The 143,504-nt window shown below is 36.5% G+C and overlaps 10 protein-coding genes and 1 non-coding gene across 21 annotated transcripts; 5 read left to right on the forward strand and 6 right to left on the reverse strand.

The window, feature by feature from the left end:
- Positions 1-17,702: 17,702 nt before the first annotated feature.
- On the reverse strand, positions 17,703-20,278 carry LOC122056126 (pentatricopeptide repeat-containing protein At5g42310, chloroplastic-like). 2 transcript variants are annotated; one of them, XM_042617919.1, is made up of 6 exons: positions 19,061-20,278; positions 18,580-18,732; positions 18,386-18,457; positions 17,999-18,098; positions 17,853-17,926; positions 17,703-17,744 (listed from the first exon to the last, which is right to left on the reverse strand). In XM_042617919.1, exons 1-5 carry the CDS (start codon positions 20,240-20,242, stop codon positions 17,892-17,894), a joined length of 1,542 nt encoding a protein of 513 aa, XP_042473853.1. In that variant the 5' UTR covers positions 20,243-20,278; the 3' UTR covers positions 17,703-17,744; positions 17,853-17,891. The 2 variants fall into 2 exon arrangements, with proteins under 2 accessions (XP_042473853.1, XP_042473854.1); XM_042617920.1 differs by having other exon boundaries at positions 17,703-17,753.
- A 12,240-nt stretch (positions 20,279-32,518) lies between these two features.
- On the reverse strand, positions 32,519-36,804 carry LOC122056127 (ABC transporter G family member 14-like). Its single transcript, XM_042617922.1, has 5 exons — positions 36,362-36,804; positions 35,472-36,288; positions 33,834-34,031; positions 33,563-33,741; positions 32,519-33,468 (listed from the first exon to the last, which is right to left on the reverse strand). Exons 1-5 carry the CDS (start codon positions 36,455-36,457, stop codon positions 32,818-32,820), a joined length of 1,941 nt encoding a protein of 646 aa, XP_042473856.1. The 5' UTR covers positions 36,458-36,804; the 3' UTR covers positions 32,519-32,817.
- A 5,370-nt stretch (positions 36,805-42,174) lies between these two features.
- LOC122056128 (PX domain-containing protein EREL1-like) lies at positions 42,175-53,568 on the reverse strand. Of its 6 annotated transcripts, none has more exons than XM_042617924.1 (10): positions 53,305-53,567; positions 52,198-52,317; positions 50,360-50,458; positions 49,352-49,444; positions 48,845-48,953; positions 47,898-48,670; positions 46,739-46,903; positions 46,402-46,644; positions 44,104-44,322; positions 42,175-42,749 (listed from the first exon to the last, which is right to left on the reverse strand). In XM_042617924.1, the coding sequence occupies exons 1-10, from the start codon at positions 53,392-53,394 to the stop codon at positions 42,462-42,464; spliced, it is 2,199 nt and encodes a 732-aa protein (XP_042473858.1). In that variant the 5' UTR covers positions 53,395-53,567; the 3' UTR covers positions 42,175-42,461. The 6 variants fall into 6 exon arrangements, with proteins under 6 accessions (XP_042473858.1, XP_042473857.1, XP_042473861.1 ...); XM_042617923.1 differs by having other exon boundaries at positions 52,195-52,317; XM_042617927.1 differs by having other exon boundaries at positions 48,845-48,948; positions 52,227-52,317; positions 53,305-53,332.
- Positions 53,569-53,712: 144 nt separating this feature from the next.
- LOC122056129 (organic cation/carnitine transporter 7-like) lies at positions 53,713-59,121 on the forward strand. Its single transcript, XM_042617929.1, has 6 exons — positions 53,713-54,023; positions 55,085-55,362; positions 56,789-57,026; positions 57,261-57,798; positions 57,905-58,107; positions 58,669-59,121. The coding sequence occupies exons 1-6, from the start codon at positions 54,021-54,023 to the stop codon at positions 58,891-58,893; spliced, it is 1,485 nt and encodes a 494-aa protein (XP_042473863.1). The 5' UTR covers positions 53,713-54,020; the 3' UTR covers positions 58,894-59,121.
- A 117-nt stretch (positions 59,122-59,238) lies between these two features.
- On the forward strand, positions 59,239-66,120 carry LOC122056130 (chloroplast envelope membrane protein-like). The gene is made up of 8 exons (XM_042617931.1): positions 59,239-60,089; positions 60,771-60,856; positions 62,476-62,649; positions 63,256-63,370; positions 64,557-64,654; positions 65,355-65,490; positions 65,636-65,715; positions 65,808-66,120. Exons 1-7 carry the CDS (start codon positions 59,469-59,471, stop codon positions 65,702-65,704), a joined length of 1,299 nt encoding a protein of 432 aa, XP_042473865.1. The 5' UTR covers positions 59,239-59,468; the 3' UTR covers positions 65,705-65,715; positions 65,808-66,120.
- A 5,060-nt stretch (positions 66,121-71,180) lies between these two features.
- On the forward strand, positions 71,181-71,504 carry LOC122054742 (chitinase 3-like). Its single transcript, XM_042616179.1, has one exon. The coding sequence runs from the start codon at positions 71,181-71,183 to the stop codon at positions 71,502-71,504; it is 324 nt and encodes a 107-aa protein (XP_042472113.1).
- On the forward strand, positions 71,501-72,958 carry LOC122054743. Its single transcript, XM_042616180.1, has one exon. The coding sequence runs from the start codon at positions 71,501-71,503 to the stop codon at positions 72,956-72,958; it is 1,458 nt and encodes a 485-aa protein (XP_042472114.1).
- Positions 72,959-76,183: 3,225 nt separating this feature from the next.
- On the reverse strand, positions 76,184-81,449 carry LOC122056131. Of its 3 annotated transcripts, XM_042617932.1 has the most exons (9): positions 81,275-81,449; positions 80,146-80,332; positions 78,516-79,815; positions 78,240-78,409; positions 78,067-78,124; positions 77,715-77,863; positions 77,100-77,186; positions 76,699-76,827; positions 76,184-76,460 (listed from the first exon to the last, which is right to left on the reverse strand). In XM_042617932.1, the coding sequence occupies exons 2-9, from the start codon at positions 80,212-80,214 to the stop codon at positions 76,386-76,388; spliced, it is 2,037 nt and encodes a 678-aa protein (XP_042473866.1). In that variant the 5' UTR covers positions 80,215-80,332; positions 81,275-81,449; the 3' UTR covers positions 76,184-76,385. The 3 variants fall into 3 exon arrangements, with proteins under 3 accessions (XP_042473866.1, XP_042473868.1, XP_042473867.1); XM_042617934.1 differs by lacking the exon at positions 81,275-81,449 and having other exon boundaries at positions 78,516-79,832; positions 80,146-80,287; XM_042617933.1 differs by lacking the exon at positions 81,275-81,449 and having other exon boundaries at positions 78,516-79,859; positions 80,146-80,286.
- Positions 81,450-81,669: 220 nt separating this feature from the next.
- Positions 81,670-81,742, reverse strand: TRNAE-CUC. The gene has a single exon. It is a non-coding gene; the product is annotated as a tRNA-Glu (tRNA).
- A 262-nt stretch (positions 81,743-82,004) lies between these two features.
- Positions 82,005-89,371, reverse strand: LOC122056132. 2 transcript variants are annotated; one of them, XM_042617935.1, is made up of 7 exons: positions 89,263-89,371; positions 86,008-87,254; positions 85,182-85,242; positions 84,991-85,106; positions 83,637-83,727; positions 83,233-83,280; positions 82,005-82,325 (listed from the first exon to the last, which is right to left on the reverse strand). In XM_042617935.1, exons 2-7 carry the CDS (start codon positions 87,234-87,236, stop codon positions 82,278-82,280), a joined length of 1,593 nt encoding a protein of 530 aa, XP_042473869.1. In that variant the 5' UTR covers positions 87,237-87,254; positions 89,263-89,371; the 3' UTR covers positions 82,005-82,277. The 2 variants fall into 2 exon arrangements, 1 of the variants encoding a protein (XP_042473869.1); XR_006133030.1 differs by lacking the exons at positions 82,005-82,325; positions 83,233-83,280; positions 83,637-83,727 and having other exon boundaries at positions 85,018-85,106; positions 85,182-85,339.
- Positions 89,372-90,514: 1,143 nt separating this feature from the next.
- LOC122056133 (GATA transcription factor 17-like) lies at positions 90,515-94,473 on the forward strand. 2 transcript variants are annotated; one of them, XM_042617936.1, is made up of 7 exons: positions 90,515-90,643; positions 90,752-91,174; positions 91,272-91,355; positions 91,431-91,546; positions 92,415-92,537; positions 93,434-93,539; positions 94,129-94,473. In XM_042617936.1, the coding sequence occupies exons 2-7, from the start codon at positions 90,788-90,790 to the stop codon at positions 94,174-94,176; spliced, it is 864 nt and encodes a 287-aa protein (XP_042473870.1). In that variant the 5' UTR covers positions 90,515-90,643; positions 90,752-90,787; the 3' UTR covers positions 94,177-94,473. The 2 variants fall into 2 exon arrangements, with proteins under 2 accessions (XP_042473870.1, XP_042473871.1); XM_042617937.1 differs by lacking the exon at positions 90,515-90,643 and having other exon boundaries at positions 90,661-91,174; positions 91,434-91,546.
- The last annotated feature ends 49,031 nt before the right edge of the window (positions 94,474-143,504 follow it).

Here is a 143,504-nt window from a genome sequence, read left to right on the forward strand (position 1 = left end):
TACACACATATCCGCACTCATCTTCAGCAGTTTTTTTCCATCGTACACTGCTTTTCCAGGGAAAACGGACCTGACTTAAGTGTCGGAGGGCCTGCGCCGGGGACTTTTTCCTTGATTTATGGTCTCTAACGTTCTGGGTGCTTGTCTGAGTGTGTGCAAAGTCTAGGTACCCCTAGTTCTCCTACCACATACTTTGGGGGGTTCCACATGTGGGTTCACATTTCTAACGTGCATACACAGGGTACGTCAAAGTTGCCTCTTCGTCAACACCAATGTCATCTCCATCGACCTTCATCTAACTCAAATTCTGAACAGGATTAATTTAGCGCTGTCTGTGAGAATCTTCTCCACTTGTTCTGGGATGTGATGATGGAGGATACCAGTAAGATCAACATAATCATGACAGCTGGAGAGTACGAGTTGTTCAAGGAAGCTAAGAGGCGCGCGACTTCCGAGAGGCATATCGCCACTTCACAGCCACATAGGATACATGAGGCTTCAAAGGACTAGGCCCATTCTTCAGACAGGGGGTTTAAGAGGAAGCGGCCCGAGGATTTCCCTCGAGCTTTCTATCGCGACCCTGGCTTGAATTACTACAACAAGAAAGAGCAGCACCAGGCCTCCATGGCCGAAAGTTCCCCACCTAAAGACTCAAAAAAGGGGAAGGTCATAGTCATCCAGGAGGAGCTGAAGGAGTTGCCCAAGGAATTGCAAGTACATTTCTCTTTAAGGGTGCTTGAGGAGAAGCTACCGCAGAGGTATATGTTGGTTGCTATCTGAAATATCGTACTAGTTCCCCTGTATAAAATTTTGTACAAGTACTGAACCATTCCTAACAACCTATTGTGTTCTTTAGAAATTAAATTTGGAATCGCAAACAAAACTTAACATTATTGATTCCGAATTCAACTTATCTGTTCCTAGTGGTTTAAACTTGGATCGCAAACGATGCTTAACATTATTGATCCAAATCCACCCATGTTACAAATTCAATTAAATATTAATTTCAGAGATCGACTTTCAGGTTAAACATGGCGAGACACTAGGTCTTCTTGGATATGAGAGCAACCACCACTTCCTAGACAAAATCTTTCAACGAAATTCAATATTTAATTTCCTTATAGTAACCCTAGGTTTAACCAAAAAGAACAATCGAATCACAAATTCGAAAAACAAAAGAAACACAAAATCAAAAACATAAATTTGATAACCTAGATTCATTAGCCTCTTGTGTTTGGTATTTCAAGATCTAAATAAAAGGATGAACTAGTTATGATGCAGAAACTAATAACTAGTTATGATGCAGAAACTAATAACTAGTTATACCTTTTTAGCTTATAGACCTCACGATCTTCTGTCGTATTCCTCTTCTTATCTCGGACGTCGTGTGGATGATGATGTACTGAGACGAGAATCCACCCAAGCTTCCTTCTTCTCCAAGCAAGTTTCGGCCGCCACAAAATCTCCAAAGGAAGATGAGGTTCGGCCACTACCACCAAGCTCCAAGGGATGTTAGAAACAAAGCCTTCTTTCTCTCCTTCTTCTCCAAGCAAGATCCGGCCACCACAAGAACTCCAAGAGAAGATGAGGTTCGGCCACAAGAAGAAGAGAGGGGAAGGAAGAGGGTCGGCCACACTAAGGAAAAGAGGAATCAAAGAAGATATGTTGTTATGAGGTGAGACACCTCTACCCTTTCTTTTATATTCCTTGGTCTGAGCAAATAAGGAAAGTTTTAATAAAAACTTTCTTATTATCTTTGCCATTGAAAGGAAATTTAATTAATTAAAAAATTTTCCTTTTCTCAATCAATGTGGCCGGCCACCTCTAATCCTCCAACCAAGGAAAGTTTTAAACACAAAATTAAAACTTCCTAATTTGTTTCCGGAAATTTTTAAAATAAAAATTTCTCTTTAAAAATTCCCTTCATGGTTGGTTATAAAAAGAAACTTTTATAAATTAAAATCTCTCTATTAAAACATGTGGATGATTTACAAAAAGGAAAATTTTCTCTAAAATTAAAATATTCTTTTGAATCTACAAATAAGGAAAGATATCAAATCTTTTCTCTTAATCTTTTGTAGAAACTATAAAAGGAAAGATTTAAATTTTAAAACTCTCTTTTAAAATCATGAGGATGGTTACAAAAAAAGAAAGTTTTGTCAAAAATTAAAATCTTCCTTTTAACTACAAATAAGGAAAGATATCAAACATTTCTCTTAATCTTTTGTAGAAACATATAAAAGGAAAGATTTAAATTTTAAACTCTCTTTTAAAACCATGACTTCCACATAAGAAAGATTCTAAAAAAATAAAATCCTTTTAATTTATTGTGGTCGGCCACACCAAGCTTGGGTTCAAGCTAGGGACGGACACCTCTCACCTAAGTTTGGCCGACCCTAGCTTGGGCTCCTAGCTAGGCTTGGCTGGCTACCTTAAGGTGGGTAAAAAAGGTGGGTATGAGTGGGTATAACACTTTATAAATAAGAGGCTATGCCAAGGACCGAGAGGAGGAATTGATTTTAGTCTCCCGATGAACTTGAGCTTCCCGTGTTCGCCCCAAATACACAACTCGAGTTCATCAATAATAACTCATACCATTAAAGAGTTATTATTGAACTACCGCGCCAATCTCATATTACTATATGAGCTCCTTATCATGAGTGTGTTAATCTCCCTGTGTTTAAGATATTGAATGCCCACTAATCAAATGAGTTACTGACAACTCACTTAATTAATATCTAGCTCCAAGAGTAGTACCACTCAATCTCATTGTCATGTCGGACTAAGTCCACCTGCAGGGTTTACATGACAATTCTTATGAGCTCCTCTTGGGGACATTATCAACCTAGATTACTAGGACACAGTTTTCTTCTATAATCAACAACAAACACTATAAATAATATTATTTCCCAACTTATCAGGTCTCTTGATTTATCGAACTAAATCTCACCCATTGATAAGTCAAAGAAATAAATATTAGATATATGTGCTTGTTATTATATCAGGATTAAGAGCACACACTTCTATAATAATAAAGGTCTTGTTCTTTTATTTAGTCAGTATAAAAAGAACATACCTTAAATGGTCATGCTCAATACACTGATAGTGTACTAGTGTAATTTATCAGTCAAGATAAACTAATACCTAATTATACTATGACTATTCCAATGGTTTGTTCCTTTTCATCTTAGTCGTGAGCTACTGTTTATAATTTATAAGGAATTGATAACATGATCTTCTGTATGTGACTGCACACACCATGTTATCTACAATATAAATTAATTGAACAACTACACTTAGCATATAAATGTAGACATTTGACCAATGTGATTCTTTATTTCAAAATAAAACTTTACAAAAAGCTAGGCTTTTAGTATACACTCTAACAGTATAAGCCCCCATCTATTGGAGAATATAACGGTAGTAAGGACCAGAAGATCACCTTCGTAAATTTTGGAATGTTGCGCTGTTGCACCAATATAGCTACATCATTAAGTGTCGGGTGTTTTAAAACACTCTATCAGGCTCGACACAAAAGTGGTTCAATGGATTGCTTGTTGGATCCATCACCTACTTTCAGGATTTCAAGAATTCTTTCCTACACCACTTCGCCAGTAGCAAAAAATATCAGAAGATTAACCATTGACTATGCGCTCTCAAGCAGGGTCTGCAGAGCCCCTAAGGGCTCACATAAAACACTTCAACCAGCTAGCCCAGAACGTCCCTTCCTCTACCTTTGATATCTTGATGAGCACCTTCTCCCACAGTTTGGTAGAAGGGGAGTTTTTCTGAGCCCTCATTCGAGAATCTGTGAAGAATTTTGATGAGATGCTTGGGAAAGCAGCAAGCTACATTAATGTAGAGGAAGCCCAGACAGCTTAGAGGAAAGCAGACAAAACGTCTGCTCCTATTAACAAGGCAGAGAGAAGGTCGCCCCAACCTCCCGCTCGACCCTTTCCCCACTCCAAGGATGCCTGACCAGGTTTTCTGCTCGGTCAAGAATCCAGGGCGGCGCAATGAGTCGAAGCTATCCAAGCCCCTAAACCCAGCTAGTGGGGACCTCGTTATTGTACCTACCACAAGTCTCACATCCATTACACAGGAGATTGCGCCAAGTTCGCCCAAGATTCTTGATGAGTAGCCGAACTTGGCCTGCCTCCACCCGAGATCATTCCCAAAATCCAGAGCCTACTGGATAATCAGCCTACAGCTGGAGGATAATCAAGCAAGCCCTTGCCCGAGAGTGGAGGTCAGGGAAGTCAGCAGGCAGGTTGGGGCAAGTGTTAGAATTTGAGAGATGTCTTAAGGCAATTGCCTTATGGTTTTTTCTATTTATTTGATAAGTATAGATTCACTATTTGAGTGCATATTATATGTTTGATTATCTTAAACTCATTTACTGAATGTCTGCAATATAATTCATGGCATGAGAGAATTTGTGATTGGATCGCAACTAGTGATTATTTCTACATGTGAAATTATGAATATATTGAAATTTCCCTAGTCATCGAATTGATGTATTCAAACACCATCAATTCTATAAGACTAGCACGAGTTATACTCCTTGGTTTGGCCAAGCAGTTGTTTTCTCACTGGTTGGAGACATTGGGATGTCGAGAGTTAAACGTGGATGCTAGTTATGATAACTAGTTCATTGGAGTGACTCACTGTAATACTTCATATGGTTCTCTACATATATATATAGATATATCTGTGAAGTTCTTACTATAGTACGGGTGTAAGTTTCCTTCGACTTGAGGTATACAAGTTATCTTGATCATGGAGACTTATACTTTGATATCTTAAGTAAACATCTCATTGAGGTGTGGACACGGGATGATTGGGTATTAATTGAAGTACCCGAAGGTATTTGGATAGCCCACAGAGGATTCACCATTCCTTGTGAGGAAACGTATACCCTATGACCACTCGTTAGGATTATTACTCAAAGTCTTTGACCAAAATATCACATGTTAAGAGTGCGAGACTCTTGTACACATGTATGAGTAATTTAAATCTGCAGAATGAGGAAGTATTACTTATGCTAGGTGTGATGTAATTAGCCTAGTGGGGACAAGACACATAGACCATGTTCTGAACTAAGTGGCTATAATACGAGTGAAAGGAACGATGCACGACTAACTGTAGTTGCTAAAAGATTTAGAATTAATTCTAAGATCAACTATGATTTTTCGACTAATTGGGAATCATGATGTACTGCTAGGTGTCACTCATGATCGTTCTATAATTAAGTAGTTAATTATGGACGACTAAGATAAATCAGGAACCTATTGGGTCACACGCACTAACAAGCCTCTAAAAGACGTAGAATAAGTTAAAGAATATGATTCTTAGATCAAGAGATAAATATTTGGTTCGACCGTACATAAGACAAATACGAAAATATTTATCGCAATGGAAGCACGGATGAGCACATCTATTATGGAAGAGTTGACCCATATTTGATTTAATCATGAATTAGTCATGAACACCAACTTGGTTTAGTTGTGAATCAAATCAAGGGGTTAATGAGCTAATTTTTTGTTAAGGGATAATGGGTTGGATTTGAGTTTTCTAATCCAACTCATTAATGAGGATTATATATTGATATGGTTGAGAGAAAATTAGACACATAAGATTATTAATTGGCTTTTAAGGTTTTTTGAAAACCTTAACCCAATTTCTCTTCTCCTCTCCCTCTCCCTCTCTCTTTGCCACCGCCAACAAGGGGAAGCCCTTCCCCTTGTTGTCGTGACCACCACAAGGAAGAAATGTCTTCCTTGTGTGCTTCTCTTCCTCTTTCTCTTGATCCCTCTTCTTCTCTCGTGGCTAGTAACTTCTGAAAGAGAGGCTTGTACTCAAGGAGTTGTTTTGAGGAGCTCGGCATGGATATGAATAGAGGCGAGGTTCGACAACGTCGCTACAGTTAATGTCCTTCTCGTTACAGGTCATCCGTAAGGTATACCTAGCGTAAATTTACTTTCCATAAAAAATTTAATTATGCGATCATGTTTGACATGTTGTATCCTTATATGGGTGTGATGCGTGTGATGTAATAATTTAGGAATTATTATTGTTTTATTTCCATCTGCGCATATGTATGAAATGTGTTTTAGCATACACCGCATCGGACATATCTTAACAGTGATATCAATGCTTGATCGTGCTTCAACATGATCGTAAAATTATTTTACGGTTCATAATTTGTGTTGTAATTAATTTTTGAAAATTTTCTGGAATTATTAAGATTTTTCTATTTTTGGAAAGTTTCCTAAATTGTTAGAAAATTCTGTTTGAAAAGTTTCTGATATAATTTCAGAAAATTAAATTTATAAATATTCTATTAATTTAGAAATAATCATTTCTGGAATTTTCTAAAATTTTAATAAATATTCTATTTTTGAAAAATTTCCTAATTTGTTAGGCAATACCAAATATGGAAAGATTCTAATTTTTTTTTAAAAAAAATACAGATCTGAGATATTCTAAATTAAATTATAGAATTAATCTTTTCTGAAAATTTTAGATTTATTAAAATATTCTATTTTAAAAAGTTTCTTAAATTGTTAGGAAATACTAAATTTGGGAAGATTTAAAAAATCATAAAAAAATCCATATTTGAGATATTCTAAATTAAATTATAGAATTAATATTTTCTAAAATTTTCAGATTTATTAAAATATTCTATTTTTGGAAAGTTTCCTAAGTTGTGAAGAAATACCAAATTTAGAAATATTTGAAAAATAATATAAAATCTAGATTTTAATTATTCAGTAATAAATTAAGAAATAGTAATTTTTTATTTATTAAATGGTTAAAAAATTAATTTATAAATTTATTTCCAAAATAATTAAATATTCTTTATTGATAGAAAGATTTTAGATGAGATATGTTAAGTAAATTTGGAAATTAGTTTCCTAATTTTATTAGATAAATCTTGATTTATTAAAATCATATTTATAATATATTTTTATCTCTAAAATATAATTATTACATATGTAAATTTATGTCATGAACATACCATATTGTATGTCATCTAGATGTATTAATTATGACATGATTAGATTTTGTCATACGTGTGATGTGATTAGATCTTACCATATGTATGATGTGTCATGCTATGCCATGCGTGTGATGTGCCATGTCATCATTTATGCTATGTGTGCGACGTGTCATGTCATCATTTATGTCATGCATGTAATGTCATGTAGATAGAATTTTGTATGATGTAAATGACACCTAAATCCCTTACTCAATATTAAAATCTACACCTTTTGTTAATATGGTAAGAACCAGAGTTTAAGTTCTTATTTGAGTTGTTGGTCAAAGTCAAGCTCAACTTGAAATTAAACATGTTCAAACCATAGAGATGCAATCTCATGATTAACGGGTTGATTTTAAACTTGAAGTATTGATTTGTTGTGTCAAAGCCATGATCAATGTGGATAGAGGTGAATTTGGGTGATGTGCATTTGATGTATACTTGTTAAAGTGTTAACAACCCGATGTTTATGCGAAGATCAATTAGTTACTAGCATAATGTGATAGTTGCATATAAGTGCTATGTAATTAGTAAATATGTTATCTACCGCTATAGCGAAGAATAACTTATTGGCCAAAGTCAAGGTTATTCTTATCTATGGTGGATATCAACCCACTTGAAGACAACCTACCATCTCCCGAATTCAAAATAAGGGTATTTGAATTTGATAAATAAGTGGGCTTTTATGTAAATTGTTTACATAAATAAAATTATGTCTCTTATACATTCTCGTTTTTGTATTTCTAGGTTAATCATTTAATCATGACTTATGTTAATCTGCGTTCGATTTTGGACTCGAACAAACTGACTGGACCAAACTTCTTGAACTAGTTTCAAAATTTGAGAATTGTTCTCAAAGATGAGAAGCTAGCTTATGTCCTTGATCAGCCTCTTCCCACCAATCTTGATACCGATGCAACTGCGGACCAACTGTTGGCTCTTCAAAAACATAAGGATGATTCTGTACTTACTAGTTACATCATTCTAGCCATTATGACTCCTGAATTATAGAAACAACATGAGCATTTGGATGCTTATGATATTGTCTATCATCTTTGTGAGCTATTTGATGAGCAAGCTGGATTTGAACGGTTCGAAGTCTCCAAGCTTCTCTTTTGCTTAAAGATGCAGGAGGGTTCGTCTACAGTACAATATGTATTAAAGATGAATGAGTACATAGAGCGTTTAGCATCACTCGATTTTACGATGGATCATGAGTTAAGTATTAACTTAATTCTACATAATTTACCGAAAAGTCATTCACAATTTGTGATGAACTATCGGATGAACAATTTATAATCGACCATCCCTGAGATGATAAATATGCTCAAGACTGTGGAGCTTTCTGTTAAGGGTGAACAAAAAATTGTGATGTTAGTAGACTCCTCCAAGAAATGTTCTAAGAGGAAGACAAAACATCAGGCTAAAGGGAAGAGCAAAAATGTCAAGACAGTAGAACTGACACAAAAGGACCCATGCCATCATTGTGGCAAGATAGGACACTGGCGAAGAAACTGTAAGACCTATCTTGAGTCCGTGAAGAAGAATAAGGCATCTGATGCCTCATCCTCTTCAGGTATTTTTGTTATTGATTGTCATGCTATTTTCTCAAACACTTGGATATTAGATATTGGGTGTGGCTCACATATATGTAATGTCATATAGGGGCTAAGGAACAACAGGAGACTCGTCAAGGGAGAAACAAGTTTGCGAGTTAAGAATGGAGCAAAGGTTGCTGCAGTCGCCATTGGAACATACTTGTTAAAGCTTCCTAGTGGACTTGTCTTAGAACTAGATAATTATTATTTTATTCCAGTATTAATAAAGAATATTGTTTCTATTTCTTACTTAAATAGAAAAGATTTTCATTTAACTTTTAGTAACAATTGTTGTTATATAAACTTAAATGACGTTCTTTATGACATTGGGACATTATGTAATGACATTTACGCGTTAGATATATCTAGTGACGTACTCAATATCGAAAAGGGCAATAAATGCGCTTGAATAGATAATCAATTAACCTCTTACTCGTGGCATTATCGGCTTGGCCATATAAGCAAGAAACGCATGTCCGAATTGCAAAAGATTGTAGTTCTCGAATAATTTGAATTAGATACATTTGATACATGTGATTCATGTTTAAAAGGCAAGATGATAAAATTATCTTTTTTCTCGAAAGGGTGAACGATTTGATGAGTTACTTGAACTTGTACATGCCGATGTATGTGGACCAATGATAACTCATGCATTAGAAGATTATAGCTACTTCATTACTTTCATTCATGATCTCTCTCGTTATGGGTATGTGTATCTAATGAAACACAAGTCTGAAGTCTTTCAAAAGTTTAAAGAATTCAAAAGTTAAGTAGAGAAACAACTTGGTGAAAATATTAAGATACTTTGATCTGATCCACGTGGTGAATATTTAAGCCAAGAGTTTCTAGATTATCTATGGGATAATGGTATATTGTCTTAATGTACTCCGCCTTATACGCCACAACATAATGGTGTATCAGAAAGGTGTTATCCAACTTTGTTAGACATGGTTAGATCAATGATGAATCGTGCAGATCTTCCCAAGACCTTTTGGGGTTATACACTCATGATAGCTGTTTACTTGTAAACAGAGTCCCGACGAAGGCAATATCAACTACTCCATATGAGGTATGGACTAGTAAGAAACCCCTTATATCTTATTTGAAGATATAAAGATGCCCTACTTATGTGAAGAGGACTATATCAGACAAGTTGGATGCCAAGTCTGATAAGTATTTAGTTATTGGATACCCTAAGAAAACTAAGGGTTACTAATTCTATCACCCCTTGGAACTAAAAGTGTTTGTTTCAAGGCATGCTACCTTCCTAGAGAAAGAATTTCTCTTATAGGAAGCAAGTGGGAGTATGGTTGAACTTGATGAACTTCAAGAGACTCTAATAAACATTAATAAGATGCCTTGTCAAGAATCACAACCGATTATGACACAACCTCCACGTAGATTAGGTAGGACATGCAATATTCCTAAGAGATATGGATCTCTTGTAAGATAATTGAATGATATGTTACTTATTGAGGACGAGGAACCTACTTATTATGAAGAGGCTCTGAATAGTTCAGAAAAGGATAGGTGGCTTACAACCATGAAGTCAGAAATGGATTCCATGTACGAAAACTAAGTTTGGAACTTGGTGGACCCACCTGAAGGTATTACGCCTATAGGGTGCAAATGAGTTTTCAAGAAGAAAACTAACATGGATGGTAATATTATTACCTACAAGACAATGTTGGTGGCAAAAGGCTATCGTCAAAGGCAAGACATTGACTATAAAGAAATTTTCTCACCTGTGGCTATGCTTAAATCCATTCGATACTCTTGGCCATATCAGCTCATCATGATTATGAGATATGACGGATGGATGTGAAAACAACTTTCCTTAATGGAAATCTGCTCGAGGATGTGTATATGACACAACCCGAATGCTTCACATCTGTCAATAAGAATAAATTATGTAAGCTTCAACGACCCATTTATGAACTAAAGCAAGCATCTAGGGATTGGAATATCTGTTTTGATGAGGCAATCAAACAGGTTAATTTCTCACAAAATCAAGACGAATCTTGTGTGTATCAAAAGCTTAGTGGGAGTGTAGTCATATTCCTAATATTATATGTTGATGACATATTACTTATAGGAAATAATATGCCAGTTCTACAGTCAGTTAAAGTTTGGTTGTCTAATATGTTCTCCATGAAAGCCATAGGAGAAGTAACTTACATTCTCGGGATAAAAATCTATAGAGATAGATCGAGAAGGTTGCTTGGTCTTTCATAGTAGACATATATAGACTGAGTGCTAAAATGATTTAGCATGTCTGAATCCAAGAAAGGTTTCATACCTATGAGGCATGGAATTCAACTTTCGAAGTCTATGTGCCCACACACAGAAGATAAGAAGATTTGCATGGATAAGATACTTTATACATCCGTAATAGGATCTATCATGTATGCTATGTTATGTACAAGACCCGATGTATCATATGCTCTGAGTGTTACGAGCATATACCAGTCAGATCTAGGAATGAATCATTAGGTGGCTGTCAAGGTGATCCTTAAGTACATAAGAAGAATTAAGGATATGTTCTTAGTTTATGGAGATGGTTATACAACCATACGCGGATACACAGATGCTAGTTTCCAGACGGACAAGGATGACTCCAAGTCCCAGTCTGGATTCATATTCATATTAGATGGAGACACAATTAGTTAGAAAAGTTTCAAGCAAGACACTGTTGTAGATTTGACCTGTAAAGTGGAATACATTGCAACTTCGGAAGCAGTAAAGGAAGCAGTTTGGATCAAGAAGTTCGTTACTGAACTTGGAGTGGTTCCATCTATTGTTGAAGCATTACCTGTTTACTGCGACAACACTAGAGCCATTGCTCAAGCAAAGAAACCGAGGTCTCATCAGCGATCAAAACATGCGCTTCACCGTTATCATCTTATCAGGAAGATCGTTAGTAAGAAAGAAATACAACTTGAAAAAATTTCCATGAAAGGAATCTAGCGGATCCTTTGACAAAGGCTCTACTACAAAACAAGTTTGAGAGTTATGCCTGTGCTTACGGTTTAGGACACCGTGGCGATTGACTTTAGGTCAAGTGGGAGTGTTAGAATTTAAGGGATGTCCTAAGGCAATCGCCTTACAGTTTTTTCTATTTATTCGATAAGTATATATTCACTATTTGAGTGCATATTATATATTTGATTATCTTAAACTCATTTGCTGAATGTCCGTAATATAATTCATAGCATGGAAAAATTTGTGATTGGATTACAGCTAGTAATTATCTTATGTGCAATTATGAATATATTGAAATTTCTCTAGTCGTCGAATTGATGTATTCGGATACCATCAATTCTGTAAGACTAGCACGGGTTATACTCAGTTCAGCCAAGCAGCTGTTTTCTCACTGGCTGGAGACATTGAGATGTTGAGAGTTAAACGTGGATGTTGGTTATGATAACTAGTTCATTGGAGTGACTCGCTGTAATACTAAATATGATTCTCTACATATATATAGATATGTCTGTGAAGTTCTTACTGCAGCACGAGTTCAAGTTTCCTTCGACTTATGGTATATAAGTCATCTTGGTTATGGAGACTTATATTTTGACATCTTAAGTAAACATCTCATTGAGGTGTGGACCCGGGATGATTGGGTATAAGTTGAAGTGTCCGAAGGTGTTTGGATATGTTGGACCACTTAGGGCCGGCAAGAGGGGATGAATTGCCTGAAAAAATAAATAAAAACCTTTCTCATTCTTTCAATTCTAATTAAAAGCAACTATAATAATAAATGAAAATAACAACTTAAAACCGAGATACTAGATTTACTTGGTTACAACCTAGGTGGTTGTTAATCCAAAATCAATGAAAGAACTAAAATAAAATCTTCTTCATTGAAGACAGAGAAGTCTCTTACACTCGTTAAAAAGCTCAGACAGTTGCTAGTAAATGATTACAAGAGTTATTGTCTATTTCCTAGGTCCAGGGGTCTTTTTATAACCCCTGGAAAATCTTATTTGTGGCTTGAAGGCATCTTCCATAGGGCTGGAAGGCGCCTCCAGCGAGGTGCCAAAAGATAAAGTTTTATCCTTTGGCAACTGCTAAAATCAGCCTGGTCGAAGGCACCTTCCATAAGGCTGGAAGCCACCTTCATACTATTCATCAAAGGTGCCTTCCACAGTGAAGGTGTGGAGGCACCTTCAATTCACTTTGAAGGCGCCTCCAGCAGCAATTCCAGCCTCCTTTCACTCTTCTGCTGCTCTAATTCTGGGTGATCGCGACCATCAGAAATAGAACTCACCCGAACCCATTTTTCAGCCTTCTCCTCGAGCAGGCTTCCGGTCCGACTTCTCGTCCCTCGGAATGTCACGCACGTCCTTCTCGTCCACCGGTGTACTCTTCCGTAGTACCTCGTCCCTAGGATGCACTTAGCCGGTCGGCTCCCTTCCTGTGTCATCCTTCTCGCTAGCTGCGTCTTTCGCTTGACTTCTTGTGTTCCTAAGCTCCTGCACACTTAGACACAAGGGTCAAACATAACATGACCTAACTTATCCTAGTTAATCACATCAAAACTACCACAGGGTTCCAACAATCTATCCCTTTTTGATATGCATCAACCCATGTTCAAGTTAGGGTACTAATAATGTAATAAACGTAAAGAAATTACAATAATAACATTTTAGGAACATTAAGTATAATGTTGCAAAATTTAAAAGTTTGCAAGAAAAATTTTAAAACCTCCCCCTAAAATCTCCAATTTATACCTATTCCTCCTCATTTAATCACATCAAAAAATAACATAACAAGTTAGAATATTTTGAAGTTAATTTTGAGGGGTACTTAATAAAATAGTAAACATAATGGTTAAAAATTTTCATAAAGTCATACTTTGTATTTAAACAAAAAAACATTTTGAAAAAAAAATCTAACTTTGTTAACAGAGTAAATCGTTTTAACAGTTAGTTAATTAAATATTTATTTCGATAATTAGCTTCGAGACTATGGAAAGACACTAGGCCTTCTTGGATATTGGAGCAACAACCACTTTCTTAGACAAAATCTTTTAAGGAAATTAATATTCAAAGAATTTTAGTCTAGGTATGATCTTGGAACCTAATATAAGTTCCTACCTATTGGATTAATCAGAAATTTTGGAGGTACATAATTTTTAGAAATATTCCTAATTTGTCTCTAGTGATGTCTAATATACCAGTTCAAATTATTATATCTCCTAATATTTTAATTTTTTTTAAGCATGCACAATTTTTCAAGTATTCTAGCTATTTCTATTTTCAGTTTATCATTTTCTATTTTTAAATTATCAAACAAATCTAATGGGCATGCTGTAGAAGTCAAGCGGCGACTATAAACCCTTAAGTCAGAGACTCCCGTGTCGATCGACCGGGTTTGAGTTATATTAGAGCCACAGGCTCTAAAAGTCGAGCGGCGACTATAAACCCTGGAGTCAGAGACTCCCGTGTCGATCGGCCGGGTTTGAGTTATATTAGAGCCACAAGCTCTAGAAGTCGAGCGGCGACTATAAACCCTTAAGTCAGAGACTCCTATGCTAATCGACCAGGTTTGAGTTATATTAGAGCCACAGACTTTAGAAGTTGAGCGACGACTATAAACCCTTGAGTCAGAGACTTCCGTGCCGATCGGCCGTGTTTGAGTTATATTAGAGCCACAGGCTCTAGAAGTCGAGCGGTGACTATAAATCCTTGAGTCAAAAACTCCCGTGTTGATCAACCGAGTTTGAGTTATATTAAAGCCACATGCTCTAGAAGTCGAGCGACAACTATAAACCCTTGAGTCAGAGACTTCCGTGCCGATTGGGCGAGTTTGAGTTATATTAGAGTCACGGGCTCAAGAAGTCGAGCGGCGATTATAAACCCTTGAGTTACAGACTCTCGTGCCTATCTGCCGGATTTGAGTTATATTAGAGTCACGGTCTCTTGAAATCGAGCGGCGACTATAAACCCTTGAGTCAGAGACTTTCGTGCCTATTTGGCCATGTTTGAGTTATATTTGACCACGAGCTCAACGTTAGACTCTGGTATCGACCGACCGAGGTATCAGACCCTTTATCTCCCCCATTCGGGGTGAGCGGCCTTCACTGGTCACGATCAGAGTATCTATCTCGGATCAGCATATCAGAGCTCTTATCTCTCCTGTTCGGGGTCGAGCGGTCTTCACTGGTCTCGAACCAACTTATTGGATCCCCTATCTCCCTCGTTCGGGGTCGAGCGGTCTTCATTGGTCTCAGATCAGCATATTGGAGCTCTTATCTCTCCCGTTCGTGGTCGTGCGATTTTCACTGATCTCGGACTAGTTTATCAGATCTCCTATCCCCCATTCGGGGTCTAGCGGTCTTCATTGGTCTCGGACCAGCATATCGGATCTCTTATCTCCCCTTTTCCGGGTCGAGCAGTTTTCACTAGTCTCAGACCAACTTATCGAATCCCTTATCTTCCCCATTCGGAGTCTAGCGGTCTTCACTGGTCACGGTAAGAGTATCTATCTCCCCCGTTCGGGGTCGAGCGGTCTTCACTGATCTCGGAACAGCATATTGGAGCCTCTATCTCTCCCGTTTGGGGTCGAGCTATCTCCAATGGTCTCAAACCGAAGTATCTCCACAGGTCTTGGATCAGTGTATCGCCACCAGTCTCAGACCGGAGTATTTTCACTAGTCTCCAACTAGGGTACCCCGCGGGTTCCATGCCCTTCGGTTGCATAAGCCTCGCACCCACTTGAGACACCGACGTCGTACTTTTAGATCTCTCGCGATCCTCTCCCGGGCGGCATTATCCCGCTCGGTACTATTCGATTGCTGAGTAAGCATTTTACGGTCACCCGGTCGACATTTTCAGGTCGCTCGGTCCCATTTTACGGCCATCCGATCGACATTTCTTCGTGGCCCGGTTGACATTCTCCCAATGCCTCGGTCGACATCTTCGCAGTCACGCGCTCGACACCGCTCGCCCAGCGTCTCCACCTGATCGGCATCCTGCCGATTGCCATGTCAGCACTTTCTCGGTTGCCTGCTAGGCATCGCTCGCTCAGCTCGACATCCCACGTTTCACTCGGTCGATTATCATTTTACTCGTCGCTCGCTTGACGTTTTTGTCGCCTGCTCGGCGTCTGTCCAGTTTTTGACTTGCTATTATTTTTTTTAGTCCGCTCGGCATTGCTACCATCTCTCATGCGACACCATTACTATAGTGATCGCTTGTGTGGCATTGTTAAGTGGGTTTCAACGATTTGACTCTGTTATCGAGAGTGATTCAACCTTTGCGATAGACTGTCCAGTTAGTCAGACTTGCAGTCTCCTTTGACTAGACTTGAGAGGGAGGCTTGTGATGCAGATATGTCTGAAAGACCCTTGAGGAATTAGGAGAAAAGAGACGGGCATTTTTATCATTTCATATTTTGAGGGTTTTGGTATTAGAAAAGGCACTTTTCATCACAGAAAGGAAGGGGGTTTTTTTGTTTTGGTCGCCACGAGGAAAAGGGGGGTGCGAGCTTTTCTTCTACTGCCATCCGCTGGCCATTCACGTCGTTGCCTCTTCCTGAGCTCGTCGGCACATCGATGAGCCATATCCCTCTAGGTCGTTCCAGGTCGACGCCACCACACCGCCTTTGCCTCACGCACGTCAAGCAACCCCGGCGTTAACGCCGCCAACTTCTCCCTCTCGGACTCACGTCGTCGCTCGCGCCGCCGCGAGCAGCTGCTGCCCTCTAGGCCCTGGCAACCCACACATCGCCTCCGGTGCCGCCTCCCCTTCCCCCCTGTACACTGGCAACATCGCCGCCTTCGACGATAGTTGGCATCTGATCCATCGCTATGTTTCCGGCCGTCTGTTGTGTTTCCGACCATCAAATCGCTATGTTTTGCGCTTCGTACCACTATTATGATTGTGAGCCATTGTTATTAGCCGACCTATGAGCCGTTATTGTGTGTTGTATTCCGGCTTGCACATCATTGTCATATTCCGGCCTACGTGCCGATGTCATATCCTGGTTTGCATGCCGTCTTCCAGGTCCATACCTTGTCCGACTCGGTGCAGTCAGATCCAACGCCATGATTAGCTCAGCGTCCACCAGAGGGCGCCTCCAGAGGCCAGGATACGTTCTCCATTCTTATTTTATACGCATTTCACAACTCTACTATGCATTCGGTCCCTTATATATTCGCTGGATTTACCTCGAGCATCGGGGTAGGAGGACCGGGACAACCCAATCACTGGCTGCAGGTGACATTTATCAGAAAACTTTTGACGACTTGATCAACATAGAAGACAGATCATCACCCCTCTTCACTTCGGGTCATAGAGATGCAGTCAGTATTTCAATCACGTCATTGATAATTACATCTTCGTATATTTCCGATAGGATCAATGGGTATACATCTCCATTAGTTGAGGACACCCAAATCAATTTCACAAGGAATCGACAGATCAGTTAGCACGAAAGTCAAATAATTATCTATAATAGTAAACTCGATTCTCTATGTTCAGTTAATTCAGTAAGAAAGTTAAATAGTTACGACAGTCATTATGTTCAGTTAATTCAGTAACTGATCAAATTAATTAATTTTATATCAATTAATTCGATAATAGATCAAATTAATCAATTTGATTGGGTGATAAAGTTGGAATTGGATTTGTCCGGAAAAACAAAATTCTATTTAATCGATTTTAATTTATTCAATTCAATCATTTCACACCCTATTTATTTTTTTTTCCTCTTTTCCTTAAACATAGATGAAAATACGTCTTAATATGTTCAAATCATGCTCAAATTGATATAATATAAAGCAGTTTGACTATAATAGTTTCGATCAAAATTATAATAATAATATTTGAATAAAAGTATTTAAAATAAAATCCAACGGAGTACTATTTTAATAATTTATTAACTTGAACATCTTCTAGGAGCGCCTTGAGATTTTCTGATAAAACAAGTTATCCATGCGCTTGTTGTGCTTGTCGAGGTTCGCAATACCACTGTTTCTGTCCTATCCATCGTCCGCTGCTGTGCAGTTTCCACTTAACAACGACACAAGTCGAGTTCATCTTCCTCCTCTCTCTTTCTCTTTCTCTTTCTGAGTGGAGCACTATTAGCCCCCAACATACCTATTTTGTCTTAAGGGAAAGAGTTAGGCATGAGTAGTTGACTAGTTGTGAATTGCTAGTTTTCAATTAAGTGAGACAGATAAATGATCATTTGGAATAACATATTACCAGACTGTTTAGCTTTAAAGCTAGTGAATGATCTTCAGATTATGAGATTTTCCTCGAGTTTGAAGAAAAACCACCTGTTGCCAATTGAGAATATTTATGAACATGTCTTGGACTCTTGGCCTTAGAAAATATATGTATCACATTACCTCGCTGAAGGCATATAAGCGAGGCATCATGCAACATCTCCCTCGCTTTTCTATCAGGAGTGCAACCAGCCCTTTCCATCTCACGATAGATAATTGGAACCTGAAAGCATTCCAAGAAGATCAAAGGAACTCAATCAGTAGGTTCATATCTCCTACCGAACTGTCACACAGGAAAATTTCTGGATGAAATCTGAAGTCAAGCAAGAGAAAATTAAAGTTCAAGCAAACTATATGTACTTAGCAAAGCTAAAAAAGAGTCAAATTAATGCATAGTAAAATACTTGGCAAAATCAATGAGACTAAATTTTACTTCCATAATCATTTATTCTACTATGCTCGAGTGGATATAATCATAAGAACAAACAGAAAAGGGGAAAAGAAGCTGACCTCGTCATATTTTCGAGCCCTCATAAATGCTTTCATTAAAGTACAATAAGTAATCACGTCTGGACTAATCCCCTACAGAGACAACAATAAGTTTTCCTGTTAATTGTAATGTAATACAAATGGAAAAATAACTAAAAAGAGGGAATACTAGAAGATCACATAAGTAATTTGATATGGTTCGGCAAACTACTTACACTCTCCTTGATGTGTTCAAAAACCGTTGTTGCTTCCAAATGCTTTCCAGCAATACTAAATGCATTCATCAACAGATTCAACATTATAAGGTTTGGTTCAGTTCCATCATCTTCCATTAGCTGAAGAACTTTCAAAGTTTGTTCACAAAGCCCCTAATTAACAATGTAAGAATACAAATAATCAATTAGTTGAAGAATCTTGACAGTTATTTCTTAAAAGAGAATGATCCTAAACTCAAAATAATAGAAGCCATCTCAATTAATACAAGCAAGCACATGAATGACCAAAATAATCAATTCCTATGAAATAAAAGTGTACAAAGACAAATGTAGGAATGTATGTATGCATATAACCAAGTATAGTAAGGTTCACAAGATCATATAGATGAAAGAAAGATCAAGTATTAACCACATGGATAGACTAACAACTTTTTTTCATGCAAATTGACAAATTTAAACAAAGGATAGACAATCCTTGTACCTGCTGGGCATATGCATTTGCTAATACACAGAAAAGGCTAGCAGACATTTGTATGCCTTTAGCTTTAAGTGCAGCGACACACTCCTCAGCATTTTGAAACATACCATACTGACCATATATATCGACCAAAACTGAATATATTATACCACTTTCTGTCATTCCTCTATATTTCATACCCTTGAACAAGTTTTTTATGTCATCCCATCTTCCCTGTTCTCCTAAACGACTAATGATAGTGAGAAATATCTTAGGATCAGGGTATAAACCTTGCTCTTGCATTTCAGTAAAGAATCCAAGGGCACGTTCCAAGTCACCAGCCCTGCAATGCCACCTAATCAGCATGTTCCAAGTTGTGATGTCTGGCTTCAGACCCTCGCTGCGCATTTTGTCAAACACCTTGACTGCTTCATCCAATTGATCATACTTTCCGAAGGTATCGATCATATCATTGTACATTCTCAAGTCAGGCACAATGCCAAGCTCACGCATCTCCATTACCAGGTCCATAGCTTTCTTCCACATGCCATTGTCCCGATAAAGCTTAATGATTTTGCTATACACAAAGGAATCCAGTCGAATTCGCTTTGCCTTCATCTCTCCGAGAACCCACCAGGTGTCCTCCAGACGACCAGAATTGACATAGGAATCCAAGAGGATGAAGTAGGTCTGTCGATTCCACTCCACGCCCTCCTTGCTCATCTCAACAAGCGCGCGATCGGCCATCAAAAGCTGACCTTTCCGCAAAAATCCGCCGAGGAGCGCGTTGTAGTCCCTCGAAGTGGGCCGGATGCCCGACCACTTCATCTCCCGGAAGACCGCGTCCGCCTCGAGTGTCCTCCCGGTGCGGCCCAGCGCGAAGACGATCCGGCCGTAGGACGCGGCGCTCGGGCTCATCCCTGCAGCCTCCATCCGGCTCAGAAGGTGCAAGGACCGGTCAAGGAGGCCCTTTGAGCAGTGGGAATGGATCAGACTGTCGTAGTCTTCGCGAGAAAGCTCTCTTTTCTCGCGTTCTCGAGCGGCTTCATCGTCCAGGAGGACTTTTGAGGCCAAAGTCCACTTTTTGGGTGGGATCTCCGTAAGTCTGAGGTGGTTGCGGAATTCCTTCGAGGAGGAGACAACGCTGCGAGGGGAGGGCTTAGGAGGCGAAGGCTTGAGGGCAAATTCGACGAGCGCCGCGGTCATTCCTCTTCTTCTGGATTCAATTTCTACAACTAAGAACAGAGAATGAGGTGAGGAAGAAGAGGTATCAGGGGTATTTTTAGAAAGTAAATAAATTACGGGTTTGATATCATCCACCCGATAACCCGATCTATTATCCGCTTTCCAGTTTCTACCCGCTAACCCGCCCAATGTCGGCGTCGGCGCGGTCAAGGCGCGAGAAGACCACATCCACCGTGGCCTTCGCTTCTTATCCCTTTCCTCAGCCATCGGCTTTCCCACTCCGCTCGATCGCTTTCTCGCAATGACGGCGACGAAAAAGAAGGATAGCGATCGCTCTACGAGCGGCCGGCGGACTCCTCTCCATGGCGTGCTTGGCGCCGCCGCTGTTCAAGCGGTCTTCTTCTCTCCATTCGCTTCGCCGTGAGTCCATTCACCCTTCTATATTATGTTCTTTCACACCGTACGTGATTTGATCCCTTATATGTATGTATACAAATCCCCTCCTTTGACATTTTGTTGCTTTTCGCGTGTTGGTAATCTGGAACTGCTTTAGGCGGGCAGTGATTTGGGTGTTTGTTGATATGCCTGAACGACATGAAGTATCGACGTGATGGTTGTTGTTGATTCAAGATTTTTTTTCCCCATTCGTTATTTGATCTCTTGGTTTTCCCGTGCAATATGGAGTCAGGGAGTTGGCATTTCGGTTATTTAAAGGTTAATGAATCAGAAATTGCATTAAGTTCTCCATGGAGCTTGTTTGGACTACGAGAATAGAATTGGGTCGTATCTGTACGAAGAATGAGAGTGCTCAGCTCTTTTTGTGTGTGTGTGTGTGTTTCCAGCTTTGATAATAATCTTTCTAGCTAGTCAGGGAGTATTTGCCATTGTCATTTTTGGTGGAGTATATTTGTAATTTTTTTTTTGTCAAGAAATAATCTGATAATTATGCTCTTCTTTGCAAGGTTGGACACCTTACTATGAGTTTTAACTAAGGAAATTGCCACTTCATTTTCTTGAATTTATTTGACATGCATGAATATTCCTTCTATAACTCTTGCTTGGTTTATGAATTGTATTCTCATTTGCTATCAAAATTTAACACGCCTACAAATTGATTGACTCTTGTCTTTTTTCTTCAACAGAAAAAGAAAGGAAACATGCTTTTGAAACATTGAGATTAATATATAACATTCCATGAACCCTTGGGCATTGGTGTCTTAATGTTTTCTTGTATTTTCACATGTTAATGTAGTACAATTTTCATTATTCGTTTTTGCATTTTCTGGGAACAGCAAACGGTAGAGATTCTATTTGCAGCAGAATTCAGTGTGTTTTGTATGCTCCATCAGTGATTGAAATTGAGCACATACCTACTTTGGAAGCTCATTTGACAGATGTTAGGAGACCCTGAAAATATGCTGTAGCTGTTGGTCCTCCTGTGAAGGTTAGATATTACAAACTGAAAAGGAAGATTGATTTCACATAATTAGTTCCTAGTTACCTGATAATTGGTTACTAAATGGGTCTTTGCTAAAAAGCTCTATTGAATGGAATTCAAAATTGTGCTTATGAAAAACAAGGTATAGTTATTATCCATCAAACTAATTTTAAAATTTTTTTAGAGAAAAATTCCTTAGGCATATCAAATTTATTGGAATTAATTCGCTGATAAAAAAATATACTCTTCTTCTTTGCAGTTCTGTATTTCTACTAACAAATCATAATACGGAAGACTGTGCCAAAAATAATTTGTAACAGACAACTGACAGCTTAGTAATACTGTATTATGTTGCACACTCTCTCTTAAGACTCATTTAACATACTGAATTGGGTTCATTTAAGCACAATCAGCCATTCCATGTGTACCTTTTGCCCTATCTTCTGTAGGCAATTATTGCTGAAACATTGTCTTCAGAAACTCTCCTAACATGTGAGGAGGTAGTGTTATCAGCAACAGCTTCTGAAGCAGTTGCTCTGATAGCAATTGTTGGATCGAGACGCGCTAGAGGGGGGGTGAATAGCGCTCGTGGCTATAATCGTTCGATTATCGGAATCGTAAAACGTAAGAGTTAATGCAGCGGAATAAAATAACACAGAGAGACAAGGGATTTTTACTTCGTTCGGAGCCTGTGACGACTCCTACTCGAAGGCCCGCGATCCTTGATCGCTTTCCGTGGGCAACAACTATAAGCTCGACAAGAGTACAAGTATTACAGTTAAGTATTAAAAAGAATACAGTTATACCGACGACAATATCGTAATTTGAAGATTCAGAGCTCCGGGTCGTCGATGTCTCGCAACAGCACTTTGGAATCGTCTCGTGAGCAGCTTGTAGCAGTAAGATCACTTGAAAGTTGTTGTTTGAAGCTGCTGGTCGAGACCCCTTATAAAGGGGGTTCAAGGCGCCTTATACTGTTCACCAAGGCGCCTTGAACGAGCCGAGTCACCCGCATGGATCAACACGGACTTGGTCGAACTCTATCTGTTCAAGGCGCCTTGACTATCCAGGCGCCTTGACCTCCGGTCCAGGCGCCTCATCTGCTGGCCTTTTCTCGTCAGACCAAGCGCCCAAGCTCCACGTGAGGCGCCTCGCTCATCCGAGTTGTAACTTGCCCCTTTGTTCTGTAAAATGTGTTAGTCCCAAACACATACCTAAAACAAAGTTAGCACGAAACATAATGAATGATAATAATAAAAGTTTTGACAAGTCATGGAGGACGACTTCGGGTTTCCTACCGAAACCCTAGGTCGACCCGACGCCCACTTTCCCTCTTCGGGAACGCGTCCTCACCTACTCCACTCGGGAGTTTTGCTAGTGCGATCCTCCGGATCGACTGGACTTTTGCTCGACGCTTCCGGACTTTCTGCTGAACATCCGCTTCACCGGCCAGTTCAGTTCGCGACACCGGGACTTTCCACCTAGGGTTACCACCCCTAGGACTTTGCCTGAAGCCATCGACCCGCCAAGGCTTTCCCGTAGGGTTACCACCCCCTATGACCTAGGGTTACCACCCCCTAGGGTTTTACCTTGCCTAACCGCAGTTAGGACTTTCCTGAAACACTCAGCAAAAGCTGTCAGATAACAAAGCACCTTAACTTTGAATCCTTTGCCATTATCAAAACTTAGGTTCGATCGTCGAATGCTTCCCGCACCAACAATCTCCCCCTTTTTGATTATGGCAACACGTAATTCAAAGTTAAGAAAAACAACATATGTAATAACTGCATAAAGTTAACCAAGCTTAAGTAAATAAACTTCAAATGCAATAACAGTTAAGCTGGAGACTTTTAACTTTGTAATATTTGACTCCCCCTTAATAAAAGCCCTCCTTTTATTAAATACTTTGAATTTTCCTTTAACTTTAATTTACCTACTCTCCCCCTTTGCCATATATCAAAACCAAACCAGTTTGAAAGTAGATTTGTATTTTTCTGAAAAAAAATTTTCAATAAAAGGATTTGCTTAGAAGTTATAAAATATGAGGTCACTTGAATGAAAATATGAGGTCACTTGAAAAAATTAACTTTAAAACGTTATAAAAAGTTGACTAGATTTGAAAATATTTGAATACTCAATTACATGGACAAGTTTTTTTTTTTTTTTTTTTTTGAAAAACTGTAATTAAGTTTTGAATACTCATTTTGAAGAAAATTTGATATTAAAGAAAAATATTTAGTTTTAGGACAGAGGGAGTAGCAGTAGTTTGTTTTCTAGTTCAAGTATGAGTCAAATTAAATTATTGAGTTTAATTTGATTAAGTATCAGAGCCTTAAAATAATCAGGTAAAGTAATTTGATTAGAACCTTAAAGTACAATCATGCTTAAACAAAAATTTGAAACACACTTTTCCCAATTGTCTAACCTTTAGCTACTTGCTGATTGCCTAGAGGGCAGTAGCTTTCACATGGTTAGTCAAGTTGAGTTATTTTGATCCAGGTAGACTTGACTAGAGCTGGAGAACTTAACTTGATTAATGTTTATTGCATATTTAACGCCCAGACTCATATTGATGCACAGATATAAGCATTCTTGAGTCCAGGCAATACCCTATGCATCTCACGCCTTTCTAAGTTTTTCAAAACACAAGCAAGGTAGACCTAGGTGTTTGTGAGATGCTCTGGCTTAAAGCTAGAGGAACATGATTTCTAGGGGGAAACCTAGGCGTAATCCGAATTTTTGAAAATTCTAAGAAATTGGAATTTTGAAATAAGTATTTTCCTAGAAATTTTAAAAGCAAATGATAACCAATTTAAAAAACATTGTCTATTCTACCCAACACATTCCTATTTGTCTTCTAAGTGAGCTGAACTCAAGTTCAGGTAAGGGTTTTGTGAAGATGTCAGCTAGATTTGATTTTGACTCAACATAGTTGAGTATAATATCACCCTTAGCTACATGATCCCTTACAAAATGGTGCTTCACTTCTATATGTTTAGTCCTTGAGTGATGAATTGGGTTTTTTGTTAAATTTATGGAACTTATATTATCAATTGAGATTTTTGTGTTATGATAGTTCAGTTGATAGTCTTTAAGAGTGTGCATCATCCAAAGCAATTGAGATGTGCATTCACCTAAGGCTATATATTCAGCTTCAGTGGTAGATAAAGCAACACAATGTTGCTTTCTACTTGACCAACTTACTAGGCATTGTCCTAGAAATTGACAACTACCACTTGTGCTTTTTCTATCTAACTTGCATCCGGCGTAATCCGAGTCAGAATAGCCAAGAAGGTCAAAGGTGCAAGTTCTAGGGTACCAGAGTCCTATATTTAGAGTACCTTTAATGTACCTAAGTATTCTTTTAACATAGGTTAAATGTGACTCTTTTGCACAAGATTGGTATCTTGCGCACATACCAACCGCAAATAATATGTCGGGTCGGCTTACAGTTAGGTAAAGCAAGCTTCCTATGGCACTCCTATAGTACTTTGGATCTACTGGTTTTCCTTCAGGGTCAGAGTCTATGTTAATGTTGGTTGCCATTGGAGTATTTATTATTTTTGAATTTTCCATGCAGAATTTTTTAATTAATTCCTTTGCATAAATGTATATTCCATCTTTAGTTTGTTTTATTTGTAAGCCTAAGAAAAAATTAAGTTCACCAACCATACTCATTTCAAATTCATTTTCCATTAATCTAATAAATTCTTTTAAAAATTTAGAGTTATTTGATCCAAAAATTATATCATCAACATAGATTTGAGCTATGAAGATGTCTTTTTCTACAGTTTTTACAAATAGAGTTGGATCTATTTGACCTTGGTTGAAACCTTTGGATATTAAGTGATTTGATAATCGTTCATACCATGCCCTAGGGGCTTGTTTAAGTCCGTACAAGACCTTTTTTTAACTTAAATACATGATTAGGATATCCTAAGTCCTCAAATCCTGGGGGTTGGCTTACATATACTTCCTCCTTAATAAATCCATTTAAGAATGCTGACTTGACATCCATTTGGTATAGTTTAAATCCTTTGTTTGCTGCATAGGCTAACAACATTCTAATGGATTCGAGTCTAGCTACTGGGGCATAGGTTTCATCATAGTCCAAACCTTCAACTTGGCTAAATCCTTTAGCTACAAGCCTAGCCTTATTTCTAATTATTTCGCCTTGATCATCTAGCTTGTTTCTAAATACCCATTTTGTATCGATTATTGATTTATTTGAGGGTTTAGATACAAGTTCCCAGACTTGATTTCTCTCAAATTGGGCTAACTCTTCCTGCATAGCTATGATCCAGTCCGGGTCAGGTAGTGCTTCTTCTATTGTTTTTGGTTCGATTTTAGAAATTAGGGCAATCTGACTGTGGATTCTATAGGAGGATCTAGTTATGACTCCTAGGTTTGGATCACCCAAGATTTGATCAGATGGGTGAGAGGTACTGGCCCTAGTTGGTCTTATAAGTGGGTCAGGGGCTGGTTCCTCTGGTTTATTAAGATTTGGTTGAATTTCATCATCTTCTATATTTCTTGGATCAATATCAACATTCTCATTTATATTTGGTAGATTATTTTCTTCATCAAATATTATATTAGTTGTTTCTTCAACTTTTAGGGTGTTTTGATTGTAGACTCTATAGGCTCGACTGTTTGAGGAGTATCCTAAAAATATTCCTTTGTTAGATTTGGGTGTGAATTTTCTTAAATAATCTTTAGTATTTAAAATGTGAACTTTACATCCAAATACTTTTAAATAATTTAAGTTAGGAATTTTATGATAATATAGTTCATAAGGAGTTTTCTTGTGAAATTTGTTGATCAAGATTCGATTTTGAATATGATTTGCAATATTTATTGCTTCATCCCAAAATTGGTGATTTAAATTATATTCATTTAGCATGGTTCTAGCGACTTCTTGTAGTGTTCTATTTTTACGTTCCACTAGACCATTTTGTTGGGGGGTTCTAGGACATGAAAATTCATGTTGATATCCATTTATTTTAAAAAGTTGGGTAAACCTATGATTTTCAAATTCTCCCCCATGATCACTTCTTATTCGTTTAATTTTAGTGTCTTTTTCATTTTCTACTAATTTGCAAAAATTACTGAATATTTCATAGGTTTCATCTTTTGTTTTTAGAAATTTTACCCATGTGAACCTAGAGTAGTCATCAATTATCACTAAACAATACTGGTTTTTGTTTAGTGACTTGGCTCCATGTGAATCAAATAGGTCAAGGTGAAGGAGCTCAAGTAAAGTGTTAGTTCTTTCTAGATTGGTTGACTTGTGGGTTGACTTGGTTTGTTTTCCTTGTTGACAAGCATTACAGATTGAGTTTTCAATAAATTTTAATTTGGGCAAACCTCTAACTAGACCATTATGACTCATTTTTGAAATGAGTCTAGTGTGAGTGTGACACAATCTTCTGTGCCACAAATCAGTTTCCTCTTCTTGTGTTAGAAAACACTTTGTTGAGGATGTCGGTAGATTAATTGAATACATATTATTTATCCTAAGTCCTTTAAGTAAGATTTCAGGATTTTCAATGTTTTTAACTAAACACTTGGTTTTGTCAAAAGTTACTAAGTATCCGCTATCACACAATTGGCTTATACTTAGTAAATTAAACTTGAAATTTTCAACTAAAAGGACTTTTCGAATAATAAAATCGGAGTTGAGTTCGATATTACCTCTTCCGATTACCTTAAGTTGACCTTCGTTACCGAATGCAACTGATCCTAAGTTCTTGTACGTGAGTTTAGTAAACTTCAATTTATCTCCAGTCATGTGTCTGGAGCAGCCACTATCCAACATCCATTGATCCAATTCCTACATAGGACGTGATTTTCAATGTTTTTTTTTTTTTTTTAATTTTAAATTTCTTAATCATCTCACCCGACCTAAATTTTCAATCAGGTAATCCTATAATTGTTGTGAGATGAATTATAATTCAATTTTAAGGATTGGGTTAACTTTGTGTTAGATTCAGGTTTAGCTTTGGGTTCAACAAGTAAGCATTCTTTGGATAAACTTCTGGGCTATGGTGAGTCACAAGGAACTCATTAAAGTAACCATGCCTTCGAGGTTTTCCAAATAGTCCTACCCATTGAGCTTAGTACTAAAACTTGGTCTAACTAGTGAGGATCCATTTAAGGGTAGCTTCGGTCAGTTCCACTTGGCCAAATGCACCAGGTCGAAGCCATATCTTCCTAGACATGCGATGCCCAAGTTTCCCTAACGTACTATCATCCAAAAACTTCACTAGTACTGTGGGTCAAGTTAATCCTTGCCTTTTAATCTAACCTTAATTATCCTGCCGAGTAATCTACTCTTGTTTTACCCATTTCGGGTAGATTAGGTTCAGTTACCCTGCTGGGTAGTTTAGTTGGGGGTGCCAGCGAGTCTGGATCCTCCATTTAATTTAATTTCAAATCTTGAATTTATAACTTAATTTTAAATTTTGAAGTTGATTTTAATTTTGAATTTTGAATTTAATTTTGAATTTAATTTTGAATTTTGAATTTTTAATTTATAATTTAATTTTTAATTTAATTTTTAATTTCAATTTCGAATTTTGAATTTAATTTTAATTTCGAATTTTGAATTTAATTTTAATTTTAAATTTAATTTTTAATTTCAATTTCGAATTTTGAATTTAATTTTAATTTTAATTTTAATTTCGAATTTAATTTTAATTTTAAATTTTGAAGTTGATTTTAATTTTGCATTTATAATTTAATTTTTAATTTTGAATTTAATTTTAATTTCAATTTCGAATTTTGAATTTAATTTTAATTTTAAATTTTGAAGTTGATTTTAATTTTGATTTTAAATTTAATTTTTAATTTTGAATTTAATTTTAATTTCAATTTCGAATTTTGAATTTAACTTTAATTTCAATTTTAATTTCGAATTTTGAATTTAATTTTAATTTTAAATTTTGAAGTTGATTTTAATTTTGATTTTAAATTTAATTTTTAATTTTAATTTCAATTTCGAATTTTGAATTTAATTTTAATTTTAAATTTTGAAGTTGATTTTAATTTTGATTTTAAATTTAATTTTTAATTTTGAATTTAATTTTAATTTTAATTTCGAATTTTGAATTTAACTTTAATTTCAATTTAGAATTTAGAATTTTAAATTTTTAGGATTGTTTTTCTTTTTGCTCCCCCTGGATCATGGCCTCGATATGGTCTATCGAAGTAGTATATTTGATCCTTCGGAACCCAGTATTGGCCAAGTCCAACTTGATTGACCAAGTTAGAGTTGGAGACCCATGCTTGGACTGATTTAATACTTTGTTTGTTTATTAATGATAAATAAGATCTATATTTACTTTTGTATCCCAGCCCAGTTCTGTTGTAGACGGCTCTTTGTGTCCCAAGAATCAAGTCCAAATTCTTGGAGCCCAAAGTAAACCGTTCTAAGGTATTTTCTAAATCTTTAACCTGATTTGTTAGACTTGAATTTTCTTCCTCAAGTTTTTGAACTTGAGTTGGAAATTCAGTCTGACTCTGGTCAGGTGAGGGTTTGGTGTCAGCCACTTCTTTAAGGACACTTACTTCCTTTAGAAGTGACTTAACTTTCAGGTTTGACTTAGCTAATTTGCGCAATAAATAGCTAACTAAAATGTTCAACCGGGAGATACTTACAGCGGGGTCTGGTCCTTCGGAAACGGATACGGATCCGTGGCTTTGCTCGGACTCTGCCTCAGACTCGCTCTCGCATCCGTATTCGACGACTTGGTCCCGGGCCATTAATGCGAGTAGACTCGTTTGTTCGAGCTCGTCGTCGTCGTCCTCCGATGAAGATTCGTCCCATGTTGCCTTAAGGACCTTTTTCCTTCTTTGCTTTTTGACCTCCTTCAGGTTAGGGCAGTTGGATTTGATGTGCCCTTTTTGGTTACACCCGTAGCATGTAACTTCAAACTTCATCTTTGTATTTTGTGGGCCTTCCTTTGATTTTACCGCCTTCTTTAGATCTCTTTTGTCGAATCCTTTCGTCTTGTAGAGCTTCTTCACGAGGTTTACCAGCTCGGTTGTAATGTCACCTTCTTCATCGTCAGAGTCTGGTTCAGCTTCCGATGCTGGTTCGGTTCTCCGTCGTGGTCTCGGTTCCCGGGTTCGGCTTGTACCTGCAACCAACGCAATACCTTTCTCGGTTGGCTGTGCATTAGTCTGCTCATGAAGTTCAAATTCACTAAAAAGTTCATCTAGTTTTAAAGAAGATAAATCCTTGGAAACTTTGTAGGCATCTACCATTGATGCCCACAATGTATTCCTTGGAAACGAGTTTAGGGCATTCCTTATTACGTCCCGATTTTCTATCTTCTGGCCAATTCCGTGAAGAGAGTTAAGGATGTCTTGTATTCTCGCGTGAAGAGAACTCGCCGTTTCGCCTTCCTGCATTTTTAGATTATATAATTTATTAAGCAAAAGATCTCTTTTACTTACCTTGGTGTCGTCAGTGCCTTCATGGAGTTCGATGAGCTTTTCCCAGAGCTCCTTTGCAGAGGAGAACGGGCCAACTCTGTGAGTTCTTCCTTGGTAAGACCACACTGGAGGGTGCAGGTAGCTTTGGCGTCGGCTTCCACCTTTTTTATTAGAGAAGCGTCCCACTTCTCGCAGGGTGTAGTTTTGTCATCGATTGGCAGTTTCAGTCCCGTCTTTATGATCATCCACGTTTCGAATTGTATCTTTAGATACATTTCCATTCTTCCCTTCCAGTAGCCAAAATCCTCTCCGGAGAATAGCGGGGGACGTACAGTGCTGAAACCCTCTTGTTGGGCCATTTATGATATGTAACAAAAGAAAACAACAGAATATGTTCCAAGACTAAGTCTTGGATTAGTAGTGCTGGAATAAAGAATAATAAAAACGAACTCGAGTGGTGTTGCACCTACTTCGAGCAAAAGTCGATTCGAGGGAAACAAAAATTAGAATATAGCTATAAGGCTAAATTCTAATTCGACTCCAAAAAAAAAAAATGCGAAAAATTTGTTTTGAAAGGTGGTTGCACCAATTCAAAACGACCCCGCTCTGATACCAATTGTTGGATCGAGACGCGCTAGAGGGGGGGGTGAATAGCGCTCGTGGCTATAATCGTTCGATTATCGGAATCGTAAAACGTAAGAGTTAATGCAGCGGAATAAAATAACACAGAGAGACAAGGGATTTTTACTTCGTTCGGAGCCTGTGACGACTCCTACTCGAAGGCCCGCGATCCTTGATCGCTTTCCGTGGGCAACAACTATAAGCTCGACAAGAGTACAAGTATTACAGTTAAGTATTAAAAAGAATACAGTTATACCGACGACAATATCGTAATCTGAAGATTCAGAGCTCCGGGTCGTCGATGTCTCGCAACAGCACTTTGGAATCGTCTCGTGAGCAGCTTGTAGCAGTAAGATCACTTGAAAGTTGTTGTTTGAAGCTGCTGGTCGAGACCCCTTATAAAGGGGGTTCAAGGCGCCTTATACTGTTCACCAAGGCGCCTTGAACGAGCCGAGTCACCCGCGTGGATCAGCACGGACCTGGTCGAACTCTATCTGGTTCAAGGCGCCTTCAGCCTATCCAAGGCGCCTTCAACCTCCGGTCCAAGGCGCCTTGAACTCCATTCAAGGCGCCTCCAGTCTGCTGCGCTGGCCTTTTCCTGGCTCGCACCCGAGGCGCCTCCAAGCTCCATGGAGGCGCCTCGGACACTGTTCATCCGAGTTGTAACTTGCCCCTTTGTTCCTGCAAAATGTGTTAGTCCCAAACACATACCCTGCAAAACAAAGTTAGCACAGAAACATAATGAATGATAATAATAAAAGTTTTGACAGCATTCGAACTGTCCGGGTCTGACTTCAGGTTTCCTACCGGAAACCCTAGGTCGACCCGACGCCTACTGTTCCCTCTTCGGGGAGCGTGTCCTCACCTACTCCACTCAGGAGATTTACCTGTTGCCAGTACGATCCTCCAGATCGACTGAACTTTTGCTCGGCACTCGATGCTTCCGGACTTTCTGCTGAACATCCGCTTCACCGGCCAGTTCAGACTTTCACCTGGTTCGCGACACCAGGACTTTCCACCTAGGGTTACCACCCCCTAGGACTTTTGCCTGAAGCCATCGACCTGCCAAGGCTTTCCGCATAGGGTTACCACCTCTTATGACCTAGGGTTACCACCCCTTAGGGTTTTACCTTGCCTAACCGCAGTTAGGACTTTCCTGAAACACTCAGCAAAAGCTGTCAGATAACAAAGCACCTTAACTTTGAATCCTTTGCCATTATCAAAACTTAGGTTCGATCGTCGGATGCTTCCCGCACCAAGTTGCCAAAGTGGCTGCTTTGAAGATTGGAATGTCATATCCTCCCCCAACAAGCACTTCATGAAGTTATTGTTGACCTTGTAATTTATTTCACTCAGTGATCTTATTTTGCTTTGTCTATAGGAAGTTATTGTTCATCCTGAGGCTGAGACATCGGAAAACATTCTCATCAAGCACTTCATGAAGGAGGATTTGAATAATACTTGACACTTTGAATCCTAGAGACAAGCAGGTTATGCTACTGAGGTTTGGACTGGAAAATGGGAAGATGAAGACACTACAAGAGATAGGAAAGTCAATGGGTGTGAGTCAAGAGAGAGTTCGACAAATTGAGCCTTGAGCTTAAAAGCAAGAGGAGAATGAGGAATCTGCAGCAGTGTCTGATATTGTAAGTCCTGATTCCTATTTCCAAGTGCTTCATGTGCATTCTTTCTATTCCTTTTTTTTTAAAAAAAAAAAATGGAATTTTATAAGTTCCATTTACACTTATGTATAAGTTCAGTACAAATTGCTTTAGTTATGGAAAATGCTTATTTGAATATATCTGGCAATTAGAGAATTTTAAGTCCTTGCCTTTTGGTTGGAATGCTATCCTGCACATCTTATTTTAGTTACATTTTGCCCATTGTTTACAGACTATTCTCTCAAAACTTGATCAGTAGTTCTTTGCACATTTTCCTACAGTACAACGTAGAAACTTCAGTAGTAGTCAATTCTCAAAAAATTGAGAATGCTTGTTGCAGTAATCCCTTATTTTGAATCAATGGTTACTCAACACTCACCATAGTATCTTCTTCTCGAGTGCAATCAATTGCAGGTTATTCAACACTGACCATGGTATTACTGGCATTGCAGATGATGTAGTGCAAGATATGCGGCCAGCCGATAGCCAATGAGCATCAACCCCATGATGCACACATCAATCCACATATGACTTAGCCCCACTGATTTGATGGCCGGATATTCTATCACTGGACACATCACTCCTTTGGAGCACTCATAGGCATCATGGTCAGTGAACTGAACCCCCAATAGGAGCTTGTAGCAGTAGAAACTATAGCTCAAGTACTTCAGCCAGACAATGAAAGTTGGTATATGTTGGACATAGTAGCCACCAGCCATTAGGAAGACCAAGGTGGTGACCGAAGCAAGGGTGGTTGCCTGCTTGACATCCATTAGTATTGCTCCTACTGCAAGGCCTAGGCTCTGTGCAACCAGGACGCTGAAGAGGACTATGAGGAGTGAGAGCAGGAAGGTGACTGGGTCTGGCTTGAGGCCACCCATCCAGTATATGATGAACGTGAAGGCGGTTGGAAGGGCAAGCTCCATAGGCAGGTCCCCCACGGTGCGTGACATGAAGTAGGATGAGAGTCTATACATGCCTGAGGCCTGCTCTTTCTGCAACATGGGTTGCTCTTGAGGGAATGTAAATACAGCATTGTAGAGTGGAAAGAAGCCCCAAAAGACTGAGAAGAAGAAAATCAATGCTGTCTGCAACAGGATTATATGAATAAAGTAATCAGATAGATATTGTCAGAAAATATAAACCGTGTGCTCCAAACATTTTCAATTCTAAAAATTTTACCCTGTCTTGGATATGAGAAGATGGGGTGTGCCACCATAGGAGGCCTCCAAGAGTGGCAACACTGAGGACTTGGAAAATCCTCAGCTTGTTGAAAGCCTCATACCTCCTCTCCTTCAGCCCCCTGCTGAGTAAAACTCTGAACTGCTCCCACCAACTTGTGCACCACTGCTCTCTTTTCACTGCATCAACCAAGCAGATAGCAATTCAAATTAATGACTCCTGAAGTGTTCTTGCAAATTGGTGTTCTTCCAGGTTGTTCAGAGTGGCTTACTGGCACTAGCCATCTCTTGAGTGTATCCATAATTGTTCAGGTCTATTGTGCAGAGTTCCGCCTTCAATCGTGTGGCGATATTACAATTGTACGCCCTGATCAGTGCCTCCTTGACAGCCTTCTGCTCCTGCTGCAAGCCACAGCCACCTTTGACAAAGTCACTGCTCTCGGTTGCGTACTTGGAGTTTGGTGCAATTCCTGTTCCATAGAAGAATTCATTAGCATAAATTCAAACCTCCAAAGTAGCCTACATTTGGTTAAAGTTCAGACTTCTGCAATATGAGAGAATGATCTGGTGAGGTAGATCCAGCTTCCATTCTTGCTTAGATAGCCCAAGAATTCATTATGTTCAGCGCAAGACTAAATTTCTCAACAGTGCAGTGTGTTTTAAATTTAGAAGACGTCGTGAAGAGTGTTTAGAGATTATTTGATATTTGTCAGTTTAGAGAGCATTGTATATATATATATATATATATATCAATTTGTTTAATGTTATTATACTTTTGTGCAAATTTGAATCACGGTAAACTGCTCTTATGTGTTGTTGTTCCATCAAGGGAACTGAAGATTTTATCACATGTTGTAGAAGCTATTGATCTGAAAGATTTTTTATCTCATATGGTAGAAGCTATTTCTTATTTTAGAGATACCAGATTTAGATCTATAACTGCTTGATTTGTGATAATCTGATCTACAAGTGCGATTTGATTTGAGATACTAAATTTTGGTGAGTGGTATTATAACAGGTTTCAATCTCATTCAACCATTCCAAAGGCATTCAGCATCCTAACGGCGTCAACAATCTATCATTTCTATCCAACAAGGTGTTGATTGCCAAGCTGCTAAAGATCATGAAAGTGCTAGTGCAAGTGCAAGTGCAAGTCTACGTCCGCAACTCATCTCCTCCACAGTCACTCCCCATGTAGGCAAGTAGATGATGGAAAGAGAGGCGCATGATGCAGAGAGGACATGCACGGGACTGCCAAAATTTTCAAACAAATACGTGTCAAGCTCAACTCAACTCAACTCAACTCAACTCAACTCATCCGCCATTATTGAGGCGTTGTGTTTCTGTGGGGACTGAGAACAGTTACAAGGAGGGGGATGCATGAGCAAGTGACAGGGTCCTCCGACGCTGACTTAAAGTATGAGTGCCATCAATCTCATCGACACTTGTCTTCATCGCAGCTTCGATCTTCCCACACGCATTCCTACATCAGTTGGAAAGGTACCTATTTAAGGATGCATTAGCATTTCAGATCTTGCACAGTGGTTTTCCATTTTGCATGTGACTATTTTCTTCTATCATCTCTGGTTTTATTAGAATTATTATACTGTTTATGATAAATTTGATTGTGACCCGACAGTAAAAGAAGGTGCCTATTAAACTTTCTCTGTAGGAAGGGAATATGCTTGGATATGTTAGTGTTCTAGACAAATATTGAATGTTCTTCGCGATGGTGATCTTTGTCTTTGGATTTATCGTGCTGAGTTTTGCGATTAATGATAGCCTTGTCTTCTTCCCATAGTTGATCCTAATGGAATGGTTGTAAAATTCTAATCCCAATTTTGAAGGGCGTATATGTAAATATCGAATTTCCAGGTCATATTTGAGAGATGCATGGGAAGGGGACTCACCGTTGGCAAGGTCCAGCAAGAGGTCGGCCGGGTTGACGCCGTCGGTCGGCGAGGCGAACCCGACGGAGGTGAAGTAGTCGAGGGCGGCGGCTGCGCGGCCGTAGTAGATGGCGGAGCCGTCGGAGGAGAGGAGCACCAGCTTGTCGAACATGCGGTAGAGACGGCTGGATGGCTGGTGGATGGTGGTGACGACGGTGCGGCCCTTGTCGGCGGCGAGTCGCCGGAGCGTGGCGACGATGCGCGCGGCGGTGGTGGAGTCGAGCCCCGACGTGGGCTCGTCCAGGAGCAGGAGGCTGGGGTCCACCAGCATCTCCAGCCCGATGCTGACGCGCTTCCGCTCGCCGCCGGAGACGCCGCGCACGCCGCGCGAGCCGCCCACCATGGAGTGCGCCACCCGGCCCAGGCCCAGCTCCGCCACCACCTCTTCGGCATGCCGGGCCTTCTCCGCCCGCGACAGAGACGCCGGGAGCCGCAGCAGCGCCGTGAAAGTCAGCGTCTCCGCCACCGTCAGGTGCGGGTACAGCACGTCGTCCTGGGCCACGAAACCCATGCGCCGCTTCACGCCGCCGGAGAACGGGCTGCCATTGTAGGTGATCTTACCTGAGAGCTTCCCGCGGAGGCGCCCGCCGAGCGCCGTCAGAAGAGTTGTCTTCCCGCTGCCCGAGGGGCCGAGCATGGCCAGCAGCTCCCCCGGGCACACCACTCCGGTGATACCATTCAGAATCGTCTTCTCCAGCACTGGCGCCGCCCCGCTCTTTCCTCGCCACCACTGCCGCCCACCCTCTCCGATCTTCACCTTGTACACCACCTCCTCAAACTGCTCAAAAATCTCACCTTTTATTCACATAAAACAAACAGAGCACTAAAACAGAGCATCAAAACAGAGCTACCTTGAGGGTGATTGGAAAGACAGATGCTGCATCAGCTGGGTAAGCGTCGGCTTCTCGGCCGCCGGCGAAGACCGTCTCAGGCTCAGGCGTGGTCATTGTGGATCAGTGAAGGTGGAACTGGGTGGTGGTTTGATGATGGTTAAGGAGAAAGCACGCATACTTATAAGAGAGAGCGGCCCACCAATATGCTTTGTTGCACTCACTCACTTTTAGCGCTCAAAGAGCCCAAAAATGCTTTCTTTCTTTCTTTCTTTTCTTTCTCTTTGTTAACACTTGTGAATGGAGATGGTGGTGGAGAGGAGTGAGTTGTGAGGCTTTTTCTACTCTAAAAGTCTAATCTAATGGAAGAATGGAATTTGAGGGATTTGATTAAGTAGATAAGAGGATTGATTAGTATTATACTGGGGAAAAGGTGTGGAACATGGAATGGTTTACCAAACCATTGAAGAAAGGCTAAAGGAAAGGTCAATTTCCTAAAGCCTAATGCAATTGTTTTGTATCAGGATTCCTTTTAACATTAGCCACAATGAAAGTTTTCCTATCGGTGCAATATGTGGTCATTTGGGGGGAGATGACTTCAGCTCGTTGTTTAGTAGAAGTATTGTTAGTCCTCCCCTTCTTCATCCTCTAACTTTGTTGTTGATTGCGAACCATTGTCTTCTTATAGTTGCTATTGATCTCGAACTCTCCTCTTGAAATAAGAGGTTACCTTAAATGAAGATGTCAAGATACTTCACTAGTGTTTGTTACTTTTCTATGACTAAGGGTGAAATCGTCATCTCGACAGCCCTTCTAGCATAGCCCACACTTACTTTTGTGCATTGTCATGGTGGAGGAAGTGCTCGAGTGACTCATGTTGTTCGAAATATTTTACTAGAGATGTTTTCTTTAATTGGCTATTGCAATCTAACATTTTAAAGGGGGGATATGCATCAATTTGCCTAATCATCGTCGTCATCTCAATTGTTCTTTCATAGTTCACATGAGATCTTAATTATATGTTTAAGTATATTCAAAATACTGAGACCTCGATGGATAACAAAAAGTCATAATTTTACTAATCTAACCAAACAGTGTGACATCTTAGAGTCGCGAAGAAGGAACAAAATTCTTATGTAGATGAACTCCACAGGATTTTCTACCAAGGACCTCTTTCAACCACCGAATCCGATCCGTCTCTTTATTAAGCGATCATCAACGATAGAGATCAAATTCTCGACCAAATCTTACATCCAAGGAACAGTCACGACGGACTCCTTTAGAAAATTTGTGTTCATTAGTTGCTTTCGAAAGCTTTATGCAATGAAAAGCACATGTTCCCCACAATGTGCTATTGTTTCTTGGGAAAAATCGAGTTGAAAGAAAGAAAAGGTGGAAGATCCATAAATGAGATTGATCAAGCATTAAAAAGAAACCGCAACAAGTCAAATGATTCTAAAGTAAGCATGTTTATACAAGAATTGAATTATTTGAGTATCTTGCTTGAGCTTTGGTTTGATATGATGTTTATCGAATATTAGAACTAATAATTAAAACCGTTCTCATATTCGTTCTTTGGTTTCAAGTTCGGTAGTTCCACTTTTGCAAAAGGTTCTCTTTCCTTTCTACTTGCATTATCAATTGATTTTCAAGTGTAGAACATTTGAATAAAGAGAGACGGTGACATATATGAGTCGTGGAATAATAGATCTTTGATCATGAGACTTTGAAGTATATCGATGATTTGGAGAGAAAGAACAAACTAGGGTTATGACCCGTGAGCACTAGGGATTGATTTGCTTTAGTACTATAAAATTAGGGGGACCTTTACATGCATAGGGCCAAGATGTAATTGTCAAGAATAAATATCAAATGCCCTAAACCTCTAGAATCTAGGTTCGAATTCTATCCTCCATAAACTTTTTTTAATTTTTCCAATCTCGAATACTAAAATATTCTATCAATGAATAAGTATTCGGGAATCAATCATAATTATATAATTTAGCCTTATTTTATTAGTTCAACGACAAACTTGTGAACATCAAAGGCTTGCTTAGTTTAGTTTATTTTGCGGTTAATTAACTAATGCACCATGTGATAGATAATCTTCATTCCACAATTGATGGATCTCGATCAACTTGCTTAGGGTTTTAATTAGTATTTTATTCTTAATTTCAAGGCAATTATATAGTAAATAGATAAAATTATAAAACCCAAAAACCCTTAAAGTTTTGAATCGATTCTTGTAAAAAAAATATTAGACATGTCGCAATGCTTGAAGTTGGTAGCCTTTTCAGCTTTAAGTAAAGCTAAAGTGAAGCATTGCACTCTAAAGTTCTCTTAATTGCAATATATATATATATATATATATTTTGATCAAAGATTTCTAATTAGCTATATGTAATGGTTCAAAATCCAATTAATTTAACTGATAATTAATGATAAATCTGATCTGAATTATCTTTCAATAAAACCACATGATAAACAAATTTTATCTATTAGGAGATTGCTTGAGGCAAACTATAAACATAAGTAGTTAGTGATATTATTGCATTAATTGTGGTGAGTTCCAAATAAAGAAAATGACCACTTGCATTAGTTTGAGGCCTAAGGTATCTTTTGAAAAGTGAAAAAAAAAAGTTAATGCAAATCCGCTTTAATGATATGATGCTAAATGATAGTGATGATGATGATGATATATACTCCAATTCTATTAATTAGTTAATTAACTTACAATGTAATTAGGAAAAGTTTAATTTTGTTTATTATAGGGAAGAATGTTTTTTTTATTTCCTTCTTTAAATTGAAATGCACTTTCTAACCATAAATATTATTGAATGATCTTTTGCTCAAATATATAACTTCTAGGGTTTTTGTTTCATGAGTGAACAAGTTGAGTGATCATTAATTTCAAAAAGTTATGTTGCTAATATAAAAATGATAAGTAAGTATTAGGTTTCATGTTGAACCATGTAATACTGAATTTTGAGATCAAACTGCATGTGTCTAGATGACAATTTGGCATTCTTCTACTGCACCGTAGCCCCAGGGGCAAGTATTAAGTTTTCATGTGGCAAAAAAGGTGATTCGTTCACCTCTAGCGCCCCTGTCAACTCATCTCTAAACTAACACAGAAGAAGTAAATCACAGGTAGCTACTAGCCATTAGTGCATGTAGCCAAGGCATAGTGGAGGGATATTTGGACGTACCGAGTTTCGACTCTAAAACCTCATGTGGTAACACCCTATGTCTTAACCACCACATCATCCTGAGAGGACAAGTATTAAGTTTCAATGAGTTGTATTCAGTTAGTCATTGATCGAGTTTCAATAATGTATACTATAGAAGATTCATGATGAACGTGTGTGTGTGTATATATATATATATATATATATATATATATATATATATATATATATATATATATATATATATATATATATATATTAAGCTCTAGATTCCGACCTTTGATGTAGATGCTAAGAAAATAATTAAATTGGGAGGGCAAATAGATTAGGAGGAATCTAAGTTAATCAACATCAACTCGATATTAATTCCTCCACTAGTGCCTAAATATAGGTTATCTATCAAAGTTATCTTATAAGCAAGCTTAATCTCCTTTAGATTCCTATTGATGATAATTTTTACAACTAAAGGTTCTCAAATACTTGAAGGAATAAAGAAGAAAGCAAAGAGTATATGTACTAAAGGTGTTTGCCAACTCTCAATGCATGCACTTTGTTGCTTTGCATGCACCTAATTTTTCTAAACTTATTCCTTTTTTTTTTCTTCTTCTAGTACTAAAAGATCAATTTAAAAGATATTAATTTAATTTTTTATTGATATACAAAAATGCTACAATAATGATCCTCCATGTGAAGAGGAGGAATAGAGCATTTATGGTGAAGTAGTGGTAGCTAAATGAGTTCAAAATTATTAATTGTTTCATGATAATTTTCATTTTTTATATTTATATTTTATAATCATGTCTTATAATTTTAAAGTACCAACAGTGAATTGGATCATTATATTCATCTGTGTCATGAAAAATCTCAATTGTCATTCACACACTAGGAAAAAGGTTAGCAATGTTTTAACTTTTTTTTCGATATGTGAAAATGTGATAGATAAGGATCTTAGAATTTATTGTCAAAATTTGACCTTCAAACTTTACTTTCATTGAAGATATGATGATCTTGTGCTTACCTTTCACTTGGTACCCTATCTAAAAGATACTCTTTTCTCGAGATAAAGACAAACAAATTCGAAGATAAATCAATCTGGAAGTAATTACACCATGTGTTGAACACTCATTGATCTCTAAGATTCATGCTTATCTTAATTAAACCGTCTACTCTTAAAGTTGGATTACTTTGATATGAACCACAACAATAATGGTAGCTTGTGCTCTAACAAAGGTGACATGGTTAAATTCATGACACGATATTCCTCATTGGATTTGATTTGATTGGCACATGTTACACAATGCCGATCGAGATGGCAACTCGATCATTTGAATCCAAAAGTAATAAAGACATCCATTTCGTTAGTGCTTTCGAAAGAACATCACCAAGTTTTCCCCATGGCATGCTTCCTTTCAATTTTGCATTAAAATCATGTTGGCTGATAAATGTACAATGTATGCCTTTATTTCCATAAAAGTTTTTGTTTTAGATGCAAAAGACAAAACAACATTATAATTAAAGAGAGGGATAGCTTGAGTGGAAGGCATCAAAGGCCAATGCGACTATGGTACAATGTCATTGAAGTCTAGATGTCCTAAAGGAGCCACAAGTGAGGTCGATGAGGGGGTTGTCTCGCCTCGCATAAAGTGAGTGTCTTTGAAAGTGAACAAGCAAAGCGTGATTGAAAAATCCATAAAGCTCGTACTATCAATCGAGTTTGTCAGACCCTAATTGGATGCTCAACCATTGACGTCCAAGTCCAACCGAGATGGCCTAATGCGCAACATGATTAGTCCCCGATTCGTAGCAACGAAATCAATGAGTCACTCTAAGAATGATTGCCAAGATCCATCCACAATCATGAGCAAATGATTTTAACCTGCAAAGCTTCCCAACCACAATCACTTCCAAAGTCGATCGACTCGATCGTCTTCATTGCAATCATAGTCAGCAAGCACCACATCGTTCGACTTCGACCCACACAGAACATATGCTCTGATGATAGATCAACCTTGGTACATCAATGATGATAAAAAATGAATACGCTCGTCTTTAGCGTCTCCGATGAATTCGTCCCAGGATCAACACGGAGGAGGTAAATCACGGATGACTATTAGTCTTTAGAATAATAACTAACACATAAAGAAGACATTTACCTTAATTTTATCGAGATTCGAACCACAGATCTCATAATGATAACACCTCATGTGTTAACCACTAAACCATTCGAGGAGACAACCTTGGTACATCAATGGTTTTGTGGAAGTGCGTTCTTCTCAGTATTTTCAGTGTGTAATACTGAATTTATATCCATATTTTTAATGGGTTTCTTTGACAGTTAAAAGGCTGTTAGTGTTTTTGTTTTAGCATAGAGATAGATGAATTCCTTTAAGATTTATTCTTTGGAGAGATTTGTTTTGGTTTATCTTTATTACTGGCTGCTGTGTGCAAATATTCGCCATCTTTTTAAATGACATTTATTCTTGTTTTTCTTCATAAAAGGGAGAAAATTAAAGAAATAGAAACCAAAAGTGGATTCTCTTACGATGGCTGCCGTCTCGAACCATAAGTATCGACTTAAATGAATAATAAATAAATTGAATTAGTTGTATTATTTTTAAAGTTCATAAACAAGTGATTGGAATCTGGGAGAAAATAAAAATACTCATTTTTCAATCAGTTATTGCTAGCAAATTTGATTCTGTTTTATATACTATTGTTCGATATTTCACGGTAGTACGAGTCTCAAATATCAAGGAAAACATCTCTTATAACAAGCCATTTTACTCATAACTACGCGAGATTGTCAATGCAAAACCCAGGCAGTTCTTGTTCTTCTCCTTGTTGACCTGTAGATGACCATATCTTGTCTATGTGACCGGAATATACAGCGCAGCCAAACACACGAATAAGTGATGATGTACATTTGTGTTGTTTCATCGCTCCAAGAACCGGTTGAGGACAGTCTTCCTGGAAGGGACTTCGGAACCGTCTTCTTTCTCTTGTTTCGTAACTGTATTCAGCGCATGTCTGATCACAGTGTTTACCTGTTTCCTTAATTTCAGATTGTCTATGAACACATCAGTAAGAGTTTTCCGTATCTCATCGTCATCTGCAGTCATGGAAGTATCACCGTTTGGTATAATTGGAGACTCAGAAACTTCTGTAGATTGAACATCATCATTTATATATGCCATTTCATCATTTCTTGCAAGGAGTTGAGCCTGAACAATAATTGTTGGTTGTTAGTATCTGATTGAGAAGATGAGGAAACAAATAATGTCTTGCAATCTTTATCAAAACACCAGTATCACGCTTATTCGCTATAAAAGAAAGTCTTTACAAAGAAGTTTTAAGTTGATAGTTTTGAGAAATCCAGCAGGTTCTCCTAAAATAATGATTTTAGTGTAAAGGAAATTGCAATCTATTTCAGAATGGATACACAAACTTTAACATATATCTTGAATGACTTTAATATAAACATCAAGGATGTAAATATCGAGGGGCAGAGATCAATTTCTGGCGAACACATGCCCTCGGGGAAAAACTACTATCACCCCCTAGCCACTTAGCGGTCGGCTATAAGCTGACCTTGTGATTTATCCCTTCACATAACCTGGGTATGGGCTATAAGGGGCACCTAGGATGGGTGTAATCACCTTTTGCTACAAAAGGATGCAAATATCGAATGCTTTAAGATCTCCCTACCATTCCAAAGTATTACAAAGGTAAACAACACAGCAAAGAGAACTTAAACGACTGTACGGTACTGTCAACTGTTCTACATAGACTATAGTTATGCATGTCAGGTCTTTTTCACCCCTTTTTTCGGTTTTATCTCAGTTGAGAGTAAATTACTTGTCACATCTCATGATCACGTTATCAATTAATAAATAACTATGAAGCTTGTGGCTGTTTTGGTATCCCAGTAAAGAATCTTGTTCCTTGTTTAGTTCTTTCTCCAATATCACCTCCGGTTTGATTGCCATCACCATTTTTATCTATTGGGTTAGAGAAAGATTTTGGTCGGTTTGCATGTTTTGTTATCAGTTAAAATTTAACAGTTGTTATAGTTAAACAACCAAACCAAATTAAATGTAGATAACAAAACTGATCATAAACAATCTTGTTATACACCTATAGTTGTCATGAGACACAGGGATCCTCAAAAGGAGAGCAGATGCCTTGCAATATCTTTGTACATATAGGGATGGAAATTTCAACCCACCTCCAATAGGCATGCTGCTGACCTGCCCAGCCATTGTGTTCCATATTTGCCCCTCTTGTTTTGGGTAAAATGAAGAAAAATAATAATATTTTTAAAGATCTGTCTTGTGTGGCACTGGACGGTAGTGAGGAAGAAGATTTATCTTGAAAAGTTTTCTGCCCGACTCTTTTGTCATCCCGATGAATATCTATTCTATCTATGAAAAAAAATACACATAATACTCCTACCAAAGAATTGTAAGCAAAACGAGCTAGTCAATTGAAATGTAACTAAAACTTTAAGCTAATGTTATTCTTCTAATGTATGGGAAAATTGGTGAACAAAAAAGTAACATGACATTGAAAAGCTACCTCTGCAAGAAGGAGACCTATCCGATTATCTGATGTTGCCAGAAGATCCACTGCATCAGAGAGTGATGAATCATCAATAGTGAACTTATCTTCCTCATCAGTGAGAAAATTAACACTGCATTCTTGAAGCCGATCACGTAGAACTCTGCATTCATGAAGAAAAGTTTTGTTCGCTGACTTTGCATGTGACCATCTCTGCATTTCCTTCCGCAGAACTCCCTGGTTTGAAAGAAAGTAAATAAATAAATAAACAGAGAAGATCAAAAACTAAGCACACAAGAACACACACATCTAATCAGAAACTAAAGCAAATTGTTTAATCAATATTAAATAAAAATGACCATGATGTATGCCATATTTCTTTAACAAGAGTTAAACAACGATAGAAGACATGCTTGTCTACTGTTAACATCATAATCAAGCTATTTCTGATGATAATATTTGAGATTGGCTACACAAATCTCATCCTACCAGCATAGTTTTCAACTGACTGGGGAATATAGGGATCCAAACAATCAAGTTTTGAATTTACAATTTGTTTTGAATAAAATTAATTAATAATGGATTAAAGTGAATGGTGAAATGCCAGTAGGTTTCAGAAGTGGTAAACTAAGACTAATGAGACAGAAAACGTTGCAACACAATAAGAAACATAAGAATAGAACCAAGACAATGATAAAACAGAATGAAGCATGGAATTGCACGTCTCACTGTCATTCATTAAGTTAATCAACTACAGTATCATCTGATATTTGCAAAAGAAAACGGAAGAATTCTAAGGAACTATTCGTCAGAAATTTCTGGACATGGAGACTGCAACAATTTAAAGTGTTTATCACATTAGGGGAAAAATAAGTATAATATAATTGACTGCAACAAGTTTGATGCACTGAGTTGGCAAAAGGCAAAATTTTGGAGACAATGTACTTCTTTCCATCTGCTGCATCCAAGATCGTCAAAACTGAGACCTTATCTTAAAATGGAGAGAGATTCATAAATTAGGATCGTGGGCTAGGAGTGTAAGATTGCAAGATCATACAATTTGATTTATTTTTCTTCAACTATAAAATCAAACAGATATAATTACAAGAGAGAATTACATGGAAAGGGCACATTTCCATAAAATAAAATGCACTGATAAGATAAACAACTCGAAAATTCTACAAAAGCCAACATAAAAAATTTCAATATTAACTTTGTAGTTGTATGGAAAAGGCATGATTAATCAACAAGAGCGGCTTGGAGCATGGTTCAAGCGTCGATTGGTATCATCGCATAGCCCAAAATATATCATTTCCGTTGTCAGATGATACCAATATTGTGCCAACGTAGATACAGCAAAATGCCACTTGTGCTAACATAATTTCAACAATACTGACATAAACACAACCCTCTCTCAGCTTGTACTATCTAGAACTGACCGAGATGAAAATATTTTCTTTCCATCGTACATCCTTTTGTTTTGTCTGCTAGTCACAAAGAGGAGATGAAACACCATAAAAAAAGAGGAAGAAAAGAGAAACGCCAATTGAAACAGCAACAATAACAACAGGAAAGATGAGCGATACCAGAATAAAAATTTGTATCCTTTATTTGTACACGTGCACTCCAAATGTGTCATTCTGAGTCCAATTCTCAATGGTTAGCTAAGATATGTTTATAAATATGAAAAAAATCAATTCTAATGCCAAATTTATGAAGAGCGTTATTTAATTTGGGTCTTGGAATATTATTATTGTGTTAACCTGATTTGGATACAAGAATCAATATTGATTGTCGAATTGCTATAACTTTATGTTTGGAGATAATATCAAACTAAGTGAAAAGGAATTATATAATTAAAGCTCATTTAAGTTGATCTCAGCATGATTTTAAGTGTGTTGAAGTACGTCAAAGCGTGTTAAGTGTCAGTCCAACATGGAAATGAAATAGTATCATTTTGGTTGAAAGCTGAAACCCTGGCAAAGAGTGATAATTCAAACCTTAGTTTGCAGTAAGTGTTCTTTATAGATAAGAAAATAATATATCTGGTATAATCATGGGAAACAAATGAGTAAAGCTGCAATCATGCACTTATATATTAACATTTACAGACATTCCTTTGTTTGTAAAGGCATTCAGTTATCTTCTATTGTTTAGTTTCACTGATGTTCAATGAAAAGATAAAATTCCAATGCCATATGGAGGAAAGTATTACTAGATAATGCTACACACATAAAGCATATTGAATAGTTGAACATTATCATAGTTAGCTTCTTCTCAATGGTCAAAGGAGATCACAACAAACAGCAAACTTACCTCTAGTTCAGTCTTTTCTCTTACAGACTGATTCAGTATTTCCTTGAGCTCTGCTTGAGATTTCCTCAAGAACTTCACTTCTTTGACAAGAACTTTGATATCGGCCTTTGATTTCAATTCCAACTCTTCCAGACGCTTTTGCATGTTCACTAATTCTTCTTGTTTACTATCTAACTCCTGCTGTAAGCAATCTTTTTCTTCTTTAGAAATTTTCTTTTCTGATTCAGCATAACTCCTTTCATTCTGAAAAAAAAAACAAAAAAAAAAAATCAAAACAGGAACATGAAACTCAATTGAATATAATATTACGACAATGAAAAAAATTCAAAGGTCAGACTTCCTCAAACAAGAGTTTTGTCTCCATCTCTGAATACTTCCTCCGTAGTTCATCCATATCCCATTGCATTTCGGTGACTCTTTCTCTTTCAATTAAGATAGCTTGCTGCAAGTTTTCTTTAGCTTTCTGCTCGGTAGCTTCTAATTCAATCTCTAAATCCTTGACCTACATCAAATAATAATAATTACAGAGCATGCCATCTAGAATAAAGATGACAGAAACACAACTTCAGATGTGTGACGAAGTCTGGTGAAGGCGGGGAGTGATGGTAGGGCAGATAAGCTAGGATAATTACAGAGCATGCCATCTAAATGAAGCTGACAGGAACATAACTTCAGATATGTGACAAAGTCTGGTGAAGGCGGGGAGGGATAACAGGGCCGATAAGCTAGGACAAGGAATGGCTCCTAGCAAGTTTTTAGGATGCAAGGGGCAAGGTTGAATCAAATCATGCACTGAAGTGGTCAAATGTAAATGATTCATGGCTGTAACTTGCCTTAAATGAATGCAGTATGTATTCTAAATAATGAGGCACCTTTTGGTAGAATCAGTTTGGTTCTTCATAAGAACTATGCAGTTATGTGTGCCTAGTGTAGAGCAGTTCTGTGATTGGATGTCGATCAAAATAGAGAACAATTTGACATTGTCGAGTACATGATATATTACAATTTGAGAGGACCCTTCTATCGAGTGTATGATTCATGGATGAACAAGCAGAAGCTAGAGGGCCATCATGACCCAACATGATGAGGGCAAAGAGTGATCACAAGAGAAGATAGCTTAGAAAATTTACAACTCACAGCAATCTTCTAGACTACATGCGGCAATGAATCAAAACATACACTGTAGCACAAATTAAGTACATACTCTTAATAACAAGCATGCCAGTTCTTTACAAAACCTCTACAATTAAGCATGCTCAATATGGAGGAAGTTTGGGATGGATAGACTTCTAGGAAGCACCTTAATTTTGAGACAATTTTAACAAAGGGATAAAACCATGAGGGAGATAACATAAAAAGTCATTTAACAATCGCCAAGGGTACACTAAAAACTATAGCTATGTATTCAAAACTAGTTTAATACAATAATTCTAAATTAGACAACACATATGCAGTCATAAAGGAAGCAGGCAAATAAGTAATGGCAAGAGATGCACCTTCGTGGTAAGGTATTCTTTCACAGCCATTTCTTGGTTCAGCCGAGCTATAAGATCCTCCATATCGGTTTTTGTTGTTACTAACCTTCGTTGCATAGTTACAAGAACTCTATTTAATTTGTACCTTTGATCATATGGAAGAACAATTTGCGAATTTTCAAGAAATTGTGTGCCTGGACCATCTGCAGCATTTAAAACTTCAGTGCTGCTAGGGGCATCAAAGGAACCATCCCAAATTGAATTTGTGACTCCAGCAAATGATAGTTCACTGCCTCTAATAGAACTTATGTCACTCTCAAAGCTTTCAGCAGAGAGCTTACGAGCATGACCAGAATGTTTATTATGGTCCTGATCTGATATAGACTCCATTCTGCCCCTAGAATTGCCACCAATTATCTCTCTATGTGGAGCAAGGAACTCTTTCCTATCGTTCAATTTAACCCTACCGAAATCTTCTGGTTGATCAAAGAATGATTCGCCCATGATGTCGTTCCCAATTGCTATATTTGCAGAATGATTGTGAACCAATGATACATCTTCAGCATTAGTTTGAGAAGCTTGAATCTTTCCTTTTCTCGCAATACCAAAGTCTGATGTTTTATTTGCATTGTCATGGAGACCATCTAAGGAAGCATATGGCACCATAGATGTGAGTGTTGAATTGTTGGAAACAAGAACACTGGAACTAGGTCGAGCTAGAGTTGAAGGGCTCATGGCAGCAGCATCAGTTGAAGAATTTGATTCTGTAGGATGATTATTAACATAGTGGAATGCTGCATACAAAATGAGTATGCAAGTGAGCTCACAAGTGAAAATTTAGATAAAAAGTTCTTAAGTATCAAAAAAAAAAAAAACTAGCTCAGAGAGTTTCTGTTCCATATCATGCACTACATAAAAGCATATTTGGACGGACAATAATAAACCTAGATGTGGTAGGTGTGGCCTACCTGACCTTGCAGCAGCTTCCAATTCAAGAAAACTTGCTACTTGTGCACTTCTGGATAAATGTATATCAGAGAGTAACTTCTGCATCCATTCTGCCAAAGCATGTCTTCTCTGCAAGAAAATTATCCATCTTGAGAATTATTGGTATTCTAATAGGGAAATGAACTTTAGGATAGAAAAAAAGGAACAGAGAAAATACTTGTATTCTGCAATATATTGAATTAGACTTGTTTAATTTATAGTTATTATCAAAGAAAAATAAAAAACTATACATATTCGTAACTTAAAAAACAATTCATTTGCTAACATAAAGAATGCTAGATATCTTATTGAGAGTAAAATAAAGACTTTTTCCATTTGTTAGACTGTAATATTCTTTAGAGACCAGGCTAAACTTGATGGCGCCAGAGGTAGATCTTGTTGAGCATATAGTTTGTAAGCTGTCATAGTTCTAGAAAATACAACAGAATCCATGGAACTAACCATTTGAAAAACTAGTACAGTTGTACCTCTTCTAGGAGCACGCGACTGGAATTTATTCTCAGAAAAGCATGTTTTGGTGGTGCTAGAGGAATATCTTTTCTTGGAAATGCCTTCTTAAGCTACAAAAAGGAAAAGAGTAAAAGTTATAGAAAGTGAAACCTCAAAAATCAAATAAATAAAACAAGAGAACAAAAATCAAGCTTTCCCCATAGTATGCAAAGTAGGTTATCCCATGCACATCATATTTTTATTAGTATCAGAGAGGTATTAAACAGAATGCAATAGCAATAACTAAAATCTCCAATTCCCCATTGAATGTAGAAAACAATTTCTGAAGCATAGATATTTATCAAAATATGTGATTCCTCAGCTATCAATAATATATACTCATTAACTAGATAAAGAATTGTTGATCTTAAAAGTTCTAGTTACAGTGCAAAATTTTCAAAACATAATTACAAGAGATAATTTACCAATAAAATAAATGACACCAACATAAATTTCATTGTCAGCACACTAAATCAGTTTCACTATCAAAATTTATATTGCTAAAAAGGGCATTTAGGATTCAAATAATAAAAGATACGTCAATCCTGGCTAAAGAAAGTAGGTAGACAGTAATGTTAAGGTTACCTAATGATTCTCCAAATGAAATTCTCAACATTGTGATTGGTGTGTGTTCATTAGATGTCTAGATTCCCAAGCCATAAACTTAATGTCTTCAAATACAGTGTATGTTTCTGGGTTGATTCTACTATTCCACCTTTTTCTTCTTCGTTTTTGAACAATGACAAGATTGAATTAAAAGTTAAATGCAGTTCTTGAAAAACATAGAATAAAAGGCTCATTCTCTTTGCTATTATGAATCTCAGTAGATAAAAAAACTTGGCATTATCAAGCACCATTACAAATGGTCTTCAATTATTGATATGCTTATGAGACTCTTCAACTCTAGAGACAGAAGTGTCAAAAAGATATAACTCATAAAGAATAATGCTCTTCATATCAACAGGTTAAAATATAACTTATCATACAGCAGAGTGTAATTTCAGGAAGTCACTGAATCTTCGTAGTAACTCGTGGCTGGTACTGATGCCTTGTGGGGATTGTATACCCACATGAATCCTGTAAAACTGTTTTTCAATAATGTTAACAGCAAGACCAAGAAAGAAAGTTATGAAAAATTTTAGAACAACATGCCACATCAAATGGTAAATCAAGAGATCATTTTTATTGAATTAAAGGTCTAGACTTTATCAAACAAAACTGTTAAACAAAACAGAAAGTGACAATTTATAATTTTATATGAGATGGAAACAATCTTATACATTACTATCCTATGGATTCTTAGTTGCCTTTACCATTCTCAGCAGATAATACCAACTTTCAAGGCTTTAACAGTAATTGTCTCCCTCCGGAACACCCACAAAAACTATTATAGGGCAAAAATATTGTAAAATGGCTTATCCAGAAGGAGCTCCTTAAGTTGCAGGTCAGAATTAAAAAATATATCAGTTTTCTCTGCATGGAGAAAAGGGTGTGGGACATAACCAATCTAGCATGCTGATTATATTATGACTTACCTACTTAAGCTATTGTGAAAATACAAATTAGACCATATTAGAGTTTCATAGCTGGAATATAGTGAAAAAAATGGAATTATCAACAATTACCATTTCTTCTCTATCAAATAGTCCATCAAGCATGCACTAGATCAACTAGGAATTACATATAGTGTTGTCCTAGGAAATAAGCAACTGTTTTTTATATCATAGATTATGTGATAACATGAATATTGACAAAGAGCGCACAGATCAAGACATCAGTGAAACGACTAGACTGAATTAAGCATTCTAGTGTCATGCCTTCCAATTTGCTTTTCAGTGATTATTCATAATATTTGGAGTCAAAGAGAAGCATAAATTTGAAACTATTTAAACATGGAAATAGTAGAAATTATATGATATCAAGTCTGGTGACATGGACATGTGTTCCGTTCAAAAAGCAAGGTTCAAAATCTCATTGCTTGCTGACATCTTGAATGCCAGCCTACGTGAGATAGTATCAATGTGTCAATCCGTGTGACAACATGCTAATTGGTGTTGGCCAAGAGAAGAAGGAAGAAGATGATGATAATGATGGTAACTTGCTGTTGTTGCAGCTACCACTTCCCAAGGACTGGTGTTCCACGTACATGCAAATTTTCATGGAGGAACCAGATAAAACAAAGAAGATTGGACCAGCAATTTCCCACACTGTTGCAATTTCCCTATTATGGAATCACAGGATACCCTCTCATCCACCATCTCTTTATCTCACTGCCCTTATTTCCCTTGTCACCAAGATTCCTCTTCGCCTTCCACTTCTTGATGACCTTGACATTGTCTTCTCCTTCATGCCATCTTCTCATCTTCAACATGTAAAATTGTCCTTCTATGCAACCTCAACAGCAGCAGTGAGGGAAATTGCAATTATTGTGTTGCCAAAGAAATTACGATATTGCAGCTGAGGAAAATCCAAGAGTTTCCCAGCTTCTCCCAACCTTTACTGTTGTTGTTGCTCTACCACATCTCAATATGGGCGCAAAATGATAAAGCTAATCCATGTGGGTTGGGATGGCATGAGATTTTAATCCATGACAAAGAGTTGAATTCTAATGCATATTTTCCAATTAAAGAGTTGTATAATACAGATTCTGATATTTTATTCAGATTAATGATAGCACAAAGGTTAGATATCATCTACTCACAATCTTTAGTAAGAACCTCTTCTTAGCTATTCCTTCATGGGCAGTTTAATTAGTTCCTTATGAAATTGCATTTAGCATTTCAAGAAAAGTAAACAATAATAAACAAAGAGTGCTTATTACAACAATAGGATTTAAGCTCTCATGGGATGCACCAGGCTCTGTCTGAATACTCCAAGAAGGAATCATGACACAATAGCTCCAACCAGTCTGGTGGTTGTGAGGCCAGACAGTATTCCTTCCATCCTGCAAATGTTTGAAAAATTAGGAATTTTAAAATGAAAAAGGTTAATATGCAATGCAAAGATTTTTGAAACACAGGGAATGCTACTTTACTAATAGAACTAAATTGCATTTGGATTGTCACCCAACTAACCACAAATCCAGTGCAAAAGGTATGATCCCAACTGGAGCACCATATTAGAGCATCCATATTGACACTCTAGGAACAATACAATGTAACATAATCCAGAAGATGCAGACTAGGATCATGATAACAGTGTTTCAGAAATTGCCCCCAGGAAAATAAACACCTTCCTCGTGCAGCTGCCAGAATGCACTAATGGACAGTCATCCATGGATGGACTGTGCACGAACAAAAAGGTTGAAGATTATGGAGATATGCCAACACAAATTTTTAAAACCATTAGGAGAATCCAAGTGATTGAAGGAGATCACCCAGTATTGAATTGCTACAAATACCACCGACCTCATGTAATAAACTTGGAATGATGTAATTCCAGCAGAGTCCCCAAATCAGAAAGGCAACCAACCCGAGTATATACTAAACAAGGAATGATTTCAGACCTCCTTCCTTCTAGACCACTACGTAAGGGGTAAGCCACTTCAGTGCATATGATCCACCACATCGAGTGACAAGACCATGTTCTCTCTCTTCCTCCTCCATGTGATCCATTTTGATCCACTACAATTAACTACATTTCTCCCTTAAACCCCTATCCATTACCGAACTACCAAATCCCAGCTCGATACCTATGCGGAAAAAGAGCAGCCTATATCAACATCCTAAGGTCAGCTCCACCTGGATCTCATATCTAGAGATTCGAAAACACGACAAACAAACCCAAAAAAAAAAAAAATCCAGGGCGTCGCCGGCGCGAATTTTCGCCCAATCGAACAAACAATTCACTGGAGAAACCCAAGAATTCGCATCGACGGAGCATAATACTAAACGAGAAGCGTAGATCAGATGAGCGGAGAGGGAGAACGTACCCAACGCTTGGGGGGAGGGCTCCAGTCCATGCCGAGGGGGAGCGGCGAGGTCCCATCATGGCGGTGACTCGGGGGGCTGTTCCTGAGCATGCCGCGCTTCCGCGACGGGATCGAGGGAGAAAGGAGACGAGACGGGACGCGGCGGAGCAGAGCGATCACGCGAGCGGCGCCGATCCGGGGCCTGCAACAGATGCCTCAACTAAAGACAACGCAACAAACTGTCCTCGGTTCGACTCCTTCGCTCTCTCCTTTTTTTCTACGACGTTCATTTTCCATTTGGTTTTTAATAATTAAATAATTCAATAAATATTTAAATAGTCAAGTTAAATCTGAATATCCAAAATTATATCTAATAAACAAGTTTGATCGGACTTGACTTTTCTTAGAAAATATCTTCTTAACTGATCAACCAAATCCCAAATTTGCCAATCGGAGAATCAAGTTACATGGTTCGATTAGGGTTCGAATAAGCTCTAGTCGTGGGACATGGTGACCTAAAATTTAGGGGAAGGAGAAGACATCGGAGAGGCGTGCCCCGCATTTGACTCTGCCCTCTAATCTTTGAAATTTGGTCCTCCACCCTCTCTTCGCCGACTGGAATTGAATGATTCCTAACCTGCAACACCCCAATCGTCTCGATGCAGATAGCGCAATTCGATTAGGAAAAAGCAAGATTCGGTAGTTGTCCAGGAGTGATCGGTCTTCGTGAAGATTCAATGGTTGGTTTCGCATCTTTTTATTTTCTGGATTTATCTACCTTTCTTTTCATGCATATTAATCAAGTTTCTTCTTTATCGTGGATGTAGTTTCTAAGCAAAATGTGCGCGCAGCAGTCAAAAGAATGATAAAGAGGGATATATTGCGAATTAATGATCAATTCATTATGTTCTTGGTTTAAAGTCTTTTTCTTTCTTGTCTGATGTGATTTAGTTTCTGACCAAACTTGCACTCAACCATTCTAACATGAAAAATTCTATTGTAGGTTTCTGCTTCGTAGCTAAAAAAAACAATACACGCTGTTCATTGACCTTCCAAAATCTTGATATGGTTCTACAGTTTTGTTGTGTAATAAAGCTGTGGATATATGCTGTAGTTTTGGACCAAAAGAAGCAGTCAACAGTTCACAGCAATGAGCAGTTTTGATAACAATTCTAGCTCTCTTTTTTCTTTTCTTTTTTTTGAAGGGACACATATATGGAATCATCAACTCTTGCTGTTTTTCAACCTTTGAAGTAAATACTTGGTACTGACTTATAGTTAGGTTTTTTGTATATTTCTTATGAATCTTATAACAACATGTAGAAGGGCAGGGGATATGATTTTGTTTCTAACCAAATAATCATCCTCAAATTTGTGAGAAATTAGAAACTTGGATAACATTAAAGTCCTGATTTTATCTTTGGAAGGGAAATAGTCAACCATTTCTTTTCAGGAAGTTGATTTGATGCTTTGTTTTTTTTTCTTTTAACTTTATCATATTGATTATGATTCCTTGACTCGCTATTTTATACTTGGGTCTGGATCTTAATGTTCAGATGTATCTGATAATAATATGTGAGCATTCAATAGTTTAAGATAGGTTATAAACATTAGTTTCAACTACTTTTACAATGTTTCGCAACCCCAGAAACAGGTTAAAATTTGTTACTAGTTTTGTTGGAACTTTTTATCAGGTAATTTGCATAGTTAGTAATCAATTAATAGTGTGTGGTGATCTTTATCTTTGTCTACTTTGATGCCAACTTATATTTGCATTCGAGATTGATGATTAGTATATTAGGTATTGCAGATTGGCGATGGGGTCTCTTCATTTACCATGGATGACGCCCTTCTATCCATTGGGTTTGGCAAATTCCAGGCACTGGTGCTTTGCTACGCGGGAATGGGCTGGATCTCAGAAGCCATGGAGATGATGCTCCTCTCTTTTGTTGGGCCAGCTGTTCAGTTGGAGTGGAATCTTTCTCCTCAGCAGGAGAGCTTCATCACCAGCGTTGTATTTGCTGGTATGCTCCTAGGTGCTTACAGTTGGGGCATAATTTCTGACATCCACGGAAGGAGGCAAGTCCTTTATCCCGAAGCAACTCATCTTATTGAACTCACATTCCGTTTGCGCTTCCACCAACAGTTATTTGCTTCACTGTGCTTTAATTTTTTTTCCTCCAAATTAAATGGGCATGAAGGTTATAAACACAATAATCATATCAGAGTCCAAGTTACTTGATGGGTAGATTAATAGTACAGGTATCAAGTTCAGATTGAGTTCCTCTCATGCCTTTTTTTTCATAATGGACATAAATGATAACCAACGTCGGTTATATAACAGTGTGAATTGGTATACACATCCTATTTTGATTGATAAGAACATAAGGCCTCAGGTTACTGCTCTGTTATCTATTGTTCAGTAATCCAAATATTATATATTTTCCCCATTTTTTTATGCATACTAGCTCATGAACCAGGGCAACCTTTCTATATTAGTAATTCATTTGCTGTTAATATCTCGATTTTAAGGTATGAAATTGATGTTACTTGTGGATGCTTAAAATCTTAGGGTGTGTTTGGTTTGTGCGTTTTCTATTTTTATTTTCTGAAAAACACGCATTTTCTAGAAAATAGAAAATGACTTTTAGACATTCTTTATTTTTTAAGAAAATGTTATATATTTTTTTTAGAAAATAGACATAAAAAATGCAAACCAAACACTATTTTTCATAAACGCGCGTTTTTCAAAAAATGAAAATGGAAAACTTGCAAACCAAACGCACCCTTAAATTATGCCCCAACTGTAAGCACCTAGGACCTTAATTTTCCTAGATTATCCAGTTGCCCTATTTATATTTGTCTACACAGACACACACATATTTCGGAACTTACTTTCCAATTAAATTTATTAATCACTTGTATTCCTAATTATATCTATATACAAAACCATATCAGAGTTTGGGGCTGGTACCTAACAAGATGGCAGTTGGAATCCCTTGAACTCTGACATTTTTTCTTGAAATATACATGTTTTGTTACAAGAATAAGGATTCTGTTTGATTGTCATTTTTTTTTCTTTGTTTGTTTGAGCGAATAATCATTTGGAAACAATTCTCTACACGTGTGGTATATTACAATCGGAATTTGACCTGAAGTTTGCAACCGTTTTGTTATTTAATCCTGTGCAAGACAAGTGCAGCTTCCTTTAGTACACTACATGTTCTTTTCGCTCTTTTGAGATTATACTTGACTTTTTCTCAACAAAAGTTGCACAACTTCCCTAACTGCAGGAAATAATTTAGCTTATTAATTGTGAGGTTCATATGTGCTGTGATCTATCTTGTGCAATGCTATGAGCATTCTTGAATAAAAGATTGTTTGTGTTGTCTACCTTTGTTTGGTTTCAGAAGAAAATGGTATTGCATACCATAAATATATGTTTCTTATAAAATATTATAATGTTTTGTTCTATTTTTTACCTTCATGCATTTTGCCTTTTCAGGACAGGTTTTCTTTTCACAGCTCTAGTAACTAGTGGAGCTGGTTTTCTTAGTTCTTTCGCTCCCAATTATTTATCTTTACTTCTTTCACGGTTTATGGTTGGGATTGGATTGGGTGGTGGGCCTGTTCTTGCTTCATGGTTTCTGGAGTTTATTCCTGCTCCACACAGAGGTAAATGGATGGTCATCTTTTCAGCCTTTTGGACGATTGGCACAATATTTGAAGCTTCAATTGCATGGGTAGGTGCAACAACCAAGTTTGTTAATTTCATTAGTTTTCTTTAAATAAGATTCCTTGCTCGCCAACGCTTAACTTGGTTAATAAGTTTGTTATTTTCGTTAATTTTAATTAGTTTATACTACTCTATAGGGTGAAAAGCTGATTATGATTGGATGTTGACATTCTTTTAGTTTATCATTTTGCTATTAAGATTTGGATGCCGCTTATTATCTTTATTCACACTGGATTTACAGGCCATTATGCCCAGATTTGGATGGAGGTGGTTGCTAGCTTTTTCATCCTTACCATCTTTTCTTCTCCTCCTATTTTACGTTGTCACCCCTGAGTCGCCAAGGTACCTTTGCATGAAAGGACAAATCAGCGACGCTATGCAGGTTTTGGAACAGATGGCCAGAGCAAACAGCAAGGGAATGCCTTTGGGCATGCTTATCTCCGATAACCAAGAAATGGAATTAGAGGAAATAACTGATCATTCTGAAGCCACACATCTAGTTGAAATTGAAAATGGGATTAATGGCAGCTCCGATAAGGATACTGATACAAAAAATGAAGGTATCAGTGCTCTAAGGAGACTTCTATCACAAAAATTAATCAGAACAACTCTTCTTCTATGGATGGTTTTCTTTGGAAATGCATTCTCTTATTACGGTATTGTACTGCTGACATCCGAGTTAAGTAACGGAAATAGGATCTGTGCAGCGAAAGTCACCGAGTCAAACCAAACAACTAACGATAACCTCTACAAAGACGTGCTTATCACTAGCTTTGCTGGTATCATTTAAAACTTCTACCATCATCTAAAAGTTAAAGGTCGATGCACTTTTTGCCTGTTCATCACATGGTCTAGACCTGGATGTCTTTTTCTTTTCTTTTCCAGAGATTCCTGGGCTCATATTATCTGCTGCGATTGTGGATCGGATTGGCCGCAAGCTCTCCATGTCATCTATGCTTTTTGTAAGCTGTGTGGTCTTAATTCCACTGCTTTTTGCTCAGACAGAAGAATTGACGACCGCGCTTCTATTTTGTGCAAGGATTAGCATCTCAGCGAGTTTCACCATCGTCTACATCTATGCTCCTGAGGTTAGTGCGAGCAAATCAGTTCTTTGATAGGTTAATATCGCTTTAACTCCTGTCTTTCTATTTAACGGTGCCATACCTCTCGGTTGTTCTTTAAACGAAAAAGGGTCCAGGAATAGGGTCTCCGATAAGTCTTGTTTAACTTTTGGTTGAAATTTTACCGGAGACAGGGCCGACCAAGGTGACTTGACCCAATTGACCAATGTTGAAGTTTTATTCTATGGTTTGAACCTTTCTCATGTATTGGGAGATCACCTGAAGTAAATGAATTCATTCAGGGCACATATTTTTCAGAGTTTGCCTATCCTTCGACTCTTTAGTTCAAATTGAGCTTCATCAACATCTGAGGGTAAAATTGATTCTTAGATCAATTGTACTGCCTACTATCGACTCTCTTATATCGAGTAGTTTCGGTAGACATGACGATTTTACATCAATGAGTTACCTCATATAACATAATGTTCAATATTTCAAAGTTGCTGTGCTGCATCAAAGCACTGCTTGATTCGGGTTCGACAATTCTGTATTCTTCTAACAAGCAAAATGTTACTCTTCTGTCATCAGATATATCCAACCTCTGTGAGAACTTCCGGCATCGGCATCGCGAGTTCGGTAGGAAGGATCGGCGGCATAACGTGCCCTCTCGTGGCCGTCGGCCTGGTCCATGGCTGCCACCAATCTGCGGCAGTTCTTCTGTTTGAGCTCGTGATCTTCCTCTCGGGAATTGCCGTGTGTTTGTTTCCTCTCGAAACCAGCGGCCGCAACCTCAGCGATTCGACACCCAGTTAGGAAGAAGAAACCTACAACAGCCTTTGTTTGATTTTTACTGGAACGCATTGTAGGAATATCAGAGCTGATAGATTTTGGTTTGTATACTAAGATGTTGCTGATGAGTTATGCTTATATTCGATTGGATTGGAACGATAGAGCGATGAGATTCATGTAGTTCACTAGTTAGTAAAACGTTGTAAAAACATTTCTCATGTTTTAAAATGTTGAAAATTTAAATTTGTGTTTTGATTTCTTGTGTTTTTTAATTAAATGGGGGAAAGAATTTAGAAATAAAGAACTTGTTCCGAAGTAGAATTTTGTGTTAAGCATTCGCTTTTCTATCTAATTAATATCTGTAGAACACGAATAAGAAGAGAAAGGAGGAGAAAGCGACTGATCTCTTGCGCTTCCACGCCTCCTGATTCGCCACCACAACTCCGCGTTTGCCTCGTTATCCACTCTCTCCCTCCAACTCGGTCTTCGATCGATTCCATAATCCATCCTCGGTCCTTCTCGTTTGGTGGATTCTTCGTTCACTCTGGTGTTCGCTCCGCCAAATCGTGGTTGAGAGTGAAAAATGTGGCGCCTTTTCCATGTCCTCGACGAGCACTTCGATGACTGCGTCCCTCGGCAACCTCATCTTCCTCGGAGGCTCGCGGAGTACCGCCGCCGGTAGTGCTCCACGCTACTTGTTCGCGCTATTTCCCCAGTACTGGAGCCGGCGGAGGCAGCGGGGTGCGTCTCGGTTGGTTAGCTATTGCAGCAGGAAAGGGCGCCGCAAGAAGAGATCTTGGTGGCAAAAATTCTTCTCGGACGTCGACGAGGAGAGCTGGTTCAGCTGGAGCGCGGAGGATGTGCTGGGTGTTGATGAGTTAGGCGAGGAGGATGTGACGGAGGCCGAAAAGTTTGAGGCTTGGAAGAGCCGCGCCGAGGCGATTGTGGAGCTCCGTGAAGCCCAGGAGGATGTGAGAAATGCCGAGGACCGCGCGTGGGAGGATTGGCTCAGAGGAGATGAGTCGATGAACTCGCATTCTTCGTCCTGGTATCAGGATTGGGGCGGCGGTGAGGCGGAATCGCCAAGAGAGGTGAATGATGACCCGAAGGTGGTAATGCGGGAGAAGGGTCTTGTTGAAGCCTTTAAAGAGTCAATTGGAGAGAATGACGATGAGTTGCTTTTTGAAGATAGAGTTTTCCGTTATGTTTCGAGCAGTTCGGTACGTAAAGAAATCATTCTCTGTAGATTGTTTCATAGGTTCAGTTTGCGTGCAATATCAGGGAGCTTTGTCGTTTGGGGAATTCATGCTCTCTTTCTTGGAAAATACAGGATCGTTGTGCATTAGGAACAAATTATAAAACACCTATGCTTACAAACTTGTGTACCTTTCTGCGCTATTATTTTGATCAAATTTTGTCTCTGAGATACATTCAACTTGGGATCAGCAACTGCATTCTGTTTCAATCATTTTTCTGTTGGTTTTGTAGCATGAACCTGAGTAGAATCATACAATCGATGGGTTCTTTAAAGTTAGTATTTTACAAATTCATGTCTATCTCAAACTTTTGTGTCCAATACTTCAGTCCATAGTCACTATTTATATACAAAGCAGCAAGGTTGAAGCAGTGATATTTGTTAGTAATTGAACCTTTGTACTTTTGAATATCTTGGAAAAAGACAGGGATATAAATACTCATATTAGTATTTTTATTAATAAGGAGTGTTGCATAGGTTGTTATGTATTTCTGGTTAGCTAATGATATTTTAGCACCCTATCTTGTGGTTGGTAGCTTATTGTTTGTAATCCTCATTGCATGTAAATTTGGTTTATGTTGGATTTGACATTTTATGATCATTGATAACCACAGCTATTCACTGATTCAAAAGGATTTTCTTACAGGCTAAATTTCTAGCTGTGTTGATTCTTGTTCCATGGGCATTAGACTTTGTAGTTCATGACTATATCATGATGCCATTTTTAGACAGGTAATTCTCTTATCCAAAACTAATATTGTTTTGACTACAATTTTACTTTATTTTAAATTTTCTTGATCTTTTTTAGCACAGGGTTTTTCTCACTTAAATGACTAGGTTCTAAGCTAGTAACCCATGCTTTGCATTCTGATTCATGTTCAAAAATTTATAAATCTCCAGTGAAAACTATGGTGTAGGTCACAAGTTTGCATTAGCTGCCTTGTCTGGACAAGGGATCATAGTTGGTTGATTTTGATGGTTCCATTCATCATCATATTAAGTGTTAACATTTTAATATATCTACTGATACCATGAAAACTATGGTGTAGACTGCAAATTTGCATTAGCTGCCTAGGGTAGACAAGGGATCATAGTTGATTGTGCTGACAGTTACATGCATCGCCATATCAAGTATTAACACTGTAACGTATATACTGATATCATTCATAATCCAATGTCTACATCTATACTAGAGGCTAAAAAGATAATATTGTAATACAGAGGATTTAGAATAGCACAACTCTAGGCAACATGAATGGCTCTATATATAGCTTATAATATGCTTATCAAGATTGCAATCCAACCTTAGGATGTGACAACGTTATAATCCAAATTGCCCTAAACGAACCAAAATCCATAGTATAAACTATTCAAAACCTAAGCAGGATATGACTTACTGGAATCTTATTAATCCTTAATCTGATACTATATCCACTTGCCATTTTTAGGAAAGATTATGTCGACCTTGAGTAAATAAAATATACTCACATTGACAGATATTTTAAAACTTAACAACCATTAAAAACATACATCTTTCATACCATTCATTCAAGAAAATTTCCCTTACATGAGAATCCTTTTTAACTTTTGTCCTTGTGATCCATCTTATAAAAGTTAGTATTTGTTACACTTAAATAACAATGCAACACCTTCACAGTTATATTGTAAATCATATATGACTATATGAATTATGATATATGATATTAAAATAATGCAAGGTTTGAAATGTTTGAATTAATGTAATTATTAGATTGTAGGATCCTGTGATTTATACTTCAATTTTTATGAACCAATCCTATGAATCTTCCACTGTTTGTAGAGAGGATCTCAAGCCTAACAAACTTAGCTCAGATTCTAGGGTCTGTTGATGGATATTCGCTATATCTTTATAGTGGCTTTCTTCCTTCGACTTCTGGTATTGCCCATCAGTGATTCTATTATCTTTGTGATGGCTGTTTAATAAGTTTTATTTAATTACTTTTATTTTTAAGTATGTTAGAAATGGACTGGTTTGGAGTGGTGTCTAAAGGAAAATATTCGAAACCATTAGGTGTTGATGGTGCATAAAATTCTTTCTATTATAGACATGCTTTAAACATCACTGTATTGTCTGTAAAGGGGCCTCCACCAAAGCTCAAATTTTGGTGGCTTGTCATAATCAATGCTTGTATTCTATAGCCAATTTGTCACATGAACTATAACAATTAGTTCATTTATGGATTTTATACTCATAGTGGCAAGCTAAATCTCCTTATATTGTTTCTTATAACTTCGCCCAATTTTTTGAACTTAGTGAGTTTTAGATGGTGCGCATTAGTTTGTAAAAAATATTTATTTTTTCTGATTAATAGGTATGTAAAGACTGTGCCACTTGCTGCCAAGATGCTTGATGTTAGGAGACAACAAAAGCTTGAGATGATAGATACATTAAAACTCGAGAAAGCAAGATTGCGCTTGGAAGTCGAGATTGGCAAAGCTCCCTCTATTTCAGATGATGAGGTCTGGTTGGAGTTGCAGCATAAAGCGTAAGATAGTCTAATTGGTCTTTTATATAACTATTTTTTAACAAATTTCTATGCAGCATGTTGTAAAACTCTAAGAGGAAGTTGCATGTCCCTTTATTATGCACATAAATGTTCCTGTCATGTTTGCAAGTATTTTTTCCATATATGCTTTTGAAGTTCCTATATTCGTCTGCATTTGGTGTCGTTACTTCACATTTTGATTGTGCTCTTCTTTCTTTTATTCTCTAAGTTGGTGCATACCTCTCCTTGTTCACAATGTTCCTCTTTCCCAGGTTGCTAGATTTTCTTGGTTGTAATTCCATGTTTCCAATAGTCCTGCCAAATAGAAGAGAACTTTTTTTTTTCTTTTCTCGCTTCATTTAGATTACATGTGTGGTCCCATATAGCTTAGCTAGTCAATTCTTTGAAATTTCTTGGACTTTCTCTGTGGTCTGTATATCCACTTTATAGATATTTTTGTTGATTTTCCACATACATAAAACAATATTCTAGAGAGTACTACCAACTGGAAGATACTGCTTCTATCATAGACTGTTTGCAATTTAACACTGTTATTAGGTCCTTGAATATCTTATTAATTTGGTGCTTTGTTTGCTGTTTTCTCAGGATAGAATTAAGAGATGAAAAGAGATTAGAAAATCGAAGAGCATTCGCAAATATCTGGTCAGATTTGGTCTACAGCTTAGCATTGTTCCTTCTTATCTACTTCAATAGGAGCAAAGTGAGTATTCTACATAGGATCCAACAAATTTAGGGTTGCTTGCTCTAGAGTTTTCACATTAATCTTCTCAATGGGTTATGAGTTTGGTCTTGTGCAAATTTATGGCACTGATATTGTTTTGATCTTCAACTGATTTGCATAGTATATTATGTGATTGGAGTAGCTCTAGCAACCACAAAGAAGAGACAAGGAAGAGGGGCTAGGAATTTAATTGAATTCCTTGATTGGATTTAGTTGAGGATATATTGGATGCTGCTTACTGAATAAGCAATAACAAACTCTTGGATATTCATCTACATTTCTCCACAAGTTCTTGTGTTTTAAGTAATAAAATAGTTGCAGCATCAATTGGTTGGTTTAAGGAAGAACTAAGGGGAGATGATGATGGCACTCACGCTGCTGGTATCTGTCCTACTAATAGACAACAAAGGTGGAAAACAAAATAAAATATAATAATCACATCAGGAATAGATGACAGAAAAAGATATTGTTAAGCCAACTCAAAAGAGAAGGGAGAAAGGCCTATGATAAGTATGAATCGTCAAAATTATCATTAGTTTTTTTTACCTAGTATGCCATTTTTATTTCCCCTGCATCTTTTATCAAATCTCCTCATGAAAATTTCATGCAACTTTATTTGTCTGGTTGCTTACAATCTTGCTATAAAGAAAGCATTACGAAAAATGGACTAATTGAAATCTATCCTACAAACCTGTAAGTCGAAGAATTAAATCCCTATCTGAAAATTTCTGAACATAGAAACAACCACTTCATATTTCTTCTGACTTGTGCCCTAGAGAAAGGACATATATCTAGAGATTCGTAGACCATAATATGCTTATTGTGTTAAGATAATTGTCTGGTACTCCAAACAAACATCTTCTTCGAGTGTGTTTATTTCCTTGCCTATATCTTTTCTAACTAAATGTCATGACTTTTTGCATTGTTTTTCTCACTTGAGTTTTTACACTGTTTAACTTGACTTTCAAGTGCTTAGATTTAGTCTTTTATTAAACTTCTCATGTGATTCACTACCATTTTCTGTTACTTTTCATTTTGTTGCTTGGCTATGGCAATATTATATTAATCCTTGTGTTGCAACTCTATAGTAGGTTGTGGTTTATTTCATTTGTGTTCCACTGTGATTGCATTCTTTTACTTATATTGGCCAGCTTTCCATATTCAGGTTTCTCTGCTGAAGTTTACAGGATATAAGCTTCTAAATAACGTTACAGATGCTGGGAAGGCATTTCTTATCATTCTAATTGCTGACACCTTCTTAGGGTGAGATTTTCATTCTCAGCTCCATTTGCTTAATAGTGGAATCACATGGAGTTTACTTGGAAATTTCATAGCAAACACAAGCAATCTGACAGAATGCTAATTGTTGGACTTTGATTGTTAATACGCTATTGTATTATCATTATGTTTATTTTGATACTTATTTGTTATGGAACATGATAGTGTTACTCATCACTCGACCGTGTTCCTACGTTTTGTGTTTGATTCACTGTAGTTAATACGTAAATTTGCAAGGTTCTCTAAGAAAGTGAATAAGCAAGGATCAAGCATGATCTGTTTTCCATCTAGCATCACACAGAACTTTTGGCAGCCTCTTGGATTTCGTCTTTGTTACTTGCTAGATTGTTGTTTTTCTGTTACTATTATGGTTACTAGTATATCACACAAGTTTGTTCTTGCGGGCACAAACAACAATTTAAATTACAAATTGAGTTAATTGGTTATCTTAAAACCCGAACGCTGAGCATCCAGAATATTTCTTGAATTTATTTTGATAAAGATTATGATACTTTATGTGCATCTAATCTTCCTCTTCTATGGTGTCTATGCCCAACAGATCTACCATCATTAATACGATGAATAACCAAATTTTATCTAAGATTCCACCACGGAAATCATGTTGGTCAAAGTAGCACCGAATGTTTTTTAACGACAACTAAAAACTGTTGATACTCTAATGCAGGTATCATTCTGAATTGGGTTGGCAGGTTTTGATAGAAGTTATTCTCGAGCACTATGGACTTGAAGTGGATGAAGCTGCAATAACCATCTTTATATGCTCAGTTCCAGTCATCCTTGATGCTTGTGTCAAGCTCTGGGTAAGTTTTTATAACTAGCCTCTGCTTTCATCCTCACACAATGCAATACTGACTAAAACTTTTAAATTTATCTTGGTCTAACTTTCAAGATCTGGGTTGCAAATCTAAATGCTGATCTAACCCACTTCTCGTGCGTATTGTGCAGTTGTTTAAGTTCCTTCCAAGATGGTCTCCAAACGTTTCAAATATCTTCAGTAGAATGCAACGGCATTAGGCACATGCAAGGTAAAGATATAGTAAAGATACTGAACCTACATTCTGTATCAAAAATCTTGTTGTCTCTCTTAATATCCAACGTCACATTGCTACAAGTGCAGGTCAACTCTGGATTTTTCCACCTTCAAGACAGTCTACATGGTGCAGATCAAACCTGAATCTGGATATTCATACAAATTTTTACCACATTATTTCCAAACAATTTTTTTTAGTCCACATGAAATTAGATGTGAATGATTCTCCTCAATTTTGTCTCCTAGAAAAGTCTCCTTGTCATTTAATGTATGTGCTGCATAATGAAACATTTACCGCAGAATTCTGTCAGGTAGAAATTATGAAGATGCAGCATTTAGCAGGATAGACAGGATTTGTTTCACGGTTTAATGGTACGAGTTTGGGTGATAGGAATGATTATCCTAATCTTATGCATTTTTATTTGGAAGGTAGTTTTTATGGTTGTTATTGTAAAAAAAAATTAAGATATTATTTTTTGAAGATGTTTTTTCTTTATTCTTTACTTGATTTTACAAAGAATGCCATATATAGGAAATCTATCATGAACATCCACAGTGCATACCCACCATGAGCTATCCTCACAATCTCCTCCGTGTTGACTCTGAGATGGGTTGGTGGGAATGTCGGGGACGAGCGTATTCGTTTTTTGCCACCATGAGCTATCCTTACAAGGCAAATGCTCTATATATATATATATATATATATATAGTTGATTAAGTCCAATGAGCTAGTTGAGTTAGACCAGTTAATTATGCTTTGTTGGGTTTTAGGTGGGTCGATGGAGTTCAATTTCATATTTGCCTTGGTTAAGACAATCAATTCAGTCGAATTGGATGAGCTAGTTAAATTTAGCATATTGTAAAATTTTAAAAAAAAAATATTTTGTATAATAATTTTGTAAATTAATATATTCAGTCTATCTCGCGTACCAACAAATAGTTTTTATTTGAAAGTATAAAGGATGGAAATAACTAACGAGTTAAATTATATTATTTCAAGTAAGATAATTTCTCAAATAAATTTTTTATTCTTAATTTAAAATATCACTCTCAATGTATTAGAATTTTGAAATAATTTTTTTTAAAAAATTCTTAATTTAATGTATTAGAATTTATTATATTTAATCTTCTAAATTGTGTATTAGAATTGAAATAAATAATTGAAAGTTGATGCTTTCATCAGATTTAAAAATATTTGTTATGTTTTGCATAGTTGTGCATAATGTTAGGCACGCTGTTGTTGGAGATAAAGGAAAATTTTAGTTGAATTGAAATTATATGAGATTAATTTTAATTTATTTATTAAGATGACCGAATAAATAATCTTGTGTTGTCGATCATGAAAGTCTGGCCGACCTGTTAGATTATCTAGAAGATGGTTGTCTACTACCCAATCTAAGTGCAGACTCTTGAGTGGGCGCCGAGTCGGGAGATGCCGACAGAGTCGAGAAGTCGAGTCACCGAGTCGGGAGATGCTGAGACCTGCTTTCAAGTAGTTTCCTTAAAACAGATTCGTCTCATCTTCAGCTGTGCTTTAAGATTTTCTCGGATCGTCTACAAAACCATGCACACAACCAAACACTGGTTGTTTATGACGAACTGAGAATGCATCCGAGTGTTATCACGAGTAGTTCAACTGAGCAAATGCACGATTGAGATGAAAGAATCGAGGGAACAAAGAACAAAGGTGGAGGAATTCTTTTACTATTACTTTCGCTTCTTTCTTTGCTCAAAATTTAGCTTCCTTGTAAAGGAGGGTTCACCCCTGCTACAATGAATGATCGAATTATAGACATTTAATGTTAATTTTTAATGTTAGCCGTTATTGTTGAGACGTTACAGAATCACCGCTAATGGATTTAATGTTAACCATTATTGTCGAGACATTACAGAATTGTCATTAATAAATTTATTGGCAATCATTATTGCTGAGACGTTATAGAATCCTCATTAACGAATCTAATATCAGTCATCATTATCGAGACATTATAGAATCATCATTAATAGATTTAATATTTTCGTTGCACTGTTGAGCGGATAGCAAAAAGAGATTCAAGTGGCAAAACATTGGTTCATTCACTTGGACAAATTTTGTCTCGATCAATCCAACATTCGACGCACAAGTCGTACTTGTTGAGGATCTTATGGCCGGCTAGAAGTGGGGTTGAATAGGCGTGCCCCAAAATCGTTTGCTTCCTAGGTATTTGTTAGTGCGCAAGCGGAAATATAATAACAAATATAAATATGAAAGCTAAAGACAATGAAAAATAACAAGCAAACCAATACACATCGATTTAATGTGGTTCGGAGATTAGGGCTCCTACTCCACAGTTGTCCTTGAGGTGGACGATCCTAATCCTTTGGTGGATTAGCCCCCGGCAAACTCCGGCTATCTCAAGTCGCTCCTTGTGGGTGGAGAAACCTCACCACAGAACTCACCAAAACCTCTTGGATTACACAAGCACTTCAGAACTCTTGTGACTACTAATTAAGTTTTAACCAAGTCTAATTTCGTCACCTTGGCCGGTCATCCCAAGCTCCTTATAGAGCTTGGAAGAAAATAGCCCTGTTGTTTTACCGTTACCAGTCGACTTATCCTTGCACCAGTTGACTGTGCCAGCCCAACGACTCTCTCAATGGTTTTCTATCAGTCGACTAGTCCATGGACCAATCGACTGATCCCAGCTATTTCGGGCACAGAAGTTATATGTGCTTACCACCAGTCAGCTAATCCCAGTACTAGTCGACTGGTACAACCCTATACCTAGGGTTCTCCTTCCTGAGTGCAATTCTCTCGCACTTTGACCCTCACGACTCACTTGACTCTTCCTTGCAGCTTTGACCTCTTGCATTCAAGCCTACTTCCTTTGACTCTCGTCCCTCATATGCATTTAAGCCTGCGGCTCGTTCCCAATGTCATCCTTCGTGTATGCCTCGAAGTCGCTTCCCTTGACCCTTGTCCTTGTTGCCTTGTCCTTGTTGCCTTGTCCACAGTCCCTCGGATGCTCCATCCTTCACCGAACCCGAAGCCATCAAACTGAGTCATATGTGTATCCTGTAAACCTGCATACTCACATACACATATCAAATAACGAGGGTAATCCTAACTTAAACTCTTTACCCAAACACCAAAATGCATGGTCGCACGAACCATTGAGATTGCTCGAACAGTACTTACACACGAGTCAACTTGATTCAATGCAAATCCAAACCCTGAATTTGCACCGCTACGCACCCACGCGTGAGAAAGAACCTACTGCTATCTTGGTGTCCGCTTCCTAGAGAGAGAAACTCCAACTTCTCTCTAGGCTACTCGGTCATCTTCCACACGGTGAGGTGAGTGCTTCTATGCTCTTTCTCCGGGGATCTTGGGAGAACTTTCCTTGGTCTCTTCTCCCCTTGGTGGTGCCCATCCACTTGTGGTTGATGTCATCTCTCTGGGGGTTTCTCGGGTGGAGTTGGACGGTCCAGAGAGGATATCCTACTGGCTATATCGGAGTTTCTTCTCCGGCATAGAGGTTATCGTTCATTAGTGCTACCGTACATCTTTCCGGTATACTTGCTCCTACCCCCTCATCTACTTTGGTTTTCTTTTGATCTTCTTTTGTATTCTTTGGTTTTCTTCCTCTGTTCCGGTACCCAAAAGAAGGTTGTGACAAGTCAAACTCTTATTGCTTTACACACCGCCGGAGTTCACCGGAGGTTCGTCGAAGTTTTCAAACACTGTGCAAATTCCGGTCGCTCCATAGAAGGAATCAATTGGGAGAATTACTCAACATTAATGGCCAATTATTGGAGTTCTCCTTATTTGGTAATTCTTAGTGGCATTTGATTTGCTCTTGGCATGGAGTTATTGGTGTTCCTCTTAATTTGGAAGCCTTGGCTGGCACTTTGCGTGGAGTAATTGGAGTTCCTTTTGAATTGGAAGACTTGGTTGGCAATTTGAATTTTTCTTGCTCTTGGCGTGGATAGCTTGGAGGATTACATGGTGCATCAAATTGGGTGCTGCATTTCTTCCATTTGTGTTTGACTTTGGCTTTCATTTTTAATTCCACGTGGAGGCTTCAAATGGGAAAGAAGAAGAAAGGTTTTAAATACTCTCCTTTAAGTCTATCCAAGGGCCCACTGCCACATCCTATGTCATTTGAAGAAGAGAGATTTGCTACAATGAAGAATATTACACATTTGGCAATTGAGGACGAGATGGCAAATGATGCATCCAATGTGGCAAGCACAGATGGACAAATGGACAAACCAGACATTGCTGAGTTGAATAAACATGTTGATGTGGCTAAGAAATCTGATAAGGTGGCCACCTCACAACATGTAGAGGCTTCTCCTCAGTCACCACAAGCCCAAGGAAGCCCTCCACCACCACCACCACTAGTGGAGGAGGTGGAGTCTTTGTCGGAGATGCAAGAACAACAAGCTCCGGCACCTACCACTCTGCTGGGATGAAGGAAGGATGATGTAACCAAGGAGAGACCTGATCAACCACCAAAAAAGCAAGATTGGGTCGGACACTTCGAAAACAACCGCAAAACTAAGCTTGCTATGAATCTAGATCAGTACAAAGCCAAAGAAGAAAGACTAGCCTTCCGATTTGAAGATATAGACAATGTGGAGGATGCTATGGGGTTTTGTTTGGTTAGATGCTTCATGGGTCAACATCCAAGCAGAGATGGAATCCGATACATTGGTTCTCAATGGAAGATAACTCATAAATTCTTCCTACACAAGAGCGGTTGGGTAGTGTTCAAGTTTGATAAAGAAGAAGACAGCTAAAAGGTTCTTCAAGGAGGTCCTTACTTTGCCTTCGGTGTCCCAATATTCTTGAAGATTAGGCCCAAATGTTTTCTATTTGAGGAAGATGGACGCTTTGTGCCGACATAGATATAAATTCATGGCCTCCCACCGGATTGTCGGAGCCAATTTGTGCTAATCAAGATTGGATCGGAAGTTGGCAACCCGTTGTACATCGATAGTTTGACTAGAACAAGGAAACGATTGGAGTATGCAAGGCTTATGGTGGAGATTCCAGCTATTGTTGAACGTATTCATGAAGTCCCCATCACCTTACCTACTGGTGCTCAAGTGGATCTAAAAATCATATATGAAATGTTCCCGGATTTTTGCCAAACATGCAACAGATTGGGTCATCGATCGGAGAATTGTCGGGGAAAGGCTGCACTGGCTGGGCAACAACGAAATAACTCCCAAACTGATCCAAATGTGAAAGGATATGGGAGACCAAGATCCCAATCAACTAGAGGTTGTGGGAGGACAAGAACAAGATATGGAGACCATACAAGCCAATAATGGCGACCAAAGCAACAAGGGCTAAATGTTGAGGTGTCGGTTGATCACCAAGAGCTTGCAATTGTCGTTATGGACAACCCTATACTGATAGATATAATTCTTCCCAATTGTGAGAAAAAAGACAACCAAGGATAGGATCAAATGTCACAACATCAGCCCCCTCAAGAGGTGGAAACAAATGAAAAGGTGCCTAGAGAAATCGAGCAAGTGCAGTCACTGAAAGTTGTCCAGCAGCCGGAAATTCCAAGTGATGAGAGCTCATCCTCCTCTTCTACTTCTTCCTCCACGACATCTCAAGAAGATAGGGTAGCAAGTGAGACTATTTATACAGTATCGGAGACATCTACATCTTCCTCATTACCTACTGTTACGTCATCAACAAGTGGGGATACAGCTAGTAGTACACCTGCCACTATGATTGTTACAAGACAACGGGAGCGAGCAACCCGCAATGGTCATAAATGAAGGTTGCATCTTGGAATATTAGGGGTTTTCACAAGCCCCTAAAACATGGAAGGGTGCAACATCTCCTTCAGCAAAAAGATATTCAAGTTATGGCATTGATGGAAACAAAACTCAATGAAGACTCACTAAGTCCTATATTACAAAGGAGGTTCTCAGGTATGGGGCATACACATAATTTTCACTTATCTAATCATGGTCGCATACTACTTATTTGGGATTTGCATAAGGTTGATATGGATATTGTTATGACTACAAATCAGTATATACATTGTCATATTCGATGTCGTATCTCTAGCAGGAGCTTCTTTGTCACTTTTGTCTATGACCTTCATTCAATTGTCACAAGAAGATCTTTATGGGAGGCACTTGTAGATTTAGGTGATAATATTGCTAATGTTTGGATGGTTATGGGTGATTTCAACTTATTCTTGTCTATTGATGAAAAGAAAGATGGTTTTCCGGTCACAAATCATGAGATGAGAGATATGCAGATTTTTACACAAGCTTGTGGGTTGGTGGATCTCCGTTCCATTGGATGCCTCTTTACTTGGTCTAATGGTAACGTTTCATGCAAACTAGATAGAGCTTTGGTTAATTCTTTTTGGTTGATGACAGATTTTGATGCATATGCGGAGTTCACGGCACCGGGGTGTCTCTTGGACCATTCTTGTACTATTGTGCACACCTTGTCCAAAGATCGGCCTCTGAATAGACCTTTTAAATTTATAAACATGTGGCCATTGCATGAAGATTTTGAGAAGGTTGTGAAGGACTCATGGGCAGCCAATATACAAGGAAATGCGCAATATGTTCTTAAGGCAAAGATGTTCCACTTGAAAAGGTGCTTGAGGGAGCTAAACAAGAATAACTTTGGGCACATCTCGGAGAAGGCAAAGAGAGAAAAAGAAGAATTAGAGGAGGTCCAAAGGAACATTTTAGATGGTGGCCCAACTCCTATGGAGTACACTCACATAAGGAAGAAAGCTAACCTTTTGGCCAAAGCGGAAAGACAATTCTACCAACAAATGGCCAAGAATGTATACTTGAAGAGTGCGGATAAATGCACAAAATCTTTCCATGATGTGGTGAAAAGAAACAACAAGAGAAATGCAATCATCACACTCAAGAAACGTAATAGGGACCAAACCACAAGTATAAATGAAGTTGCGGAAGAGTTTGTTGACTATTTTCATGGCTTACTTGGTAAAAAAGAGGCGTACACATTTTTGGATAGCAATGAGATCGCCGGAAGGAAGCTCACCTTGTGGCAAACTGAGTCTCTAATCAAGCCGATAATGCTAGAAGAAATAAAAACCGCCTTACATGATATTGGGAGTGAAAAAGCCCCGGGTCCGAATGGCTACGGTTCGAAATTCTTTACCTCTTCTTTAGATATTATTGGTAACGATTTTATTCAGCTGTGCAGGAATTTTTCCAATGTGGCAAACTACTAAAGCAATGGAACCACTCCTTGATCTCACTTGTGCTGAAAAAAGACCATGCGGTGGAGGTGTCGGACTATAGACCGATTTCATGCTGCAATATATTCTACAAAGTGATTTCAAAGATACTTGCTGCTCGGTTATCGGAAGTTATGGATTTCTTATTGGATTCGGCTCAAATAGCGTTTATAAAAGGGTGTTCCATAGGTGACAACATATATTTGACTCAAAAATTGCACCAGAAATATGCAAGGAAACGGGTTTCTCCTAGATGCATGATCAAAGTTGATTTGCAAAAAAATTTTGACATGGTGGATTGGGATTTCCTTATGTCAGCACTCAGTTTTGGTTTTCCCCAACGATATTGCAATTGGATCAAGGAATGTTATCACAAGGGTCTCTTACTCAATCTCTCTTAATGGTGGAGTTTATGGTTTTTTCAGTGGGCAAAGAGGCCTTCGGCAAGGGGATCCCCTCTCACCCTTATTGTTTGGATTATGTATTGAGATGTTGTCAAGAAAACTCAAAGTCACCTCTAGATTTCCATCATTTCACTTCCATCCAATGTGCAAGGAGGTGGACATCACCCACCTTGTTTATGCGGATGATCTTATGTTGTTTAGCCGAGCGGATACGTCTTCTACACAACACTTAGTGGATTGTTTGGATTTCTTTGGAAATGCTTCGGGACTAAAGACAAATTCACAAAAAACACAGATTTTCATGACCGGTGTAGAAGCAAGAGTGAAGGTTCAAATTCTTGATCGTTTGTGGTTTAAGAAGGTTCTTTCCCATTCCGATATTTGGGCATTCCATTGGCGGCGGAAAAATTGAGGATTACAAATTATGGAACGCTCCTACAGGCTATTACAAAAAAGATAAGTGTGTGGCCCAAACACAGTTTGTCATAAGCCGGAAGATTAGAATTGATAAGTACTGTTCTGCAATGAGTGGAATGTTTTTGGCTTTCAATACTTCCAATTCCTAGTGGAGTTGTAGGCAAGATTAAAGCACTTTACCGTATGTTTGTTTGATCTTCCAAATGTCTTCCTATATCTTGGAAAAAAATTTGTCTACCAAAACAAGATGGGGGATATGACCTTAGAGACCTACTTGCATGGAATGAGGTTTTGTTGAGCAAAATCTTATGAGTCAAATCCAAAACAGATTCTTTATGGATAAAGTGGGTACACCATCATTATATAACAAATGCAAATTTTTAGGCATGGGGAAGCAAAGCTGCGGACTCCCCTTTGATCAAGAGGCTCATAGAAATTCGGAACAAGATTTTGAGAAACTCAAATGGTGTTGGAAGTGCAAATATGAGGATGATGGATTGGTTTGTTGGGATAGAAAATAGAGTCAAAAATGCATACAATTTCTCCATGCCAAGGGGGTCGGAAGTTGTATGGAAATCTATGGTGTGAAAGCCGGAAATCATGCCAAAGCACCGCTTCACATTATGGATGCTAGCTCCTCGGAGGTTGAGGACCAAGGATAGAATGGAATATGAGACAAACAAGGATTGCGTCATGTGCCAACAACACGAAGAATCAAACCAACATGTCTTCTTTGAATGCCTGGTGGTTTGTGAACTTTGGTACAAGGTGAAGCGATGGTTGGAGATCAAGCACAACTTCAAATCCTTTGAGGAGTTGTATCATATTTTTGTAAGACATTACAAGGGTGGTGGTAGAAAGATGAAGGCCCGACATCTAACCATTTCTAGCTCAATCTATTATATTTGGGAAGCTAGAAATAGGTATCGGTACCAAGGCATTGTGCCGGATGTGGATTGGCTATTTCGGAAGGTCCAAATACATACCCACAAGTTTGTGGATTTGTAACCTCCTTAGAGCTCGTCATTTGTAGGTTGGAGGCTACTGGTGGATGTTGTTGATGCTTACTGTGCTTGCTGTCTGAATTATGCTTGCTGTCCATTTTCTTCTAATTTGCTGGAAATGTGTTGTTGATACTCAAGGTATGCATGTGGTTTTGCTTGCATCCGTGGAGACTAATGGTTGATTTCATTGGTTGAATGGATTTTATTAAGCAAAAACGTGAATTGGTGGCAAAGGGAGACTTGAACAGATTTCAACGTTGCATGCTTGGACAATTCTCAACAAAGGTGGCAAATGATGATTGGTTTGTTAGATTTTTGTGGCATGCCTTTGTAATTGTTTTTGATTTTCTATGTGAGGCATGGAAGAGGATAGTGGTGAATAGATCTATCATAATTAATCTATCTAGTCCGCAGCAAATGGTTCACGGTAAAGACAGTGCCAAATCCATTGATGGCTGAGGCTTTGCCAAAAAGCCCAAGAGGATGAATAGATCCACCATAATGATCTATCTAGTCCGCAGCAAACAGCTCGCGGTAAGGACAACACCAAATCCGTTAATGGCTGGGACTTTGCCAAAAAGCTTAGGAGGATGCATAAATCTACCATAAAAGGCCTATCGAATCCACAGCAAATGGCTCGCGGTAAAGACATGATAAATCCGTTGATAGCTGACCACTTGCTAAAAGTGGGATGACGGTCTATGTCGAAATGACAATCTTGGTGATCTAGACCGTGCTTTTGATGCTCTGTTTGCTGTCCAGGCTTTTGATGTTCCATTTGCTGTCCATTCTCTTCATGGCTGAGTTTTCAAGCTTGCTATCCGTGGTTGCTTACCTCACACCATTTTGTAATGCATGTATTGCATGTAATGATATGATGTTGTGAGTGTGTGATTGGATATTGGTTTGATTTTGTTTTTGCTTTTGGATTGCTACACGTGAAGAATAATGGTGAGAGTTATGTTGAGTGCATGAAGGAGTCAACCTCAGATTGTAGAGGATAAGCTCCTAGTTATGATAATATTTTGACATTTGATTTGAGTCTTTTCCTTCCAAACTAATTTTATACATATATACCTATTTTCGTGAGAAAAAATTTCCTCATACATATGCTCACAATATCAATACATATGTCATAGTCTAAACCAATAATAAAATCAAAGACTCTTAATTTGAAACTAAGAACTCATACACAATAAAATCTCTTTCTCTCCACTTCTGTTTTTTCATTCTCGTTTCCAACAAACAATTCTTCAAACACATGAGTTTCTCCGTAATTTCCTTTCCTTTTCACAATATAAACCTTCTTGTTGAGTAAATTTGGAGTTCAATCATCCCCTTGAAACTGTATTTTTTTTTTTCGAGATTGATCACCAAGGGTGGCTTGTAGTATGTAGTTCCATTTCTTTGTTAAATTTTAAATAAATTTTTTTAATGTTTCTGGATTTCGTTTTGTAATTAGTAGCATTGGTATGCAATTTACATATACACAGTGAGTAGATGTCGCCGTCTAAATACGCATACATGGCATCCACCAAAGCAAATAATAATATTATTTACACAATATTTATCTGGATTCTACTGGCATGCCCTCCTCTAGTCATGTGACTTCGCTACGTATCGCCTCACTGCAGTCTCGTTCACCTCGAACATGAGTGGCATAGACATAACCTACAAACACATCGATCTGCATCATCCATCAGTGATCAACTGTATGAATTACTGATATTGAATTGGGCTGATTCTACTCCATTCCAAAATGAACAGACTACTGCATTTGTCTATGTAAGACCAGTGTCGCAAGGACTAGTGTTTGTAAAATCAGACTGGACAACCAGTTCAACCGGTTAAACCAGAAATTGCAACTCTAGTGCGGTTGGAATGTTTACAAAGTTGACTATCCGCGTACCTCAACCAAGGATTCAGATTTTAGGTGTATCCAACTTTTGGTTGCCACTTCCTTGCCATTGACGAATATCGAATGCTTGCCAAAGTTCTTGAGAACAAATGATCCATCTTTACGCATCTTAATTGTTGCCTGTAAGAAAAAGGTTCATCCTCCTAAAAATTCAAGAATAAAATATAGAGATAGATATTCGTCTGGTGGGTCAAGTGATTATCCCCATGGCCATGTGTAAATTGTGTTTCTCAAGAGAATAATGATTTTCTGCCGAACAATCTTATGCCTTGTTCTAATCATCTGAAATCCATTTTAAGCATAAGCTTTAGACATTCCATCAGGGGATTTCAGTAGTTTTCAGGTTTGAAACGACAGTGTATCTTTGCTTGCAATCAAATAATGCTCTATACCTGGAATCGAGATATTTTATTGGCACGTCCTTCTCGTCCCAAGTCAATGTCAACTTTTGTCTCTTGAGTTGCTCTTCCCATTGAAACCTACGTTGAAAACATTCAAAAGAGAGAGGGATGTGAAGCCAAGTATAACAAATTGGTTACTTCACTAAGTTTTAAGACATTTTTGCAAGCTTATCATTACTTCACTGGGTTTTAAGACTTCATAGTACAGGAATGCGAGAGAAATTATATCGCAAGAGTAAGGAAGTAAATAAGGAGATAATGATAGAAAAATGCAGCAGTTATATGATCCTTACTAATATATAATACAAACCTGAAGAAGTTGCTTAGAAATACTTACTAGAATTCTTAAATCTTTTAATTCAATCCCAATCTTCTGCCTAAACTGAGAAGAATCTTGCTAGTAACAATATAGGTAATTACTGCTAATTGTCTATAAATCAACTATATGAAAGTCCATGAAGAATAAAATTAAAACTGTAGAATTGGAATCCTGAACAAATGGGTAAAGCAACTCAGGAACAGACTGGATAATTTATAAAACAGATTCTAATCTCAAATTAAGTTCAGAACGTTAGGCATAAAATGGCCAATAATGGGAAAGACTACCTTTGTCTTTCTCATGAAATATTTCAAATGACGACCGTAGAGAACTGCTAAAGCGCCACGAGAAGAAATTGCTCTATTTATGAATGATCTAGCACCCAGTTCGAGCCTTATGATTGCCTTCTTACCCACGTCTGATTGGTATCTTGCAGCTGAGAAAGAAAGCAAGTGCTTAAATACAGAAGATAATGGACTTGTAATTGAGGGACCATGCCAAAAAAACCAATATCATGTTCATTTCCACTTCAGCAGGAGGAGTTCCACTAGGTCATGCAGCAGATAAAACCATTTTGAGAGGGCCAAGGAAATTTCCAGATATTTACTCTAAATGTTCAGACAAATAAGCAAATATTACCTTCCTTAGTAAAGGAACAAGATCCCTGATCGTATAAATCCAAGTCCATATCAAGAATCTAGAAAGAAAAGCTCACAGATAAGTTATACAACTTGTGGAACCCAAGCATGGATTTATTGCAAATTTCAAACCTACAGTACAGCAAATTCAAAGAAGTTGAAGTCACATTTTACCATAGCTTCGATCTCAGCAAATCTAGGTATGTCAAATCCACTGTCTAGAAAACTCTCCTCTTTATCGTCTGTTGGGGATTTTTTCAATGGAACAGGCAGTAACAATTGCTGGGAAATTTTCTCTGCATGTGATGGAAGCACACCTTGTGGCACATTATAAGAAGTTGAATCTGCACGAAAAGAAAGCTTATAGTTTTCATGCTTGCTTAAATATGAACTTATGGATGGGATGAACAAGTAGAACTACTTTTATGCTAGCGCCAGAGGAGTGATCACCTCGAAGTGACCAACGATCCATCTTGTCGTGATTACATGTTTGAAATAAATGCTTAACCTGTTCTTGCTTTCTGGAAGTCATCAATCCTACAGATCTGTCTCTGCCCAGTGGAAAACCCTTTGCAGAAGAAAAGTCATCCTTTCCTTCATGTTTTGAGGAACAAAACAATGGAAGCAAAACGTGATCATTGCACGGAATTTCCTGATCTTCTGTGTTTAAAAAACAGGTCGTAGAACTTGACTCTGGAAAATTTGATGGCAAAAGGACTTCTGAAGGAGAGGAACTGGCATTAGTTACATTACAAGCATTGCCAGTTGCAATATCAGTAAGTAATGTTTTTGAAACCTCTGTTGCAGTATGCTGATCAGAATTGGGCATAACAGCTTCATTTGCACCACAATAAGTACTAGAGAAAATTGAGTCTATGTTTACAAAAGAAGGCTTCACTTCATTGTACATATCCATACCAATTAGAAGGTTATCATCTTCATGACAGTGTGTGTGGTGATTCAGGAATTCCATGCCTTCTTCTGAGATATGGGGATTATCTAAAATAGTTTCTGATGCTCCAGCATCTAGTTCTGGCTCTAATTCCACACCAGGACAACTTGAATCGATCCTCTTGTCCTCATTTCTGCTCTCATAAGGTGACTTAAGTGACGGAGATAAATAGCATAAGCTATCACATGTATTACCAAGTTCTCCAATCTCTGAGCTTAAATTATCCTCAGACAAGGGCTCTAAGAAATCTATGTCGATTTTCTCATGTGAAGTTTCCTCTTCAACAAAGTCAACATGGTCATTAACATGACTCAGAATTTTATCATCACCAACAACTGCATCTGACCTACAATGTTCATAGATCTCAGCATCATAATAAAAGTTAGTTGATCCAGGAAGATCATTGACTTGATAATTGTCATGAGTTAATTGATCTTCATGGCTACTAGCATATGGTTTAATGATATGTGGACCAGCTTGTGTAACGAAATCAAGAGAAGCTGAAGCACATGGATCATTGCAAACTCTCTTTCGCATTGCATAATAATCGCTCTGAACACTCTGGCCTTTCCTTTTTCCAAATGAAGTTTGCATGCTTTTAGAATCATATATTCTGCTTCCTTTAGAATGTCCAGGTAAAGAAAGTTGAAACTCAATCTCGATAAAACGAGTAGATGCATCTTCTGATGCATCGAGGTCATAAAGAAGTGAATACCAACGGTTTTGTAATTCTTGTATGGTAAATCGTCGGGAAAATTGTACTGCACCTTTAGCCAATGACTCCAGAGAAGCACCAGCCTGTCAAATGAAAGGGCCTGTAGCATTTGTCTTCATATTCAATTCTAACAATGATATGAATAACAAATGGGGAAGTCTGTCAGCAATTTAAAGTGTGAATGAAAGTGAGTAGTCTACCCATTCTCACTTATATTATCACTCATATAAGTAGGGATTATGAAGAAATCAACATTGGTCCATTTCTTACTAAAGAATTGAATGAAGTCAGCCACGTGAAGAAATAAACTAAGGAGATAAGAGAACAACAAAGACAGATAAAAAAAATCCACAAGCACAACATCAATCAGGCAACCATATAACCCAAGGAAAAGGGAAAGAGGGAATTAATACCTCAACAGCATTCTTCAACAAAAGATCATCCTGAGGAATCCACTTTGCCATAGGAGCAAACATGCCCATCTCTAACCAAGCAAACTGCTTCAACAGCTTTATTTTGTATTTTATGGATGAACACAGAGGCTAAGAATCAATTGTGTTCCTGATTTAAGTTTGTGGAAAAACAAGCTTGGGCAATTCTCTGGACAAAAAGAAACATGGAATTACTCCACAATACATGTTGAAGCAAACATGTTCTCAAATTGGCTAATAGATCCATAACCAACGTATGATTTAGCCACATGGGCAAAACAAACAATTACAACAGTAGTTCAGTTGATTTTGCAATAGGTATGTATTCACATATAACAGACTAATCTAAGGCGGAAACTTAGAACCTATAGTCATCACTAAGTTCGAGTCTTACACCTTCTGAAAACATTGAAAACTGTAAAGCTTTATACGTGCTCTGAATCTGAACTAGACTCTTGCTGATGTGGTGGAATTTGAGGAGGGTTAATTGCCACATAAACCTATGTTAGAGAATATGTCCATGTGAAGCTCATCGATGTTACTCATTGAGCTCTCGTGCCATATGGACACTCACAAGCTAAGAAAAGGTATTTCAAAGTTCATAAGCAAATAAAGTAGTTAATATGGTCGAGATTAATGGTTTATCCACCCAGTTGCTCGCAAAGCTATGTGGTTAAACACTCTTCCTTTTTAAAGTTGCATCTAATAGAATTAATCTAGCTAATATCCTTAAATGCAAGTATATGAATGAAAGAAACTAACCAAATCCCTCAACAAATAATAATAATAATAATAATAATAATAACAACAAGTAGAATAGTCCCTCGGCGAAGATATAAATGGAACACATAGCCGAGGAGATTGCCTAAAGGCCATGAAGACAGTATCTCTCCTTCCCTATTTGTCTAGGAAAGAGTAGTACTAATCCACAACAACATAAAAACAATGTTCCAAGCAATCATTTTTTCTGGCTAAACGGAACATGCAAAAGAAAATCTTCACATGAAATCAACCTAATAACAGCACATAGAATCCCGATCCACCAATTTTTGTTTTCAGGAACGATCAAATATAAACCAGATTTGAACTTTTTCTAAAGGGAGAAATATACTCTTCAGATCGATCGAATAACTTCGAGAAGCGTACGGTGGACGAGGGAGGCGGTGGCAGTGGCGGTGGCAATGGCTAATAAAAGGGGCGGCGAGCAAGGGAGGGAGGTCGCCGGCGACAGCGAGGGCAGTGACCGGGAGACTTCGGGAAAGCTCAGTGGGCATCGGACTAGATAATCGGGGGCCAATAATTCGGGCCGAATTTGGATTCGGATCACAAAATCAGGATCCATTAATACATTCTTCTTTCGGTGTGTGTTTTTTTCTGTTTCTTTTTTACATAAATGCCATTCCATTTGCCTTCTAGAAAGAAAAAACTTTGATTTTAAATAAAAAAAATATCGAAATATCATTTTAACATTCACCTGCCACAACAACCAGATTTTAAAAATTTGGATTCCGTTGCCGGGACTCGAACCCGGGTCTTTCGGGTGAGAGCCGAATATCCTAACCAACTAGACTACAACGGATCGTTATAAGTTCTAAAATTAATACTATTTAATTCTGTTCTATAATATTAATCAATCAATTATATTGGCCTCTAGTCAAGCAATTATTGGTACAATGAAAAGGGCTAAATTAGATATTTTGAAATATAAGGACCTCACTCACAAATAACTTTTCAGTACCAGGGGCTATCTGGGTAATTGCTCAAGAATATCTTGATTCTTGCACTCCTAGCGGTTTTTTTGAAAAAAATCAGTAAAGTTTCAGAAATTGAATAACGCAAGCTCGAGAAAAACTGGGGGAACTTGCCCTCTTTAACTTTTACAACAAAACTGTTTCATTTTCTTTACAACAATATCATTCTTCCAGTGCCTCTTACATTTCTCAAAAAATCTGGAAATAAAATAATGCTCGTCTACATCGAGTACTCAAAATCATATTTATATGCACAAGAATTATATGGGTGTGATGGGTAAAGTTTCCACACAACAAAATTCCTAGAGTAAGATGTAAGAAACTAAACAGGGGCATAGCATTTGTATCCTCCAAATCGACACTTCAGTTGGAGTCGTCTTTCATCGATTTGTCACTCAGACGATGCCTCAGCTGCATGGCATTGGCTTGTTCAGAAACAAAACAATATAAAAGTACTAAGTTTCAATACAAGTAAACAAACAATCTATTTTAATTCAACTGAACACATTAAGAGGGCAACTCTTCTGGCCGAATGTCCGTCACCTTGAGGAACACCTTATGGACCGAGCATCGCCAAGGAGGCGATGTATCACCATCAGATGGAAGCTCAGCATGGCCTAGCCATATCAACCACGAGTCATTGACTCAGAGGACACTCTGGCATTTACTAATCCAAGTGTGTAAAGCTAGCTAATACGCTTGCCAAAAAATTGAGTTTTAGAGATAGAACTTTACTTTCCTTGCCCCATCCAATCAAGCACTTCTTATTCTCAAAACTAACTTGAATGTTGAAGGATCCATGCTAAGAATCCTTGAGTGAAGAGCCATTTTGGCTTGCCTAATTAAATTAATTTCTCATCTAGATACCCAAGGCTCGCCGATATACCAGTTGTGGCTAAATAACGAACAAAAGTTATACAATGGATGGAATCTAGATGTTTGATATGTATAGAAACAAGAATGAGTAAAATTATAAAATGTTGGGGAGTTTCAGTTTGATTTGATTCTAATCCAAGGTTGCATTTGAACTTTGATTTGGCTGATTGAACCAACTAATCAACACACCTCTATCTAACTATTCCATGCATCACAAATATATTTCTGATATGTAAGAAGATACAAGAACTACATTGGAATCCATGATATTAGTGGATAGGTAGGCAACTTCTAGATAAACGTTCAATTCTAACCCCAAGTATCATGAATTCTATACATGCGGCAAAGACAGTATATTTCTAAAATGGTGTACCAAATATGCAGGCAACAAAATTTACGGAAAACATTGGATTAAATAACAGATATAGTTGTTGACGTGTACCCATTTTACAAGTTTCAGATCGTTGAGAACCTCTTCAGTTTTGAGCTCCTACAAGTATACAAGAGCAGCACAAAACTAGTGAAATACATACAGTAAACCATCAAAGATGATCAATTCAAATAAAATTCCTGACACATTATGACTTGTAAAACTGATAAATCACATTTATATACTATTAGCCGTATTAAGAAACCATCAAGCTAAAACAAACAAAAAGGTTTCAGTTTTGAACTCAGGTAAGCAGAAAGAGGTAGAATGAATTATAACAGAAAACAAGATATTTCACTGATCAATAATATCAGATTATCGCATAGGTTACTTGGAATACAATAAGGAGCGGACAATTGGAAATAAGCAGGCAAGCATCGCCTAAAAGGCTAGTTGATTTACTATAGATTACTCACCTGAGGCACTGCACAATCTGCATGAATTGGATCCCACTGAACAGCACATGAGCAATCCCAATCTTCACTCTGAACAATGAAAAGAGGAGCCCTGCAATGTACATTGAGTTAACCACATCTTCAAACTCTTCTAGAGTACATACAAGAAACATCTTGAAGAAGCATTTAAAGGATGAGGATCAAACTCAATTTTTAATCTTACAGAATTATCTTTAACTATCTAGACTGTCTGATGCTCACTTCCACTTCAAATATACCTTTCTCCATGAATCTACCATTCATGACGAAAGTTAAATCCAAATATCTTAGCTTGATCATGTCATTGTTTCTTGTTTTATCATTGCCAAGTTATATCCAATTTTAGTCATGCTGAAAACACTTAGTTTCTAGAACTCAACAAAAAAAAATTGTATGATTAGCAAATTTGGTAACCTACTACAAGAACAAATTGTGTTTCAACAAGGAGCATTACATAGATCTTAGTTCTCTATAAGATTATCTCCTAGTAGTACACAGATCTCTTAAATCACTTTTGATTATGTTTAGTAGATTTTTCTTGGATCACCTTTGACATCTTCAATTTTAATCAATTCTACTTGTTTAACTATACATTTTTTCTGAGTGTTCTTTGAATGTGTAGAGTATGATAGCCTCATAACTCATTTAGAGTTCTCATTTCTATTAAACAGACTTAATTATATGTTTTCTAACTACATAAAAATTAAAATCCCAGCCATGAAGTATGATTGGTCATACCAATTTTATAAAATTTTCCCGTAGGGACAAAGAATTATCTAATAAAACTCAAGAAGTTCTTTTTCATTTTAACCACTTAATCATTTTCATATTAACAATGTCTTCATCAATATCTCCAACAGATCCATGATATCTTAAACTCATAGCTGCAAAGATTCTTTTACTCCATCCAAAGTAACTACACCTCACTTCTTTCTTATATTGAAATTGTATTTCACATATTAAATTTAGTTTTGCTTAGCCTAAAATCTGTAATTTCTAAATTTTTACAGCATACTTAAGCTTCGAGTTCAACTCATGGTGCACACCTTGTGAGCAAGTGTATTTTTTTAAGAGCTTAGGGCTTAGGTTATAGTATTTATGCTAAAGAAATTTTTAAAAAAATTACAACTCACAAGGTATGCACCATGAGGTGGCAAACCTCTCTCTCTCTCTCTCTCTCTATATATATATATATATATATATATATATATATAAGAATTCAGCTAGTAAATCCAACCATAATCAATTAAAAAGGTATTTGTGTATATTTTCTTCAGTTGTTGGTATAGAAATAGATATTAAATCTTCCAAAAGAAAATAAGAAAAAGAAATTCACCTGCGCCACTTTCCACAAATAATCCCCTCTTTAGGTCCATCTGAGGACAAGAACTCCCGGCATTGGACCCAATTACCAATACTGCTAGGACATTGTGTCTTTCTTCCTCTCCATACCTAGTATAATCTATAACATTTAGCATCCAAAACAATGTGAAATAAGATTACTTAGATAAAAGCTTTACAACTTACATTCAAATCTACGGATTCATCAATATCCATTTCAGAAGGTTCATCAAAATAATCATCTTCACTGCATAATTAATGAGAATACATCAGGAACAATATGGATCGTGGCTTGGATAACCAATTGAAGCTTAAGGGACCAATTTGAAGCCACTCTACAGGAACTGCATGCACAAAGGAATGGAATATCTTCGATGGCAAATTGGAACCAAGTAAACAATGGAAATGAACATAGGATTGACAAATAAAAGCTAGTGTGTAGTGTTATTATCATAAAAACTAGTAACATTCTCTATGGGATAAAGTAAACATTTATAGAGAGCCAGTCATCTTGAAAAAGACAGTTTCTTCTTAGCTTATTTTTAATTCATCATGGGGTTAAGTATTATCTAACTTGTGGATTCCATTTACTATCAATTTTCAGTAGCATCATTCAAGGTAAATAAAATGTTTGACATGTGAATTATGTCCCATATTGCGTTTTTTTGGCAAACACAAAAATAACTTACATGAAAGCTCATACAACTTTTCTTTGATGGCCATAAAAGTGATTTTTGTAGATGAATTCAAATGCAACAATTATGTAGGTTAATAATGTGATTGCAAGAAAATTTTGTGTACCACTTGCAATATATGACATATTTAATTTTGTAGGCTTGGATTACAATAAAACAGATTCTATCTTTAAGTGAATACAAGAGAATGTTTCAACAATAGGAACCAATATCTACTCTAGGTCAGATTTCATCCACAAAACAGAAATATGAATTAACATATCTCATATCATCTCAACAAACTAGGAAATTCAATGAGAGGTGAAAAGCTGGCGTACTTGGTAACTGGTTCAGACCAGTCCATAATTTCAGTTTGAAAATCTTTACCAATTCGAACCCCAGTGGTATATGGTTTACTGTCCTTCAACATGAATGATATGGAATACTTTCTGGAGGATATATTATATGTGTGACCAGAGATTTCACCAATGGTATCAGGTGACTTGCTGATCAGAAGTTTTGGCCTTTTCTTGAAGCAAAGTTGGCAATACCATTCATTCCCTGGAATCTTTGTCACACGAGGAACACAACAAGACTGATGATATGTTTCATCACATTGGTCACAAATAAGCATCTGCAGTGGGTCATCAAATAGCCCACATTTTTTGCATATCTGAGAAAGCTTGCTATTATCATCAAACGGAATTTGTAAATCAGAATGACTGCTGCTAGGACAACAATTTCCAATCAGCCCATGTTTCTTGAGTACATAGATACAAAGATCCTTTGCTGAATTAAATTCTCCTAGTTCCAGAACATCAGAAGAGGGGTCATCTGTATGTATCTTAATAAAAGTCGAAGTAAGTTCCAAATTAGATTTTGATGATGAAGATCTATCATTTAAATTATGGTAACTCTCCTGTGTAGATTTCGAAAATTTTACAATATTTGTTTTATCTAGCACTCTAAATTCTCCAATAGAACACATATCATGCAAGCCAGAGTCTTGAAATGAGTCAATGTTTATGGTAGGAACAGCAACAGGAGTTGTCTCAGGATCAGCTTTATGAACTTCCAACAAGCAGTCCTTGGAACCAATGCACAATTCAGCACCAAAATTTTGTGTTCCATCTGTTATATTATTATCTTCTGGAAGAAGAGCAAGTGAATTTCTTTGTAACTTCCTTCTCTTGTAGACATATGAATATCCATCACTCTTATGTCCTGAACTTGTGCACAATTCATTTGGATTTGACACAGATGTCCAGCTTCCAGATGAAACTACTGGCTCCCTAGGAGGAAGTTCAAATTGTTCCTTATCGGTATCGGTTATATTATTGTCTTCTGGGAGAAGAGCAAGTGAATTTCCTTGTAGTTTCCTCCTCTTGTAGACATACTTATTAGCCATATGTCCTGAACTCATGACCACATCACTTGGCATAGATACATCAGTCCAGCTTCCAGATGAAGTTATGGTCCCACTAGGAGACAGTTCAAATTTTTTCTTGTCACTATAAATAGGATTTCTGGAGGTATCGCAATGGCATTCTTCATGGCTTGGAGACATTTGACAATTTTAACAACTCTGTAATCAAGCACAGATTAAATAGTCACCTGATGAGACTGACAAGATGCAACTTATCGGTGACAAAACTAATAAGAAGAGAATACATGCACATGCAATCATGCATGCCAAGGCATTGAATGGCAATGCCTCCGCATGCGTTAAAATTACCGAGGCATGCCACTCAACCTTGAACTTTTATCATATCAACACCATATGTGTTGGTCCAAGTTAAATTAATGTGGTAAGAATTTGTTAAAACTAAGTTAAATTGATGTGGCAATATCTCACCTATTGGGTTAAATGGCTCATTAGCCCCAATAAATGTTAGTCAGATAAAAAAATCCTACAAACTTAAATGTTATTCCCACTCAACATTCAACTTGCACAAGCTTCTTTTAATCATTTATGTGAATAGGCACTTTTATAACCTTGCATAAAGCTCGATAAAATGATAAGTTTCATGAAGCTCACCACAAATGGTTGAGAAATACACATGATGATGATGTGACTAGTCACTTTATTATCTAACACAATATATAGAATAACATGTGTGAATGCCACCTTATCAATTTATTCTGAATATAAAAAATGCCAAATAATAAGATGAGATTGTTATATACATCTAAGTTAAATAAAATTGTTCTTGCTACTCGTTGAGGATAGATTGTACTAAACCTACTTAATTATCCCTTTAAATCATGGTCCAATCTATTCTACATCGCCCAAACCCTAGCCATGATTTTAAACTGCCCTTGCATGGGCCACATATTCTGCTGACCACATGTTGAACAAAAAAAAATCTAATATAATTCATTTGAACCAATTTATATTAAACCAAAATAACATAAAATTTGTAGATGCTCTATTTATAATTTACAAGTATTAACTTAAATACATACTTTGCAAATGATAAACATAGTAAATGTTAGTTACATGGTTTGGAATTTTATGTCTTATCAAGCGACATAACTGAATTTTACTGTACTAGTAAATTACCAAAATCAATCCTAGTTGACGTAGATATTCTCTCTTGTACTGAACGTGTTGCCTGTGCCAAGAAGGATTCTACTGTGTCAACATTTAGTACATTTTGGTATGTACCAAAGCATATTGAGATGAATCCAACTAATGATATCTCAACTAGTTATATTTTATAACTTGTTTCTATAGTCTGATTATTATAGTCTAGTTTTTATAGGGTAGTAAACAAGCCAAGCCGAGCTGAGCTTAGCTGTGTTCAAGCTTGTTATTTACTTATCGAGCTTGTTCAAGCTTGTTTATTAGAAATTTTATTAAGCTTGAGCCTTTTATTGAGCTCAACTAAGAGTGTTATTGTCCTTACAAATAGGATTAAACGTTTATCTATAACACTTGATGGATTGTAGATATCCTTTTTTCTATTTTTTACTTTATCATTCTTTTCTATCTTCTTTTATATTCTTTTGACTTTAACCTCTATTGTACCAATTCGTTCACAACCAATAATATTTTTTTTCTTAATCAACTCGAATCATGTTGTAAATTATTCCTCTAATTTCAATTGTTTAAAATAAAAGAAATCCCACGTTCCAAAAAAAGAACCCTAGAAATATCCGAAATGGTGCCGAAACACCCTGAACCGTGTAGAAATCATTAGTGTGTAATGCCAACCCATCAAATATTGGCATCCACCATCTTTGACCTAAATACAACAAAACAATTTCACATTTCAAACATCATTTCACAGATTCCTCTGTACACTAACCAAACATTCCTCATCATGAACTACCAAAAAAAAAATCTAGTATAGTCAACTGGACCACACTGCATACCCTCGAATCTAGCAATATCACACATATCAAATCCACCAATCAAGCTATATGACCAGCAAATTTGAAAATAATCACCCAGACGATAGTGCGATATTCACTAACCAGGTAACATCCGATAAAAGAAGGAAATTTCGCACCTCAAGGCAGCATATTCATCACAATAATGCATCAAGTAGCGAATCGAAGGAACAAATGGGTGTAAAAATTGGTCTTACCAAAGCTACATGAAGGCCCCCGTCTCAGAGAAACCCTAATCCCTCTCTCTCCCCCCCTGTCCGGAACCGACGCAAGCGTCTCCACAGATTCTTCTCTCACCCTTTAAATAGTTCAAGCATCAAAACAGATATCTTTTTGATACTACGTACTCTTCCCATGCTCTCCACCGTTAGATTCGGGTCTTCTCAAAATCCTTAAAAAAAAAATTTAGGGAGGGAAAATTTTAAGCTATCATGTTCCACACCACTTCTCCGAATCCCGATCGTTCGATCCAATCAAACTATCGAAAATAGACGGTCACGAAGGCCTTGTGTACCCGAACTCACATCGAGTAAATAATTTTACTCGAAATAAAAAATGAGATACAATTAAATTCCAAACAAGTAGTTTGTAGTCTGATGTGTTTTTTCTTATATATGGAAATACTATTCACGTCTAATATAGTAAAAAGATAGAATCGGTTATCCAACTGTCTTATCTTATACGATCGGTTTCACAGTCATATGTGAAAAGATAAATGAAAAAATTAATATTGGACACTGCAGGAAGGTGATTTTTATCTTAATGGATTTATTATTTGATGACAAACTGAAATATTCCGACAATTAATAATTGTTGGAGCTGAAAATTGCACATTGAAATAAGAAGCCTGAGGAAAAGGGGAATGGAGATTCAAACCAAATATTAACCTCAAAATATGGGGAAAAAAAATAAATGTGTTTTTCAGTTTCTTTTGGGCTTCAGAAAAGAAATTAGTCTTGTTTCAGTTAATGACTGCAATCAAGTTGATCAATTCTTAGTGTGTTATGATTAAGAGTATTTTCCATTATAATATGTGATTTCCCATATAATAAATTAAGAGTATTTTCAACAAATTAAATTAAATTAGTTGGATTGATTAAAATCTTATCTATTTTTATTATTGTTACGTGCCAACAAAAAGATATTCACAATTGAATATGTAATAAAAAATATTACAAGACTAAATCCTATAGAAATAGAAAAAAAATCCATACGAGAGGTATATATTATATAAAAACAATATTTTTTTAGACTAGGAAAAAAATCATAATGAACCTAAAATAATTTAGAATTTAAAAGAATTTTTTTGATAATAATTTTATTTATTTGTCAAACTTTTACCATAATTGTAGTTAAATTGATAATATCTTTAGATTTTTTGTTTCTTTGAAAAGGAAAGTCTTTTTAAAAAGGAAAATCTTATAAGCGCCTTTCAGCCTTTTTCTCGTTCTACGGCTCTAGGGTTTCCACGTCCACAGATTTCATCCATTGATATTGCCTGTGATTCGTGAAGGCGGTGGTGATTTGTGCTCCGATTTCCTTCGTCCCTGGAGCAATCACAAGCGTTGGAAAATAATTGTACTTGTGATTCTTTTCAGATCCTTCTGTCGAGTGGTTCCTGTTAATCCTTGGTTTTGGTTTTGGTTTTGGTTCCTGGTTTTTCTGATTGATTTACAAAATTGTCAGAATTCGAGCGCGCGATCGGGATTTTGGCTTCCAACGATGAGCGGAGACAGAAACCCGCTGGCTGGCGGGAACCCGGCTAGTGTCGATACGTTGCCGGGACACCATGTCCACCACATGTCGGCCGATCATCATGCGCTGCCTGTCGTGGCCCTTCCGCCCAACGTAGGCGATGCCCACGCAATTGGCGGCGGCAACGGAGAGTTGATTGCCGCCGCCGATGCGCAGGCCTGGCAGCAGTACCAGGAAGCGAACTGCAGCAGCAGCAATAACGGGATGGAAGAGGACGGCGTAGGAGTCTTGGAGAGCGACTATATGGAGGCAGAAGAACCTCTTGCTGCGGTACCAGCACAGGTAGGCTGGAATCGGCTTACGCTCTCGTTTGAGGACGCAGTCTACGTCTTTGATTCTGTTTCTGCCGACCAGGTTTTTTTTCTATCTTTTTGTTTCGCTTGCTGTAGTTCAAAAGGCCGTTTTTGAAGTTAAAAAATTCCTTCTTTTGCACTTCTGCTTCAAATTGTAGGTTCAATCCGTACTTTTGTTACTGGGAGGCCGTGAGACGCAATCTGGATCAAGTCCTTTTCCGTCATCTTCTACTCAAATTCAAGTACTGTCAAGCATTGCTCGATGTAGAATTGTATTAAATGCGTTTGTTAATTTATCTGTTTTTGGTATATGGCAGCAGCCTGGAGATATTCCTCATAGAATTGCATCCTTGATGAGGTTTAGAGAAAAGCGGAAAGATAGGAATTTTGATAAGAAAATACGATATGCTGTTCGCAAGGAAGTTGCATCAAGGTAGGACCATTTAATTTTATTGCTATTTTATAAGGTTCGGCCTACAGAAGTTAGATGAATTGTGGTTTCTCAAACTCTGTAGGACCATTTAATGTTTGTTAATTTCTAACTATTGAATTTTATCTGGTGATGTGTCCTTATAATTTCTTGTACATATCCTTGTTCTCTTATTCTTTTAATATCCAACACTAGGCTCTTGCTATACTTAAGGCTCATTTGGTAGTATCATGGGAGTGATGACAATTGTTAATAATGTAGAGGATTAATGTTATGGACCATTTCACTTTTTTATGCTAATCAATCTTTTAGAACACATAACCATCATTGTTTCTAACCAACTAATGAATTGTGCAAAAATAACCGTTATTGTTAGAGAGTTAGACCGTGTGGGTTAGCAATGTAAAGATCATTATTTATTTTCAATGTTTTCTTTAGTTACAACTTAGATCATCCTCCTGCTTCTAGGCACAACTTGTATCCTTGCAAGTCAATTTTGCATTTCTGCCCTTAAGGTTGCCTGCACGGCCATCAGTAAAAGTCATTGCATCCTAAAAATAGAGGGCAAACTATCGATCTTAGTGTTTGATGACTATACATGTGATTGTCTCACTATGGGCACAGCTTGTCTTCTCTAATACCTTATCAGATTTACTTATGTGCACTGGCATATGTAGCATTGGGATATATAGGATGTAGCAATAAATTACTGACCTATGTATATGGACAACACACTCCCATGCTACAAAAATGAAACACCACTAGCAAGAATTTCTTTTTGTATCATAAGAAAGAACATCTTTATCTTTCCAAATTTCTTAGTATTTCTTTTTCCATTTTGGAATTTAGCTTCTGGTTGGACATGTTACAGGATGCAACGGAACAAGGGTCAATTTGCATCATCAAAATCAAAGACTACTGGATCCACGAGTGATAGTACTGCTGCCGACCAAGATTCTGGTTCACCGGAGAATAAGATTGTAGGGGCATCTGCGTAAGTTTTCAAAACAATATGTGCCTTTTGCTGTAGTTTTTGATTTTTGTAGAAGCAAAATTACTCAATAATGCTGAAGATTTAGTTGTCTGGAGACTGCAGTAGTAGTAAAATGGAAAGATTTTTGGGTTTGCTAAGCAATGAAAGGAATGAGATTGGATAATCTTTGTTGGAAAAGGAGTTCCTAGTGTGCATATGTTCTTTGTTTACCACAAAAGTTAAAAATAGAAAATATAAATACCTAAATTAAAATCTTTGGAATGATGAACATAGGAATAAAATTTCTTATACTCGTCAAGTGGTTCCTTGTTCCTATAAGTATCTACCTTTTGTTTGGTTTAGGTGGTAGGCTATCTTATTCTATATTTCAAATGTCAATTTCTCACTTGATTGATTCAATAGTTGAAGGGGAGCCTTGGTGCAACAGTAAAGTTGTTGCCCTGTAACCTAGAGGTCACAAGTTTGAGTCACGAAAACAGCCTCTTGCAATGCAGGATAAGGCTACGTACGATCCTTCCTCAAGACCCCGCATTAGCAGGAGTTTTATGCACCGAACTGTCCTTTTATGGATTCAATAGTTAACAAGTTGAATCAGTGAATGCAAAGAGGTTGATGGAAATTAAGAAACTTTAATTAATGTAAAGTAAGTGGTTTAAGATATTTGAATATTAGAAGTCACAGCTTGCATAGGGTTCAAAGGATAAAATCCATGTACCAACCCTAAATAGTTGAGACAAACATAACTTGACGATAATGATTGTATCTCATATTGAAATTATTCTAGATACCAGCAATGCTGACTATTATTGCTTGGTGGTCTCATATGTATACACTATACTATATTGATCAATAATTTTGAATTTGAAAATCTAATATACAGTTATGGATTTGCACAGATGTTATAACTGTGGCGCTAGCGCACAGTCTACACCGATGATGCGCCGTGGGCCTGATGGACAAAGGACCTTGTGCAATCCATGCGGAATTGTGTGGGCAAAGACGGTAGAGACTGGAATTGTTGTTTCTCCTAAACTCGAGCCATATTTCCTTCTGCTTGATGAATCACCTTCAACATTTACAGCTTCTGTGATTTTTTTTATTGTTAGATGATTGCTTTTGAATGTTGATGAATAATCTCTATCTGATTTTGATGAAATCAAACATTTCCCTGCATCCTTAACTAGCTGCCTATACAGATTCAACTACTTGATCTGTTTTATGTTTTTGGTTAATGAGGAAAGATTGTAAGAGTTTCCAATATTTTCTTTCTTCTTATTCTACTGCCAGTTAAAGCATTGACAAACTTGAGAAAAAAAAAGATATTGAGAAATTAGGAAAACTGTCACTCATACTCAAATGTACCTTGAATATCAATTAGTTTTTATTACGGTTATTAGTTTGTTTATTGAAACATAAGGTCTCAACATTCACTGCATAAGATGGGTGTTCTCAGTAATATGTGATACTTATACAGAAGAATCTATTGAGAGATTTCACTTCCACTAAATAAAACAATAAACTATATTTATCCATGAAACAAACATGGTTTACAGTTTGATTAATGCTAAATCATGTTTCTGTGTGTCTTCAGGGCAAAATGAGGGATCTCTCAAAAATCAGGGCTAAATCAACAATGTAAGCTTTGCCAGAACCAAAAGAAGGGGCAATAACTTACAATATCACTGGCTGAATTGCGACCATTGACTTCGGCATCCCTTTTTGACATTGCAGTCAATCAGCAGAATCACACTGTTACCTGAATCAGCTCATTTCCATTTTTTCCCTTTGTCTCTGGAACTGTATTCTGCAGTCATATTCACTGATCAAGAACTTGTGATACATCGAGCAGATGAGATATTTAGCACAAAAAGGGGCAATGTTATTCAAACATGTATCTTCTACTTTTTGTCAAATGTGATCTAGTTTTCTTTCTTCTTGTTTTGATTAGCTGCAACCTCATTTTGTGTAAATATTTCTTCCCAAGGATCTTCGCCTAAATTCAATTATTGTTCATGTAATACCTCGGTTTTGAGATTTTGGTTAAGTATGTCTTAAAAGGCTAGATGGTATTATCCATATTATCAAGGTGCATTTTTTTTCGGAAACCCAAACTTTAAAATTTCAAAGTTAAGTGTGTTTGGCTTGGAGAAATATAAGGATGGATGACCTCTTGGGAAGTTTTTCAGAGTGCGTCCGAGTGAGGACAAAACACGTTGAAAGGACCTCCGGTGATCTGTGGAGTTAGTCGTCAACTTGATGAATAATTCTAGTGGTGTTTCCAATTCGGTCCAGGTGGGGTCCGTCCAAATCGGGGCGTTACAGTTCATCAGCACACACTGATCATGGTATCAGACGCTATGACTTTCTTCCATGATTGTAATTATGGTATCAGTTCCTTTTTTTTTTGGGTTTGATCAAATTGGCATTTGAGTCAATTAAGGTGTATGTCTTGTCCTGTAACTGCTAATGCTAAAAAGGTGAAAAAACAGGGAGTTAGAGGAAGAAGTGAAAGAAAATATGATCAGGAGCGTCCATCTAAACCATAGTCTCCATCAGATTATATTGAGATGCCTACATTGATTTATTGTTTTGATTTATTATTTTATTTGTACTCTTCTCATATGATCAACAATTCAGCATTCATTTTGTTACAACAGATATTAGGTCAATTTTTAACATGTACAAAAAATACAGTTGGATATCTAATATTTCTCATATATAAAGGATTATTGTGTTAGAGTAAAATATTTCTCATAATTTATCACTTTCTAAAATACGAGAGACATTTCACTTTTTGTTATAACAATTCAGCATTTATCCTTGGTGGTAGGTAAAAAAATATGACGGTATAAATCATGTATAGAATTAATAAAATCACGTCAAATAAAAGAAGCTTTTGTTTTGTTACAGGAGAGAAAGACAAGACGAGTTGATGGTTCTAGGATCACTCAAAAATTTCATGCACCCTCAAGCAACATGTTTTTAATTAAAAAGTCAACGATGATGATTATTATAAAGAAGATGAAGGATTGAAGAACAAGTTGTCTTGAGTTCAAATAAATTTAAAATTCAATATATTTATGAAGCAAAATTACTTTACTTTTATCAAATTATTATTATAAAATATTATTATATAAAAATATGCCTTTTCAAGTTGATTAAAGTTATTCAAACTTATCATGCATCCACTTATAAAATCATCTCTCTCATTTTATTTAACCATCCTTAGTTTGCACCTTCCTTCGAATCTCGTCTTCTTTCTACGATCATCACCACCACTACCTTCAGCTCGTTCTACAAAGTTCACTCTATGCCATGGGGTTGAAGTTCGCCGCCGGGGAACAATTGCCGCTGCTCCCGTTGACGGAGGCTACCGAGGAAGCAGTGGAGGACTGCCCTGCCACGCCCAAGCCAGCGCAAAGCTCGCCGGAATTGTTGCCGTGCCCGCCGCCACCGAGGAAACCGCGTCCGGCGAAGAGGAAGGCCGACGGCGACGGAGTTTCCCGGTGTTTCTTCGCCGTACCCGGTGACCTCTCCGCCGTCTTCCTCCCAGCGGTGTCGCCGTCCCCTGCTTCAGCCGCCAAGAAAATTAAAACAGAGTAGGAATGTAATTTATTTCCTCACTTATTCCCAAAGTTTTTTTTCTTTAAAATAATAATAATAATTTCTTTTCTCATTTTTCTTTTGGATGGTTGATTGTGGTGCGATTTTGTGGTTGATATGGCATGCAGATTAATGCAATTATTAAAAAAAAACTCACAATCCAAAATTTTGCTTCATTCATGATTTTTTCCTCCACTTTTTAATTTAAAATCAAAAACAAAAATTGAATAGAATAGAATGTATTTATTTATTATAATTCTTTAACTCACTGACAAATATTTAGCATATATTTTTTTACCTTAATAAATTAATCATGGAAATACAAACTTATAAAATAAAGTTCGATGACGTTATAATTTGAGCATTATGAAAAATAAAAATATATGAGATTCAATTAAAATAGTATTTTTTTTTTCTTTACTCTACTTGAATCTAACCGAGGGAGTTCACTCATTAATTTTATTTAAAATAATTATTTAAGTGAGGTTTTTTAATCCAGATCCTATCCTCTGACTAATCCTAAATACGACGCATCCCACTTATAAATTTTTTTTATTAATCATCCGGATAAATTTAAAAGCATAAAATACAATCCAAACAATAGCTTAGCTGTTCCAATTGTTAAAATGCGGAAGGTAAATTTCTTACCTTTCTTGAGTTTTTAACCCTAAATGTATTAGGAGTGTCAATTCAGATAGATCGGATGAATTCAAGTATTCAAATTAAGTTGTCACATGAGTATAACAAAAAGTAATTTAAATCTAAACTTGATCTAAATCTGAATTAATCTAGAAATTATAAACATGAACCTCAATAACTCGATCAACTTGAATAACTAGACAAATCTAATCTAATATTTTTATTATGAGATATTATTCTTTAACAAAATAATTAAATAAAAAATTCAAGACACATAATAATATTTTAATTTACATACACATAGATTGAATTTCTACAGTAGAAATCCGATCTTACTTATAGATGATAAAAAAAATTACGAGAATTTATCAAAGAACATAGTAATTTGAGTAGCATCCTCGTTCTATCCCTCCCACTAACATTAACTTTCTACACATTGATTTTCAATACATCTAAGCCACGTTTGAAACGTTTAAATTTTAAAATAATTTCAATGATTTATATGCATGTGACCTCAACATCTTTATGTAACTATCCCAAGTTGATTTTAATATGGTCGACCAAGTCAAGTTAGGTCATGTTTATATTTGATGTCTTGTGTCTAAGTGTGATGAGCTTTGGAACATAAAAAGTCGAGCGGAAGACTCAATGGATGAGAAGGGTGGCACGAGAAGGAAGTCGACCAACTCAGTGCATCCAAGGGATGAGAAGCAGCAGAAGAGTACACCGATGGATGAGAAGAACATGCGCAGCGTATCTGAGGGATATGAAATTGAGAAGGAAGTCTGCTCGAGGTAAATGTCAGAATTGAATTTGGGTGAACTCAATTTTTGGCAGCCGAAGCATCACCCACGTGAAGAGCAAAGGAGAGGACAGAAAGGATCTTTTGTAGGTGCCTCCATAAGGGTAGGAGGCTCCTTGACAACTCCCTTGGAGGTGCCTCAAAGAGGCTTTGAGACGCCTCGAGCATGCTAGAGGCGCCCTTGCGCCTCCATATTCAACAAACGACCGTTGTACTGTTGAGACCTTTGACACCGACTAGCGGGTTGTACTGTTGAGACCTTTGACACCAGCTAGAGGGGGTGAATAGATGGTCACCCACTTCATTCGCTTCCTATACTTATTAGCGTAATGAAAATACAAAACAACAAGTAAAATTAAAGCTTAACCCTAAAGACTATAACGACAAGAAGAACAAACCACAATATATATTGTGTTTAATGTGGTTCGGAGATGATGTTTCTACTCCATGGCGTGTTCGTAAGGTGGACGATCCTTCAATCCATAGGTGCATTAATCCCTGGCAAACTCTGACTAGTAAATGACTCATTCTCGGTGGAGAAACTTCATCACAAACTTGATCACGTGCACTTGGATCATGAGAGCTTGGAGACTCTAATTAGGGTTTAACCACCTTTAATTTTGTCACCTAAGCTAGTCATCCCAAGATCCATTTTATAGAGCTTGAGGGAAAATATCCAAGCTATTTTTTCTCTACCAGTCAACTGGTAAAGTCACTAGTCGACTAACCTCTGTGAAAAATCGACCATTATACTCCAACAGTTTGATACCAATCAACTGATCTACTTTGATTGAGAGAATAGAAACATTATTTTCTCTCCCAGTTGACTGATCAGTCGACTGATCACCTTGGCTGAGCAAACATAAGTTGTTTCCCAGCCATCAGTTGACTAGTAAACCCTAAACCTAGGATTTTTTACCCCGAGTCTAGTCACTCAGCACTCATCCTCGGCCTCACAACTTGGTCTTGCCTTCCAGCCTCCTCCGTCAGCCTTGTGTCCCTTAGATGCTTCCCCATCCTTCACGCTTTGCCTTCAAGAGCTTCCTTCAGTCTTGCCCTTGTTGTTAGATCTTTTATTTCCAAAAGGTTTCTCACCTCTGGGACTTTAACCTTGCTAAGAGCTCCTTGCTCCGGGACTTCATCCTTGCCAAGAGCTCCTCGCTCTGAGACTTTACCTTCGGCAAGTCACACTTAGACTTACGTTGCCAAGATCACACTTGAACTTACACTGTCAAGACTCCACACTTGAACTTTCACCTTTGCCAAGATCACACTTAGATTTTTCTTTACCAAGATCACACTTGGACTTTTCTTACACCTATCACCTGCACACTCAACAACGCATATCAAATATAACAATGACCTAACTTAAACCTTTGCCCAAAAATCAAAACTTAGAGTCACACTAATTGCTCCAACATGTACGACCGTTGGAGCTTGGATAAAATTCTATCCTCATTAGAGGCACCCTGGACCCTCTTGGAGGCGCCTTCAACTAATAGTAACATTTTATAGGGACTATAAAAAAATCCTTAGAGCTAGGAAATAATCAATAACTTTTATATTCATTTCCTAGTATCTTTTTGAGCTATCAAAGAGTGTAAGAAACTTCTCCACATTAAAATTAGGAGATTTTTTTAATTCTTTTATCTGGCTTGGATTAACAACCACATAGGTTGTAACTAAGTAATTTTTAGTGTCTCTTACCTATTTCTTTAAAGTTGTTATTTCTTTTAATGCTAATTGTTTATGCTTAACTAATTTGTATCCTTGCTAAGTTCGAGCAGGAGAAAATTCTAACTTTAGTTTTAGGGATATTTACCCCCCCCCCCCTTTAGCCAACCTAACAAGGACCAACAATTGATATCAGAGCGAGGATGCTTCAGAACGACTAACCGACATCTAAATCATAAGAAATGGTTAGAGCTAGCATTAATCCACCGAAATTTGAGGGAGATTTCGCGATATGGAAGAAAAAGGTGGAGATATTTTTTAAAATAGATTTTGAAATATTGTTAACTATTAAATATGATTTTGTAGAACCTAGAAATCAACATGGAGAGGTGAAGGAAGAACAACTCTGGAACAAGAAAGAACAGAGCGACTTCGTGGCAAATGGAAACGCAGAATTCTATCTGTTTAATGTTCTGCCATCTCAAGAGGTCAACCGCAGCGGAAGCTACACCTCAGCCAAAGAACTCTGGGAGAAATTCCTAGAACTCTATAAAGGTAACTCAGAAGCAAAGCTAGCGAGAAGGGGCATCCTTAGAAATCAATTAACAAACCTTCGAATGAACAAGGTAGAGGAGGTGGCCCAACTCCATGTGAACATCAAGGAACTAATCACCCAACTCAACAACCTTGGAGAAGCGGTAATGAATCAGGACGCAATTTGGTATGCGCTCAATACCTTCCTAAGAATAATAGAGTGGTCAACTTTAGTAGATACAGACTACATCTCTAAGGACTTAGAGGTAAGTACCATAGAAGAACTTTTCTCAACTTTCGAATTACATGAATCTAGATGTGCAGGAGTGATAAAAAAATAGAGATAAACCATAACTTGGCATAGAGAGCCAACAAGAATGACGAACCCGAGTCAGACTCATCCATTGACGAAGATCAAGAAGCATATATGGTAAGAAAGTTTAAAAAGTTTTTTAAATATAACAAGTTTCATGAGATACAGGCCAAGAAGAATTTAAGGAGCAAACGAAAGGTTCGATGTTACAATTGCCAAAAAGAATGACACATCAAGGATAACTGGCCAAAGCTCAAGAAGGAGAAAGATAAAGGGCTAAGGCAATCTACGCACAAGAATATCAAAGCTACTTGGGATGAAAGCTTCTCATCAAAATCCGAGATAGAAGCTTACACTGGACTAGCACTGATGGCGAGTCACGAAGAATTAAGTAACTCAGAAGCAAGCATTGATTAAGGGGGAGCAACATTAGAAGATACCAGTGAGGAAGGGGGAGAATCGAGCTTCAATTTGATATAGTAAGTAAGGTATGTCTTCTATATCCTGATCAATTGTATTTAGATATAAAATCTATATCTAAGTCTCTATGTAAGCTTAAAACAAAAAATGAATAATTAAAAAAGAAAAATCTAGAATTAAGAGTAATTTTAGCTAAAGCATGCCTACTATAAGAATTCGATAAACTGGAAATTTAAAATACTAAGTTAAAATAAAAATTAGAACAATTACAAAAGGGTGTTGTATATTCACAAGTTCAAAATTTTAGAAATTTTTAAGGACTAAATTGGTATTTTAGATATCACAAGAGTCAAATTAGAAACAAGACTCAAAATTTATTCCAAAAATTTATCTTGTTAATCAAGTAGGTAGAAACTTATATTGGGTGTCCAAATCATGTTTAGTTTGATTTAATTAAGTTTTATGTATGCTAATTAGTTTAATCTAGTACTATTTAAGAAAATTAATTATTTTCATGATTTATATTCAAATATTTTTCTTTTATAATGAAATTCATATTTGGTTAGATTAAATTTTTTCGAGATTATTTGGTAATTATCTAATTTTTTTTATAAATTATTAAACAAAAAATACAATTTAAACTTTAAAATTCTTTCAAAGATTAATTTTGAAAATTTTGATTTTTCTAGAGATTACTGTTATATTTTGAATGTTTAAAAAAATTAGTATTTTTTTAATTTAAAATATATTTTTAAAGCATTTAAATTCAAAAACTATTAGTTCTGGTTAATATTTTTTCTAGTCAAAATAAAATTATATTTTTTGTAGAATTTTTTTCTTTGATCTAGTTTTTCTTTTCGACCAAAAGATACATTTTTATAGTATTTTTGAAACTGAAAATTAATTTTTAAATTATTTTTAACCAAACTGGTATTTTAATCCCCAAAATTCAAATATTTAAAAAATAAATCTTTGAAAAATTTTCTAACCTGTTTATTGATTCATTCAACATTAGAATATTTTTCAAAAATTTTCACTAATTACCCTTGATTTTTTTTTATGTGATCAAAGTGGGAGAGAAAATAAGTTAAGGGGGCGGTAATTGCATAATTTTTGTAAAATTATGATTGCACTTATTTCAAATTTGTTACTTGTAATAAATTACAAAATTTAAATGTTTTTTATTTTATTTGTTTACCTAACTTAATTTGGGTTGATACACATAAAAAAGGAGAGATTGTAAGTACTCCGAGTTGGTTTTGATGTGGTCAACCAAATCAAGTTAGGTCCTGTTTATATTTGATGTGTTGTGTCTAAGTGTGCAGAAGTTTAGAAACACATGAAGTCGAGTGGAAGATTTAGCAGACTAGAAGGATGACACGGGAAGATAGTCGATGGACTCGGTGCATCCAAGGGACGAGAAGCTATGAAAAAGTACGCAAGTGGACGAGGAGGACTCGCATGGTGTATCCGAGGATAAAAAGCCGAGAAGGAAGTCAGCTTGAGGAGAATGCCAGAATTAGGTTTGAGTGAACTCAATTTCAGACAACGGGAGCATTACCCATGTGGAGAGCAAAAAAGAGGGTTGAAAGATCCTCTTGGAGACGCCTCCATAAGTGTTGGAGGCACCCTAGCGCCTCCATTAGGAGGCACCTCAAGTATGCTGGAGGTGCCCTCAAGCCTCAAGCATGATGGAGGCGCCTTCGCGCCTCCAGATTTGACAAATGACTATTGTACAACCGTTGGAGCTCGGATAAAGTTCTATCCTCATTGGAGTACTCACTGGACCCTCTTGGAGGCGCCTCCAACCAACGGTAACATTTTACTAGAGGCTATAAAAAGTCCCCTGGAGCTAGAAAATAATCAACAACTTCTATATTCATTTTCTAGTATCTTTCTGAGCTATCAAAGAGTGTAAGAGGTTTCTTCGCCTTCAACAAAGGAGATTTTTCTAGTACTTTTATCTGCTTTGAATTAACAACTACCTAAATTATAGCCAAGTAATTTCTGGTCTCTCTTATCTATTTCTTTAAAGTTGTTATTTCTCTTAATGCTAATTATTTATGCTTAACTAACTTGTAACTTGTATCCTTGCTAAGTTCAACCAAGAGAAAATTTTAACTTTGGTTTCGGGGTTATTGAACCTCTCTAGCCTGCCTAACGCGAACCAAGGTTTCCCTCCCCCCTCTTTCTCCACTAGTGGAAAGTAAATCTCTCTCTCCCTTCCTCCCATCTATCGATTTATACAACTCAAAATTATTATTTATAATTTAACTACTAAAATCAAAACCAATATTTTGTTGGGATCAAAATGTAGCTAGAGGAGGGGGTGAATAGTTCGTCGTGATCTCGTGTTTGTCGTTGCTTGCTTCTTGTGATGATGTGCAACGAAAAATACAAGAAACAACACACTACAACTCTAACACGTAGATTTACTTGTTATCCACCTCAAGAAGAGGTGACTAGTCCAAGGATCCACACACTCACACACCCTCCACTATCAAAACCCTCCTTTACGGTAACTACCGAAGGCGGAGAAGCCTTACAAATAAGCAAGAAGGAAGCTAAATACAAATAACTCTTACAAGATTTTATACAATGAAACCCTTGCTTCTTCTTCTTCTTCTTGTCGTAACTCGCCTCTTGACTTGGACGTGCCTCCAAGAATATTCAAGACTAGCGGGGAGGGCTATGGAAAAGCTATAGAAATCACCCTTGCAAACTCGTGTAGAAAGAAATAAAGTTCTACTGAAGAAATCGCATGCCTTTATCTGTGCCAACGGTCGAATCCCAATCGATTGGATTGCTCCCAATCGATTGGGAGGCTTTGGATTGATTGACCGATCGATCCAGAGGGCCTCTGTGCTCTCTAGAAATCCCCTGAATCGATTACCCAATTGATTCACTATGTTTCGTGCGATTTCCAGAGATATCGCACAAAAATCCACCCTCCCAATCGATCAGCCGATCGATTGGAGGCTCCCAATCGATCGGTCGATCGATTAGAAGGCTTTCTGTGTGATCAGCAAAGGCTCCCAATCGATCCATGGATCGATTGGGAGAACCCTTTGTCGCAAGTGCTCTGCTAATCAATCAACCGATCGATTGGGAATGAGCCAATCGATTGGGAATGAGCCAATCGATCGGTTGATCGATCCAGCTCCTGTGGACTTGCCCAATCAAGTCCAAAGCCCCCTAAAACTAACATCCGGTCAATCCATGACTTGTTGGTACATCATACCTAACATCCGACCATACCCGACCTGTTGGTTGCTACTCGGAAAGCCTATAGGTTCCACTGTACAAAAATTTTGTACAAAGGTCTGAACCTTTTCCTAGCTACCATGTGTTCTTTTAAATTAAATTTTGGATCTCCTGCGGAACTTAACACGTTTGATCCAAAACTTAATCTATTTGTTCTTTTAGGTTTTGACTTGGATCTCCTGCGGAACTTAACACGTTCGACCCAAGTCTCCTTAAGTTATTAATTCCATTAAATATCAATTTTCATAAAAGGTTCCCAGTACTGACGTGGCGAGGCACATGGCCTTCTTGGATATGGGAGCAACCACCACCGACTAGACAAAACCTTTAATAGAAAGCTAATATTTAATTTCCTAAAATAACTTTAGGTTAACCAAAGAGAACAATCAAATCACAAGGAAAAGAAAGAAACAAAAGAACACAACTTCGAAAAAACATATTCGAAATACTAGAACGTAAGCCTCTTGTATTTGGTATTATTTCTATAAATAACTAGCATGATGCGGAAATAGAAATTACTAGTTATACCTTGTAGAAAAACCTCTTGATCTTCTACCGTATTCCTCTTCTAACCTCGGACGTTGTGTTGGCAACGATCTTCCAAGATGAGAAACCACCAACCACCTTCTTCTTCTCCAAGCAAGGTTCGGCCACAAAAGAAAAGCTTCACCAAGGAGAAAAACCAAAATACTAACCGAGCTCCAAGAGATGCTAGCTTTCTCTCCTTCTTCTTCTTCTTCTCCAAGTAGTATCCGGCCACCACAAGAGCTCCAAGGAAGGGAGAGAGGTTCGGTCACCACAAGAGGAAGAGAGGGAGAGGATGGACCGGCCACCACAAGGAACAAGAGAGGGAGAGGAATAATAGATGTTGTGTCTTGTGAAGGCACCCTCACCCCTTCTTTTATATTCCTTGGCCTAGGTAAATTAGGAAATAAATTTTCCTTAATTTCCTTGACATGATTTAATTGAGAGAAATAAAATAAAATTTCCCTAATTAATTTGTGATGGCCGGCCACATCATTGGAAGGCAAATAGGACAAGTTTCAATCAACAATTAAAACTTCCTAATTTGTTTCCGGAAATTTTAAAAAATAAAATTTCTCTTTAAAATCTCTTCATGGTTAATAAAAGGAAATTTCTATAATTTTAATTTTATTAACATGTGAATAATTTTAAAGAGAAAATAAAAAACTCTCCAATCTACAAATAAGGAAAGAGATCTAATCTCTTTCTTTAATCTTTTGTAAATCTTTTACAAGAGAGATATTTTAATTTTAATTCTCTTTAAATTATATCTTCCACATAATAATAAAATCTAAAATTAAATTTCTTTTTTATTTAATTATGGCCGGCCCTACTAGCTTGGGTTCAAGCTAGGGCCGGCCACCTTAAACCCAAGCTTAGGCCGGCCCTAGCTTGGTTCCCAAGCTAGCTTGGCCGGCCCCCTTTAGGTGGGTATAGAAGATGGGTATATGTGGGTATAGTACTCTATAAATAAGAGGCTACGATAGGGACCGAGAGGAGGAATTGGTTTTGGTCTCCCGATAAAATTAAGCATCCCATGTTCGCCCCGAACACACAACTTAATTTTATCAATGATAATTCATTCCACTAGAGAACTATCATTGAACTACCGCACCAATCCCAAATTACATTTTTGGGCTCCTTCTTATTATGAGTGTGTTAGTCTCCCTATGTTTAAGATATCGAATGTCCACTAATTAAGTGAGTTACTGACAACTCATTTAATTAATATCTAAGTCCAAGAGTAGTACCACTCAACCTTATTATCATGTCGGACTAAGTCCACTGCAGGGTTTAACATGACAATCTTTCTGAGCTACTCTTGAGGACATTATCAACCTAGTATCACTAGGACACCGTTTCCTTCTATAATCAACAACACACACTATGAGTGATACCATTTCCCAATTTATCGGGTTTATTGATTCATCGAACTAAATCTCACCCATTGATAAATTAAAGAAATAAATATCAAACATATGTGCTTGTTATTATATTAGGATTAAGAGCACACACTTCCATAATAACTGAGGTCTTTGTTCCTTTATAAAGTCAGTATAAAAGGAACGACCTCAAATGGTCCTACTCAATACACTCTGAGTGTACTAGTGTAATTATATAGTCAAGATAAACTAATACCTAATTACACTACGACTTTCTAATGGTTTGTTCCTTTCCATTCTGGTCGTGAGCTACTGTTTATAATTTATAAGGTACTGATAACATCATCTTCTGTATGTGACACCACATACTATGTTATCTACAATATAAATTAAATGAACAACTACAAACAAATGTAGATAATTAGACCAAATGTGATTCTTTATTCATAATGAATGTTTACAAAGCTTAGGCTCTCAGTATACACTCCAACACGACCAACCTCAAACTAGCCTTCTAGCCTCCTCCATCAACCTTGCGTCCCTCAAATATCTCCTATCTTTCACGCCTTACCTTCAAGAGCTTCCTTCGGCCTTATCCTAGTTGTCGGATTATACCACCACACTCGACCAACCTCGAACTAGCCTTCTAACCTCCTCCATCAACCTTGCGTCCTTCGAATATCTCCCCATCCTTCACGCCTTACCTTCAAGAGTTTCCTTCGGCCTCATCCTAGTTATCAAGTTCTCCTTGCCAAGTCACACTAGGACTTACCTTGCCAAGACCACATGCTTGGACTTATAACCTTTGCCAAGATCACACTTGGACTTCCCGTTGCTTGGCTCCTCACTAGGACTTCCCAATTGCCTGGCTCCTCACCAGGACTTTCCACTTGCCTGGTTCCTCACCAGGACTTTCTCCTACCTAGATCCTCACTAGGACTTCCCGTTGCCTAGCTCCTCTCCAGGACTTTCTCCTGCCTAGCTCCTCACTAGGACTTTCCTAATGCCTAACATTCAGTTAGGACTTTCTCAGTCAAGTCTCCTGTCAACCTTGACCTACTTAACTTGTACTCTCATCAACTTGGTCAACCCTTTGACCATCTCCATAACCCTTTGACCTACTTGACGATTGCTCCAGCAATCTCCTTATATTATCAAATATCAAAACTCAAATCCTGACTCAAGCTTGACTCAACTCAAGTTTAGTCAAACTGGTCAAACTTGACCTAGGGAAATTGCCCCAACATATTTGACATTAAATCTACCTTCTCCAGGCTCTACTCATTCATATGGATGCAAATTCACAGAAATCCAAATAGTGTAGGTTCATCAGTGGATTTCGATCAAACTCACTAATCAATCTAGAGAACTTTGATTGCACATATTCCAAGTTCTATGAGTTTCTGAAGTGCTAAGGAGTCTAAATGTGTCCTCCTTTACTATTTCCAGATTTCTCTGATAGTGCCAAAGAGAAAAAAGTCTTCAAATAAAATGATTGAACCTGATCTTATGGATACCAAGACTACGTTGGACTTGAACTGAGAACAAACCAGCACCAAGTTGAGACTAGTGTTGAGAGACTAGTCCAAACTTGGTCCTAGTCTCCAGGAGACCAAGCTCAAGTGTTCTAACTGAAAGTTAGCATAATACTGAAGTACATTTGGGGACCCCAAAATAAGTAATGGAGGGAACATTTAGATTTCTTGCAAGCTCAGGGTTAACGTGGTCCTGGTCTCTAGGAGCAGACTAAGACCAAGTTGGGTTTGGCCTCCCCACACTAGACTCATAGTGTTCCTTGATTAGAACCAAAGTTTGATATCATATCTATCATCCTCTCACTCAACCCTACCAGATGTGTACAAGTTTATAGAAATCCAAATAGCTTAAGTCCATTAGTGGATTTCAATCAAAATTCACTAATCGACCTAGAGAGTTTAAATTGCACTCATTCCAGATCATGTGGATTTCTAAAGTTGTAAATAGTCCAAAAAGTGTCCTTCATTACTTGTTTTGAGTTCCTCAAAAGTGTTCCAATATTGTGTTAACTTTTAGTCAGAACACTTGGATCTAGTCTCCTGGAGATCAAGATCATGTTGGGCATGATCTGAGAGCAAACCAAGACAAAGTTAGACCTAATCTCCCCAAACCATGCCCAACATAGTTTTGGTTTGCTCTTAGATTATGCCCAATTATGTGGTCTTGGTCTCTAAGAGACCAGACCCAAACATTCAAGCTGAAGACTTTTTTGTTGGCACTTAGGGAAGTCCCAAAACAGTAATGAAGTACATATTTGGACTCATTGGCACTTCACAAACTCACAGTACTTGAATAAGTTTAATCAAAAATCTCTAGGTCGATTAGTTGATTTTAATCGAAATTCATAGATGAACTAGACTATTTGGATTTCTATGAATTTACAATCACACGAAAGAGAAGAATTTAGAGAAGCTAGAGAAAATTCTTAAACTGCATGCACCCTTGAGTAAATACTCGAAATAATTATATTTCATCCTAAATTTATATCAATCCAAGTCAACTCAAATCAACCCAAATCAAACCCAAAAAATTTGGGGTCAAATTTCGAGTCTAACCCGATTTGATAATCCTAACTATATATTTTTCATGTTGACTCGGATCGGATTCATTTTTGGCTCCATAAGGTTTATGGAGAATCCCAAAGTATTCGTACCACTAATCATAGTCAAGAGGCAGAGTATATTTAATTTTGTGAGTTTTTTTAATAAATTATTATCCAATCATTTGAGTATATTTAAGTGAGTTTTTTTAAAAAAATAAATTGTTGGACAAATTATTATCTAATCATTTATTGATTTGAAACTGTAGAACCATGGATACCTACTAAGGTGGTCATCTGCATCAAAATGTATGTGATAATGATCAATAATCAGGATTATATCACATCAGCTGGTGTCTATAGTTATGCAGGGTAATATGTGTTGGATCGTAACGCACGTGAGAAGGGGGGGAGGTGAATCAAGTGATTTTCAAAAATACTTCTTTTTCGGTTTTTAAAAATTGAGTACGCAGCAAAAAGTAAGAAATAAAGTACTAGAAAAACACGAGCGATTTTTTACTTGATTCGGAGCCTTCGGCGACTCCTACTGTAACAACCACCCTTCTTACTACTACTCTCTAAGGGCGACCGTTACCTAACTCCTACTCTACTTACTAGTGTCACTTATGCTATTATTAGCGACACTTAGATTTATCACGGTTCAGAGAAATTCCTACCGAAAAATTTCGGCAGAATCTCCCCTGTACCGGTGACCAAATCTATAATACACAAGATATATATACACAGCCACATGCGGCTGGATCACAATTTATTCACAACCACACAGTAATAAATCATATCATAATCAAAAACTAATCTAGCAACATGAACTAAACTCAATCTCCCAGAATGAAGCATAATAAGCTACAATGCACATCAAACTCAATCATAACTCATAATTTCATAACAGAAATAAGGAAAATGAACTAGACATAAACTCTAAATAAATAAGTCTTGCTAGTCCCCTCTGGACCTCTCCATAGTTCAGTCACCACACACATCCATCATCACCACCACCCTGTCGCCTCCCTTCATATCTTAGCTTTTCCTTTATCTGCGGTAGGAGGAAAAAAAAGAAAAGTATCTATAAGCGAAAACGCTTAGTAAGTACTAATCTATCTCACAAAACTCGAAATGCATAAATGTAATGCAATAATACTGAAACTGAAATGCTAAAGCAAAGCTGCATGTACTCATGTATACAGAAATAAAACTGAATACTAAACATGCTCACTACTGACAGGAAAGTAATGAAACAACTACTGTAAGCTTAGAATTAAAAAACTAAACTTTTATTGATTCTAAGCATAAAACTTGTTTCATTTTCTTATATCCTTATACTAGAAAAATAAATCTTTTAATTTCTCTTTCACTTTCTTCTTCTTGTTCTTCTTACTTTTCTTATACTAGAAATTAATCTTTAATTTCTCTTTCACTTTCTTCTTCTTGTTCTTCTTACTTTTCTTATACTAGAAATTAATCTTTAATTTCTCTTTCACTTTCTTCTTCTTGTTCTTCTTTTCTTCTTTTCTTTTCTTTTCTTTGGGCCCAGGCTTAGTACCAGCAATCTTATCGCGCTCCCTAATAGAGACTGCTGTAGTCCCACAGGGTAAAGACCTCGGTCTTACCAGGGCCGAGACCTCGGAAACTGGATTTGTTTAACGACAACCTCGGAAGTCGGGTACTAGCCTCTTACTTTAGTTTACTTGTTATCTCTTTTTAACTAGACCTTGGTCTCTTTCTTTTTACTTAGTTTCCTCATAATCCTTTATTAGAGTTTATTGGAATCCTTTAGATATACCTAACAAGTGTAGGATTACAATTAACTAAGCATGCTATATAAAAACAATACAAGAGAAGCAAATCTAAACTCTCTCTAAGCATGTTATCAAACAAGGCAAAAGAAAGGTAAAATCTGAACTTCTAACATGCTGTAAATAAAGGAAATGAAAGTACATCTGAACTTACTAATCATGCTATAGAATAGAGCAAAAGAAAGCAACTTTAAGCTTACTAATCATGCTATAAAATAAAGGCAAAAGAATGCAACTTTGAGCTTTCTATACATGCTGTAAAATAGGGCAAAAGAGGCAAAATAAACTAACTTTGAACTGTTATAACTAGGTTATTCTTGCCCTTAAAACAGTAACAAATAATCTATCCAAACTTACTAGTACACTAAGTTGTGCATGCTCATTTAGTGGCAAGGAAAACTAACCGTGCAGGGCTGTTCACGTTCATGGAGGTAGCAAACAAAACCCAGAACTACCTACTATTAACCAAGGGTTGTTTATGCCCATTTGCTCGGCCAAAACAAGAAAATGAACTTGCTGGAATTTATGGCAGCAGGTAGACCTACCCGGATGCAACATTTAAGAGCTAAAGGCATGCTTAAAACACAACCACAGGCTGGAATTAGGGCTGTTCGGCTTAACAATGAATTCGAAACAGAAATTCTAGGCAGGAAATGCTCTAATCTACATGGTATAAAGAGCTAATAACATAGGCAGAACTTGCTATTACTTAACTGCATAAGATATTAATAGCATAAGCAAGAAATGCTACAATCTACCCGGTATAAGGGAACTAACAGCACAAGACAGCTACATATCAAACTCGATACAGCCAATCTTAACAGAATTGAGCATATGATTCAATACAATAGCAAAATCGAGAATGACATCTCAACAAAGCAAGGAAGAAACCCTAGCATATTCTTCTACTCGGCACAACAAGATCTGGAAGCAAGGAAACGAAATCCGAAAATCCGGAGCAACTCCTACTGCAGGTGAGTAGTACTTACCCCTTGTTCTTGCACTTACAACCGGAAAGGAGGCAACAAGGGCTTCGGGAGAAGCTTGAAATCTCGGCTCTTCTTCACGTTTCCGAGCCCCCCTCGTCGAGGTGATCACACACGGTGAAGACCGGCCGGAAAGGGCCTTTCGCCGGCGCCGGAGACAAAGCCCTAATACGGCTTCGTTTCGCCCGAGCAGAGATGAATCGCGCGGCGTGAGGAGAAGAGAAGGAGTTAGGGTTCGGGTAATTCAATTCCTAAACGCTATTAACCCATGTTATAATACCTAGGTTTTCTTTTAAAACCCCGGCTTTATTATTAACTACTCCTTAAATATGTTTCTCTTCCTATTAGGTTAGCAAAACGAGCGTAGCTCGGCTGGTCGGATGCGTCCGGTTAGGTTGGTCCGACCCGAGGTCGTGGGTTCGAGTCCCATCTTTAACGTTTTTTGTCAAAACTTCTTTCTTTTTGTAAACCTACTAAACGAACTCCAAAAATTACATAAAAATGCTCTAAAAATTCCTAAAAATCTCTAGAATATTTTAAAAGTATTTCCAAATATTTTTATGGACTTTTAGAACTTGAAATAGGGAAAATTGGGTCGTTACACCTACTCCAAGTCCTAGGTCATGCGGACCTATTGATAGGCAATCCACTAAAAACCTCTTCTGATACCCTCAGAAGAGATAATCGAGTACAAAAGATTAGGTCAAGTGCAACACACTGTACTTGCCCTTTTATAATAATTAAGTACAAAGAGTTACCAACACTCTTATAGATCGAAATGAGAGCTCTTCTTATGTTGATGTCTATCTTTCGGGCACGACCGAGACTCCTCGGATTAGTTGTCAGGCTCAGCAGCTTTGTAGTAGAGTCATAGCAGCAATCGGGAGCAGTCGAAAGCTTGAATGGGCGCGCAGTAGCTCGTATCTAGTTGTTGTAGTAAAGTCTCCTCGAAATTACCTTATAAAGGGCTTGGAGGGCGCTTTCCAAAGGCTTTAAAGGCGCCTCCAATGGGATAAAATCTATCCTGACTTTACTGTGTCTTATCTGCGAACTGCTCAAATTTTATCCATGGAAGGCGCCTTCTGTGAACAGTACTGAGACGCCTTCCATAGCCATGGAAGGCACCTTCGGATACTGTTCACCCGAAGGCAGATTTGCTTTCTTACTTGCTTTCTTGCCCTGTAAATATGTGTTAGTCCAAATGCCCTGCAAGACAAATGTTAGCACAAATATAGGCAAATGATAAAAAGAGTAATTAGTTCATGTCCTCCCAGGACTAGGAACTAATCAAAGTATCAGCTTAGGGATCTGAAATTTACCTAAATTGGACCGACACCTATTGTACCTCAACTAGGATGCGCCCTCACAGTCACCCTCCTCTAGTGACTTATCTTTACTTATCTTTTGCTAGACATTTGGTCAACTCATCGACCAGTCTGAACTTCGTGTCAGCTATCCGATCGGCCCGTTGATCTAGATGAACTTCCCTGCAACACTGAGTTAGCACAATAAATAAAATGGTAAGGTAAAGCAATGTTTAACAGAATTCAAGATTCACTGGTCCTGTCGACCGCGCACGGTCGACCAGAAACCAGTCGGTCACATATAACCTAGGGTTATCTCCCCCTAGGGTTGCCTAGCTTCACTCACTAGGACTTTCATTGTCTGACTTCACTCACTAGGACTTCCTCCACCTAACTTCACTCACTAGGGTCCGACTTCACTCACCAGGACTTCCACCACCTAGCTTCACTCACTATGACCCAACTTCATGTTAGAGTGTATACTAAAAGCCTAGCTTTTGGTATAAACATTTATCTAGAAATAAGAATCACATTGGTCAAATATCTACATTTATGATAAATGTAGTTGTTTAATTAATTTATATTGTAGATAACATGGTGTGTGGTGTCACACACAGAGGATCATGTTATCAGTACCTTATAAATTATAAACAGTAGCTCACGACCATAATGGAAAGGAACAAACCATTGGAAGGTCGTAGTGTAATTAGGTATTAGTTTATCTTAACTATATAATTACACTAGTACACTTAGAGTGTATTGAGTAGGACCATTAGAGGTCGTTTCTTTTATACTGACTTTATAAAGAAACAAAGACCTCAGTTATTATGGAAGTGTGTGCTCTTAATCCTAATATAATAACAAGCACATATGTTTGATATTTATTTCTTTAATTTATCAATGGGTGAGATTTAGTTCGATGAATCAATAAACCCGATAAGTTGGGAAATGGTATCACTTATAGTGTGTGTTGTTGATTATAGAAGGAAACTGTGTCCTAGAGATACTAGGTTGATAATGTCCCCAAGAGGAGCTCATAAGGATTGTCATGTTAAACCCTGCAGGTGGACTTAGTCCGACATGACGATAAGGTTGAGTGGTACTACTCTTGGACCTAGATATTAATTAAATGAGTTGTCAGTAACTCACTTAATTAGTGGACATTCGATATCTTAAACACAGGGAGACTAACATGCTCATAATAAGAAGGAGCCCAAAATGTAATTTGGGATTGGTGCGGTAGTTCAATAATAGTTCTTTAGTGGAATGAATTATTATTGATAAAATTAAGTTGTGTGTTCGGGGCGAACATGGGATGCTTAATTTTATCGGGAGACCAAAACCAATTCCTCCTCTCGGTCCCTATCGTAGCCTCTAGTATATAGAGATTTATACCCACCGCATACCCACCTTCTTACCCATCCAATGGGGCCCGCCAAGCTAGCTTGGAACCCAAGCTAGGGCCGGCCAAGACCAAGTGGTTGAGCCATGTAGGTGGCCGGCCAAAGCTTGGGTCCCAAGCTTAGGTGGCCGGCCACTAGAATATTAAAAAGGTTTTTTATTAAAATTATTTCTTATGTGGATATCATGATTTTAAAAAGAGAGTTTAAAAATTAAAAATTTTCTTTTATAGCTTTCTACAAAAGATTAAGAGAAGAGATTAATCTCTTTCCTTATTTGTAGATTAAAAGGATGGTTTTAATTTTTGGTAAAAACTTTCCTTATTTGTAAATCATCTACATGTTTAAAAGAGAGTTTAAAATTTGAAATCTTTCCTTATTTGTTGATTAAAGGAGGATTTTAAATTTTAAGAAAACTTTCCTTTTAACCATGTTCATGATTTAAAAGAAAGTTTAAAATTAATAATTCTCTTTTATTAGTTTCTACAAAGATTGAGAAAAGATTTGATATCTTTCCTTATTTGTAGATTAAAAGAGATTTTAATTTTTAGAGATAACTTTCTTTTTATCCACATGTTTAAAAGAAAGATTTTAATTTATTAAATTTCCTTTTTATAAACCAATCATGAAGGGATTAAATTATTGGAGAAATTTTATAAATTTCTGGAGACAAATTAGGAAGTTTTAATTAATTAAAACTCTCCTTGTTTATAGCTTGATGGTGGCCGGCCATGTAAATTGAGAAAAGGAAAATTATTTTTAATTAAATAAATTTTTCCTTTTCATGGCAAAAGAATTAAGGAAGTTTTTAATTAAATTTCCTTATTTGCCAAGACCAAGGATTATAAAAGAGGGGGTTGAGAAGGCTTCATGGTGAACAACCTCTATTATTTTCTCCCTCTTTTCTTCCTTGGTGTGGCCGGCCTCCTTCCTTTCTCTTCTCTCCATCTTGTGGCCGGACCTTTCTTCCTCCTTGAAGATCAAGTGGTGGCCGGATTTTAGCTTGGAGAAGAAGGAGAGAAAGCTTACATCCCTTGGAGCTTGATTGGTGGAAAAAGATCTTCATCTCTTGGAAGCATAGTGCTTGGCCGAAACTTGAAGAAAGGAGAAGAAGGTGCTTTTGTGGTTTCTCATCTCGGAAGATCGTTGCCCACACAACGTCCGAGGTTAGAAGAGGAATACGGTAGAAGATCAAGAGGTCTTTCTAAAAGGTATAACTAGTAATTTTTCTTTCCGCATCATACTAGTTATTTTTGGAAATAATACCAAATACAAGAGGCATGCGATTCTAGTATTTCGAATATGTTTTTCGATGTTGTGTTCTTTTTTCCTTGTGATTTGATTGTTCTTTTCGGTTAACCTAAAGTTATTTTAGGAAATTAAATATTAGCTTTCCATAAAAGGTTTTGTCTAGTCGGTGGTGGTTGCTCCCATATCCAAGAAGGTCATGTGCCTCGCCACGTCAGTACTGGGAACCAATTATGGAAATTAATATTTAATGGAATTAATAACTTAAGGTGATTTGGGTCGAACGTGTTAAGTTCTGCAGGAGACCCAAGTCAAAACCTAAAAGAACGAATAGATTAAGTTTTGGATCAAACGTGTTAAGTTCCGCAGGCGATCCAAAATTTAATTTAAAAGAACACATGGTAGCTAGGAAAAGGTTCAGACCTTTGTACAAAATTTTTGTACAGTGGAACCTCTAGGCTTTCCGAGTAGCAACCAACAATTGGTATCAGAGCTAGGGTTTTGCCTCTGTGTATTTGGTATTAGTTTAATTATGCACATGTCATACATAATTTAGGCGTTAATAGTAGGATGTGCTAACTTTGTGGATGCAGGATCCAACTATTATGGCTTATAGTTATTATGTGTGATTGGACCCTTGGACATGTCAAGGGCATTTTATTGTGTGTGCATGATTGTATTATAAAATACAGCAGGAGCTGTATTTAGTTTTATTAGGATTTTATTTTTGATCTAGATACATGTACATTCCTTTTATGGAATATAGGATCAAAAATGTAAAATTCTATTTATGTCGCGGATCTAATCTTGCAAAGCGTGGAACCTTCTGAGGACCAGAGGCGCAGCGGAACTAGGAGCAAGATGGATGCGACAGCTAGACCCGGTAGCGGTGGCCAAATATGGCAGCAGCTTGGGATGACAACACACGGAGGACAACTAGAGATAAAAGCCATAATAGTTGAAAATTAGATTTTCTATTTATTGTTTTTATATTGTGCTGTGTGTGCATGTTGGTTTACATATTTAGTAGGCTAGCATAGTTAAAATTCCTCATTTATAAATAACTAAGTGGGAGAGGGATTTTAAGTAAATCTCATGGTCTCCATTACTGGTTTGTAAGTGATGCAAACAAGCTTGCGCGTTGGCTCTGAGTGCCTTCCTCCATAACGGATGAGCTTGTTTGTGGATCACTAGAACAGACTTCCATTTTGGATGACTATAGGAAGTTAATTAAGAGCGTGTGATCTTCCCCAACGGAAGGGCATAATCTTATTAATGGACTTAATGTCAAGTAATGGTATACACTTAGACACATCTAATAGTATCCTCCCCATCGAGTCACTGCTATTATTTGTGTGACCAAATGAAACCAACTATTAATTTGTCATAAAACTAGGTTGACAAGATAATAAAATTAAAGGGTTAAAACCCCTCTTACAAATGATTGATTTTGTATACGTCCACACTAACGTGGCATACAAAATTAACGGTGTTTGAGATAATTTTATTTGTCATAAAGATACGTTGACAAGATAGTTAATGGGTAAAACCCTCCTTTTACAAATGTTGAATTTGTATACGTCCACACTAACGTGGCATGCAAAATTCACGGTGTTTGAGGTGTTGGTAAATTTAAATAATATTGTTTGAGGAATCAATGTTATTTTAAATTCAAAGAGTTTTGACCAAATATTTGATCAAAGACAGATCAACTATTAATTTTATTCGTTATAAAGTAAAGTTGACGAGATAATAAAATTAATGAATAAAATCTCCTCTTCAATTTTGTATACACAAAATTCATGGAGATTTTAAGGAGTTGATCTTGACCAAATGTTTTTGTGATTCTTAGGATGTTTGTCAATCCCTAGTAGTCATACTATAGAAAAAGACTTAGTAGTCCCAATTGTAATGATTGGAAATAGGACTTGGACATTAAGGTAGACTGTCTTCTTAGAACTAAGAACAATTTAGGTGTATTTAATTCATTAGTTGAAACATGTCTAGTGGTGTTATCTACCAGAACCTGGAGTGTAGATACAAGATGCCATTAATCATGTCTGCAATTCATTGCAGGGTTCCAGGAAACCCGACAACTAAATGAAAGGTAAATCACCGTCCACATGGGCACTCCTGTAAAAGTGGTGTTGCAGTGGGAGATGTTTATCCTTTGATAAGAATAAAATATGGATTTTAAGTAATTGTCTTTACGTACCAAGTTTAGAAAGAACCCGATTTCAGTTTCTAAACTATTATAGATATTATGTCTATTTTGATAACAAAGTTGTTATCAAGAAAAATAGGAAAGTTATCTATTCGGTATGATGGTTGACAATTTATAATCCAATAAACTCCCACGATGCAACAAATGGAAATTAGTAACACATCTTCTAATTTTAAGAGAAAGCAACCTTCGGAAATGAACCAATTATATCTTTGGCATCTAAAGCTAGGTTATACTTGAGTAGGATTCATTGGTAGCTGATGAACTTTTGGGTTCATTGGTAGTGGAAATCTTTCCAACCTACGAGTCTTACTTGGAAGGAAAATAACCAAGAAGCTTTTAAGTCCAAGGGGTATGGAGTCAAAGATATGTTGAAAACGGTTCATTCTGATTTGTGTGATCCTATGACTATCCAGACAAGAGGTAGTATTGAATATTTTGTCTATTTAATAGACAACTATTCAAGATACAAATAAATTTACTTAATGTACCGCAAGACTAAGTACTTTGATTAGTTCAAAGAGTACAAGGTTGATGCGGAGAAATGTTAAAGTAAAAAGTCACTATGGAAGATCGTAGTGGCAAGTACCTCTTGAGAGATTTTAGGAGTCACTTATCAGAAGTTGGATTTCAATCCCAACTAACTGCATCTAATACACCCCAACAGAATGGTGTAGTAGAAAGAAGGTAAAGGACTCTTATGGAATAATTAGATAGATGATGAGTTATTCAGAAAATTACCAAATTTGTTTTAAGGATAAACTCTGAAAACGAAAGTGAACATAGTACCTTCCAAGTTAGAACTCTCTACTCATATAGAATTGCTGAATAGGTGAAAACCTATTTTGAAGCATATTCGGATTCAGGTAATCCAGCACATATGTTAAAGAGAGACAATGATAAGTTGGATAGGAGTTCACTTGTTTGTAAGTTATCCTAGATAAACAAAAGTAGGTTTATAGTCTTAAAAATCAGAAGGTCATTGTTAGCATCAATGACTGATTTTTAGAAAAGGACTATATAATGAACCAAGTGCTCATAAGTAAATTTGTTCTTAAGGAAATAATAAAGGACATGTCTAACCTAGTACCAACTGTACAAGATGAGATACCACAAGAAAACTGCAACACGTATCACAAATGATACACAATTGCATAAAGTGTCTTGTCATAGTGGGAGGGTTGTTAGGCAACCTAAATAGGTTCATGTTTTGGGAGAGTTTTTGGACTCGATCCCTGAAGGACATAAACCTGATCTCCGGACATATGACGAAACACTCCAAGATAAATATGCAGCATCTTGGCAAAGAGTAATGGATAATAGAATTAGAATATATGTATTCTAATAAAATCTGGAAGCTTATAGAACCACCAAGTGGTGTAAAAGCCTTTGGGTGTAAAAAGTCTATAATAGGAAAAGAGGGATAGACAGGAAGGTTGAAACCTTCAAAGCAAGGCTTGATGAAAAAGGAAACTTTTTTCACTGGTAGCCATGCTTAAGTCTATCCGGATTCTTTTATCTATTTGGCAAGTGGATGTCAAGACAGCATTCCTTAATGGAAGTCTTGAAGAATGCATCCATATAAAGCAACCAGAAGGGTTCATTGCAAAGGGCTAAGAGCATCTTGTGTAAAGCTCAATCAGTCTATGGACTGAGGCAAAACTTCAAGGTCTTGGAACATCCGGTTTATCAAAGTAATTCAGACCTTTGGATTTATTTAGTAACCGGATAAGTCTTGTGTATACAAAAGGTGTGATGGAAGTGTGGTGGTATTTCTTGTACTATACGTAGATAACATTTTTGGTAGTTGGAAACAATATCAAAATGTTGTCAGAAGTAAGGGTATGGTTGTCCAAACAATTAGATATAAAGGACTTGGGAGAATGTATATATTCTTGAGATCAAAGTAATAAGGGATCGCAAGAAAAGAATATTTTACTTATCCCAAGCTTCATACATCGGAAAAATCCTTGCTCGTTTTAAAGCATGCAAAACTCCAAGAAAGGTTTCTTACCTTTTCAGCATGGAGTAACTTTATCTAAAGATATGCCTCTGTAGACATCAAAGGAGATAAAGGAAATAAAGGCAGTTCTTTATGCTTCGGCTGTCGGAAGCCTAATGTATGCTATGCACGAGATCAGAAATCTGTTTTGTCAAGGGCATAGTTAGCAGATATCAAAGTAACCCATGACAAGGACAGTGGACTGCAGTAAAGCATATATTGAAGTACCTTAGAGGCACTAGAGATTATATGCTAGCTTACAAGGCAGTTAATTTGGTCCTTGTGAGTTACATGGATTTTGACTTCCAATCGGATAGGGACAATAATAAGTCAACCTCGGGGTTTTGTGTTTACTTTAGGAGGTAAAGTCATAACTATGGAAGAGTGATAAGCATAGATGTTTTTCTGGACTCCACCATAGAAGCTTAGTATATAGCAAGCCTCTGAGGTAGCCATAAAAGCTGAATGACTCAATAACCTCAAGATAGACTTAGATATGATTTCTGGTTTGTCCAAAGATTATTACAATTTATTGTAATAATATTGGTGCAATAGCTCGAAGAAACCATAAGTCTATAAAGGCAAGTAAACACAATAGAGCGCAAGTACCACCCAATACGAGAAATCGTATAAACGAGGAGAAGTTGTTGCTACCTAGAATGCATCAGATGATGACCTATAGATTTTTTCACTAAGGTCCTTAAGGCGAGAGCTTTTGATGGACATGTTGAAGGGTTGGGAATCAGATGTATGGCAGCAGATATGGCAGCTTAGTCTTTTAGTATAAGTGGGAGATTGTTAGAGTGTATACTAAAAGCCTAGCTTTTGGTATAAACATTTATCTAGAAATAAGAATCACATTGGTCAAATATCTACATTTATGATAAATGTAGTTGTTCAATTAATTTATATTGTAGATAACATGGTGTGTGGTGTCACACACAGAGGATCATGTTATCAGTACCTTATAAATTATAAACAGTAGCTCACGACCATAATGGAAAGGAACAAACCATTGGAAGGTCGTAGTGTAATTAGGTATTAGTTTATCTTAACTATATAATTACACTAGTACACTTAGAGTGTATTGAGTAGGACCATTAGAGGTCGTTTCTTTTATACTGACTTTATAAAGAAACAAAGACCTCAGTTATTATGGAAGTGTGTGCTCTTAATCCTAATATAATAACAAGCACATATGTTTGATATTTATTTCTTTAACTTATCAATGGGTGAGATTTAGTTCGATGAATCAATAAACCCGATAAGTTGGGAAATGGTATCACTTATAGTGTGTGTTGTTGATTATAGAAGGAAACTGTGTCCTAGAGATACTAGGTTGATAATATCCCCAAGAGGAGCTCATAAGGATTGTCATGTTAAACCCTGCAGGTGGACTTAGTCCGACATGACGATAAGGTTGAGTGGTACTACTCTTGGACCTAGATATTAATTAAATGAGTTGTCAGTAACTCACTTAATTAGTGGACATTCGATATCTTAAACACAGGGAGACTAACATGCTCATAATAAGAAGGAGCCCAAAATGTAATTTGGGATTGGTGCGGTAGTTCAATAATAGTTCTTTAGTGGAATGAATTATTATTGATAAAATTAAGTTGTGTGTTCGGGGCGAACACGAGATGCTTAATTTCATCGGGAGACCAAAACCAATTCCTCCTCTCGGTCCCTATCGTAGCCTCTAGTATATAGAGATTTATACCCACCGCATACCCACCTTCTTACCCATCCAATGGGGCCGGCCAAGCTAGCTTGGAACCCAAGCTAGGGCCGACCAAGACCAAGTGGATGAGTCATGTAGGTGGCCGGCCAAAGCTTGGGTCCCAAGTTTAGGTGGCCGGCCACTAGAATATTAAAAGGATTTTTATTAAAATTATTTCTTATGTGGATATCATGATTTTAAAAGAGAGTTTAAAAATTAAAAATTTCCTTTTATAACTTTCTACAAAAGATTAAGAGAAGAGATTAATCTCTTTCCTTATTTGTAGATTAAAAGGATGGTTTTAATTTTTGGTAAAAACTTTCCTTATTTGTAAATCATCTACATGTTTAAAAGAGAGTTTAAAATTTGAAATCTTTCCTTATTTGTTGATTAAAGGAGGATTTTAAATTTTAAGAAAACTTTCCTTTTTAACCATGTTCATGATTTAAAAGAAAGTTTAAAATTAATAATTCTCTTTTATTAGTTTCTACAAAAGATTGAGAAAAGATTTGATATCTTTCCTTATTTATAGATTAAAAGAGATTTTAATTTTAGAGATAACTTTCTTTTTATCCACATGTTTAAAAGAAAGATTTTAATTTATTAAATTTCCTTTTTATAAACCAATCATGAAGGGATTAAATTATTGGAGAAATTTTATAAATTTCTGGAGACAAATTAGGAAGTTTTAATTAATTAAAACTCTCCTTGTTTATAGCTTGATGGTGGCCGGCCATGTAAATTGAGAAAAGGAAAATTGTTTTTAATTAAATAAATTTTTCCTTTTCATGGCAAAAGAATTAAGGAAGTTTTTAATTAAATTTCCTTATTTGCCAAGACCAAGGATTATAAAAGAGGGGGTTGAGAAGGCTTCATGGTGAACAACCTCTATTATTTTCTCCCTCTTTTCTTCCTTGGTGTGGCCGGCCTCCTTCCTTTCTCTTCTCTCCATCTTGTGGCCGGACCTTTCTTCCTCCTTGAAGATCAAGTGGTGGCCGGATTTTAGCTTGGAGAAGAAGGAGAGAAAGCTTACATCCCTTGGAGCTTGATTGGTGGAAAAAGATCTTCATCTCTTGGAAGCATAGTGCTTGGCCGAAACTTGAAGAAAGGAGAAGAAGGTGCTTTGGTGGTTTCTCATCTCGGAAGATCGTTGCCCACACAACGTCCGAGGTTAGAAGAGGAATACGGTAGAAGATCAAGAGGTCTTTCTAAAAGGTATAACTAGTAATTTTTCTTTCCGCATCATACTAGTTATTTTTGGAAATAATACCAAATACAAGAGGCATGCGATTCTAGTATTTCAAATATGTTTTCGATGTTGTGTTCTTTTTGTTTTCTTCCTTGTGATTTGATTGTTCTTTTCGGTTAACCTAAAGTTATTTTAGGAAATTAAATATTAGCTTTCCATAAAAGGTTTTGTCTAGTCGGTGGTGGTTGCTCCCATATCCAAGAAGGTCATGTGCCTCGCCACGTCAGTACTGGGAACCAATTATGGAAATTAATATTTAATGGAATTAATAACTTAAGGTGATTTGGGTCGAACGTGTTAAGTTCTGCAGGAGACCCAAGTCAAAACCTAAAAGAACGAATAGATTAAGTTTTGGATCAAACGTGTTAAGTTCCGCAGGCGATCCAAAATTTAATTTAAAAGAACACATGGTAGCTAGGAAAAGGTTCAGACCTTTGTACAAAATTTTTGTACAGTGGAACCTCTAGGCTTTCCGAGTAGCAACCAACACTTCACTCACCAAGACTTCTGTTGGTGCAGGTAGCACTAACGGTCTAACCCAGGTTTTGATGAATGACAAATGGGTTAAGTTAGTTGTGTTGTTGTCTGACACTTTTATCAAGTGTGCAGGAAAAGTCCAGCTAGGTCGACGGGCTGACCGGATAGCTGGCGAGAAGTCCAAGCGGGTCGACGGGCTGACCGGACGCTTGGCGAGAAGTCCAGCTAGGTCGACGGGCTGACCGGATAGCTGGCGAGAAGTCCAAGCGGGTCGACGGGCTGACCGGACGCTTGGCAAGAAGTCCAGACGGGTCGACGGGCTGACCGGACGTCTGGCAGGTAAGTGAGGTAAGTCACTGGAGGGGAGTGACTGCGAGGACGCGTTCCCGGGAAGGGAACATTAGGCGTCGATCCGGCTTAGATCCATTTCGGATATCTAAGTCGAGATCGTGACTAGATTCCGGTCTCGGAAAGACGGAATCTAAGTCATACTCTTGATGCTAATTTTTATTACTTAGCGTATCTGTAAAAATGTGCTAACAAACTGTGCTACAGGGTTTATTTGCCTCGGACTAACACTGTTTTGCAGGTAGGGAACAGTGAGGGTCCGGGCGCCCGGAAGGGATCCGGGCACCCGGAGGCAAGTTTTATCCCCAGGACGACGTTGACACTTGGAGCATGCTGGTTGGGAGTGTTACGTCACATTCCAGGCGCCTGGAAGGGATCCAGGCGCCCGGAGCAGCATATAAAAGAAGCCCCAGGCAGGAGCTTCAAAATACAAGTCTGCTAAGAACTCTGAGTCCAATCACTCTGCTGCTCTGCGCTCCAACAACGTTCACAAAGCTCCGACGACTCACTCCGGCTCTTTTTTTAATTCATTGTTTGTCTGTTAGCTTTGTTTTCTTTCTTTTTCATTAGCAATATTTGTACGTAAATTGTAATTATCCGAATTGCTAGTGAATTGCCCAACGAAAGTACTCAAGGAGTACGGGCCTTCGAGTAGGAGTCGTCACAGGCTCCGAACGAAGTAAAAATCAACAGTGTTCATCTCTTTACTTCTTTACTTTTCCGCTGCGTTTTAACTCGAGATTTTCGAATCGATATTCACCCCCCCTCTATCGAATCTAACGGTCTTACAAGTGGTATCAGAGCAGGTACCGCTCTGATTTGGTGCAACCACCAATCAGACAGGGGGTGAAATCATTTCTTTTAACAATTCCAAACTGATATTATTATCTTTTTGGAAGTTTTTTTTCATTGCATTTAAAATCAAAATTGGTACAACACCAACTTAGAGTTTCTATTTCTCCCGCACTGCTAATCCAAGACGAAGTCTTGGGATTTTTTTCCAGTTAATTTAGTGTGTGCAGGATAAGATGTCTCAACAAGAAGGCTTCAGCACAGTACGTCCTCCCCTATTCAACGGGGATGACTTTTCGTACTGGAAGAGGAGAATGGAGGTCTACATGAAGACAGACTACGACCAATGGATGAGCGTCACAAAGGCTTACAAAATTCCAGTAGACAACTCCGGGAAAATAGTAGACCCTGAAGAATGGACAAATGATATGAAGAAAAAGGCATCAATTGAAAACAAAGCCATCAATACTCTACACTGCGGACTAACACGAGAAGAACTGAACCGGGTCGGACCACATGAAAACGCTAAGGAGCTTTGGGATAAACTGATCGAGCTGCGCGAAGGAACAAGCGACGCGAAGGTAACAAAAAGAGATTTGCTGTTAAATAAAATCTTTAATATAAAAATGCAGGAAGGAGAAACGGCAAGTCAGCTCCACGCGAGGGTCAAAGATATCCTCAACGGTCTCCACGCGATAGGCCACCAAATGGAGAACCGAGACTTAATCTGGTACGCGTTAAATGCTTTTCCGCGAAACAATTTGTGGGCATCAATCGTAGATGCCTACAAAATTTCAAAAAATTTATCTAAATTAAAATTGGACGAACTCTTTTGTGAATTAGAACTTCATGAGCAAACTAACGCCGGGGTCGAGAAAGGTGTAGCTTTATTTGCAGGTTCCTCTAAAGAAAAGAAGAACAAGCCCGAATCCGAAGAAGATTCCGATCAAGACTCGGAAGACGAAGAACATCTGGTGAACCTGGTAAGGAAAATGTTCACCAGGAAAAAGAGAAGCTTCAGCAAACAGGATCTTCAGAAGATCAGTTCGCCAGCCGACTCAAGAAATGTCACATGTTTCGGATGTAACAAAAAGGGGCACTACAAGAACGAATGCCCAAGATTGAAACTTGACAAACCAAAGTCAACAAAGAAGAAAGCCCTCAAAGCAACATGGGACGATTCCTCCTCAGACGAATCGGAGGGAGAAAGGCAAAACCACCAAAGTCACCTCACGCTGAAACGGAAGACGAATCGGAGGAATCGGAAGACGGATCCGAAACCGAATCGAGCCACGAGTCCGCACTCGTTTCCGAAGGTTCCGAAGAGGTATACCTAAACTTAAATCGTAAATTCTTTAGAATTATCTCGTGTTTAAATAAAAAAGTAGTTAAATTGGAAAATGAAAATAAATCGCTTCTTGAGGAAAATCAAAACCTCAAGGAACAATTAAAAAATTCGAATCCAACTCAAGATCGAACACTTGAGGAGGAGAATTTATCATTAAAAAATGAAATTAATAAGTTAAAAGAATTGTTGGAAAAATTCACAACAAGATCTAAAAATTTAGATTTAATTCTAAATAACCAAAAGGCATGCTAGAATAAAACCGACTTGATATAAGTCAAACTCAAACAAAACCTTTAAATCATTATTAACCCAACACAAAGCAACTAAACAAGCTTGGGTCCCGAAAGCGTGCTTAACCACGCAAGTAGGACTTAATCAATTCTATATACCTAAAGATAAAATACATTATATAAACTTGAATAAATCAGATCAAAAACTAAAATATAAATTTAACTTAAAATCAAAATTCAAAACTCAACAAAATTTAGATTATCACCAAGTTGATTATAACTATAAAAAGAATCGACACAAACCCAAAATATAAATTAATGGCTAATAATTCAGGGGGAGGCTCCAGAATAGCTGGCACCTCCAAAACTAACATACCCGACAGGGTAACCCAAAACAAACTAACCCGACAGGGTAATTAGGATTAGTTAAAAAGAGACCAAGTTTAACTTGACTCATGGTACTGGTGAAGTTTTTGGATGATAGTACGTTAGGGAAGCTTGGGCATCGCATGCCTAGAAAGATATGGCTTCGATCTGGTGCATTTGGCCAAGTGGAACTGACCGAAGCTACCCTTAAACGAATCCTAACCAGTTAGACCAAGATTTAGTACTAAGTTCCGTGGATAGGACTATTCGGAAAACTTCGAAAGGTTGGTTACTTCTAATGATGTCCATGAGACTCACCAAGCTTAGAAGTTTATCCGAAGAATGCCAATTTGTGGAAACCAAAGCTAAGTCTGAATCTAACACTAGTTAAACCAAAACTCTATAATCAAACCAATTTCATCTCACAAAACCATAGGTTTCCCTGATTGATAATATAGATCGGGTGAGATGAATAAGACTTAAAAATTATTTAAATTTTTATTTTTAATCTTTAAATTATTTTCAAAATTTTAAATTTTAAAACTTAAATTAATTTCAAAATTTAATTTTAAACTTAAATTAATTTCAAAATTTAATCTTTAAATTATTTTCAAAATTTTAAATTTTAAAACTTAAATTAATTTCAAAATTTAATTTTAAACTTAAATTAATTTCAAAATTTAATCTTTAAATTAATTTCAAATTTTTATTTTTAAACTTAAAAATTATTTTCAAAATTTTAAATTTTAAAACTTAAATTAATTTCAAAATTTAATTTTAAACTTAAATTAATTTCAAAATTTAATTTTAAACTTAAAATTTAATCTTTAAATTAATTTCAAACTTTAATTTTTAAACTTAAAAATTATTTTCAAAATTTTAACTTAAAAATTATTTTCAAAATCTTAACTTAAATTTTTTTTAACTTAAAAATTATTTTCAAAATTTTAACTTAAAAACTTTAATTTTTAACTTAAAAATTATTTTCAAAATTTTAACTTAAATTTTAAGCTTAAAAATTATTTTCAAACCTTAAAAATTATCTTCAAAATTTTAAACTTAAAAATTATTTTCAAAATTTTAACTTAAAAATTTTAATTTTAACTTAAAAATTAATTTCCAAATTTTAACTTTAACTTAAAAATTTTTAACTTAAATTAATTTCAAAATTAAGATTTTTTTTAATGATTGATTAAAAATTGATAAACTAAGACTAACATAAAAATCCTACTTGTTGTAGGAAACCAAGTGGATTTTGGACAGTGGTTGCTCCAAACATATGACTGGAGATCACACCAAGTTCACTCAATTAACCTACAAAAGCCTAGGAATAGTTGCCTTTGGAAACAACGGTAAACTCAAGGTAATTGGTATAGGTAATATTGAATTAAAAATAGATTTCATAATTACAAATGTTCTACTTGTTGAAAATTTTAAATACAATCTTCTGAGCATAAGTCAATTATGTGACACTAGGTATAAGGTAAAATTTCTATCTACAGAATGTTTGATCAAACATCTAGATAATCCAACTATAAGCCTAAAAGGCTTTAGAAAAGACAATATTTATGCCATTAACTTAACCACTTCTTCAGTGAAGTGTTATTTAACACAAAAAGAAGAAACCTGGTTATGGCATAGAAGAATGTCACACACACATTTCAGAAACATAACTAAATTAAATGGTCTAGTTAGAGGCTTACCAAAATTACCTAACTTAGATTTAACGATATGTAATGCTTGTCAACAGGGTAAACAAACAAAATCTACCCACAAACCAATTAATGAATCCCAAACCAACTCAGTCCTAGAACTTTTACACTTAGACCTATTTGACTCCCATGGAGTTAAATCAATAAATGGAAGTCTATACTGTTTAGTTATAATAGACGACTATTCTAGGTTCACTTGGGTCAAATTCTTAAAAAATAAAGATGAAACCTTTGAAATTTTTACAAATTTCTGCAAACAAATTGAAAATGAAAAAGGCATAAAAATCAAAAGAATCAGAAGTGACAATGGAGGAGAATTTTAAAATCATAATTTTGATAAATTTTGCCTTGAAAATGGCTATCATCATGAATTCTCTTGCCCTAAAACTCCCCAACAAAATGGAATTGTAGAAAGGAAAAATAGAACTTTACTTGAAGCATCTAGAACTATGCTAAACGAATACAACTTACCTAAATATTTTTGGGCAGAAGCTGTTAGTACAGCCTGCTATGTACAAAACCGAACAACACTAAACAAAAAACACAATAAAACATTTTTTGAAATATTTTACAACAAACAACCTAATATAAAACACTTTAAGGTATTTGGTTGCCCATCCTTTATCCTAAATACTAGAGAACACTTAGGCAAATTCACTTCCAAAATAGAAAATGGAATTTTTCTAGGGTACTCTCTGAATAGCAGAGGCTACAGAATTTATAATAAAGTTACCTTAAGAATTGAGGAAACCACCAATGTAAAATTCAAAGAATCCAATCAAAACCTAGAACAAGCCCAACCTCAACTAGTTGACCCTGTTCATGAACATATCAATTCTGAAGGAACAAACCAAACCCAAAATCATGAAGAAGAAGAACAACTACAAGAAAGTCAACCTTCTAGAACCATAAGAGTCAACCCAAACCATCCTACTGATCAAATAATTGGTGACCCAGACCTTCGGGTCCAAACTAGGTCATCTTTCAGAAACCTAAGTCAAATCTCGTTAATCTCAAATATTGAACCCAAAACTGTAGCTGAATCCCTACTTCACCCAGACTGGGTCATAGCTATGCAAGCCGACCTGACATTTTATTTGCAGTGAGTATGTGTGCTCGATACCAAACCTGTGCTAAAGAATCTCATTTGACTCAAGTCAAAAGAATCTTTAGATACCTCAAGGGAACCACAAATGTAGGAATTTGGTATCCTAGAACCAACAACTTTGAATTAATAGGATATTCTGACTCAGATTATGCCGGATGCAAATTAGACCGAAAAAGTACAAGTGGTGGATGCCAACTACTTGGTCCATCCCTTGTCAGCTGGTTTAGTAGAAAGCAACACTGTGTTGCACTATCTACAACTGAGTCAGAATACATAGCTATAGGCGAATGTGTTGCACAGTTATTATGGATGATGCATACTCTAAAAGATTTCAACTTAAATATCACAAATGTAAAAGTATTAATTGACAATATAAGTTCAATTAACTTAACCAAGAATCCTGTGCATCATTCAAGAACCAAACATATTGAAATTAGGCACCACTTCATCAGGGATCATGTTACTAAAGGTGATATTGAACTCAAGTACGTTGAGTCTAAATCAAATTTAGCTGACATTTTTACAAAACCACTCCCTGAAAGTGAATTTAGCAACTTACGACGACAATTAGGGATGTGCTCAATAGACTAGGAAATCTCAAAAATACTTTCGAAATTGATTTCATCAACTTATAGGCTAAACTTGTTTGTTTTCAAACTTTCCATTTTTTAGACTTTCAAAAACAGTTTTGGCCTTAGACTAGTTGTGAATCCTTAGAAAGCATGTACCCATAGGTTTAGTTTTTGAGCATCTCACCAACACCCTAGAGTTACCTTGCTTGTGTTTGACAAACATAGAAAGGGGTGAGATGCATAGGCCAACTGTCTGGACTTAAGATGCTTATTTCAGTGCATCAACATAAGTTTGGACGTTTAGGGAGATAATTAAAAAATAAACCTCCCCCTGAATTTGATATTCCTTTAATTTGATATCCCTTTAATTTATTAATCCTCCTTATTTATTAATTTTTCTAGGGGATTTAAAAGAAATTGAACCTCCCCCTGAATTGGTTACTCCCCTTAATTTAATATCTCCCCTTTAATACTAAGGTTTGGTTGTGTTAAATTTCAAAGCCCTGACACATTTGTCTAATACATATATTATTATCTCTGTATCCTTGGTATAACTGTTTATTTGAATTTGATTAATCAATTATTAATTAATTTTAGATTCAGGTGCTTAACTTTAGTTTAAGGTTAAATAAGATAAGATTTTATTAATTCAATAACAGTTAAGCATTATCAATAATTTATTGATTAGTTTTTACTTGATTTAATAATTTAATACTTAGTGAAATAATTTAAATTTCATATTACTTGATTGAGCTGGTCAATGAAAGTGTTAGTTATAATTATTATTATTATTAAAAAATTTTAAAGGGATTTCTAAAACAGCATTTAAAAAGAATTTAAAATGATTTTTATAATATGTTTTATGTCAATTAACATATGTTTGATTCAGTTTTGATTTTAGATTTAAATTAATATTAGTGGTTAATTTAAGTTTAAGTTTAATTTTAAGTTTAAGTTAAAAAATTTTAAATTTAATTGTAATTTCAATATTAAGTTTTATTTTAAGATTTAATTTTTAGTTAAGTCAAATTAAAAATTAATTTTAAGGTTAAAATGATGTTTAAGATTAAAAATGAGTTTAAAGTCAAAATAATAATTTTTAAAGTGAAAATAATCTATAGAAACAATTTATTATTACTATTTCATTATAGTGAAAAAAATAAGAAGAATTTTTCAAAATGATACAAAAATTTTTAGATAGTTTTAAAATGATTTTTAAAATATTTTTTAAATGTTTTTTTTTAAAAGGTTTTTTTTAAAAAAAAATAATAATTTTTGAAATAATTTTTAAGTTAATATAATTTTAAAAATATAATTTTTATATTAAAATGATTTTAAGTTAAAATAATTTTTAAGTTAAAATAAAATAACAATAATTTTTAAAAGGTTTTAAAAGATTTTTTTTTTTTTTTAAAAGAATTTTTAAAGTTTTTAAAATGATTTTTAAAAGAGTTTTTAAAATAATTTTTAAAATGTTTTAAAAGAATTTTTAAAAGAATTTTAAAGTTTTTAAAATGATTTTTAAAAGAGTTTTTAAAATAATTTTTAAAATGTTTTAAAAGAATTTTTTAAAGTTTTTTAAATGATTTTTAAAAGAGTTTTTAAAATAATTTTTAAAAGGATTTTTTAAAGTTTTTAAAATGATTTTTAAAAGAGTTTTTTAAAATAATTTTTAAAATGTTTTAAAAGAATTTTTAAAAGAATTTTTTAAAGTTTTTAAAATGATTTTTAAAAGAGTTTTTAAAATAATTTTTAAAATGTTTTAAAAGAATTTTTAAAAGAATTTTTTAAAGTTTTTAAAATGATTTTTAAAAGACTTTTTTAAAATAATTTTTAAAATGTTTTAAAAGAATTTTTTAAAGTTTTTAAAATTATTTTTAAAAGAGTTTTTTAAAATAATTTTTAAAATGTTTTAAAAGAATTTTTTAAAGTTTTTAAAATGATTTTTAAAAGAGTTTTTAAAATAATTTTTAAAATGTTTTAAAAGAATTTTTTAAAGTTTTTAAAATGATTTTTAAAAGAGTTTTTTAAAATAATTTTTAAAATGTTTGAAAAGAATTTTTTAAAGTTTTTAAAATGATTTTTAAAAGAGTTTTTAAAATAATTTTTAAAGAATTTTTAAAAGTTTTTAAAATGATTTTTAAAAGAGTTTTTAAAATAATTTTTAAAATGTTTTAAAAGAATTTTTTAAAGTTTTTAAAATGATTTTTAAAAGAGTTTTTTAAAATAATTTTTAAAATGTTTTAAAATAATTTTTAAAAGAATTTTAAAGTTTTTAAAATGATTTTTAAAAGAGTTTTTAAAATAAATTTTAAAATGTTTTAAAAGAATTTTTTAAAGTTTTTAAAATGATTTTTAAAAGAGTTTTTAAAATAATTTTTAAAATGTTTTAAAAGGATTTTTAAAAGAATTTTTTAAAGTTTTTAAAATGATTTTTAAAAGAGTTTTTTAAAATAATTTTTAAAATGTTTTAAAAGAATTTTTTTAAAGTTTTTAAAATGATTTTTAAAAGATTTTTTTAAAATAATTTTTTAAAATGTTTTAAAAGGATTTTTTAAAAAAGTTTTTAAAGAATTTTTAAAATAGTTTTTAAAGAGTTTTTAAAATAGTTTTTGAAGAATTTTAAAAAATAGTTTTTAAAGAATTTTAAAAATAGTTTTTAAAGAATTTAAAAAATAGTTTTTAAAGAGTTTTAAAAATAGTTTTTAAAGAGTTTTAAAAATAGTTTTTAAAGAATTTTAAAAAATAGTTTTTAAAGAATTTTTAAAATAATTTTTAAAAATAGTTTTTAAAGAATTTATAAAATGGTTTTTTAAAGTTATTATAATTTGAATTTCAAATTCAATTTGAAATTCGAAATTTAATTTTAATCAATTTTAATTTAATTTGAAATTTGAAAATTAATTTTAATTTAATTTGAAATTTGAAATTTAATTTTAATTAATTTTAATTTAATTTGAAAATTAATTTGATCCTTATTCATCTCACCCGATCTAGATTATCAATCAGGGAATTCTATAATTTTGTTAGATGAATTAGATTTAATTACAGAGTTTCGTTTAACTTGTGTTAGATTCAGGTTTAGCTTTGGTCTCAACAAATAGGCATTCTTCGGATAAACTTCTAAGCTTGGTGAGTCACCTGGACATCATTAGAAGTGACCAACCCTTCGAGGTTTTCCGAATAGTCCTATCCACGGAGCTTAGTACTAAACCTTGGTCTACCTAGTTAGGATCCGTAAGGGGTAGCTTCAGTCAGTTCCAGTTGGCCAAATGCACCAGATCGAAGCCATATCTTTCTAGACATGCGATGCCCAAGCTTCCCCAACGTACTATCATCCAAAACTTCACCAGTACTACTTGTCAGGTTAAACTTTTGTCCCTGTTTATTCTATTCCTAACTACCCTGCCAGGTAGGTTGGTTTTTGGGTACCCTACCGGGTAAGTTTGTTTCGGTTACCCTGTCGGGTAAATTATTTTTGGAGGTGCCAGCTATTCTGGAGCCTTCCCCTAAATTGTTGATTTTTATTTTTAAGATTTCTTGTATAATTAAAGTTAGTTTTAGTTAAGTTTTAATGTTTAATTTGTAATTTAAATTTAAGTTTTTAATTTTGAATTAATTAAATTGGTCAAATTATCTTTCTTTAAAAGAGTATATTTAATATTTAAATTTTCTTTCAATTTTAATTTTATTGGGTTAATTGACTTATCTTTCTTTAGTAGCTTATTTTTAAAGTTTAGGTTTTTATTTATTTTTGAGTTAATTAAATTGTTTGAATTATATTTCTTTAAGGGTTTATCTTTTAACTTTTTATTAATTGTTAATTTTGAATTTTCTAGATTATTTTTGTTTAATATGTTATCTTTAACATTTAATTTTAAGTTTGTTAACTTCCGTTTTGATTTTATCAAAGTGTTTGATTTTATCCTTATATTTTCTTTACCTTTTAAGTTGATATAATTAGTGGAATTTATTAAATAAGTCTTATCATTAAAATTTAATTTTTTGTTAATTAAATTATCTTGGGTTTGGATAGAATTTTCTAGATTGATATTGTCTAGATTATTAAACAATTTATTAATTGTGTCTAGATTGATATTGACCTTGTCATCCTTTTTGTTTGAATTTTCAAATTTGTTTAGGTTTAAATTCGAATTTTTAGATTTATTAATTATTTTCAGATTTTCTGTATTTTCTAAATTAATTATATTTGTTTTATCAGAAAATATCCTAGGGGTATTTTCTGTATTTTCTGAATTAATTATATTTGTTTTATCAGAAAATGTCCTAGGGGTATTATCGCAAGTATTGTCATGTACACTATTTTCACATATACTTTCAGATATATCCAAATTAACATGCACATATTTTAAACTACTACTAGCAAGGGTGTTTTGGTAAATATTACTAACCTTGAGCGCAACCCCTAATTCAGCAGGCTTCTCCGTTGGATCTGACTCGAGTCCGGATTCGACTTTAACTTGATCTTCTAGCTCCATTGGCGTCTCGTGAAGCTTGATCAACTGGGTCCACAGCTCATATGCATTCTTGTATTTTTCTAGTCTGCATATGATATTGTTAGGTAAAATATTACAAATAATTTTACTTACGTTTTTATTCAGTTCCGAGTTCTGAGAAGGTTTTTTCAATATTAGCATTAAATCGATATCTACGCTTCCTAAGAAGCATTCCATTCTTCGCCTCCAGTAGTTGAAATCTTCATCGTACGGTGGTGGTTCATTGGGGTTCCATCCTTCTTGAAAAGACATTGTTCTTGCACACAATGAAACAAAGACAAAATCCCAAGACTTGGTCTTGGATTAGCAGTGCTGGGAAAAAATAATATTTCACTAATTTTTTTTTTTAAAAAAATAATAAAATATTATTAAAATATTAATAAAAAATATTATCTCAAATTTTTGAAAATGTAATATTTTGTCGATACTAAATAATAGTGAAAAGATGACGATGTATTTTTCAAAAATAGTTTTGGAGGGAAAAAACGAAAGGCGTTAGACCTTATACACTTGTGAAAATATATTTTCTCAAACTTGTTTTGGAAATTTGGTTTGAAACATTAGACCTTATACACTTATGAATGCAAATTAGACAATCTACACTTAGCAATTTTTTCAAAAGCAAAAAAAAACAAATGCGTTAAACAAGTTTTTTAAAAACTCCCCCAAAGTCAAATTGATTTTTCTTGGATTTAAAGAGTGTACTTTTATCCTTGAATTTTGAACCAAACTCAGTTATTTTTCATGATTAGGTAACTTAAACACTATGCTTATTTACCCTTGTTCTTTTTTGATGAATGCCAAAGGGGGAGAAGGGTTAGGTGGTTAAGTTAGTTAAACTAATTTGAAAACTCAAACTAACTTTAAAACCACACAAATGCATGTTGTTTCGTACATATGCTTTCACTAACTTAACCAGGTTGTCATTCCATCAAAAAGGGGGAGATTGTTGGTGCGGGTAGCACTAACGGTCTAACCCAGGTTTTGATGAATGACAAATGGGTTAAGTTAGTCGTGTTGTTGTCTAACACTTTTATCAAGTGTGCAGGAAAAGTCCAGCTAGGTCGACGGGCTGATCGGATAGCTGGCGAGAAGTCCAAGCGGGTCGACGGGCTGACCGGAAGTCCAGACGGGTCGACGGGCTGACCGGACGTCTGGCAGGTAAGTGAGGTAAGTCACTGGAGGGGAGTGACTGCGAGGACGCGTTCCCGGGAAGGGAACATTAGGCGTCGATCCGGCTTAGATCCATTTCGGATATCTAAGTCGAGATCGTGACTAGATTCCGGTCTCGGAAAGACGGAATCTAAGTCATACTCTGGATGCTAATTTTTATTACTTAGCGTATCTGTAAAAATGTGCTAACAAACTGTGCTGCAGGGTTTATTTGCCTCGGACTAACACTGTTTTGCAGGTAGGGAACAGTGAGGGTCCGGGCGCCCGGAATGGCTCCGGGCGCCCAGAAGGGATCCGGGCGCCCGGAGGCAAGTTTTATCCCCAGGACGACGTTGACACTTGGAGCATGCTGGTTGGGAGTGTTACGTCACATTCCAGGCGCCCAGAAGGGATCAAGGTGCCCGGAGCAGCATATAAAAGAAGCCCCAGGCAGGAGCTTCAAAATACAAGTCTGCTAAGAACTCTGAGTCCAATCACTCTGCTGCTCTGCGCTCCAACAACGTTCACAAAGCTCCGACGACTCACTCCGGCTCTTTTTCTAATTCATTGTTTGTCGGTTAGCTTTGTTTTCTTTCTTTTTCATTAGCAATATTTGTACGTAAATTGTAATTATCCGAATTGCTAGTGAATTGCCCAACGAAAGTACTCAAGGAGTACGGGCCTTCGAGTAGGAGTCGTCACAGGCTCCGAACGAAGTAAAAATCAACAGTGTCATCTCTTTATTTCTTTACTTTTCCGCTGCGTTTTAACTCGAGATTTTCGAATCGATATTCACCCCCCCCCCTCTATCGAATCTAACGGTCTTACAACTTCTACCACCTAGTTTCATTCACTAGGTTTTGGCTTCACTCACCAGGACTTCTACCACCTAGTTTCACTCACTAGGGTTTGGCTTCACTCACCAGGACTTTCACTACCTACCTTCACTCACTAGGGTCTAACTTCACTCACTAGGACTTCCACTACCTAGCTTCACTCACTAGGGCCTGGCTTCACTCACCAAGACTTCTATCCACTACCTAGTTTCACTCACTAGGGTCTAGCTTCACTCACAGTGACTTCTACTTTGCCTAACCTCCAGTTAGGACTTCTCTTTGCTAGTCATCTAGTCCTGACTAGATTACTTTCTTCCAAACATCAAGTCCTATTTAGTTTAACCCTTGGTCAAACCGACCAGACTTGGTGCATTGTCAAACATCGAAACGCTAGAGGTCAATTGCACCAACAAGATGTACAATTTTTTATGCTTCTTAGAAGTTAAGTTATAAGTTATAAATAGCAACAGTACGTAGTTGCTATAAAGTAGAATAGTAAATAGTAATATTAAATAATACCAGTAGTAGCAGTAGAACAAAGTAGCAATAGCAGTAAATAGTAGTAGTAGAACAAAATAGGTAATAATAGAGGTAATAATGTAGTAACTTTTATACTCTTTTTTTTTATGAGTGAGAGAAAAATTTGGTCAGGGTAACAGAATATTCTGTCTTATCTTTTTCTTTTCTTATTTATTTTTCAGGGAGCCTCACCTGTTCAGGATCTCACCTTTTAACCGTTGCCCCGACTTATGAGTAAAACTGTGGATAAGATACCCTTCTTACTTAGCCCGCGCAAGTCTTATAATTTTTTTTTCTGGTTATTCTTGATATAGTTACTATTCACCTATCGGTTACTAAGATAAGGACTAAAAAAAAGAACTAAGAAAAGATAGATGGAATAGAGTATAGTCTTCCTAACTAGGTCAGGGAGTGTTCAGTTCATCATAAAAATAAGCATGAATATTACTTAATGGAGAATTTTTATAGGGAAATATAGACAGAAACTTGGAAGTTTTCATATTTGTACATGTAGTAGATAACTCACAAAAAACACTTGAGCATTACATGTAGTACATAAAGATAACTCACAAAGAAAATTTACAAAAACACTTAAGCACACCAAAGAACACACTGGAGAATTTGGACAGTTGTGTTAGCAGCGAGAGAAGTGGATGCCTGAAGAGGAGGGGTTTGAGGGCTTTTTATAGGCAAAGGTGGAGAGTGTTTGCTTGGAGAAAAAGGAAAGCAACGAGAGAAAAGAAAAGAGGGGCTTAGAAAGAGGAGACTTAGTGAGGGACAGGTGGAAAGTAGCAAGAGAAGATAAAAGAGGGGCCTGGAAAGAGGAGACTTAGTAAGGGACAAGTGGTTATCCTTTTATCTGAGTGAAAATACTTTGTGTAAGTGGAGAAAGACATCATGGATGACGTTTAGGTAAAGTTACTATGGGAGAGGTTGCTTTCATTAGGGAGATGTTTCCATTAAGTCTCCATTAGGTTATCTAAGTTATTGTCACTTGTGAGATCTAGAGAGGGAGTTTATGAGTTTCTTGCTAGGTCTGGATGCATGCTTCGGTGGAGTGCTGCCCTACGTGCTCTAGCAGAGAGAACAAAACTGGCTAGTCACTTTTAACAGAATCGTTCAACTTTTCTTTGATAATATTGGAGTAAAGTTGTGTGTTATGTTTTGAAGGAGAATGGAAAAAAATCTGGTGCCCATATCCTTTGGCTAATAGATTTTTTTAGTATATATAGGTTTCTCCTACAATGAGATAATTGTCTGGGGTTGTCAAATGTCCCAAGTCCAATTAGTTCCTTGTACTGATGCTCTCCAATATTTTAGTTGATCCCCAAAAGTAAGAGGAGCTTCCCAATCAAGATTTGGGTCAGAAGGATAGTCTTCAAGTTTTGTTTGAATACCTCTGACTTTATTGATGTCTAGTTTAACCAGATGTTTGGCTAGTTCAATATTAAGGTCAAGTCATTCATGAGGAGAGCTGTTAAAAGTACATACTACAAAAGTTTCTTCTAAGGCCAGAGAAATAATAGTGCAAAGCTTTTTAGAAAAACCTTTGATAGAGTTTGGATCATGTATCCCGATTTTATAAACTAGTCCATAGTCCATTAGAATGAAAGAAGCAATGAGCCTTCCTTTGTAAGAGGTTGCTATATACTTTTCATAGTCCAAGTTGACTTTCCAGAAGGAATATAAAAGTTAGCATGGACACCCATATTTAGCAGAGCCTTCACAAGTTGGACCAATCTTCTAACATTTGAGTTTTGGGCCAAATTTTACTTCATAGACAATAATTATCCCAGGAGAGGGATGTTTATAGAAGACTTTTAAGGCTTCACATAATTCAATAAAAGCTTGTAATGTAGACTATTTTGCTAGATTTTGAACATAAGAGTTTATGTTCTCAGGTATAGTATTAGGCAGGCTCAATAAATGGGCTGCTGAAGTTCTTTAGGCAGAGATTGTAATAGCTTGTTCCTTTAATTGAGCAAGTGTTAAATAGTTAGATTGATGAGACTTTTTGTTTGTTAAAGCTGTAGGAGAGGAAGGAGGTGTTGGTTGCTCCTCGGAAAACCTAGAGGTTCCACTGTACAAAAATTTTGTACAAAGATCTGAACTTTTTCCTAGCTACCATGTGTTCTTTTAAATTAAATTTTGGATCACCTGCGGAACTTAACACGTTTGATCCAAAACTTAATCTATTCGTTCTTTTAGGTTTTGACTTGGGTCTCCTGCGGAACTTAACACGTTCGACCCAAATCACCTTAAGTTATTAATTCCATTAAATATTAATTTCCATAATTGGTTCCCAGTACTGACGTGGCGAGGCACATGGCCTTCTTGGATATGGGAGCAACCACCACCGACTAGACAAAACCTTTTATGGAAAGCTAATATTTAATTTCCTAAAATAACTTTAGGTTAACCGAAAAGAATAATCAAATCACAAGGGAAAGAAAAACAAAAGAACACTATATCGAAAATAAATTCGAAACTCTAGAATCGTATGCCTCTTGTATTTAGTATTATTTCCAAAAATAACTAGTATGATGCGGAAACAAAAATTACTAGTTATACCTTTTAGAAAGACCTCTTGATCTTCTACCGTATTCCTCTTCTAACCTCGGACGTTGTGTGGGCAACGATCTTCCGAGATGAGAACCACCAAGCACCTTCTTCTTCCTTACAAGTTTCGGCCATCAAAACTTCTCCTAGGATGAAGAGGTTCGGCCACCACCACCATGCTCCAAGGGATGCTAGAAAAGAGGCTTCTCCTTCTTCTCCTTCTTAGATCCGGCCACCAAAGCTATCTCCACCATGAGAAGGTTTCGGCCACACAAAGGAGAGGAGAGGAAAGAAAGGGCCGGCCACACCCAAGGAGAAAAGAGAGGAAAAATAGAATAGAGTCGTTAGCCTTGAAGCCTCCTCTACCCCCTCTTTTATAATCCTTGGTCTTGGCAAATAAGGAAAATTTAATAAAAACTTCCTTAATTCTTTTTCCATTGAAAAGGAAAATTTATTTAATTAAAATAATTTTCTCTTTTCAAATTATAATGGCCGGCCACTCTTCTCCCCAAAACAAGGAGAGTTTTAATTAAAACAAAAATTAAAACAAAAATTAAAACTTCCTAATTTGTTTCTAGAAATTTATAAAAATTTCTCCAATAATTTTAATCCCTTCATGATTGGTTAATAAAAAGAAATTTTATAAATTAAAATCTTTCTTTTAAACATGTGGATAATTTCCAAAAAGGAAAGTTATCTCTAAAAATTAAAATCTCCTTTCAATCTACAAATAAGGAAAGATATTAAATCTTTTCTTAATCTTTTGTAGAAACTAATAAAAGAGAATTTTTAATTTTTAAACTTTCTTTTAAATCATGAATATAATTAAAAGGAAAGTCTTTACCAAAATTAAAATCAACCTTTTAATCTACAAATAAGGAAAGAGATTTTAACTCTTCTCTTAATCTTTTGTAGAATCTTATAAAAAGAAGGATTTAAATTTTTAAACTTTCTTTTAAATTATATTATCCACATAAGAAAAATTTTAAAATTAAAATTCATTTTTATTTTAATAGGGACGGCCACATGAATTCACCCATGAACATACCCATGGTCGGCCCTAGCTTGGTCTCCAAGCTAGCTTGGCCGACCCCTATAGGATGGGTAAGAAGGTGGGTATAGGTGGGTATAGTACTCTATAATTAAGATGCTACGATAGGGACCGAGAGGAGGAATTGGTTTTGGTCTCCCGATAAAATTAAACATCCCGTGCTCACCCCGAACATACAACTTAATTTTATCAATAATAATTCATTCCACTAGAGAACTATTATTGAACTACCGCACCAATCCCAAATTACATTTTGGGCTCCTTCTTATTATGAGTGTGTTAGTCTCCCTGTGTTTAAGATGTCAAATGTCCACTAATTAAGCGAGTTACTGACAACTCATTTAATTAATATCTTAGTCCAAGAGTAGTACCACTCAACCTTATCGTCATGTCGGACTAAGTCCACCTGCAGGGTTTAACATGACAATCCTTATGAGCTCCTCTTGAGGACATTCTTAACCTAGATCACTAGGACACAGTTTCCTTCTATAATCAACAATACACACTATAAGTGATATCATTTCCCAACTTATCGGGCTTATTGATTCATCGAACTAAATCTTACCCATTGATAAATTAAAGAAATAAATATCAAATATATGTGCTTGTTATTATATTAGGATTAAGAGCACACACTTCCATAATAACTGAGGTCTTTGTTTCTTTATAAAGTCAATATAAAAGAAACGACCTCTAATGATCCTACTCAATACACTCTAAGTGTACTAGTGTAATTATATAGTTAAGATAAACTAATACCTAATTACACTACGACCTTCCAATGGTTTGTTCCTTTCCATTATGGTCGTGAGTTACTGTTTATAATTTATAAGGTACTGATAACATGATCCTCTGTGTGTGACACCACACATCATGTTATCTATAATATAAATTAATTGAACAACTACATTTATCATAAATGTAGACATTTGACCAATGTGATTCTTATTTCTAGATAAATGTTTATACCAAAAGCTAGGCTTTTAGTATACACTCTAACAATCTCCCACTTATACTAAAAGACTAAGCTGCCATATCTGCTGCCATACATCTGATTCCCAACCCTTCAACATGTCCATCAAAAGCTCTCGCCTTAAGGACCTTAGTGAAAAGATCTATAGGTCATCATCTGATGCATTCTAGGCGGCAACAACTTCTCCTCGTTTATACGATTTCTCGTATTGGGTAGTACTTGCGCTCTATTGTGTTTACTTGCCTTATAGACTCATGGTTTTTTCGAGTTTGTTACTGCACCATTATTATTACAATAAATTGTAATAATCTTTGGACAAACTAGAAATCATATCTAAGTCTATCTTGAGGTAATTAAGTCATTCAGCTTTTATGATTTCCTCAGAGGCTTGCCATATACTAAGCTTCTATGGTGGAGTCCAGAAAAACACCTATGCTTATCACTCTTCCATAGTTATGACTTTACCTCCTAAAGTAAACACAAAACCCCAAGGTTGACTTATTATTGTCCCTATCCGATTGGAAGTCAAAATCCATGCAACCCACAGGGACCAAATTAACTGCCTTGTAAGCTAGCATATAATCTCTAGTTCCTCTTAGATACTTTAATATATGCTTTACTGCAGTCCAATGTCCTTGTCTATGGTTACTTTGATATCTGCTAACTATGCCCTTGGCAAAACAGATTTCTGATCTCGTGCATAGCATACATTAGGTTGTCTAACTGCCGAAGCATAAAGAACTGCCTACATGTCCTCAATCTCCTTTGATGTCATCGGAGACATCTCTTTAGATAAAGACACTCCATGCTTCAAAGGTAAGAAACCTTTCTAGGAGTTTTGCATGCTTAAAATGAGCAAGGATTTTTCCGATGTATCAAGCTTGGGATAAGTAAAATATATTTTTTCTTGCGATCCCTTATTACTTTGATCTCAAGAATATATACATTCTCCCAAGTCCTTTATATCGAATTGTTTGGACAACCATACCCTTACTTCTGACAACATTTTGATATTGTTTCCAACTACCAAAAATGTTATCTACGTATAGTACAAGAAATACCACCACGCTTCCATCACACCTTTTGTATACACAAGACTTATCCGGTTACTAAATCCATAGATCTGGATTACTTTGATAAACCGGATGTTCCAAGACCTTGAAACTTTGCCTCAGTCCATAGACTGATTGAGCTTGCACACAAGATGCTCTTAGCCCTTTACAATGAACCCTTCTGGCTGCTTTATATGGATGCTTTCTTCAAGACTTCCATTAAGGAATGCTGTCTTGACATCCTTTTGCCAAATAGATAAAAGAATCCGGATAGACTTAAGCATGACTACCAGTGAAAAAGTTTCCTTTTTCATCAAGCCTTGCTTTGAAAGTTACTACCTTCCTGTCTATCCCTCTTTTCCTATTATAGACCATTTTACACCCAACGACTTTTACACCATTTGGTGATTCTACAAGCTTCCAGATTTTATTAGAATACATATATTCTAATTCTTTTATTTATTACTCTTTGCCAAGATGCTGCATCTTTATCTTGGAGTGCTTCATCATATGACCGGAGATCAGGTTCATGTCCTCCAGGGATCGAGTCCAAAAACTCTCCCAAAACATGAACCTATTTAGGTTGCATAACAACCCTCCCACTACAACAAGACACTTTCTGTAATTGTGTATCAATTTGTGATACGTGTTGCAGTTTTCTTGTGGTATCTCATCTTGTACAGTTGGTACTAGGTTAGACATATCCTTTATAATTTCCTTAAGAACAAATTTACTTATGAGCACGTGGTTCATTATATAGTCCTTTTCTAAAAAATCAGTCATTGATGCTAACAATGACCTTCTGATTTTTAAGACTATAAACCTACTTTTGTTTATCTATGATAACTTACAAACAAGTGAACTCCTATCCAACTTATCATTGTCTCTCTTTAACATATGTGCTGGATTACCCAAATCCAAATATGCTTCAAAATAGGTTTTCACCTATTCAGCAATTCTATATGAGTAGAAAGTTCTAACTTGGAAGCTACTATGTTCACTTTCATTTTCAGAGTTTATCCTTAAAACAAATTTGGTAATTTTCTGAATAACTCATCATCTATCTAATTATTTCATAAGAGTCCTTTACCTTCTTTCTACTACACCATTCTATTGGGGTGTACCAGGTGCAGTTAGTTGGGATTGAATCCCTACTTTTGATAAGTGACTCCTAAATTCTCCCAAGAGGTACTTGCCACTACGATCTTACCATAGTGACATTTACTTTAACATTTCTCCGCATCAGCCTTGTACTCTTTGAACTAATCAAAGTACTTAGTCTTGCGGTACATTAAGTAAATTTATTTGTATCTTGAATAGTTGTCTATAAAATAGATGAAATATTCAATACTACCTCTTGTTTGGATAGTCATAGGATCACACAAATCAGAATGAACCGATTTCAACATATCTTTGACTCCATACCCCTTGGACTTAAAAGCTTCTTGGTTATTTTCCTTCCAAGTAAGACTCGCAGGTTGGAAAGATTTCCACTACCAATGAACCCAAAAGTTCATCAGCTACCAATGAATCTTACTTAAGTATAACCTAGCTTTAGGTGCCAAAGATATAATTGGTTCATTTCCGAAGGTTGCTTTCTCTTAAAATTAGAAGATGTGTTACTAATTTCCATTTGTTGCATTGTGAGAGTTATTGGATTATAAATTGTCAACC

The sequence above is a fragment of the Zingiber officinale genome, chromosome 3B (assembly GCF_018446385.1).
Source record: "Zingiber officinale cultivar Zhangliang chromosome 3B, Zo_v1.1, whole genome shotgun sequence".
Lineage (NCBI taxonomy): Eukaryota > Viridiplantae > Streptophyta > Magnoliopsida > Zingiberales > Zingiberaceae > Zingiber > Zingiber officinale.

Coding starts and splice junctions, on each gene's coding strand:
- LOC122056126 (XM_042617919.1), bottom strand. CDS start 20,242: ATGACCGCGGCGCTCGTCGAATTTGCCCTCAAGCCTTCGCCTCCTAAG. Junction 18,458..18,579: donor TTGAACACATCAAGGAGAGT/GTAAGTAGTTTG, acceptor TTGTCTCTGTAG/GGGATTAGTCCAGACGTGAT. Junction 17,927..17,998: donor GCTTATATGCCTTCAGCGAG/GTAATGTGATAC, acceptor AATTGGCAACAG/GTGGTTTTTCTTCAAACTCG.
- LOC122056127 (XM_042617922.1), bottom strand. CDS start 36,457: ATGACCACGCCTGAGCCTGAGACGGTCTTCGCCGGCGGCCGAGAAGCC. Junction 36,289..36,361: donor TCTTTCCAATCACCCTCAAG/GTAGCTCTGTTT, acceptor ATTTTTGAGCAG/TTTGAGGAGGTGGTGTACAA. Junction 33,742..33,833: donor TCAAGAGATGGCTAGTGCCA/GTAAGCCACTCT, acceptor TGGTTGATGCAG/TGAAAAGAGAGCAGTGGTGC.
- LOC122056128 (XM_042617923.1), bottom strand. CDS start 53,394: ATGCTCAGGAACAGCCCCCCGAGTCACCGCCATGATGGGACCTCGCCG. Junction 50,459..52,194: donor AGAGCTTAAATCCTATTGTT/GTAATAAGCACT, acceptor ATTGAAAAACAG/TTTTACAGGATTCATGTGGG. Junction 46,904..47,897: donor AAGAATACCTTACCACGAAG/GTGCATCTCTTG, acceptor TATTTGATGTAG/GTCAAGGATTTAGAGATTGA.
- LOC122056129 (XM_042617929.1), top strand. Junction 55,363..56,788: donor TCTGACATCCACGGAAGGAG/GCAAGTCCTTTA, acceptor TTGCCTTTTCAG/GACAGGTTTTCTTTTCACAG. Junction 57,027..57,260: donor TTGAAGCTTCAATTGCATGG/GTAGGTGCAACA, acceptor CTGGATTTACAG/GCCATTATGCCCAGATTTGG.
- LOC122056130 (XM_042617931.1), top strand. CDS start 59,469: ATGTCCTCGACGAGCACTTCGATGACTGCGTCCCTCGGCAACCTCATC. Junction 60,857..62,475: donor ATGATGCCATTTTTAGACAG/GTAATTCTCTTA, acceptor TCTGATTAATAG/GTATGTAAAGACTGTGCCAC. Junction 62,650..63,255: donor TTGGAGTTGCAGCATAAAGC/GTAAGATAGTCT, acceptor CTGTTTTCTCAG/GATAGAATTAAGAGATGAAA.
- LOC122054742 (XM_042616179.1), top strand. CDS start 71,181: ATGTCACAACATCAGCCCCCTCAAGAGGTGGAAACAAATGAAAAGGTG.
- LOC122054743 (XM_042616180.1), top strand. CDS start 71,501: ATGAAGGTTGCATCTTGGAATATTAGGGGTTTTCACAAGCCCCTAAAA.
- LOC122056131 (XM_042617932.1), bottom strand. CDS start 80,214: ATGGGCATGTTTGCTCCTATGGCAAAGTGGATTCCTCAGGATGATCTT. Junction 79,816..80,145: donor TGTTGAAGAATGCTGTTGAG/GTATTAATTCCC, acceptor TTCATTTGACAG/GCTGGTGCTTCTCTGGAGTC. Junction 76,828..77,099: donor ATAAAATATCTCGATTCCAG/GTATAGAGCATT, acceptor TTTTTCTTACAG/GCAACAATTAAGATGCGTAA.
- LOC122056132 (XM_042617935.1), bottom strand. CDS start 87,236: ATGTCTCCAAGCCATGAAGAATGCCATTGCGATACCTCCAGAAATCCT. Junction 85,243..86,007: donor TGGTCTGAACCAGTTACCAA/GTACGCCAGCTT, acceptor TTAATTATGCAG/TGAAGATGATTATTTTGATG. Junction 82,326..83,232: donor ATCTGAAACTTGTAAAATGG/GTACACGTCAAC, acceptor AATGCCATGCAG/CTGAGGCATCGTCTGAGTGA.
- LOC122056133 (XM_042617936.1), top strand. CDS start 90,788: ATGAGCGGAGACAGAAACCCGCTGGCTGGCGGGAACCCGGCTAGTGTC. Junction 91,175..91,271: donor ATTCTGTTTCTGCCGACCAG/GTTTTTTTTCTA, acceptor TTCAAATTGTAG/GTTCAATCCGTACTTTTGTT. Junction 92,538..93,433: donor AAGATTGTAGGGGCATCTGC/GTAAGTTTTCAA, acceptor GGATTTGCACAG/ATGTTATAACTGTGGCGCTA.